We start from the raw sequence: 144,179 nt of genomic DNA, 5'->3' as shown, positions 1-144,179 counted from the left end.
AACAGGTAGCGTAAATAGTGGTGCTGCTCTCAATATTTTTACTCTTGAGGTTCACTTCCAGTGTCTCATCTGCATTGTTCAGGAACATGAACACCTGTCTGCAGAAGGACAGGACATGTATTACTGCAGTGTTTTTCAGCCAAACGGAATCATTCTCTTTGCGCTGGCGAACTTCCTGAAGCAGGCCAGCTTTATTATAACCTCCTTTTTTATATGAATGGAGCCATATTTGATATGATGACTTGAGACACAGGGGCTTATAGAGGGGAAACTGGAACCATTACTCCTATCACCAATATTCCACTTTTGATTAGTGTAATGACAAGGTTTTTTTTGAAAAACACAATAACAGCTTTGTTCGTGTGGGAGGCGGAATAGTCGTTGTCACACCCGACTTGCTCTCCCACCACCAACAGCACATCCTCCACCTGTGCTCCACTCCTGACCCTGTGCCGGAGAAACGCGTCTCCCCAACTGCCTTAGACACCATCTCATCGCATTCACAATCACCTGCTTTCACCTGTTTAGAGCTAGTATAACTGCAATTTTACTGTTTAACAAAAAAAAGTAAGACAAAAATGAGAAATAAGAAGAATGTTAGGAAAGTTGGCAAAATGACAAAGAGTGCTCCAAGAGTTCCCTCTGTACTCGGCACATGTGCAGAGAGAGAGAGAGCAAGAGAGAGACAGATAGAGAGAAACAGAGACAGAGATAGACAGACAATAAGAAAGTCAGAGAGATAGACAGAACAAGAGAGACGGGCAAAAGACAGACAAACTGGGAGAGAAAAAGACAGAGAAAAAAGGAGATAGCGCAGACGAAGACAGAGAGAGAAAGATAGTCATAGAGAGAAAGACAGAGAAGAGAGACAGACTGAGAGAGATAAAGACACAGAGAGAGAGACAGAGAGAGACAGAGGGAAAGAGAGAGTTAGAGAGACACAGAGATGGAGACAAAGAGAAAGACACAGGGAGAGAGAAAGAGAGAGACAGAAGGATAGATACACAGAAAGACAGAGAGAGAGAGAGAGAGAGAGTCAGTATACACTGCTGTCACTTTATCACAGCTTGGTCTTTCTGACTCCAGCACATTTCTCTGCTGCTACAGAGACGACCACATCTTGTTCACCTTAGACCTGAACACCAAGCTAATAAAAGTTAAAGCTGAAAGCTCACTGTGAGGTTCTGTGATACTCCGCTATAATACTTCAACTTCAAAGTGGTTAACTTCATCCTGACAGCCTGTTAAACAAATCAAACCTCGTGTCTGTCTGCACCTTTGAACCGAGGCCTTACCTCACCAGAACAAATCTCTGTCTGACTGCCGGCATGCGTCAGATGAAATCACGTAGATTTGCTGTGCGTGTTTCGGGCAAAGAGCTGCTTTCATTCTTCATCTCTCGCCAAGTCGAGCTGCAGTTCACAACCATGGCAGTGTTGTCATAGCACAGGTGTGACTAACAGCTTTTCATACGATCTGAGAGTTTTCACAGAAACAGCTATCGTGCTGGCAATGCGAACTAACAGCTCTCTCATCTATTCCATATTGCCTTCATTTGGAGTAAAGGTGTTGTTCTGGGGAAAAAAAAAATTGACCACTTTTTTTTTACTGTGCTATGTGAATTACAACGAAGTAGAGATAACACTGATCCGATATTTAGGAGCTGTATTGGGCTGATAGCACCAGAAAAAGGTGAAATGGATTTTGTTGGATAAAAGAACTAAGTTATTCTGATCCTGTAACAAATAAAGCCTGAAATATCAGAGAACTGCTTATAGCACAACAACACAAAACCAGGTAAAGCATGTGACGTGATAACAATGGCCTTACATTATCCATGTGGCCTAATGTTAACAACTACAACCAGTGAGCTATTCAGCAAAGCAAATGTGTGTGAAATGCTGTCATGTAAGTATACGTCACACTGCAAATACTTCACACTAAAGGAACCTTTTTCTTTGGGAAAAGATTTTTTCTGGAACTGGAAATGTTTATATATAAATAGACCTGACTGTATATGTACACATTTCTAGGTCCAAAAATCTTATCCAAAAAAGTGTCCTTTAGTGTGAATTATTTCCAAAAAACAAAAAAAAATCTTGATTTTATTTTTTTGTTAGGATTAGTTTTATTATAATTACACTTTATCATATTTATATCTATTTAAAATAAGAGATTTTTGTGTGAACTGAATAAAAAAGCCATGTTTTGTGTCATTTTTTTAGATATGTTTTTTTTTTTACTTGTTGCACAGAGTGAGACAGACCAAGAGAGGCAGAGTGAGACAAACAGACAGACACACAGAGAGACATCAGAGAAAGAGATGGAAAATATTTAGAGAGAGAGAGAGAGGCAGAGAATGAGAGCCAGACCTATAGAAAGAGAGATGGAGGGAAAGACAGACACACAGACAGAGAGAGAAAGATATAGCGGAAGATATCTAAAGAGACAGAAAGACAGAAACAGACAAAGACAGAGAGAGTAAGACAGAGCAAGACATAGAAAGAGAGATAGAAAAGAGAAAGACAGAGAGAGAAAGACAGACAGACAGACAGAGGATGAAAGAAATCATGAAAAGATATTCAGAGACAGAGCCATACTAAGACAGAAAGACAGAAAAGAGGGAAAGACTAAGAGACCAATAGAAATAGAGAAACAGACAGAAAGTAAAAGACAGGGAGAGACAGAGGCAAAGAGAAGGACAGAGACACACAGAAAGATAGAGACGTAATTTTCCAGTAATTTTGTCATTTTTAAGTGCTTCAGGTTTTAAAAAGATATCTAACGCTTAGTAGTTTTTAGAGAAAAAATATTGTGTGAGTACTGATAGTATCAGTATCATATCAGAAAAGAAAAAGTGGTATCGTGCCATCTCTACAAACTCCAGAAAAGAAGCTCTGTGCACATGGAGCTTTAGTGAAGTGGATAGAGTGGCATCTGGGCTTGTGGAGTGTGTTAAGAATTTACTCCCCCAGCACTCCATCATTATCCCAATATCACATACAGACACATACACACACACCCTCGCTGGAGGATGATGAATTGAGTTCATCTCACTCTAGTGATTGCTGTGGAAGCCATGTGGTGCTCTTTGTCTCTGTACAATGTGATAGACACAGACGCGAACCCACACACAAACACACGAGGAAACGAAAGTTGATCTGAAAACTGAGCACCATTTTCAGGAAGTGCAACACGATAAAGCCATGATCTATGTGACAACCTCTTACAATTACACAGACACATCATGTTTTTTGTTTTAATCCAACCTAGGCCAATTCATTTTATCTTTAACAAATGTAAATTAACAAAGGACAATATGAATCAAGTTAATAATGCGTACAAGCGGAACATATGGTCCTTTTTATTAGCGTTCTCAGTCAATCCTCATTTCCAGCATGACATGTTTCTCAAAAACATCCATTTTTTTGTTGATGGGTTCAGAAAGTGTTGAGCAGAGCGAAACAGTTGGGTTCCTTTACAGTGGTTTGTTTGCAGATTTGTACGTATTTAACGTTTCGTTCACGCGTGCCTGGGAAAGTTCACAGCTCCATTTCACTGTCAAGCCGAAAGCAGACTGACAGGCAAATGATGTTTCTGACAGGAAAGAGAGAGACTTTTGGTTTCCCTTCACCGTGCCGGATCGGGCAAAAAAGAAACATCAGCGTGGCTCACTCAAAGAGACACGTCTTCTTCCAGTGTCAATCAAAATCTCATCGGACGCCAATCACACGCCGCTGGGTGCAGGAGCACATGGCGCACTCGCTGCTTATGAATGGAGGCTTCATTTTTCTGCCACAGTATGTGACTGTGTTATCTCAAAGAGTACACGCTTCTAGCAGATGGCATGCCTTTGGCTATAAGACAAATCTAAACATTTTATTTATCAAGTCCAAAAGTTTGCACTGCACATGTTTTTGTGCATGAGAGAAAAAAGAAAATCACTAGGAAGAAAATTTATCTGCAAAAAATGGATTCAAAATCTGGATGTATTGTCTAACAAAACCACAGTCCTTACCACGAGGCAAAGTCAACATTCATTGAGTCATCTTCAGTATCCACTTTATCCTGGTCGGGATCTTGATGGATCTGGAGTCTGTGCCAGGATGTGTACACCATGGATGGGATCCCAGTACATTGCAGGACATTCACACACTTATTCACAGCTAGGGGCAATTAGAGTAGCTAATCCAGCTACAGTTTTGGGAGTTGGGAGGAAACTAGAAAACCTGATGAAAAACCAACTCAGACACAAGAGAACATGCAAAAGTCCATACAGACAGTGAGCCAAGCTCGGGACCGAACCGGGCCCTGTGAGGAGGCAAGCCCACTATGCCACCACAAAAGCAATGGGAAAATATATTTTAGCGATATTTTAAGTTTTGCCATGTCATTTTAGGTTAGTAGAATATTTCTGAACGTTACTGACCATTTGCCAAGTGTATGCATATATAACATTTATAAATGTTCTGACAACACTGCTCCTACACTTTAGTTGTAGTAACATTAATACTAAACTTTCCATGATGTTTTGTCTAACTCTGTGATCTGTGATTTGTCAAGCAACAATCTACTAACATTATGACACAAACCATTATTTGAGAGGATGGTTTTCAGGACACTGCAGGCATGTTATTTTTCTGTTACACCACAACACTGTCAAATTCTCAAACCTGACACTAGTTCTGGCTGTAATGCACAGGTTCATGTTAACACTCTTGTTCTAATACATTAGTGTTTCTATAGCACAATCCAATTTACAGGAACTTGTATGGTGGACTCTCTACAAAACTGAAGACGAATAATAAACAGTTTAAAAATATGGTGTTATTTAACACATCTAATTGTTGATATGCTGAAGCTTTCTGTGGAATGTTTATTTAACATTTATGGAAGGAGTCTCCAGTGTGAGTAAGTCTTCAGGAAGAGCTTCAAGTCTTCAGGAGTTCACTCATTCCAGTTTCTCAGTAACATGACAAGTGTTCCACAATTGTACCACCTTAAATGTAACAATAAACGGATAAAAAGTATAACATATCCTTCTTTAACTAACTTTAAAAATTTCTGTTGTATAAGAAGGACACTTATTGGAAAATAATCAACTTCAGGGTGGTAATTCTTCGCCCCATTGTTGATTATTTTCCTATTTGCACACCCTGTCATGTTTTATTCCTCAAACATTACAGTCTCATCTTCTTAAAACTTTAAGAACATTGTGATAATATTCTGTGTTAGTTGTGTCAGTCTCTAATGTTGAAAAAAAAATAGTTGTAGAGTTATAACACATGTATCAAGATGAAAAATTGGCAATGTTGGTTTAAAGATATCAGTCTGCAGATAGATAGATAGATAGATAGATAGATAGATAGATAGAAACGTTATTGATCCTGAGGGAAATTGTAGATATCACAACTATAACTATAGATGATATATAAAATAAATATAAAAATATATCACATTTAGAAGAGTTGCAAACTATTAATCTATTGTAGTTGCTATAAATTCAATGTTTTTCTCATTTTGTCTTTAGGGTATACAATCTTTTGCACTTGACTTTAAACACAAGTATGCTGGAACGATATAAAATGCCTCAACCTGACCTGAAAGAAAAGTTAGAGAAGTAACTTTACACACAAAGCAGGCCAGACAGTGGTGAAAAGTGTCTCCATAGAGGATAATCCATAGCACCGTGCGTATGTGGGCTGGCTATATGATTACATTACTGTAAATAGTGGTTTGGGTCGGGAACCGCTGAAACCAGCGTCCCATTGTGGCCATGTAAACACAGCCCAGGGAGATGCTGTGAGGAAGAGACTTTCTCTCTCTCTCTCTCTCTCTCTCTCTCTCTCTTTCTCTCTGAATCGATTGAGGTCTGTGGTAGAGAAATACGAGGGTTAGGGAGTAGATCCTGCGATGTACGACCACCTGCCTACCCACACCTAAAGATATCACTTTCTACTGAGCTCAGGGCGCACTGAAGGAAAAAAAATCGGGAAATCTGATCTAAGACAAAAACAGAAAATAGCTGAGCACTTGCTTATAGGAGTGGGAATCTGAATTCGATTTGATCTCATTTCAGGATACCATGAGTCTTAATGCATCTTTTTTTTTTCTGTAGCCCAGCAGTTCTCAAACTGGAAGCCGCACAGGGGCCTTGGAAAAATCTCCGAATTCGTATCATTACTTAGTCATTTTTAATTTTGTCAAATTTTAAAATCTGCTTTGGCCCATTTTTTTTTATACCACAGAAATTTTTAACTTTTTTCAATTTATTAATAAAGGGCATATTAATGAAGTAATTTTTAACTATTTATAGTTGCATTTAGTGTTGTGGAATGTCCACAAAACAAGTTGTTATCACTTACATTACAGTAGTTATAACCTGTTATTCCCTCACGAGCCTCTTTTTTTTGTCATGTTACCAAGAAACCGACTTCTCTATACTGAGGATTATTTTGTAGTGGAAAATATGTTCACTGTTACAAAGCGCTGACACTGGAGACACCTTATATGTTAAATAAACCTTTCTGTACGGACAGCTTTACCATATCGTATTAAATTGGTTCTTTGTTAAATTACAAAACATTTTTTAATTCAATAATTATTAGGCTTAGGTTATTTGTCGCATCTGCCATATATTAACAAATCGTCCCCTTTTATGGAAAAACACACTTCATGTCGCTCATCTGGTCTTATCACAGAAGATAAGACATTGTTCAGATATAGCATTTTACATGTCCGAATGTGTGCCAGCATTTTTGAATATCCAGCTCTTATTTCAGTTCAGTCAATATGTCCAAGCCTTGCCACATGACTTTAGCTATTCTGTTTCTAGTTGGCATGTGAAATTTCTGCCGACTGTGTTGATAAGTGCAGAGTGATTGTTTACATCCCACTGGACATAAACACAGAATTCAAACGTTACCACATCACCACCCATTTCCAAAATGCCTCTCCTAACTGAGAATCCTAACTTTTTTTTTTCCCTCTACACGATACATATCCATAAATGTTTGTTCTTTGCCTTGCTTTGAAGTGCATGCCGCTTCTCTTTAACGATTTCTTTCCCCGTGATGCTGACGGAAACCATGCTGACACCTTCTTTTGCTTCATCAACTTTCCCAGCACAATTACATGAATTTACTTTCAATAAATTACCATCTTTGCATACATCAGTCAAATCACAGAGCTCGGGTGTTCATAAACAATATGCATTATTAATTTAATTGTCACAGTTCATTTAGTTAACTCATAACCCAGTTGGACAGGCATGCCTTGATAAAGCATTTAAAAGCATCAGTGTTGGCTTTGAAAGAGCAATCGCCAGATGACATGGTCTCGTCCTCCACTTCCTCCACTTAAAACAGCTAGCTGAACCACAATATGGACAAAAGCTCCTAAAGGTTTTATTTATGTCTTAATTAACCCCTTAATATCATATATATATATATATATATATATATATATATATATATATATATATATATATATATATATATATTGTATACCAGGTGCTCTGACAGTACTTCTGGCAAATCACAGGTTTATATTAATGGATTCATTTGAATACATTATGATTTCTATAGTATAAAATTACACAGGGACTTGTATGGTGGATGATCCACTAAAAAAAAAAACATGCAATTGTTGATATGTTGAAGTTTTCAATGAGAAAATTTAGCATTTTTGTAAGGAGTCTCCAGTGTCAGCGCTTTGTAACAGTCAGAGGTAAAGCTGTAACTTTTCCACCATGGGATTGCTTTCAGAATGGAGGACTTTCCCATTTCTCTGTAGCATAAGAAGCCAGACCCAAAAAAGGTTGTTTTTTTTTGTTTAGTTTTTTTGTTTTTCCTTAATATCTGTATAATCATAGTACAGTATAAATACACTATACCTAGAGTTTATTTTCATAAATAAGGTATAGCTATGAGAATGAGTAAACCAATTCACTGACACAGATTCACTATATGGACTCGTGACCATCACACCATGTGGTTCTTCCCCAGACTGTTGCCACACACAATTGTATAGGATTTCTTCGTATGCTGTAACATTAAGATTTCCTTTCACAGAAACTAAACGTCCCAAACCTGTTTCTTCATGACAGTGCCCCTGTGCACCAAGAGAGGTGCATAAAGATACGATTTGCCAAGTTTGCAGTCGAAGAACTTGAGGTTCCTGCACAGAGCCCTGACCCCAACCCCACTTAACACCTCCGGGATGAGCTGGAACGCCGACTACATGCCAGTCCTTTTCTCATGATCAGAGCCTGACCTCACTAATGCTCTTGTGGCTGAATGAGCACAAATCCCCACAGCCACGCTCCAAAATCTAGTGGAAAGCCTTCCGAGAAGAGTGGAGGTTACTATAACAGCAAATGCAGGACCAATTCCGTGTTAATGTGTGATGATGCTCAAAATGGAAAAAAATAGAGCTTATTTACTATGCTTATACTTAATTATGTTTATCTAGGCAATATCTCATGTCTTCAATAACACGAGAAAAGAAAATTCAGCTTGTCAAATCATTTTGGGTTTAATGCATCTGTTTAGCCAAATGACTAGAAAACCAAACTCAGCCAAAAAAAATAAAAAACTGGTGAAGCCACTTGTGCTGCCTTTTTATAAACATACACACACACACGTTTGTCTTACTATCCTTGTGAGGACCATCAAATGACATAATTTTTAATGCACCTAATTAATGCTAACCCTCCACCTAAATCTTACCATAACATTAACTTCAGTAAGCTAAAAGGAACCATTCTGGCTCTTTTAGTTTCTTAAATTATTTATTTAAAAAAGTACCAAAAATAAAACAGTTTTCCTCAGGGGACAAGACAAATGTCCCCACAAGGTCAAACATTTGGGCCCCACCAAGATATAAAAACGTGCCCCCACACACACACACACACACACACACACACTCAAACACACACACACACACAACAAACACTTGCATCAGTCACCTTCCATCACTAACACAGCAGAATGAGGTCATAAATATTCAGTGTGTCTTCAGCCTATCCTGTGCCAAGCCGACGAGCATGTAGCCTGTGAGTAAAGAAAGAAAGAAAGTGTGTTTGTGTGTATTTGTGTGTGTGAGAGAGAGACAGAGCTTGGCTGATGAACAGTGACACACTTGAACCATGAGCAATCCCGAGGCTTGAGGGGGACCCAAGGCACACAACACACACCCCTGTCTTCTTCTCTTTTCTCTGTCTATTTCACAGACACACACAAACACACACACACACACACACACACTTCCGCTCCTCTTCCGTCTTGTCGCTGAAAGAGCAGGCTTGCAAACATTTCTGTTAATTATGTATTACAGCTGTCCTTCATAAACTTAATTACCAGGCGCTGAAAGGCAACGGGCCTCCATTAGCATACACGCACGAAAGAGACATGGCATATGCAAAAATACGATTTTAATTAGCATCCTTTGATAGGGCCTCTCGCAAATCAAGCTGGCACGCGCTGAGGCTCGTGTGGCCGCGGCTGGATTCGCTGTGACGTGTGACGGCGAGGATGCCAACGCCTGACGGCAAGGCACCAAAGAGGCGGGGCTGTATCACAGCGGGCCAATCCCGCCTAGATCTTCCGTCGCCCCGGTGACTGGCGCAGAGCCGTCACAGCACTAGCCGCAGGGTTTAGCACAACATCATTTGCTTGAGGTTTTTAATGATTTCATCCAGATTATTGTTATAAATGAATATTATGGGATGCCACTCACTCTATCATTTTTTTGTAAAGAAAAAAAAAAACATAAATCTAGCTAATGTGACTCTCTGCCGGAGGGCTGTGTTCATAATCTCTTAGATTAAAAAGAATGGTGGCTATTAGCCTACGTGTTAGCCTACTGCTTTTAACTAATGATCTGCTGCTCCTTGTTATCTTTGAGAACGCAGATGGTCCCGGCGTTAGTATATGCCACTATTTTTTATGATTTTGGCAGTACTTTTAATAAAACACAATAAAGACCAGAATTGTTGCCATTCAATTTTCTGAACTCGCTGAAAGTGAGTTTTCATTACAGTGTCAGTTCTAATGTAGGCCTGCTGAAGACAGGCATCAAGCTTATAATGTCAACACAAGCCAGTTTAAAAAGAAACGTGGTTTAATCAAAAGCAGTAAACAACACCAAGGCGATGAACATAGCCTGAGAGAAGAGGATTTATATTTGTCTTGTATTAGTGAACACACTGCAGAACTAGTAAATGATTGAAACAGCTGTGTATTATTGATGTGTTTATATGTCTGAACTCAAATCACCTTGTCAGTGATGATCAATCATTATCATCATTGGTTTTTATCTCCCAGGCCTGGTCTGTATGTTTTCCACCCCAATTTAAAATAGAACACGTATTGGAGCGGTAGGTGTGGTAAGGTTGAAAAATTTCCATTAGCAATATCACACAATCAGATTTTGACCAAAATCTTTTTTTTTCTGCCTATAGCATATATTGACACCTCTACTTCAAGAAACTATAAATATATAATTTTTTTTTACCAAAACGTCATGGAAATGTTTTTATTAACTTTTTAATCTTCCCTAGGCTAACTTCCTATGAAGATCATGTCAGGTAAGGAGCCATTTTAGCAAACATAGGTGTAAAGTTAGTCTGCTTAAAGATGTCTAACAGCTTGCTAGTTACACAGTGAATCAGATCCTGCTTTGATCACACTGTTCCATAGCCAAATGGACGCAACCCCAAACAATTTCATTTATACTCAGATACCGGCTGTCAGAATGTCTGTGATGCTCCTGTGCTGCAGTCAGAATGAAATCTTTAATTTCTCCTTTTCACTTTCCTTTCCACTTTTGGGCTAGGATTTTACTTTTGGTTGATCTATATGTTGTTGTTGTTGTTCTTCTTCTTTCTCTGCTCCCGTTAGGGGTCGTCACAGAGGATCATTGATCCACATATTAGATTTGGCAAAGTTTTTACCTCGAATGCCCTTACTGATGCAACCTTCTCCAATTTTATCTGGGCTTGGGATTGGCACTGGGAGTGCACTGTCTTGTGCGACCCCAATGGCTGGGGTCAGTTCCCTGGCTGGGAATCGAACCCGGGCCGCGGTGGTGAAGTTTTCAGATCTGTATAGTATAGTGAAAAAAAGTCAAAATTTCATACTGTGAAGGGCTTTCACAGGCTACATTCCTGTTATCATCCACTACATCAAACTCCTTTTGTGTGACAAAATCAGCAGAATCAGTCAATCACAGAAAGATACACAATGGAGTTATTGCTTGTACAAGGAGTGCTGACAATGAGTGTGTTTATGTACTTCTCATAATCTGATCTGATGGAAAATTTTCAGATCTACAGAAAAAAAGATCAGACTCCATCCATAATCCTATTTATTTATTTATTTATTTTAGCATATTACCAGTATTTTGTAGTAACTACATTCACTAGTATCAAGTATGACACTTTTCATATTATGTAGCTGAAAGTAGTTAAACTATTTTATACTATAGCACTGTTGAATTCTTGAAATCTGATTTGGCAGAAGCTGTTGAATAATTTTCTATAGCAGTTTGTATGGCATAACATTCTCTGTGTTGAAAAGGAGTCTCCAGTGTCAGCACCTTGTAACATTCAGTGGTATACTGGCTATAAATTCAAGTATTCCGACATGCATGAGCTTTGCAGTTTCTCAATAATAACTAATAACTTCAAGAGAAAGAAGAAAAGAAAGTAAGGGAACGTCTGTTTATAGCTGTTATAATGTAATAATGTGATAACAGAAACGAACTTGTTTCATGGACGTTCCACAACATTACACATAACTCTAAAGAATAAAAAGTACAGAAGCACAACAAATTATAATCACTGGCAAACTGTTGTGGTAGAAGAAGAAGAAAACAGGATGGGGCATGCTGTTATAGGAAAATTATCAACAATGTTGGTATGTTGCAGCACAACATGAAGCAGAAGTATTTATTTATTTAATCATAATGTCGTCCTTCTTGTCATTGTTTGATTCAAAGATAGAGACAAGTCTTGTTTTTACTCTTTATGGTTATTTGCGCATGTGCAAGTGTGTTTGCGTGGGATAGACAAGCACAATGATGTACTTTGACAGTTTGTCTCTCAAATAAACCACATCCTTACTTCACAGTAACAGCAAGTGACTTAAGTCCAGCATCAGTCAACAACCCTTTTTAGCGATACACTAGTGAAAGCACAATATTATTATGTAGACTTAGATATGGTGAAATTAAAAGATTATAAAGATTTAGATCACATTTAGATCACCATTTTCTCTAAAATGTTTCATCTTTCTATCATCCTCTAAATAAGATACCATGTTTTTAAAATCTTTTAGGATATTTCAAGAACTTTACTGTATAAATCTCTATATCAATAGAGCCTATGATTAAAAACATTTCCTTGTCACAGTATACACAATAAAATCAGCATTTTTTTACTTAATACAGACATTAAAAATCTTTATCTGAACAAGTGTCTATCCTGAATATATTAGACATTTTCCAAACATGTTAGACAAACAAACCAAGAGCAATATGACACTTTGAGAGCCCTAAATTACATTCTAGCCAAGCGTAAACATAAATTCCTATCTGGAAGACCTGAAGAGAGTCAGCTCTAATATACAGACCCACCATTGGGATGTAAAGCGGCCCAGAGGAGGATGAGGAGCCTCGTGAGCCTGGTGAGACTTGGCTGCTCAGCCCTTCCCCATGAGCGTCCCCACGGCGGCCATTTTGTATGCTAGACTGGGCAGCAGATCGAGCTGGGCCAAGCAAGGCCCGCCGTGAAGAGGCCCTCGCCTCATCTGCCAGCTCTAATGATGGCATCCACCTGCTGTTTTACTGCCCCAGCTGGAAGAAAAAGACCATCCCTCAGCTCTATCAGCCCATCCTCTCTATCTCACACACCCATATACATACTCTCACACCCTGCTTCATTGCTTTGATGAACTTTTCATGGCCAGCAACTGCGAAGACCTCATCAGGGACCTGGAGGGTAGACGTAGAGGGTTGAAGAACACCCCTGAGGTTTTGGAGACAAATGAAGAAAATTGAGCAACAGAGTAATATATCACCTGGTGGTATGAGAAGGAAAAGTGAATCTGCAGAGCAGTCATCTCATTGGAGGGGAAATTTGGGTGATTTCTCTTTTAATATCACAATGTCAACCCAGTGAACTAGATAAAGTCCAGAGATTTCCTATCACAGAATTATTGCAGTGATTCATTAATAGTAATGAGACCATTGTAGATACAGTAGAAAAGCAGGTGACCATAATGAGAGAAGAGGAGAAACCTCATGCCGATTAGATTTTGGCCAGAGGGATTCTTTTCTTTTCAGACATGTAGAAAAGATGATATTGTAGTCATATCAGCTGTTAAACTTTTAACGCAGACGTACGTTTAGGGTCCAAAAGTAGGAGGACCAGGACCAGCCACAAAAGAGATAATGTCTTTTTATGGACCAGTTCTTTTGGGGTTTTTAGAGGCAATTTAAAGGAGCCATCCATCTACTGGCATATTTTAAGGGAGGTGGGCTCAAACTGGGGACTCTGGAGGTCTGAGGCACCACTGCTACCTGCAATGCCACTGCTTTGCCACTGAGTCAGGGTTGCTTTAAGTCTTTTTTGAGCTACTACACATCATTTTAAACCATTTCTGCAATGCTATATAAATCATATTACATTACTGGCAGTGATACATTTTGACCTTTTGGAATTAGTGTAACTCTTCACTTGTATCCTATGAGGAGCTTTCCAGAGATAGAAAAATGATATCAATAGTAATATTAGGTTTAAAATATGGGACTTATATTAAATGATTCATCCTGACTGGTCCAAGTCTGGTTAGTGTTGTTAGACCTTCAGTGGGAGCAGGTTTGTTCAGCAGGTAGCAGTGCCGCCTCATATCTCCAGGGTTCCTGGATTGATTCTGAGCTCAGGTTACTCTCTGTATGGCGTTTCTCCATATGTCCACATGGGCTTCCTCTGTGTTCTCTGGTTTCCTCCCACCTCCCAAAAGTTTGCTGAATTGGCTATTTCTATTTGGCCCTAGGTGTGCAAGTGTATGTGTACATGCGCATGGTCCCCTGCTATGGACTGGTGACCCTAAAGATGTTACTGAAGATGAAAAAAATTAATTTAAATTAAAAAATTTAATGTTTTGTCTTTCAAACTATTTGCTTATATTGTTTGTTTTTCTTCAGCTTCGAGTATAGGAGATGCCATATGAAATTGCACAAATATTGAGTGGAAGGATCAATAGCACTTTATTTGGATATTCTGGTTTAGACACTCTACAAATCACCTGTAGATTGTCATCAAAAACAGTAAATGTATAAATAGAAACTGTGATAAGACTAGGAATGAGATATAGTCACAAGTGATAAACTGGACTATTCAAATAAAGGGAAATCAAAGGCAGAAGTTGGTAATATGTGGAGCATGTATAGATCTACTATGTGCCAACAACTGTATATTGTTGACATATTGTTGATTGGTTGATGACAGTCATCTGACAGGTTGTTGACTGTCTATAGATGGTTTGTCAACAGCTGCCAGAATTCAAGCCATCATTGTAAAATGATGTGATAAAGATGGGCTTTTCAGAGAAGAACACACTTGGCCATGTTTAGATGTGGTGCCAATATTTCACTGGCCCTTCCTGCCCAACCATGACTGGAAAAATTGAGAGTTTATTTCCACTAGGAATCATTCATCAAGATCACTTAGCTTCTGGAGCTGATTCCCATAGGAGCTCCTGAGCAGGTGTTCATGGAGAACTTTAAATTTGATGAGTATGAATTAAAAAAGAGGGAGAAGAGGAAGAACATCTAAAAATAGAGATGAAGCATCAGTCCAGGAGACAGGCTGAAATTACTGTGTGATGAGAATGACGGCAACTTTCCTGCCTTTGCTGGAGTCTGTCAGAGCCTGGGAGGTCTTAAGGGAGAGAGGCAAGCTTGACAACATGTCAATATCACTTTAGGAGTGTCTGTTTGGGAAGCTCTCAGGGATGTATCACATGATTCCCGCACCTTGCACCGAAAAAACAGCCGACAGATTTGATAGCCTTGGAAAAGCAGGCACTTGATCTGCGAGACCACCGAAAGACGATTAGAAAAAAGAGAAAGTAACAATCCTTTGTTTATCACTGTCAACACGCTTACCAAACCAGACACTCTGTCTAACTTCTTGTCCATGTCGAAGGCTGCAGCGGGATGTGTGAGAGGAAAAAGGAGGGAGGGGGAAATCTTTTGTTTCCCCTATTGTGAAGTTATACTGAGACAAAGAGGGTTTACTGCTGTTACACCTTCGTCTTAAATCTGTCACTCACTGTCTCCTCTGGACATGTCAGTATGATTGAATACAAAGTCTTATTTATACTGACAACTTCAGCTGCTGTTCAGCCAAGCAGAACAAACGGCACTATGAAACCAGCAGTCAGGGCTACAAACAGACCTCACTAAGTAGAAAGAAAGTTGAGCGCTATGTGAAGTACTGAAGGTAAGGCAGCCACACATGGCAGCATCAGTGCTACAGGTTCACCTTTAAACCAGAATGAAGGCACTTGTGGGCTTTAACAGCAGTGTGCTGGCATTTTGCAGGGCTGATTACACTAGTCTGTCTATTAGTCTCATGACAGTACAGAGATGATACTTTACTGGTAGTGTGACAACTGAAATTGGGTTGCAAGAATAATTAGATGGAAACATTGTGTTGAAGAATTGTAATAAGAATCAATAAAGAGTTGCCTTTTATGAATCACGATCTTGTCATGGTGAAGGGGCTTGTGTACTTTGGTGAACTTTACCAGGAGTTTAATGTTCCCAGTAGGGACACCCTCCCTGTTCATACAATGAACAGATCTGACGGGAGAGGTCAGCTAAAGAGCGATCTTAAAGACCCAATGTACCTTGCCCAGATTAGGGTTATCCAGACCCACTCTTGGAGTCTGACCTAGGGATGGTGTCTCCAGCGAGTACCTGGTGACAAGGCCACCCACATAACAGAGTCATTGGAAACTAGAGAAATGTGTGAAAAAAATGGCAACATGGAGTCATCTTGTGGGCTCACCATGTGCAAAATCAAGGATGGGTGTCAGGTACAATTCCAGTTTGTCACTAGGCTTGCAGTGAACAGTCTTATGAACTGGACGTCTGACCATTACGCCCATATGTGGTTCTTCCTCAAACTGTTGCCACAAGTTAAAAGCACACCACTGTCTAGAATGTCTTTGTATGCTGTAGCTTTAATATTTCCCTTCAGTGGTTAAAGACATGGGTTGACAAGGTTAATTTGGAGGAACTCAAGTGTCCTGCACAGACCCCTGTCCCCAACCCTACTGATCACCTTGGGGATAAATTGGAATGCCGACTGTGCACCAGGCCTTCACACCTGACATCAGTGCCCAACCTCACTAATGCTCTTGTGGCTGAATGGGCAGATATTCCCACAGCTATGTTCCAAAATCTTACTCTCATATACTTTTGCCCATGTAGTAGGTAGCGTTACTGCCTCACAGCTCCAGTGTCCCCAGTTCGCTCCTGACCTGGGGTTACTGTCAGTGTGGTGTTTCATACACTATGTTTCTTCCCATGTTTGAGGGGGTTTCCTCTGTGTTCTGCAGTTTCCTACTGCCTCCCAAAATATGCCTGTAGGTGGACTGGGGACTCTAAATTGCCGCAAGTGTGAATGTGTGTGCATGATGCCTGGATCCACTGCCACCCTGACCAAGATAAATTGGTTGCTGAAGATGAATGAATGAATGCATGAATGAATGAATGTTCTTAACTCCCAACTGACTTACAGTGCCTTTTTCAAATCAGAACATGGCAAAATATTTTCGGCCTTATATTTTGGATGATTGTCTTGTTGCAGTATGCATCCACATTTCATTTTTCCACACATAATTTAGATCAATTTGCAGAATGAGGTACCGTTCCCTATTTTTCATCATACAAAAACATTAAACTGTATTCTATTGTAAAGCAGGACATTGTGAACAGATCTCTTAAAAAGACAAGAAACTGGGTATTTGGTAAACTAGTGAGCAAATTAGGCAAAGCTTTTGCTGTGTCTGGATCCCTAAAAAGCCCCTAAGAGAAGATTTCAATCTTTATCTCTATACCTTCAAGAAAAGCCCCATATCCAACATTCAATATTGAACTTAATATCCTAATTTGTCAATACTTTGTGTAAGTCAGCTCTTTTAACTTCCTTTAGTGATGTAATGTCTGAAGAAAAGGTAAGGGTGCATTTTAAATCAGGAATACAAGTACATCATGCTTCTTCACTTTGTTGGAAAAAAAAATATTTCTGTCAGACCTATATGGTTGACCAGTAACAACAAGAGAGATGTTAATACTTCTCATCTACAAATAAATTAAAAAAACTTACAAAAATGTAATAGTAATAAGTCTAAACACAATGGCTCCCCAGTCTAGTCATAATGAAGAAAGGGAAGTCACATGTTTTTTCTTTATTCTTTCCCTCAGCCTATGCTGCTCACTAAATCATTAAACAGTGTGAGTCTCATTATCCTGCTTAGCAAAACTTTCCCTGAAATCAAATAAATAATAAAAAAAAACTACCACTAGTTTCAGTGGTGATAAATTACTGCCCTGAGCTTTGAAACACAGGAGAATTTGAACAGGCTTGGAGTACAATACCAATTCTCTGGCCCCATCTTTAACTCAGGCATATTTCCTTTTTCCATCATTAAAGCTGTGTACTTATGTTTTTCTTTATCTGCAAGCAAGTATGTGTCATCATCAGAGTAAAGTAAATAAATACTGCCGTGTAAAGCAGAGCCATGTTTCAACCCTTGGATATGTAACACTAATAGAATGAAAATGATAGAAATTGTGTAATATTGCAACAATTACTCATTTTAAAAAAAAAAAAAAAAGACAACAACATATTGGATAATGTACGTACAGGGAGCCTGAAGCATATAATATGCATGCAGTTCCTCTACAGCCTCATTAAATTTTCTTAGTTCAAAAGACATAATGAGAAGTTAGAAGAAGTAACAGCGAGGTGTAATTGTTTGAATATGTAATGAGAAAATCATAAAGAAATTTACTGTAATACAGATTTTTCCTTATTCTCACATGCAGGGTGGACTTTGTTTAAACACTGGTACTCAGGAGACAGCACTCAACATATTTTTAATTTAATTGCTGACTGTATTTAAGTCTAAAAGAAGATCTTCTAACAGTATACATATATATATATATATATATATATATATATATATATATATATATATATATATATATATATATGTACGTATGTATACTGTTAGAAGTTCTTACTGTACATACGAGCGGTCTAAGGTGCCAGACTCAAAGTGTGTGTGTGTGTCACACACACACACATATACATACACACACACACACATATATATATATATATATATATATATATATATATATATATATATATATATATATATATATATATGTATATATACATATTTACATATTTGTTATAATAATTTGAAAATGCATTGCACTTTATAGAACAAATATCTCTTATGTATTATGAATTCTTAACATAATACATTACTATAAGTAGTTCATAACACATATAACACCAGTATATTAACCCCTACCCCTAACCGATAGTACCACATATATCAGAAAATCATCCAAAAATAAATAAATGTAATTATTTTATTAAACTTTGTTTTACTATTTAAAATGTCTTACTGTACCTGTAGCTCACAAATGCAAAATATAATGTATTATATTTGTGTTATAATATTACATGTTGTTCAATAATCTAAATTCATATATTAAATGTATATATACATTCAGCTACTTAAAAATCAGAGCAGGTCTCAGTGGGACAGTTGAGTTTCTTTGGTATAGGCAATATAACGTTACAAACACTAGGCCTACTACAATTCATAATGCATTATAAGCATTGCTATAAAGTGTCAAGCCTTTTTACAGGTACTCATAACAATGTGCCTTATAAATGCATCATTCCATATTATGAATGGACTCAAGAATCTAGATCAATCAATTCTGATGAAAATTGAAGTTAGCTGTAACGAACCTTAATCTCAAACAAATACAGCAGCTGTTTTTAGTGCTCTCAAATCTACACCCCCCAAAACACATGCACTGCATTTGTTTTCTCTCCTGTTCACAGATCCTAGGGCAACACAGATACTGGAGTTTCTCTTCCGAGCAGATATTTTATTAACAGCTGCTGGAGTGTAAAGACAACTCCACAAAATTTTACAAAAAGTGGTCTGATTTTAAAAAAAAAAGAAACACTGTTTTAATCTATAAATGTATCTATTGGGCATTGTGTTTAGTATAGTTAGAAAATTAACATGTCGTTCATTTGAATGTTATGCAAAATGTCTGTCATTTACAAGTCTTGGAATCATGTACTGTGATCATATTGGTGACAAATCAAACTTTAATAAGGCACAGATTGATGACTCATCCATCATTCATATCAAATAACAACACTATATTTTATGATGGAAAGATTAATGAGTTTTTTGTTACTTTTATTTGACATGCTTAAATCAAAGATTGCATTTATTTTAAAATGCAATCAAAGTGAAGCCACGCTAGGGCTCTAGGTTTGCACTTTCATGTTTTTACAGACGTGTTGTCTACAGCATGTGTACTGTGACTCATTTGGGAGAGGAGAGCGGTCAGATCCACTGAGTGGCATGGACTGCACATTAAACATCCACTCAAACCCAGTGTTCTGGTTCCCTTTCAACACACAGTCCTCGGAGGGCTGCTGAGCCGCAGCACCCCAGTGGAGCTGTCTATCCATTCAAAAACAAGCTGGAGAGGGGGGACATGATTTATTTACAGTGTTTACTGCTTACTATCTGTACTACGCCTTAGAGAGTGAATTAATTTTTTACAAATTTCCCCCCACATATAAAAGAGCGGACAAACTCCTGGGCATTTGGCTTCCAAAACAATCAAGTGAAAGAGTGTATGTGACTCCTATCACCTTTATCAATGACAGGCCCGATTTCTTCCCTTATTTCCCATTATGAATATTTCACAGTGAAGCCTTGGTCTATCAGTCACATAGTGGCAAAAATAAGTAAATAGTAAAGTCAGTCAATTCTTTGCCTTTCTTTCTTTTGCTTTTCCTCCTTCTGTAACAGGTATACTTTAAAGCATTCAAAGGTACTGATGTTTTAAATGCAAAATGCAATAAAAGAGATCTAGTTTAATAAATAGATCTAAAATAGATTTAGGGAAAATGCAAAAATAGATGTCGTTTATTTCACTTGGTGTAACCGTATAGACATGTCCTTCCTGTATCCTGCTTAAACTGCACAATCAATACACATCATCATCTGACACTTTTTGAAATATACTGTAGGTTGACATTATAGTCACCAGTATCATTATCTAGTTTGGAAACAATCTCATAAATAACTCAAATAATTCATTACTTTCGAACATAATCTATAAATGTACAGCAGAGGAAGAGATGGAAGACAAGCTTGTTCTGACTTCAGAGGATAAGGACCAAGGTAAGACAAAGACAATCAATATACTGTGAACTGGTGGAAGTGATTAGAAAAATCAGGTAAGATAAGTCAAAGAAGAGGAAAGAACAAAACAAATCAACATCTAAATCAGTATTGTGCAATGATTCAACCAAAAGAAATAAAAATTGAGACTATTCTATGCTGGCCTACGCACTAAGTGTGTATATATTCCTAGCTGTTCTTTTTCATACATGTTTTATGAATGCAAATTGTATAGGAAGGTAATGAGACAGAAACATGAAAGCAGATACAAATGACCAACATTAGTTATGTCTGAAGAATGAATGAATGAATGAATGAATCAATGAATGAATGAATCCCCCTCGAATGGCTGGAAAGTAGGCTTCTTAATGCTTAATAAAGCACTAAGCCAGAGTGAGCAAACATATGTTTGTGACAAATGTTACAATATATGTAAGTATATATTATGCACAAACAGTAGATGAACGTTATTCATGCAAAACAGAATCTGCTGCAAAGTTTTCCAAATCTCATTTAAGGCTTTAAGATAGAAGTTAGTGAGAGATCATTTCATGCACTGTTTGATTTAGTTGGTTTGTTCTGAGTGTACAAGTACAAATCCTTAACCCTATCAAAAGCAGTTTAACATTCAGGAGTATACATAAATGCTATACGTGGCAGGCAAGGGGTGGACCAACAGCACCAAAAAAAAAAGTTCATAATAATATCCAACCTTTTGTGTAGCACAGTGTGCCTGTCGTGCCAGGTCAAATTTATCAGGAGAGCTTTTTGTAAACCAAGAATTTTCTCATTTTTGGCAAGTCTCACCTCACATAATCAAGTCAAGTAGCCTTGGCCTAACACACGTAGTCTAGTGCCATATGCATTCTATTCTACTCTACTTATCTTTACAGTACAATACAGTACAGTACAACTAGCCACAACCTCCAACACTATATTAATTAACCTGGGAAAAGTAGGTGTGTGCTTTAGGCCAAATGGCATCAGAGTATACTGTAAAAAAATTTATTATGGCTGACAAAAGTAGAAATTCCTGAGGCATGAGAAATAGGTGGGTCTTTCCAATAAGCTTTAAGACAAGCTAGAAATATGATGAACACAACTAACCTTGTAGTATGCACCTATAATCCAAAACAAAATGAAAAATATGGAATGTAGGTATGTGCTTGTTCTAAACTGTTTCTTCTCTTTTTTTACATTGTAGTAATATATGGTAAATAGATATGAGGAACAAGAGATTAGTCCAAAATAATCTTTTTAAATTTAATACTCTAATAAAAACAGCAATACACACTACACAGAGAAGAAGCTATCAAGGCCAAATGAAGGGCCATAAACCAACAAACTTGCTGGCTCCTGAAGTCAATATCCCGCCTAGACAGCAGCAGCCCTGGGTCCTGATTGGCTGGAAGCAATTAGACATCATAATGAAGACCAAAAGGTCCTCCATGACTCAGTTGCCACCTGCAACTGGAGGGAAAGAGCAAGCATAAGAACAGAAATAAATGAAACCATACACAGGACTCTCTGAATGGCCAACTTTGAATAAGATGTTGCGCCATTGGACTAAACTCGTCCATGTTAGGATGTAAAAAGCTTAGCCTAAGACAATATAGAAAACATGGTCATTATATTTACTACAACCTACATTTTTATAGGTGTGGTGTGGTATCCTTGTTCTGTCTTCCATTTTTTACAGAACCAACCCAATGGGGTGGTTAATTGTTGCTGTTTAATTCAAGTCTAATGCATTGGAGTGAAATAGATTGTGTAATTGTGCCCCTTATTGTGTTTTGAGGCTCAGGGCTTGGTGTGTGTTTAAAAAAAAAAAAGACAGTGAGAGCATAGACATATTCTGAGTTCTTCAATGACAAGCTGACTGTTCCACCATAAAGCACCGCCAATTTAAATTGCAAAGCGGGTTGCCAACTCTCCTCAGAGGCAATAACTGTAAGTATTTTGTGAGAGCACAAAATAAATAAATAAAGGTGCAGTATGCAAATAAGGTTGACGGAAGAGTACTTTGAGGCGAGTAGGTAATGTAGGAGCTATTCATCACGCAGAGGGAGAAAGTAGCACTGGTCGTCCTTAGCATATTCTAATGAAGGCCATCATGGAAATGAGCATGACCTTTTCTTTTTTCTCCTCTCTAGTTCATATTCAATAGAGAAATGTGGTACATATAGTGGGTGCGGTACATATGGACATACATATACATACCGGGTGATTTTATGGCATAACAAATATTCTCCCGCTTAAACAGACCACAGAAAGACCACTGCAGAAGCTAATTAAATGTATCAGTGCTAAAACAAACAGTGTAAGCTAAATCCTGGCTACAGGAAGATTGCTATGAGGAATGAATAGAGTGAAAGAAGGTTCTTCTCACCTTCTATGTATTAGGATTCTGAAGCCAAACAGGAAAAGAAACAGTGTTTGTACATTAAATATTATAGGTTAGAGACGTCTGCCATTCACCTGTCTCTACCTCTGCGTCTCCACACACACGTCAGAGAGAAATAAATAACTAAACCAACAAAAACAACTGACAGTGCCAGTAATTGACAGTGAGGAAAGTAGACAAGTTACATACCCTTACGATAACTTTGAACTTTTCCACTTGTAAAGATTAAGCATAAATATTGAAATATTGAAATGAAAGATGTGCTGTCGGCAGATTTGGGGCAAGGTGGATGTCGTGGAGGGGGGGTTGGATTTTCAGGTGAGGGCGGGAGCATAGAGGGGGTAGTATTGCTTGTGCATCAGTAAACAGCTCTGGCCTCCTCCCAGAACCGACAGTTATGGATAGGAAGCATTACCAGCCATGGTAATTAAAGGCAAAACTAATACAGGCTGGAGAAAGAGGGGGGTCTCATCCTCAATCTCCATTCATCATAGATTGGCTGCATCACAGAGCACATGAATTAGCCTGCACTGCTTTTTTCTGCTTCTAGCTGCTTGTGTTTGTCTACATTCAAAGCTGGCCTGAATTTCTTTTTAAAACTAAAACTCAGTGCTTTGGAACTGGAGGTAAGAAGATGCCATCACCTTGTCACACAAGTTAGGCTGATGTAAAAAAAAAAAAAAAAGTAAATTGTCTGTTGTCATGGGAACAATGTAAGTACTTCTGAGATGGGGTAGGATTTCAGAACATGTGTCTCTTAAGCAATGCTGCTGGACAACGCCTGTAACGATTGTCTGATTCACATGGGATAAGCGATCTCCATATAAATTACAGAGATGGAAGTGTCTGCATGATGTATGTTTCCACTGCTCACACAATATTAAGTGCTTGTTGCAGAGTGTGTCAGCTCAAGTTGAGCTTGATCAGTAGTAAGCTACATGGGCATAACATGTATTTATGCTATATCTATGCTAGGATAACAATCTAAAGTATGAAGTACTTTATACAACCAGAAGTATGGCTGCTTTGAAAAGTCCATTCAAACGTTTTCTATATTTTGTTGTTTGGCATTTGATTCTGGTTTTGGTTTGGTTTTGGCAGAGAACAACAGAAAAGACTACTTCCTGGAGTGTCTGCATACTTAAGAAAAAGTGTGAAAAACACTTGTTCCCCAGGATATAACAGAATCCTTACCAACATGACAATTTGGATGGGAAATACATTACCTGGGTTTATTTCTAATGGTCATTTTATAGAAGGGAAAATACAGTGTAATCTTTCCAGAAGTGTGGATGAGCAATCCGTAAAAAAAAAATTACTGACATGATTCAGATTCAGATGGCGCTAAAATCCCAGAGATACTCTGGTAATAATGCTTCGACATGGTTTCACTAGAGGGATAACTGAACAATCCTACTGATCGTAAATGAAACTTTGTACAAAATGCTAAATATATAGTCATCTCCACAACTATTAACTAAAAAAAATCAATTGACCACAATGTTTCAAGGACTGAATATCTTTTCAAAAAGAAAAATTTTGGTTTGACTTCTGAAAAAGATTTTATGTTCATCCTTTTTAAAATCAATGGTTCTATCTTAAGCTGTCTCATTAGTAGTAGTACGAAAAGTGTGCAGCAGTAAACACTCCAGCTGCAGAGTGGCAGCATATAGATTTTCTATCAGTGCTCAGCACCATACAGTTTTTCTGTTCCCAGATCCAAATAAAGCTGAATCCAGTCTGCTAGTATTTCTCTGAAAGTCCTTCCTTTGGTGGCCCCATGGGAAAATGCTTGGAAATTTGAGAATATTAATGAAAGTATTTCTCATTTTACATTCCGAGATGTCTGCCTAAACATACAACATATGCTGAAACAGCATGTCTATAAATCATCTATTTTGGGCACACAATGGTCTTTTAAGCATAATGAACTGAATATTTGAAATGTATGCAGAAGCTAATCTAATTTGCCTGGAAACCTAGTCCATCTACTACTGACTATTGTCATGAGAAGCAAATAGTGCAGTCATTATCATCAGGGCTCAAATCGCTCATACATCTGCCAGTGACACAATCAGTGTCTCAGAGAAATAGCACCTGCGAAAGTACTACAAGACAAATGCACAACTCTCGATGCAGAATGCTGTCTGCCCCAGTACTGATAGTAGCTTAGTTTGTGCCCCTTGTCTACAGCTATGAGAACAAGGAGATGTGTCCGTGTCTGTGGATGACAGTAAAAAAGCCAACTGAAGATTGTAATGTTGCCAATGAGCTGGGTGAGAGAGAAAGAGAGAGAGTGTGTGTGTGTGTGTGTGTGTGTGTGTGTATGTATGCGTGTGACCTGAGACAAAATGCCATTCTGGCATATTCTACATCATGTGGAATGACATACCTATTCTGCCAGGACCAGTCACCTCCGGCATCATGACACACACACACTTTTACATCTCTCAGCGCCACGTCAATACTGCCACTGTAACTGGCACAGCAGGAACCCAGCATGTCACATTAGTAAAACATGGAGACTGGCAAAAAAAAACAAAAAAACACATGACAACATTTCAATATTAAGAATTAATCTTAGTTATCAGGTTTGTCATGGACAGGACACTTTTACAAAGCCTATTTGATTTTTCTATCTTCATAAAGAAGTAAATGTGCAAATAATAATAATAATAATAATAATAATAATAATAATAATAATAATAATAATCCATCTTCAGTAACCATTTTATCCTGGTCAGGATTAGAAGCCTGGGCACAAGGAGGGATGCCAATCCATCGCAGACACACGCACACACACACACATTCAGACATTTGTTCAAATCTAGGGGCAATTTATCATAGCCATTATAGCTACCAGCATGTTTTTTATGGGGTGGGAGAAAACTGGAAAACCCAGAGGAAACCCACAAGAAGAACATGCAAAACTCCTGACCCAAGCTCAGGATCAAATCCTAGAACTATAAGCCTGGGTTCTAATAATAATAATAATAATAATAATAATAATAATAATAATACCTATCTGAAACATTTATCATGTACCTCAGGGTTTTTTTTAGGCTTTATTCTCTTCAAATTCAACCCTTACACAATATCATCCAGACATATTGAGAAACGGTTCATGTTTACGCCAGTTACACATAGATATTAATTTCTGCATTAATGCTTTCGGTTATTAAAGAAGGTTCTTGCACTCTGCTCTAAGCTACCTGCAATAGTATGATATATAATAATGTATGTTGTAGAAATCTGGGTGCTGCTACTGATTTAGATTTTTATGCCTTATGTTTTTCAAAAGGTTAAAACAGAAATCTCACATCATATGTGAAAATACTTAAAACACTGCCATCATCCAGGGCAGATAGGCTTAAATTTTTAATAAAGGCCAGAGTGTATACTGCAAGAGCTATACATCATGTCCTGTTCATTAGTTTTAATACTGATTTGTGGGTTATTTTCTTGGTTTATTATGGACTTTGAATCGTATTTTCATTCGAGATGCACAGCATAAACAATTAAGAAGCTAGTGCACAAGACCATCTGTGATTTGTTTACCCAGAATGACTAATATTCAGCTAGTAGTTGAACTACATGCAGAAACTGTCTCTAAAAATCAGAAAATGATGTAAAACGTGAGATCTTGATTAAAACAACACGGGCATCTTTTTGATATTGTGAGTCTGTGGGATGAAAGACAAATGAAAGACAGCTGTTCAGAAATAAGGGGGAGAGACAGTAAAATGAAAATGTTGCACAGATGACTTGAAAGCACATTTCTATCCATATGCCTGATTGAATATAAACACACACTGATACACACACACACACACACACACGCTGTATTACAAGTGAGAGGGCTAACCGAGGGTGCCAGAAGCAGGCGATAAGGGGAGCTTCAGAGCGAGACAGGAGGAAGTGAAGACGATGGAGAAACTGATATGCGCTGATCTTCATGATAAGCGCACCCGACAACTTGTGACCAGCATGCTGTTAGGACACTAATTGCCCATGAAAGGTGACCTGGGGCAAGGCAAAGCAGCTCAGCTCCGCTAGCCCAACATGATCCCTCTCGACAGCATACATCCTCACATCAAACCCCAACACTCTCACCCTGACACCCACAACTGCGCACTGATACTCCCCTGGCATACACGCAAGAAGGCTGGGAGGGAGGGAGGGAGGGAGGCCGACAAGAAAGGATACAGAGACATGAGATGAATCGCCCTGACAAGTACCTACTGGTGGTTGAGATGATGTTGAATCTGTCTGGAATAGAGAAGGAGAGAGAGGCAGCTATCTGGGAAAGACGATGACAAACAGGGAAGGATTGCTCAAACTGTGCAGCTGATCTGAAAGGACCATTCAGTCTTGTAAAATAGTGTGAACATTTCGTATTTGTTGCTACATGGCCTTTAGAGAAATGATGTGCAGCTGCATACAGTTTGTACACACGAGAGGTGTAACACTGACACAATCTGTATCTGCATTCTGATTTAAGCCTGAACTGGGAGTGGCCTAAATCAGAAGGTGTTTTTTTTAAACTATTAAATATGAAACACTTGAAAACACTGGGTAAAAAAGGAATAGAAATGCCTGTACTGTCAGCACAGTGTGTGAATTCTGCCTCTGACAGTTCCTCAACCTCAACTACATCTCACACGTTCGAGTTCATAATTGGTCTCAATTAGAGATGTGCAAAGAACTATTTTTTTTAATCCTGCTTGCAAGTTTATTATGTTTGTTTGTACTGGCCTGTGATATATTTCCTCACAAATTTAGTTGGGTCTATTTCTCATAACAAACATGAAGCCTAGTTTAAACCACCGTGACCCTGACCAGGCAATTATCTATCATGTCTCACAAGCTTCCTATCTAACCGATTTAAATTAAAATCTTTATGCAGGTTCACCCAGAGATATTGAAAAGTGATTCATATATTCACCAGTGACACTTAGACATACATTTTTCCATTTCCTGATGCAAGTAATCATGCTGAACCATTGATACTTTGCGAATAGCCTTATGTATAACTCTAACAAATATATTTGAAGAGAGAATCAGTGTGTAGGTGCATATGTATACATATGACCCAACATGTCAAAGAAAAAAATATATATGCACAAGAAAAAATTGATTTTAATGAAATGAAGCACAGTAGAGTATTGTAATTCCCAGATATTGTTCAAATGTACTGTATGTTGGATAAATAGGGGAGCTGATGTTTAAGAGGTGAATTTGGCCTTGCTTATCCGCCCCTCTGGACTCATGAAGCAGCTATTTTATGGTAGTTCCCTGAGCTGTCCGTGTGTGTGTGTGTGTGTGTGAGAGAGAGAGAGAGAGAGCGAGAGAGAGAGAGTGAGAGATATTCCTGGCACCAATATATCACTAGCTCAGATACCTTAAGGACAATTAAAGAGCAGTTTATAGCTCAGTGGAAAAATTAGTGAAGTGCAAAGGCTCAGGAAAAGATTTCTAATAGTTGAATAGTTTGTCACAACTCCAGAAGAGAGGCAGCTGTTAGTCGAAGGATGAAGGTGGCCAGTGACTACAATCAGACACCAAGACACCAAAAACAAACAACAATAGTTGCCATGGGTAATGGGGAATCAAGTCATGGAAGAAAGTATAGTGAGCAGCTTGTATGGCGCTCTTTTTGTGTCAAAAGCATATTATAAGATCTGTAAACAAAGCACTAAGCAAAAAGATGGCAGTCCTTTCACAATGCCTTCTCTCCCTCTTTCCCACTCTCTCTTTTTTGCCAACATGTTTTTGAGTTTTGACAGTTTTTTCACAGTTCTTTAGAAGAAAGCATACAACTGAACTGTCTAATGGTAAACTGGAATTTGAAGCAACAAACCACAGACCCATAGCTGTGAGAAAAAAAGCTTGATAAATATAATGTTATAAATAGTATAAATATTAATAACGTACATTAATAAGTTAGATGTGATTTGCCACATTTATTTTTAAATGTTGCCACATCTATTTTTAATATTTTGTTTGCTGATCTTGTAATTCTTTTTAAACCTTGCCTCATGCCCACCATGACCTTGACAACGATGAAGCAATTACTGAAGATGAATGAATGACAGGCACATAATTAACTCCAACTCCTGTTGTACTTCTAACTAGAAAAGCTGTCAGTGATGTTGAAACATAATGTGTAAAAGAGAGTCAAAACTCAAAAGAAAAGGAATTTCAGAAGCAAAATGACAAACATTAAAATCAACTAAGAAAATCATAGAAATGTAAAAGGCATGTATGTATATATATATATATATATATATATATATATATATATATATATATATATATATATATAGTTTGGTGTTTTTTAAATTCTCATTAATTGTATTTGCCATACAATCAATAAAGAATACTAAATGACCGAGTCCTCTAAAAATCAGGATGAAGTTGAAGTGACACATAGAATCCTACAGGAGTATGTCTCACTCTCTCCTCCTCCTCTCCTTTCCTATCCTTTGCACTTTCTGTCCACTCTGTACAGTGTGTCTCACCACCCAAGTGTCAGAGAAGCCAAGTTGGTCCATCCATCTCCGTGCAATCCCCCTGACACAAGAGAGACATGGAAACTTCCAGAAATATGTCTCCCTGTCTCTGTATTGATCCGGCTGCTCTCTGAAGAGAGTGGATCTCTTTACAGTGTGGAGCCAGACTGCTGGAGCCACAGGCCTGCGTGTCTGCTTGCTCTGGCCTTGATGGTTAAACTGGAAGGATTCTGTCCATACATCCCCATCATTAATAAAAAAAAAAAAAAAAAAAAACTGGACTTGACACATAAGGCAGTGCTGTTTCTGGATATCTTTGTTCACAGTTCTTGAAATGAGTAAAGCCCAGATGGCAGATGATCCGACGTTAACACTCGGGAGATTTTGACGGCAATGCCTGCTCGCTCGCTACACCTCCTCATCGCCTCACTTTGTTTTACATTAACAGGTTCTGGAAAATTCTTTTTTTTGCAAAGAGAGTACAAAAGACACTTGAATAAATAAACAAACAAAAGCGGCGAAAAAAACACAGCTTGTGTTAAAATCTCCGCAGAGCTGTAAATGTGACTCATTTCTCTGTTTTTTTTTTTTCTTCTCATGTCCTCATTTTTTTCTCCTCTGAAAAGTGCTATTCGTCAGGAAATTAAGAACTAGTTGAAAAGTGTCAAGTGTCACGGTAATTAAAAAGACAACTCTGGCCCTCTCCTCGGGTGAGCATCACTGAAGACATTAAGTTAACAAAGTACGGAGCGAGTAACAGCTGGGGGAAAAGTGACAGTTATCTGCTAAATTCATAAATGTGCCTTTTTGTATAACAGTAATCATCATACTTCATGCTGTCATTTTCCATTTTAATTGCTCGCCCCGGTGCCTCGGCTCAGGGAAACCGTTGGAACCCCCACTGAGCCCAGTGCGGAGAGAGAGAGACAGAGAGAGAAAAAGGATGAGAGAAAAATAATAAAAGGTATAAACAGAGACAAGAGAAAATGAGACAAAGGTGGAAAAAAAAGAAAGGGAGAGTGAGTGAGCAAAAGAGGAGGGAGAAGGAAACAAACCGAGCCGATTTGACGCTCCATTTTAGGTCACTGGCATGTGAGCTCTTGACAAGTTAATTTTTTGCAATTAGACTATTCTGAGAACAATCGGAAACAGGGAGGTCTTCAGCGACACTGCTTCCCTGTGTGCCGCCGAAAGGAACGTTAAATTACACTAAAGATAAATACACAGAACGTGAGCTATGGAGTTTGTTCAACAACTCCCAAGCAGTGTTGAAGTTGCAGGTACAGACTTCAACCATTATAAGAGTTTTAGAGGTGTATTAGTTACCAGAAGTTATGTGGACACACAAATGGAAAAGTGTGGAATCATATAGCGTCCATCCAAAGTCAGAAACTTCTTAGCGTGGAAATATTGTAGCAAAATAGAAACAGATTCTTGTCATGCCCTCCTCTGGGAAGACCTATTCATGATAAGCTTCCTCTGCCTTCTGATTACTGGCTAGGGTTGTTAATGATTAATCAAAGGTCGATTAACTGTCATTAAGAATTTAGTCGACTACATTATAAAATGTAACATGACAAGCTGCATATTTCTTCTTAGTAACTTCAAGAGAGAGAGAAAAGAGAGAAGCTGGTGAAGTAATAGCTGTTTATAGCTGCTAAAATGGATAAAAAAGTATGATGTCACATTCTTTAATAAATAAAAAATGTTAGCATTGGCAAATTGCTATGGTATAAGAGCAATATAACATGTCATGCTGTTTTAGAATGGTAACAGAAACTCCATGTTGCTTAACATCAGTGTGAATGACTAAAGCCCCGCCCTTAGCTGTTTCCTATTGGCTGGATCATAGCCACATCATGTTCCACCAAAAGTTAAACTTTTTCTTTTCTTTTTTTTTTTTTATTTTATGATTCATTGTGCAGTTGCATGTTGTTCATTAAGATATTGCTCTGGCAAGAAGTGTGTTTTTGATTCCAAAAGTCTTGAGGATACAGCCATTTTGTTGTGCAGAGGTTTTCAACTCCACTTGTGGAAATCCACTGTAATATTTCCCAGCTACTGATCCAACTCACAGAGCATGAGAATTATCCGAGCTGAATGAGGCATGTTGCGAAGTGGGTCCTCAGCATTTGCACTGAAAACTATTGCTCTTGTGGAATGTATTTTGAATTAATTTGTTTTCTTAATATGATATTTTCAGCCCTACCTATCTTACTAACATTGAACTTGGATTTGCACTGCACCACTTTTTTTTTTTTTTTTAATAAATTCACTCTGCAGTTGCAGCCTGCAGTTGAGTCTCCTTGTTACAACTCCTTTGGATTTTGTTCTAATCTTGTGCTGTGATCTCTATCCACATTGTTGGGAATGGACTCATATTTCTTCTGCACTATCTTGTTATTTCTATAACTTCATTGCTAGCCATGATGGATTCCTCTGAGCAAAACATTACAGTGAGGATTCTGGAATGATCCAAGCTTTTGTCCCAAGAACATTAGATGATATTCGGCAACTGAAATTGGTGCATTTCTGCTTTCCTGGGGTGTGGTGCACTAAAAGTACAAACTTGGCTTTAGGGTTCTGTCTACCTTTATCTTCCTCTATCTAACAGTAGAAGAACATCATAAGGTACATAATTGAACATAAAGAATAGGTTTTGTACCCTGGAGAGTCCATTTGCATTCTTTGTAGGTTGGGAAGAAAAATGTTTAGTAGCTTTTTCTTCTTATAGACTAATGACAAGCTATTTATAAAAACTGTTCAACACTCCAAAAAAAAAAGCTCATCTTTGTTTATTGTGGTCCCAGATTTGCATATTTTTAACAATTTTTACAACAATTCGTATGAAACGTTACAAAGGTTTAACGTGAGTCTAAGGGGTGAGGTTAGCATATTTTGTTCTCTTATCACTTATATGAAATTGAATCAAATCCTCCTTCATTCAACTGAATTCATTCAACTTTCACCTAAGATCAGTTTGGTATTTTCCGTCCATTTAGAAAAAACTAGGATGTATTAAAATGTAGGGCTCACATGAGAACAAGATCTTATCCACTATTCACTGAGTGCTGCTCTGTTCATTTTTTCAGCTTAGAAAATCCTTTTTTTCTTTGTTACTGTCCATTTCTCTCTCTGCGTCTGAATGTGTTTTCAGTGGCGAGTCTCTTTTAAATGGTGCTGACAGGCCGAGCTTCCTTCTCTGTTTAATTAAGGAGAGAGAGGGCCATGGCTGGATTGGGCTGGCTGCAGTTGGTCCAGTATAATGGAGATAATTAACTTACCCTCATCACTTAACTTCAAAGGTCCATGAGACTCTGAGGGAAAAAAAAATGGGAATCAGAGACATCGAGTAGATTGGGGAGGGAGAAGGAGGCAGTAAACATGAAAAGGATAGCCCATGTGAGAGAGATAATTGTCTCGTTATTTACCTGGACTGAGATTTCCATAAGTGGGTAGTGCATCCTAAGGTCATCAGAAAATCGGAGTGTGGGAAACAGAAAATACAACTCTTTTATAGTACGGCCGTAAATCTAAAGTATACATCCACATTCACACGAACACACACTCATACATACAAACACCCTCCCCCTCTTTCCGTCTTATGCAGCAGGTAATTACTGCTGTTAACACCGTCTCAGCTTTCCCTGAGACTGAATTTCTTCAAATGATCTCAGATGGAGTGATATATATATATATATGACCACACAGACTATACAGTCTCTCTCTCTCTCTCTCTCTCTCTCTCTCTGTCTCTCTGTTTCTCTCAATTACATGGGTCAAGATACCCTTTAGATCCCAAATCCTAAAAGATGAAATACAGTTAAGAAATGATGCCTTGCTCAACCAAGGCATCAAAGAATGCTTCGAATCATGTTGATCTGCTCTGGTTGGACCAATCAGAGTCATCAGCTGAGTAAGAAAACAAGTCCCCATTGTATCAGAGTAAACCTCAGGCAAATACATCAACCACTCGTAACCCATAAAACTAACCATTTTTGGGGGGTGTAAGTTTTAAATTCAGATGATTTAGTAAAGCTGTAGGGCTGCAGCTAAGGAAATGGAGATGCCCTGAGCATGACTAGCCCACACACTTCAGCGAGCTTAACCAGTGTAAGGTTAGAAGCCCAATTTTCAAAGACAGAAAAATAGAATGAGAAAACGAACTCTCCTCCAGTCTGAACTGAAAATCAAAAGGGGCACAAGACAGAGACATGGCCCCTCTGAAGGCCATAATTGCCTGAGGAATAACACTGGCTGAAATGTTGTTACAAGCTCGGCTGTTGATTTAAGACCCCAGCCATTATGGGCCAGTCTGTGTGGAAGGCTGAGTGGCTGACCCCCCTGTTGCTTTGATATAATACCCAGTCACCAGGCATTTAGACCAACCTTGCCCCCTCCTTACTTCCCAGCCCTAAATGAGACAGGACCGTCAATTTGCTACCCCTGTCAAAGGGACCAGCCAGCCCCTTCCACCATCACCGTGCCAACTGCCACTCGCTGTGACATCATGTTGAGGATAATGCCATTGCTGGAATGCAAAGGCACATGTTCTTTATGGATGTTACCAAATAGAAATAGATTACATTATTTGGAACAGATAATGTGTTCTAAATGGATACAAATACAGATACGTATAAGAGGCGCACTATTTGTTTTGTTTTTTATTTTCTTTTGTGTTTTTGCCAGAAAGGTTCACAGGGCATCTGGTTAAGAATGAGCAAGAGACTAGGGATGCAACAAGAATGTTACGCAGATAGGTGAGTGCACATATAAAGCATGTACATGAGCAAGTGGTCAGATACAAAGCTTGTGTGTGTTATGAGCAGTGAGATATGAAGCTTGCAGGACAAAGAAAGACCACATTCATTAACATGAACGTGTGGTGCTGCGGGATGCATTTACACGGTTCATTCATTCATCCTTAGTAACTGCCTGGTCAGGGTCCTGGTGGTTTAAATTAGGTTGCTGGTTTGTTTATATTTTGATAAATAAAAGCAACTAAATAAAAAAATATATATTGTGGGCAGGTACAACCAACAAGAATAATTGCATGAGAGGGACTAAAGAAAATAGTTATGCACACATCTCTAGTTTAGACTAATAATGAACCTTCCAGTATTTCTGGGGCAGGGTGGTAGGGTTCATATTAAAATTAAAAAAAAAAAAAAAACCTTCCACACTTCTGAGTTTAAGTATAATACAGGTATGAATATTTGAAGGACTAAACAGACACAGATAGTGTCACTGTGTTACACCCCTCTTCTGCATGTTAGAGAGCTGTTTATGATGTGTTTCAAGTAGCAGCTGTGTGCTTGTTCCTTTTCGTCAAATGAAAAGCATCAAATTCTCATGTATGATATGGAAAACACTGTCTCAGCAAAAGAAGGTGGAATAAGAGAATTAGAGAGAGAAGAGAAGTTACGGGAAAAGCAGCAAGGAGGTGAGGAACAGAGGATTTGAGGGATTGGAAGGACAGATGTGTAGGAAGGAGAGGTGTAGCGGTTCACAGTGGATATGTGTGTGTGTGTGTGTGTGTGTGTGTGTGTGCATTTATGTGGTGACACTTAGTAAATCGTGTTGGACAGGAGCGGGCCAGGCTGAGCTGCAGCGGCGTGACGTGGGCTGATGCACCATGCCGGCCTGCATTACTCTCGCCACCACGGCTGCATCTGCGCGCTCTTTACTTTGATGCAGCCAACAGCCAATCACTTCTTCCACTCTAATTAACAGGCATGTAAATCCATGACTAACCCAAAAACACAAAATGGCACACACAAGCGGGATAGAGAAAGGGTCAAAGGGTGGGGGTCAGGGTGGTGTCCAGAAAGAACACCATGCAGGTTTGAACCTGTCGTCTTATTAGGGCAAGACCCTTGCTCTTAGCCCTGATCGCTCTCCACCCTCCTCCGTTACCAGCTCCAGCCTTCACCTTCCATAATGCTCGCTGCTCAGGAGAAGGTCAGCAGGGTGGCATGTGATTGGCTGAGGCTCCAAGATGCGGCAAGCGCGACACAGCTGAAGTGACAGGCGGCATCCTTTCAGCCACAACTGGGTAGTAAGCAATAAACAGATGAATAAATAAAAGGAGAGGTGAGCAGAACACACCCATCAAGCCGATTCACTGCCGGGCTGACACACACAGCTGGCCCAGTCACGGTAAGTTGAAGAAATGTTGTCCTAATGTATCTCCCCACACCTTCGCTCCACACGCAGAACTTATGTGGCACATGTCAACTCTCTAGAGGCTTAAAATCTGTGTGTGAATACACCAAGGGCGGCGCACTGAGAAAAGACGGTCAGATCTGAACAGATGTTTCATCTAACCAAACCTGTCTAATCATATATAAAACTAATAAATATCACAGATAAAAAGAGCCATAAGTATTCTTTTGCCTTAACCTTTTTTATCACACGGCAAAATATATATATATATATATATATATATATATATATATATATATATATATATATATATATATATATATATAATGGTTAATATAATATAGTAATAAAATCTAAGAAAATACAGACTGTTTTTTCATGTTTTCATTCATTTCAAGCTTTAAATATTCTATATTCTTGCTTCTTTCTAGAAATAAATGCTTAAAATAAAAAAACATATATTTCTTCCAATAAAACAAGACTTGCAAGCTTGACAGGAGGAAAAATGTCTAGAAATAGGTTTAATAATCATATATTTGGTTTACTGTAATCTCATAATAAGAAATACTGGATAAATTTGACTATGTTCTAGATATTTTCACTTTTCTGCAGTGCATTCCTCTTTGATACAATCGACACTGAAAATACATGGTAATAATTTTAAACAGATGAAAACTATGACTCACAGAAGTTCATGGAAAACTGTTCAACATGTACTCTCTATTAATACATGAGTTCATCTAGCTCGCTGACATGCGGTCCCATGATAACTGATAGGAAATTTTTTATTATTCTTATTATTACAATTGCAGTGAGAAGAAACAGAGCAGGTCATAATATTATTCCCTGTGGTACCTCTAATTATCCAATCCATATTTTTTCTGTCATCCATCCTCATAAATGGAAAAAAGTTGTACACATCATACATTTAGCAAATTGTTTACAGCATAATAATATTGATTATTAGTAAGTGCTTTATCCTGGTAAGGCTCACTGTGTTTCTTGAGCTTAAAGTGGGAATACTGGGTGTAAGGGGGGAATACGAATACTGGATAGGATGCAGGTTCTCACCTAGGGTCAATTTAAAGTCGCTAGTTAACCTACTGTCAAGTTTTTGGGATGTAAGAGGAAACCAGAGACCCTGGATGAAACCCCAGTGGACATAGAGAGAACATATGAAACTCCACACAGACAGCTTAAGCTCAGGATCAAACCGGAGACCCTGAAGCTTGGAGGCTGCCCGATAATAGTATTATTTACTTGACATTGCTTAGCTCACAGCTTACAGTATTTGTGCTGTGAAATCTATTCCCTACTAAATTTAATCTGTCCAGGCATTCCAAAAACACCTCATTTTCTCTTCAAGGCCAGTGCTGTGAATGTGACACTGATACACATGTTAATAATACCTAAACCACTGCTGCATGGCATCAGCGCCGTGGGAGCATGTTGAGAGAGCACAGACAGTTAACACTCTATGATTTTACTCCCCTAAAGATCAGGTTAGTTCAGAGCAAAGCTGCTGTTTTAAAAGGTTCCCACATTCTGGGTCAGTCTCTGAAGAGCAAGTTAAACCAAGGATCAGGATTTTCAGTCTGAGCATGAAATCAGGACCTGATCCATCATTGCTAGCCAGATAGCAGAGAGACAGCACCAGCTAGCCCCCTGCTACAGCAGCGCAGCCACCAGCAGCATGATGTAGCCAGACAGGCAGGAGAAGAACCACCCGCGGCACACTGTCACATTTACCACATCTCATCTTGCTGTGGCTTCATAGCTCTCTGTTTAGCTCCTCTGGCATTCTTAAGGACATACAGTGTGCTCAGTACTGTTTGCATGTGTCGATTTCATGGCGATATTCTGGTGGAATAATGAAAAAACAGACGAAGGTTTCAGTCCAGGCCTTGAAACACAATGAATTTTCGATGTTGTTGGTTCAGTATAACACGACAGTATGTAAAATGAGTTAAACTTCTTTCTTCTTTGGCAGTGGCCCAATGCAAAAGAGAGTCGGTTATCTCCTCAAAGTCAATTATTTTCCTATAATAACATCACAAAATGTTTATTTCCTCTTTATTTATAGTTAGTTTTAATGTTGAACATCCATGAAACAAGTTAGTTCCTGTTATCACTTACATTATGGCAGCTGTAAACAGTCATTCCCTCACCAGCCTCTATTTTTTTTTTCTCTTTCTCGAGAAAATAATACAACAAAAAATCCAGCTTGTCATGTTACCCAGAAACCACAAAGCACTCTATTCTGAAGACCTTCCTGTCAGAAAACTTAAAGGAACAGCTTTACTTATGATTTTTACAAAGCATTAATACTTAAGACTCTTTCCCTAAATGTTAAACAAACATCTCCTCATAGAAAAGTTCACCATCTCAGTGATTTTTTTAATCTGTTTATATGCACCAGTCATCCTTCAAGTCTCTGTGTAATTTATCACTATAGAAATGTTACCATATTAGAATGAATATAAACCTAACAGAGGTGCTGTTATAGAAAACTAATCAACACCTTCTGACCAGAATCAGAATCTGGCATTCATCAGCTCTGTGATATATTTACCTGCAGTGGTTTTTACGAAAACTGTCCTAAAAGTAGCCTGGAAGTCTAAATTAGCTTGCTTTGTTCATCTAATACAGTCAAATACAAAATGCTGTCAGTCACAGGTATTGAAAAAAAATCCATAAATTCTGTGCATACTGCCTCAGATGAACTTCAAAACTGTATATCAGATGTCTAGTTGAATCAGAAGTTTTGATATTAAAGCAGTCATACCTTATAAAATCAGAGGAAATAAAACAAATATATTAGATTCACTGTTGATATCTAGACAATAAAAATAATAATAATAAAAAGTCCCATACTGGAATATAGCCCAAGTAAAGAAAGTACATTGCAGTATTTAGTTATAACATTATTTTTGTTGAGTGAAAATCTAAAATGTTTCAAGCCACCATTAGTTATAAGTGATGTCAGTAAACACATTACTGCCCTGAGAAAGTTTACAATAAAAGACAGAGGGAAAAAAAAAGTGGTAGCAATGTTGGACAAATTAGTTGCTTGGATCAAAATTTGTGAGTAGCGAGACCAGTCAAAATAAAGTTCTGGCTATTTCATGTCAGAATCCTTTACTTTTTCATCTGGAGATGTTACAGGACTGCTCAAAAAGAGAAAGCAACAGAACTTTAAGAAGAAACAGTACAGCATATAATCATGGTGTGCTAGCTCCACAATATCAAAGCAAAGAGAGTGAAAAAACCTGTCATATGTCGAGCGTAATTTATTTCAGAATGAACACAAAATTGTTCTCTCTTTTCCAAAGTATGTTACCAAATGAACTTCTAAAACAAGGGGGAAAAAATCAGAGGAGGGGAAAAAATATCTGAAGCTCAATTATGAATAATTACAGCTTTTCATTTTCAACACGATGAAATAATTTGATTGGTTTTCAGACAGGTCTGGCTTAGCTCAAAAGAGACAGACCCCGTCTGTAGGCAGTTAGCTAGCACAGCACGGGACAACATGGTGGATCTCTCTCAGTGGGGAAGGGACCCGTCAGCTATAAATCACGTTACAGTTGCACCGGGAAGAAGTGGTGAGGCAGCGAGGCAAATGGCGGTTCAGTGTGACCCACATTAGGGAGATAAAGTAAATAAAGCAGCGGAGAACACAAGGAGGAGAGGCACATGAGCAGAACATGGATCGACAGCTGCAGTGTTTAAATCTCAGCATGTAACAGGAAAAAAAAGGGAGCGTGTTTTCCACAAAACGCCGTTTGTGTCCACGTAGGCTTGGAGTGTGTCACTCTCAGAGGAATCAGTTACAGTCCAAAGTCAACTGAAGTGTAAAGATCCCTTGAAGTGGAAAAATCAAATAGAGAATTATATACTTAAGAGCACTGGCCATTGACCAATAAAAAAAGACCTACTAATGAGCTGTTCAGGATGACACAGGAAGCTTCTACTGCCTGAACAACTGAGCGTGGGATTGTGGGTCTCTGTTTAATATCACTTTCACATCCAAACTAGAGCAATGTCAGGTCAGTTTTACAGATGTAAGGGAGAAGCAGTGAGCTGGGCTGCAGTTTTGTAGTATTAAACATGGACAAAATGGGTAGAACATTACTGCTCTGTGGTTTTTATGAAGATACAGTCAAATAGATAGCCTTAGAACAAATGTAAAAGACAGACTAATTTAATTTACCTCAACAAGGCATTAAGTGTATTAGATGACACAAATTTTCATACACTATCATAATAATGTATAATAGTAAATAGTTAAATATACAGTAAATTTGAGACTGAATTCTGCAAAACAACCAAAAATGACCAAAACTTTTCTGCCATTAATATACTTTACATCTCTACTTTATATATTTTTACCAAAATGTTTTTATTTAGGCTGCCTTCTAACTTCGCCTTGAAAAAAATCATGTTCTATGAGGAGCCAGTTTAACAAACACCTTGGTAAAAAGAGTCAGTCTGTCTAAAACCTTGCTGGATAAGTGTGATTTCCTCACACAGTGAAGGTCATGATTTGTTCAGGTTGCTGGATAGATACATAGCATAGCGAAATAAGCCTAATCAATTCAGTTTGGGATCAGATACCCACTCTCAAAATGTCCATAATGCTCCTGCACCATCACATCATCAACAAAACAGAGAAGATACACTCTTCACACACTCTGTACAGACGACAGTGAGCAACGTTTTCAAAAGATACATGTATAATGACCTAATAAAAGACATTAAGAACAAAAATTTAGCTAAGAGAACAGAGGTGAGTGAATTATTCAGTGATTATTTCCTCACCAGTGTTAGAATGAACAGTGAACAGCTGAACACACAAAAATGCCGAGACTTGAGTTTAAATGGAATGAGTGATTTTTTTCCTCCAATGATGAGACAGAGACTGAAAAGGATGATTTATAAAGTCAGTAAGGTTGTTCCTCGATAAGTAGATTAGGTTAAAATGTAGGGGTAGGTGAGGCGTCTTTCTGTAGAATTGGAATGAAATCTTTACATGTCGTTTTCTCCTTTTCACTTTTTAAAGGAATTAAAGCTAGAACTTTTCTTGTGGCTGAGAAACATGGAAAAGAGGAACATATTCCAGTCCGGGAAAATCTGTAGTGTTCAGAACTAGTAGTACATGTCAAAATTTGATGAAGTACAGGAACAACAAACATACTGTATTTATCAGTTTAAAAGTTTGAATCTCCCTCAGTGTGATATGCTGTAAATATTCTCAACTTGGACTTGTATGCCCACTCTTTGCCTTTATAACTGCCTCCAACTGCTTTTGTATCCTCTGAAAGATTTTAGAAACTTCTCTCTCTCTCTCTCTTTGCCTATTTTCTTGACATATCTGTTGTCTTATCGCAGGATACACCTACATTATTCGTTTTAACATTCAGAAATCTTGTAAATTTGGATTTTTTTGTAAATTAATTATAAAATAGAGCTGCATTTCCTCTTTCCTACTAAAAAAACTGAGGGACTCTCTCCTAAGATCTTAGGAGACCTGCAAGGATGGTGGTGTGCAAATGAAACAGCTGATCAGGTTTTGTCCGTTCAAGAAATCTGAATATGAGGGCAGTTGACATCTTTGAGCAAGAACAACATCAGGAACATCTCAGAGTATGTAAATGTGACATAACACTTAGTGGAGTTAACTCCAACAGCTTTCTGTTTCTATTTAAAACTGCAGAATAATAAGAGTGTGACAGAGGTGAAGCCAAGATATAAGCTTTCAAGCTGCTCTCTTCACCTACATGCTTTTAGACTTAGGACCATTAATCAAAGCATTACAGTCTTTTCCCTACACTTTATTTGCTCTTAAAACATACAGTATACATCCACCCAATGGAAAGCAATGTGATGGCTAGTGCATTTGCTGCACAATCATTTACTGTCGCGCCATGGGACAAAACCAGCGCTACACAACAGGGAGAAATTAAAGGGCAGAAACCCCTCTCACACTGGCAGTCATAACAAAAGGCCCTGCACGGCATCGCAAGCCCGGCAGCCTGAGCATCTGTCTGTCTCCCGGCTGGCAAATGTAGACGTTACAACTAAACTACAGTTCCAATTCACCTGCCTGTTTGATGCCCTGCTCTCACACATGACAACACATTGATTTTACTTCTGCCGCCGAGCCGACGTGCGCGTGAAGAAATCCATTAGGCCGACACTTCTTGTTTCCATTGACTGACAGGGTGACAGGCCGGTGCTTTCCACCCTCGTACATTTGACAGACAGCTTGGCACTTAAACAAGCCAGCAAGTTGCTATAATAGTTTAAAACACTTTCAATTACCCGAGTCAAACAAATTCAGCTGGCCTGGCGCTTAGGTGCATCTCTGCTGGCTCGTGGCCGCTTAGAGTCGGCCTATGCTGGGAAGAAAAAGCCCTTCCTGTTACGTACCTATACTCCTTCAGAGAATACAGAGATAGGCTGCAAGTGCATACATAAAATATTCAGGTTTAATTATGCATAATAAATCTCTTTCTTTAAGTACATTTACATAACATTTATGCCACTGTTTCAGTTCTATAACTCAGTATGTCCTATCCAAGTCTTTTCAATTCAGCTTTATTTGTAGACTGCACTAGCTTTAAGGAAAACCAGGGTCAAGATCTACATCCCTAATCAATTCACTTCAATTTTTTTTATTATTATTTGTTTAGTGCTTTTAAGAACAAACATTGTCAGAAAGCAGCTTTGCAGAAATCAGGATGTAGATTTTGATCCACAATGAGCAAGCCAGAGTTGACAGCGGCAAGGAAAAACTCCCTGAGATGACATGTGGAAGAAACCTTGAGAGGAACCAGACTCAAAGGGGAACCCATTCTCTGTGTGACTCCGGATAATGAGATTAAAAATCATTACAGAATGCAGGTGTAGGAGAGTAAAGACAAACAGTAGTAAGTGTATTTACAGGATGTTCAGTATGAGCAGAGTCCTGGGATGAGCACAGGACAGTCTTTATGATTACAGCAGCAGTTCTTATGTACAGTATCCAGGTGATATTATCCACTGAAACAAGTTCAAGATTTGGGTATAAACCTGCTGTTACAGTGACAAAAAGAGAAACGCATCCTCTTCTAAGCAACAATAGATATTTCAGATGGTGTTTTATTATTCATTTTGTCTGTAAACTGTCTCAACTGACCCTTTAAACTGGAACAGTTAGTTACATTAGTTACTACTGACATCACCATTCAAATTGCTTCATTCTTTTAAACATTTAGCCTAAAAGCAGAGCCCATAAGCAGAGGATGCTTGTGTGTTTGTGTGTACATCTATGTCTTCGGATGATCTAACATGCTTTTAAGAACAAACACTGAACAAAAAATTGAGGTCAGAGCCGTAAACAACTCATAACTGTAAATCATCCACACTATGACCATGACACGTGGTACATTTTATAAATAAATAATCCCATTAACAAGACCTTTTTTTCTGATTTCTGCCATTTCATAACTAAACAAAATTGTTGAGTGTCCTTAATGGCCAAGGTCATTTCCCTGTAGAAATCACGTGGCATGTTTTAAGCATGGTTGCTGGGCTTTTCTGTGTATTTTTATCACATGGGATTTTGGCGAAAAACCTCATCCTTGTCATTATCATTTAGCCAACAGCTAGCATACTAATAAAACCCCAGGAAGGAATAAATTAAAATAAGTACTTGATTAAGAGTGTGCCTGCATCTGATGGTTTTATATTTGGAAATGAGAAAAATCATTTCATTAACAGTTTCATTAACTTTTTTTTTTTTTTTTTGCTTTTTTTTTCACTCCTTTCACAAAAAGGCTAACACTTTTCATAAAAATTATCATCGTTATAATACAGCATTTCAAATACCAGGATGTTATCAAAATTTAACAAGAAAAATACAATGATTATTATTTGATTATACAACAAAAAGTACTTTTTATGCCATTCAATTTTTTTTTTCAACTTTATACAAACACTTAAAAGTGGCCATGAAATATTCAGCACACGGCTGAAGCACTAAAACTCGAGTCAAACTAAAAACGTTCACAGAGTGACTTGCAAAATCTCTTGGCATCTCAATTCCTTCAGTTAAAAAAAAAAAAGATAGAGAGCGAGGGGGAAAAAAGAATGAGTGATGGCCCAGAGGAAATGGTGCGAGGAATATCATAGTGTGGTATGGGCCCTGATGGCCTCTGTAAATGATATGGGCTGCTCAGCGGTGGATGCTCTCTTCTCTCTTCTGCCATCCCTGATGTAATGACCCGTCCATGCTAATGCCTCCTCAGGGCACTCGAATCCACTCCACCCCCACCTGCCCCACCGCTGCCACCACCTCCGGAAACCGCTGTATACACTCCATTACCTTAAACAGGTAGAATACACAGTCTGCACCCGATACTCCTATACAACCGCGTCTGCATGTCTGGGTTATACAACATTTACCTCGATACATTAAACCAATATTAGTGGACAAACATTTACTGATGGGTAATTTTGTTGAGTTTTCCAAGTTTTCCAAGAATGTAACAATATATTTATATATATAAATTTAATTCCCTTTTTATTCCTTCATAATTTTCCAAAATAATTTCTTCCTTTTTCATTCTGTGGAACTGATTTAGGTTTACATACTTTCTAATACATTCATTCTTTTGGTGTTTTTATTGCTTTTTTGTTTGCTTGTTTGTTTTGACTGTTTTTGGCTGTTTTTGGTTATGTTTTGTTTGTTCTGTTGTTTGATTGATTTGACTTTTAATGACCAGTGCTAAATAATTAGTGCAAAATATTCAGCTTTTTGCTAGAAAGTGTTTGTTTTTGTTTGCATGCTTGTTTTTTGACAAGTCTTCTGTTTGTTTTGCTTTGCTTTGCTTTGCTTTGCTTTGCTTTGCTTTGCTTTTGGTTTGGTTTTGGACAACCTGACCCTTAATGCAAAATAATGCAAAATATTCAGCTTTGTGCTACAAAGTTAAGTCAAAGTCACATTGTACACAATGACATAAGTGCCATTTAAATATAAATAATATGTGTGTGAAAATGTTAGATAAACAAATTCATCCCAAAACTTTTAATCCTGTTCCACCCACTGTGTCTCAAAGAGCTGCTACTTATCGCATGTGTGGGTGGGTGAGTTTCTGCATGTGCATTTTTTTTGTTGTTGTTATTGCTGTTTGCATGCCATTATATCAGGTCTCACCATGAGCACCGAGGGCCTTCATCAATAATAATCAGCTCCTTTCCCCAGGAACATTAGACACCAATTATCAAAACTGTGAAGTCACACACTCCTTCGTCCTTGATGTTTCATGAGCAAGAAGAGCGATGAATAAATGTTGGGTGGGGAGAACGAGGAAGAGGACCACAGGTCATGAAAAAAAATCAGAGCAGGAATATCTTCCAGAGTCTCTTTTTTTCACACAGCCGGCCCCGGCGCTGCTTCCACGGAGAAACATGGCATAACACTACACAGACGTCTAATCATCCAATTATATTATTGTTAACTCCCTTTGAATTTTTTGAGCAGGAAGTGTAGTGACATTTAATAATGGAGAAACTGAACAGATACTGGCACACACACACACACACACACAGGGAATGGAGTGGTGTGAAACACTATTTAAGAAAAAGTCTCTTCTGAAATATATGTTAAAAATAATGGTTAATAATAATGGTTAATAATAATTGTTAATAATAATAATAATAATAATAATAATAAATGAACAAAGCTTAAAATAGAAGAAATTAAGTCTATGTAGGTTAACACTCTAAGGAGTAACAGATTATCAACACACCATCCCTGATTTAGATTACTAGAATGATTTCTCTCCAAAACAATTATTTTCTCAGTATAAAGATGCTGAAAATAGAAGGAAAGAAAAACAGACAGTTCCTAATGAGAACTGGCCGCTGCATTGATAATCAGTGCAGCTCGGCTGATGGTAACACGGTCCTCCTGCACAAGGTTACACCATTAATACGTGTGTGTTAAAGCGAGCGTCCTGGACGAGTGCAGTGACAGACAGTGTCTCTCATTCCCTGTGCGCTCAATAGCCACAGGCGCCACGCAGTGTAAAGTGACTCTCTTGCTACGAGGCCCCGTGCGTCCCATTCTGCAAGGCCATTGATTTTCCTGATGAGGATCTGCTTTGCGTTTAACCCGACCATGTCACCTTGGTTTAGAGCATGGCCCCGCGCCACTCGGCCCATCGATTCCTCTTTTCTGAGAGTCTGAGACGCTACTTTCGCTAACTGGCATTTTGTTCGCTTGGGCTGCTGGCTGGAACGAGGTGTGACTCTGGGATGTAGCTGGAATTTGATAGTTGATGCACTTAAGTGCAAAAGTTTGCACACCCATGGTTTATCTATGAGCAAAAATAATTCCAAGATAATTCTAGGTTTATCCTGCATTCCAGAGCATCCATATTCAAGAGAACCAAATGAAAGAATATTAATAACTGAAGCTGCACAGAAGATATGAAAAGACGTTGGAGCTGTTTATAAAGGCAAAGGGTTAACATCCAAAAGTGCAAAATTTTGCTGGTGTGTGAAATTTATTTCTAGTTGCAAATCTACTTAAATTTATTCAAATTTGTTTCTGCGTTTTTGACTTCAGCTGAGTGAGATACATTAACAAACCAAAATCTGATTAACCAGTTTGGCATTTAACATTGAATCATCAGGCTTACAGTATTACAGGATCAAGAGTCAGGATTAGTAAAGGAAATTAAATATATTTCATCCACTAGAGTGGGATTTTTTTTAAATATATTATTTATTCAGTGAGTAAACTGCAGTTCTCTGAGATGAGTTGTCTTCCTGACATTTCATCTAGTCCAGAGTCAGAGATAAAGCCACTTATTTTTGAGCGGAATTTGAAAAACTGCCCCCTCTGCTGTATGCTGTATGTAAAACAGGCATTAATAAAGCATTAAAAGCACAGGTTCCTTTGAATTCACACTATAAAACATACATGTTTCAAAACCAACCACTTCGAAACCAATACTCTAATTTGGGAGTTGGTTTATGGAGAATAATTACAGCAAGGTCAGCCATTTTACTCAATGTCACTTTATCATTTATTTCTTTGACAAGTCAAGAGAGTAAATTATAAATTCCTTCTCCCAGATCTACCCTTCTTTTTAGCTTAAGATGGACAAGAAAGGATAATTACACCTTAATTATTCGTATTACTCGGAGGTAGATTTTCTAGGTCGATATGTGAACAAACTTGGTTCTATCTAGATGAGGCGCTCAGACTTAATAATTAATTTTTTAAAAAATTATGTTAGTAAATTTGAGATAAGATTGCATCAGGAAGCTGACAAATAAAAAAAATGGATTGGTTAATTCCACACCATCTCTCACTCTACCTCTGCCATTCTTTACAACCCCAGCCATACCGCTTAAATACTACCATATGCAAATTGTGTGCATGTAATTTGCATATTTAAGTATTTAACTCTGCATATTTATTGAATTTAGAAGCCTGGCTGATCATTGATTTATCCGCCCCTGGCAATCATATTTCCATATTTGTACGATTTTAATGACGGTGATAATTCAAGGATACGCTGCGTGTAGTTTTTGAACGATATGTTTAATTATGTCCTCAAAGCATCATGACTGTGCTATGGTGATGGATCATGGAGGAGAAAAGACGTCCAATCTGAGTGTGTACAGAGCACAAAAAGTCAACAGACCACACAAAGGCAAATAAAATATATAACCAGAGCGGCAAAATGATAGCACACAGAGAACCGAGAGAGAAAGGATGAGAAAGAGAATGAAAGAGAGAGAGAGAGAAAGCTAGCAAGGCCGGTAACCTTTGCACGTAAATATGTGATTAAATCTGACACTCCTTCACGACAAATTCAATCACAGTTTGAGAGGGATGCTGCTCAAGATGCAGAACCTGGCTCTCTCTGCTCTAACAGGCAAACTTTCGCTGCCACATTGCTTTATCCGGGGTGTCACTATTCATGGGTTCCCCGACGGGAGGAGAGGTTAAAATACACACACACACACACACACACAGAGGAATCAGAATTGTGCAGGTAACAAATACAGAAATGTATGAAGCTTTAATCATTTATAGCCAGTTCACACAATCACTCACACACTCCTGATGAGTTTTATTTTTAATCACGCTTAAATAATGCTGAGAACCTTTAACTAATAGTTAAGACCTGCAAGTCAAAATCGAAATAACATACTACATGGCATACACTCTATTATTAAAAATCAAAGAATATTCAGGATTTTCTTTTTTTTTTTTTTTTCACGTTGATGCATACCAAATATTTGGCAGCTGACAGCCGCTGATAGACTGCGTAATAAAAATGCAATTAAATGCATGCAAATCTGTTGAAACATATGCATTATTCATACCGTCTACACAAAATGTCATCTTATTGGTTCTCATTAGGTTGATTAATTTTAATAAACCACTACAGAGGGTGGGACACAATTCAGGCATCATATTTAACAGGTTGAAAAAGGTAGACTTTATTTATTTATTTATTTATTTATTTATTTGATGTTATAGTATGGTGTCATGTAGTATAGATAAGATAGCTTGAACCCTAGTAGAACACTGATTGTAAATTATTATTAAGGTGTTAAGAAATGGAAGACATTTGATAACATCTATATAAGTGAGAAATCAATTTACACATATATGTAGATACACTATGTAATGTAAGAAATTTCTGTAATAGTAGAACTATTTTGACTGATAGATTTATTTTATAATGATAAAAAAATCTTGAATTTTTTTGTCAGCTCTGTAGAGGAACAGTGTTTCCACGCCTCCTGCATCAGTCAGGTTATCAGTGCTAACATTTACTTGCTCCTATTCATCCCCAATACACCCTGATTTGAATAGGCCCTTGTGTGCCTCTTATCAGATCTGGCTAGAGAGAGAGAGAGAGAGAGAGAAAGAGAGAAAGAGAGAGAGAGAGAGTGTGTGTGTGTGTGTGTGTGTGTGTCCACGCAACTACCTTCGTGCTTACTCATGCTAAAAAGTGAAGTGCTCAAAAAATAAAGATTTGTTTTTCTATAACACAGTGCATATTTATTAGAATTTACTAGAGCTATCAAACACTTCTAACCTTTTTTGTAAAAAAAAAAAAAAAAATGCAGTCATATAAAAAAAAAGCTGTTTCTCATTATACTAATTATTTCATTTTGTAGCAAAGTATGAATGTGAAGTAAATTAACTGTGGGTTAAATTGTACATATTTATGATTAGAATCAATCAATTTAATAATTTTAATAATGTAATAATATGATTATTTGTTTTTAAATGATTAGCCATATAATAAATCAAATAATAGCCTAATCATAAATAAATGAGTTAAATGTTTGTACATATTGAAAAAAAAAAGCTCAGAAATATAAAGATAAGGATTTAATACTCACCGTTACACTTCCTCAAAATCTCTTAATGCTCATTCTGTATACAGAATCCAGCAAAAATACACACACACACACATCATATCATATATATATATATATGAGATATATGAGATTAAAAACGGGAAGAGGAAAAGCTGTAATGAAGCACACATTATAGAAATCTGAGGCGTGTGTTGTAGGAAGAAGGTGAGGTGGGGTGGCATTAGCATGAAGCAGGAGGCTCTAACAAAGAATTACAGCTTTCTGCATGAATGTTCATTATAGTATTAGAATATTACACACTTCTCTTCTCCACATTACTTAATGCCTGCTGCAGCAAGGTTTCTGACCAGGCTTCACACATCAATTCTCGCGTGACCTCTTTAGTTCAAATCAGTGATGCAGAATTTCAAGTACTACATCCATGGATTTATACCTAATCAAATTAATAAATGAATACAGACTCACCATTCAGGAAAGAGAGAAACAAAGACAGAGAGAGAGAGAGAGAGAGAGAGGGAGAGAGAGAGAGAGAGAGAGAGAGACCGCACCTACTCCCTCATTATTATCAGTGCTTGTTAATTTCAGAAGTCTTGCTCTCTAAGTGCAGGTCCTCTCTTCATTAAGAAGAAGCTGTAGGATAGTTCACACTACACGGGCTTTCGTCCTTGCAGTAATTGCCCTCTCGGCACTCTCTCTTTCTCTTTCTCTCTCTCTCTCTCTCTTTCTATCTTTCCATCGTTCTCTCTCTCTCGCTCTTTCTCTCTTATTCTCTCTCATTCTCTCTACCAAGGAAATCACTAGAGAGCTGGTCACTGGTCCACTGGGCCTTTACCATAGCCTCTCCTAACCCAGGTGGATCAACAGCGTGCAACACTTAAATACTGAAATAATCACTTATTCTCTGCAGTGACCTTTATACAGTTAGCCAAAACTGACTAGTTGATACAGTGGAAGTTAATTACAAGCTTTTTTTTTATCAGGCGGACTCACCTTTGTAAATCCTACATTTAAGATTCTTGCACTTACACAGACTGAAAGAAAATGTTCCACAATTCAAAACATCTTCTGAATCCACAGAGAACATCAAAAAGCAAGCTGACGCCATCTACTGACCGAGAGCCACCACACACATCCTCCTCCTGTTCAACTCAACCCCCCAACATCTCTAAGGGAAGGTTGCCTTAATTGGGAAATAATTGCATTTTTTTTTAAAAGAAGGACATTTTCATCTCATTGCCTTATCGTTTATTTCAGCTTCCCTTTCCGGCATGACACAAAGAGAGTCGAGGGGGTGAAGGACTTCAATTAGCCGATATTCTTGAAAGATGTTCTTCGTCTTCGTGGTTTGTGCAAAGAACTTAAATTCATGTAAATAACGAATCTCAATTAGGAACCCAAAAAAAAGCAGGAGAGACAGGCCTTAGCCAATTATCTCAGGCTGCTGAGTCTCTTGGGTTGCTGTGGCGGTGAGCTGAAGGCTGGTTCCTCGCCTTTTGAACGCACAATAAGCAGAAAGCCCTCAAGTCATTACCAGGATGCTCTCCGTTTTCCTCCCGAGCCGTCCACGCAAAACCGCGCTAAACGTGCAGGCTAGCGTTAGGAAATGGCTGCTCTGGGAAACGCCCCAATTAAAACTGCATGGGCTTCTCACAGCTCTCAATATTGTGGTTTGTGATTGTGTAATCCGATCAGTCAAATAATTAAGCATTAAATCTATGGTAAAGAATTTTTGTATTATATGATAAGCATTCAAACTAGGGGTGGGTGATATAACAAAAATATCACATCACAATATTTGAAGACATTTCTGCAATACATCATATCTATCATGAGATATAAATTTGCAAACAAACTGCCAGCAAAACAAATAAAGCTTTTTTTTTAAAAAAAATGTGACACTTATTTTATGCCTACTAAAATAAATTAGCACTGAAAAGAAGAAAAAATAAATCTTTAACAGCAGAATACTTTAACATCAAATCAGCTGTTTCCACAAATTGTAGTCGTTATTTAACAAACAAACAGATAGATAGATAGATAGATAGATAGATAATGTGATACATGTGATATCTCCAAAAAGTGATATATTATATTACCATATTGCCCAGCTCTTTTCCAAACTAGTCTTACACTCTCAGAAATAAAATTACAGAACTGTACTGTTCCTTGTTGCTGGAGTGGTACCATTAAGCGTACATATTGTCTACCTTTTCTTGAGTAGGTGTATGTAGTGTACTTTATTAGCTTTTAGAGTAATGCTTTAAAGGCATCAGTGGTCCCTTAGGTCTAATTATGTACCTTAAATAATTTTTAAAGGTACACTATATTTATGTTTTCAGGTAAAAAAAATAAAGACAGTAAAGGTGTTCCAGTGTGAGGAACAAGGAAAAGTACAGTTAGGTACCTTTATTTCTGAGAGTGTACTTCTAATTCTGAAGATCATCACAAAATTTATTTACAAAATGAATGCTTTAGATTGGTGTATGCATTAACCTTCTTCTTCTGCACAGCGTCGGAGAATGTGGAAGTGTGGAAGGCATGTATGTGTGAGATTGCAGTCCACAGACATCGTGTCTACCTGACCCAGTGGGTGTTACAGGGTAGAGGAGGACATCAATAAGCAGCTATTAGAGTGAGCAATCACACGGGATTGTGATCTTCTCCAGACTTCTCAGCCTTTGTGCGTGCATTTTCCTAGTTTCAATTATCTACAAAAGAAAAAACTCTAGGAAAAGCAACCTATCTGATGTGTATTCCTATCTATCTGTATTTTCACAGCACACAAAGCGGAGTGACACTTTCTTTGTTACTGCCACTTTTACAGGAAAGAGTTCCAGCTGTGAGGATTCGTACCTGTAACATTTCAGCTGCTTTTCACTCTTGAACAAGAGATAGCACAATCGGTAGGGAAAAAAATTCAGGTAGGAACACTTTTTTTGTTCTGATTTTCATCTTTTTTTTGTGTATCTGGTAAGTCATCCTCTAAGAAATACTTTACTATCACATTATATACTGTATTTCTGAAATCCTGTGTTGCATTATATCAAAATATATTGCTATATAAATTAAAAATGATCGTTGTCTTTCTATTTTCCAAATCAAAGAGTGCAACAAAACTTTCCCAGCGTCCCACATTACTAGAATTTGCCTTACACTTATAATAACTCAGACATTATTGATTGCCATTAACACAGAATGTAGACCTCAGCAGGCACCGTGCGCTGTGAGCCCACGCCTGCGATTCATCTCTGCACGCTGCTCAATGAGAACATCCCGGTGTGGTCAGTGCACTCTACGGAAATCGCCAGCGCTTTGTTTCAGTGTTTATTTGCTCAGGAGCGCATCTTCAAGCCAGCGGGACTCGAGTTTATGGCAGCAGGTGTGCTCCTAATTGTGGCCTTTTGTGATTAGATAACTGCAGAGAATAAAATGGTGAGAAGAATTAATAAACACTTAGTCACACACCCCACTTGCAAGCTGATACTACTCAAAACAGTACACCTTACCCAAGAAGACTAAGCTCTCCATTTGACGGGTGTTCAGAGAGCTAGTTTACACGTACACACCATGAACACAGTAAATAACCTACGATTAAAAAACTGTCACAGACTCTGAACAGTAGAAGAGAATTTTTAAAGAATTTTGGTATGTATCCAGTATTAACAATGCATTATAAACACAATTATAATGCCTTATGTAGCATACATAATACCTTATAACACTTCTATAAGTCTATAAATGCTCATTACAGCACAACACTTTATACAGCATTAGTATATGACTTTAGATGTTATATTACACTTTAACACAGATTCATCTGTGAATCTCAAGTCAGATGTGATTTTCTCACTTTATTAATCCCTTATAGAGTGCTCAGAATGCTTCATAAGATGTTATGTACTGAAATGAAATTTTATTCCCAGTAAAAAAAAAAAAACTCCTGACATAAGACTGTATTATGTAGCATATTTTTTGTTGTCAGTGTAGCTGAGTATAAGTTGCATGATGTAATGCTTTATAACTTGCGTTTCTATGTTATACCTGTGTTATAGCACAAGTCTACAGCGTTTTCATGAGCAGAGATTAATAATGCATTATGTCACCTGATCTTATGAAGTCATATACACATGCTTTATATGCTTTAAGGATATTTAACACTTTCTGTGAAGGTCAATGCATTCATAACATATTATAAAATGTTCATAATGAATTTTCCACACTGTGAAAATGCATTTCACTTTACAGTGGTTATAATGCATTATGACTTGTTAACAGTGTTCGTAACACATTATACCAAAGAAACAGACACACTAAGACCTGCCTTGGTTTTTCAACAAGTAACTGAATGTATGTATTTTTCATATATGAAGGTAGATTATTGACAGACATAACATATTATAACCTAATTGTAATACATTGTAAGTTGTATATATGAGCTGCAGGTAAAGTGAGACATTTTAAACAACAAAAAAAGTTTGTTTAGCATCATTTAGTGTGTTGCAACCACTGCTTATAATGCAATATATTATGAATTCATATTGCCTAATATAAATGTATTGTATTTTTGTAAGTAATAATAACAATGTGTATAATGCATTATGGCTGTATTCATAATTCAGTATAGATATGGGCTTCACAGAATAAAATGTGAAGAATGTAACTATTAGTCTTACTACCTACAAGTGTTTATACAGGCTTATGTCAGGCATTATAAACATGTTATGTATATATAGGCCAACATAGTTAGAAATGCATTTATAGTGCTGAAATTTACTGAAATATGTTCTAAAATTATACTTTTTTTTTTTTAACTTGGTGATGTAATGTTGATATGTTAACACATTATGCTGAGATGCAATATATTGTGTATGGAGAATTCGAGTCACATGGGACACACTTCCTTGTTTAAAAATATTATTTCTATATGACCTGAGTGGAAATTTAATTATGTGCAAAATAATGTGCACCCACTATATAGTGATAGCATATCAGCATCCGCATGCACTAAACTCACTCTGAGACAGATATATATAGTAGAAAAGTGTAATAATATTAACTTTTATTAGTATAGCACTTTTCCTACTCCCAAGGACACTTTGCAAAGAAAGAAAACACAGTGACATCAGCGAGTACAACTCCAATCCAAACCGAGTGGAGTGATCATTAAAGCTGAACCCGCTTCTCAGATTAATCTTATTGCTAAATGAGGATGTATCTCCATCTCTGGCTAAGCAGGATTTTCTCGCAAGCTTTATATAGCCCTTCATCTACCTTCCCTTTGCTCTCTCTCCAACTCTCTCATACTGTCATAAACACTCTTTCCTCTTTCACCTCGCTTAATCCCCATTTCCTGTCCATTTTTCAGTTTCTCTCTCTTCCATTTGCCATTTTTCTCCTGGTTTATCCTCTCTCTCTCTCTCTCTCTCTCTCTTTCTATCTTTCCATCTTTCTCTCACTCTCTTTCCCCTCAGCAGCCCTTGAATTGAATGCACAAATTACATCCCTCCACCTTTCACTCCCACTAAATCTTTCCTTTTTTCCACTTTGCTGAGCCTGAATATTTTATTCCTCCCATCAAATATGCATCCCATTAATTAAGTTAAATTACTCTTGACTGCCAAATATCCTCTGCCGATGACTGTCAACACAAAATGCATGGCTTTGAACTTCTAATGACATGGCCTCACTCGCAGCTGAGTTACAGCCTTCAGAAAAGCGTCCACGGGCAAACGATCAACCCCCTTACTCTCTGCCAAGCTGCAAATTAAGTGCCGGTTTCTTTTTCCTCTGGCTTTTTTAACAAGCTCACAATGGATGACATGCATGCTCTTGACAAGCAAGAACTTCCATTTTAATTATATACCTTTTCCTCATCTTTTAATTGCTGTTGTTAATCAGTCATTAACTTCTGCCGCCCCCCTCCCGAGCACCAATCCTAAATCAACCCGCAGCACATCTCAGCTCCATAAATTCCATCGCTCCACTGCTTGTGTGCGCTCTAACGTGTAATTTCATTTATTTTTAAAACTGTCATTTTTCCAAACAGAGGTATTTGTTATTTGTTCTAAGGGGGGTTGACAGTAAGGGGATTTTAATCATAACTTGCATTAAATTATCCGTCTCCGGATCTGTCAGGGGGATAAATTCAAGACGACACTAAGACGCTGCTATTGAGTAATTGTGTTCTGCGCAACACTAATATTACCGCTGACTGATTCCAAACAATGGTGATTGAGCTATAGGGCTATTTGCTTTTCACCCTCCCTGGATAATTCCAACCTGTCCTAGAAGCCAAAGGATCTCCATACAAGTACAGATACAGCGCTGACAATGGGCCTATTTGTCTCTCCTCCTCCCGAAAGGAAACAGATGTTCTGGAGAAGCTGACTAGGAGCAACATGAGCCAAAGCACTGCTTTGAACAAGCCCATGGCTTAGTGGGAGGGCTGCACTGATATGATATGACAGACAGGGATGGGGCCCGTTGACAACAAAAAGAAAAGGTCTCAGCCCGCACTGTCTCCATGATGGTTCTTTTTACAGACTCAGAATAACCTAATACTCCACCCATGCACCACAAAAAGAATGAGTCAAAAGAGAAATCTTCAATTTCGCCCACATTATGGGTTAAATCAGGATAAATATGTACCAAAGGCCACAAATATTTATAACGGTTCCTAAATTCCAAAACAAAAGCACCACAATTGAGCATCACTAGTTAACTAGTTGAGCAATTCCACGACTGAGGTGCCGTTTGTGTCCTACTGATATTACATTTATAAATACGTATGTAAAGATGTTAAATAGACATTTTAAACACAGGTAAAGTGTCCTTTACAACAACCTATGTGTGTGTTTCAGATAAATATCTTTTATTAAAATATTAATAAAACCTAACTACAGCACATAGCATTTTTGCACAACTACACTTTTTGTTGAAATATACTCATTAAAATACAAAAAAATCTATCATTTTTTGCATTAATATATGAACCCATTTAACAACTCACGTTTGAAACATGCTTTACCATGAGTCCATTACTGGTTATGAAAAATGTCACATATTCAACAGGAACTTTCATCATCCAAATGCTGTGAAGATCATTGGAAGAAGAAAAGTACATAGTCTCATTCTTTTTTTGTTATTTTCATTGATATTGTGATACTGAGTCATGAGGTCACATATGTCCTTGTTAATCAGATGATATACCGAATTATTATATAAAAAATAATTTTATGTATGTCTGTATCCATGAACATGGATTCTAGTTAAGCACATTTTGCGCATTTGCTAATTCTATGCTAAAAAAAAACCATCAACCTGGTTATTCATTTAAGAGCAACACAGCCGTTGTTAGCAATGAAACACATTCTTGAATGTATGTTAAATGTTTTCATAAATTGAATGTTGAAAAGCATATTTTAAGGAAGAAGTTACAGTTTGCAGCACTCAGGTGTTTTAAAAGTTTCCACAGCAAAGTAATGTAATAAGTATTGCACTATCAAGCAGTTCACTGGTGTTAAATAAGAACAATATTATTTATATTGATATTATATTACAATATTAGGGTGGAAACATTGAGTAAAACTTCATTAAACTATTTCACCAAAGCTAGAAAAATCACACTGACCCATAATTCATTTTGGATCCATGAACATCAGTGCCATCTAACTGAAAAACCTGCACATAGAGACACATCCAGCTGAAGCTACATAATTCTCACACAATCACAAAGCTCCACTGTACATATTACAACATGAATTAATTGCAGTATATTTCTTCAACACAACCTATACTCTTGACATACTGTGTAACTGTGTTAATTTTCCACGTTACTATACGGAAGTGAAGCAGTTGCACAGTTTTTCCAGGCAGCCTATAGCACGATATTTTTCTAACACTCTTCAAACATGTAATTATAATCAGCCAGTTTGCTGACTTGCTGTGACAACAGTACTTTAGTCATGCTGATATGAAAGCGCTGTGTCGCCTAACTAAATACACACACCCTGTGACATTGTGGTGTGTTTGTGCATGTGTGTGTGTGTGTGTGTGTCTGTGTATGTAATGTGTTATGTTGCACAACATGGACCTCTCATCTCAGAATTACATATACACAGTTGGCTCACCTAAGATCACAGTAATGAAGATTCCAGAAATACTCTTTTAAAGTATGAATGAATGAATGAATGAATGAATAGAATAGAATAGAATAGAATAGAATATTCAATACCATTATATTTGAGTCACTAAGATGACAGTAATTAGGATTACTAAATTGTTCATATATATAGACAGACAGAGAGACAGACAGATAGATAGATAGATAGATAGATAGATAGATAGATAGATAGATGACATAAGTCCCAATGCATAAGTACACACTTGACTTACTAAGATGACTAATGAAGATTCCTAACAGGCTCTTTAGTACACAAAAAAAAACAGACAGACAGACAGACAGACAGACAGATAGATAGATAGATAGATAGAATTGGTGCACGCGTTTATAGTATACAACACTCAACATTACCTTAAAATGCATGTATAATGCCTAATGAAAGGTTTGCCCTGCAGCTAATTTAGCATTAGTAACAGTAGTGAACACTTTCCGTGTGCTGGTCTCTGACTACATGCACTTTTACATGACATAATGTGGAAGCAGTGTTTGGTACAGTGTTGTACCTCTGCTAGCCAACTCTTTCTCTTTCACTCCAGTCTTCCGTAAATAACCTGAAATCTACCTTCCAAACCTTTAAGTGCGTACATCTACGACTTGTTCTGACAAAATAAAAAAACTGTACTGTTACTTGTATGAGATTTTAACAGCATTTTTTAACAGATAAACGCACTGAAAATGCAAGCGAGTGTGAGTAGTGTTGTGAAACAGAAGTGTGTTGTCTAGACAAAATATAACCTCATCTATTTTGTTAAATGAATTATGCAAAGTGGGATCCCAGCTTCTCGTTGGTTAAAAGTAAATATTTAATATTCATCCTTGCACTCTGAAATTATAGAACACTTGTCTGTGAAAATTGCCCATTTTGGCCAATTTGGTTTGTGCCCCTGAAGACTTTGATTTGGATGTATTGAGCTTTTAAGTCCACGGCGCTTTGTAAGACTCTACTTGTTGTACTCTAACCACAAATAAATGGCTTTCACAATTAGAGGTTTAAATAATGTAGTGGCTCATGCTCGGTCTTATGCAGGATTCGAAAGAGCTTTCTAATGCACATAATGATTAAGTGTAATTCAAATACCAACTGTGTTGTTCAAAATCTGACAGGCAATAATTTGCTCTATTATATTGTGCCATTTAATTGCCCACTACCGACATCCTTTGACATGTCATGAGGCAATGATTTACAATTACTCTAGCACTGAAGCTCGGCAAATGACAATATAATCATCTACATATCCCCTCTCATCTGCTGCAGCTAGTAAGGCAAGTAAAAATAGTTAGCGTCGTAGTTTTAACGGGTTTCTATTTGAGGATTATAAAAAATTACAGCAGAGGATGATGTTTAACAATAGAGTCGAGTTAAGAGGGCTGCTGTGGGATGAGGAGGGAGTCACAATGATTTTGACTCGCTGTCAGGAAAAAAGCGTCACACATACACACACTCACACACTCACACACACACACACACACACACACACACACTAGCTGATGGCGAAGTATTACTGATGTCAGACTTTAATCTTAATGGGAAAAAGCAAAGTGAATAATCTAAAACCAGCCTCGAGTCATGCATCCTTGGACATTAAAAGCATGCACTTTTTCAAACTTGATCTAACTTTATCGCATCGACGTGAAACAAGCACAATAGCTGAACTCAAAACGCCCAGCAGATCCATGCAGTATTTATCGTCTGCATGCAAGTCAGAAAAAAATGACCGATAAAAAAGAAAGCCATCAACAACATCCAGCAGAGGCGAAGGAGGGAGAAAAAAACACTGAATAAAGTTAAAGTATCCTGCCCTAATTTGAGCTGGGAAAGCTAGAAAACAAGTTTGTTCCATATTAAACCAATGTTTCACAGCGTTTAAGGAGCTCATGCATAATTTAGTGGGTACAAAAACGAGCACAACATGGTGGGGGGGTTGGCGGGGGTCCTTAGAGGGAAGCCGAGGCTGCTGAGTGCACTGCCTGCTTTAAAATGATGGAGGAGAAGAGGGGATTCTCATTAAGTGGCTTCACTCCACCCCGAGCAGCAGACACCAGAGAGAAAGCGCCCACAAAATCACCGCCTCATGTTTCCCCATTAAATATGAAGAATTGCGCAATATGTGCAGAGAGGCAGTTTGCCGGGGTCAGCCGTCACACCGTTTCTGCTGTATCTGCAGGTCATGTTATGATGACCGACTTTACCCGTGTTCAATCAAGGGCCCTCTGTTTTAGGAGACAGAGCGGGGAAATTATAACAACACAAGGCAGGGGGACTTTTAATGAGGAAAAATTAGGTTTAGGGAGGCAGCATAGCGCTCAAGGAAGCCAAGCGGCTTCGTTTGCACGGAGGGTGAAGTTGTCAAATATGGCAGCAACGCGAAGTCTTGACGGCTAGTTCACCTCATGACAGTTGGGCTGGAGTCACAGATCAGCGCCTAGCAACAGTCAAATTGAAAACCCTCCTAAGGGATAAAAAGCAACAGGGCATGCTGTTATAGGAAAATAATCAAGGACGTTATGCACCCAAACAAAAAGCAGAGTTAGGGAAGTTGATTATAAGTTTATAAACCACAGCAATTTGTAAATGATTACGTTTCATTAATTGAAGAACATATCATACTTTTAATCCATTTATAGTTACATTTAATGTCATAGAATGACAATTCCTTTATTACTTTTGTTATAGCGGCTATATACAGCCTTTCCTTTTTCTGTCTTGAAGTTGATAAAACAAAAGAAAATCGAGATTGTCATGCTACAGAGGAAGCACAAAAAAAGCGCAAAGATCTGAAAACTTTCCCATGGTGGAAAATAGTTATAGCTTTACCTCTAACTGTTACAAATTGCTGACACTGGAGACTCCTTCCAAAAATTATAAATTATAATCCATAAATTTCTCCTCGTAGAAAACGTCTCATATCGATGCTTACACATGTTCATGTGGAGTGTCTGCAAATGTAAGTCCCTGTGTATTAGTTTTTACTATATTACAGATAGCGTAAGTGTATTAATATAAACCTTGCAGCCAGATCTACTATCCAAGCCACTGTTATAGAAAATTAATCAACACCTTCTGAACAATCAGAATCAAGAATTCAACCTCACTGTGATATAAAAGAGTATAACAAGCTAATACTGACACTACACTAATGTTCAGATCCATAAACCCATCACCAGCACTCAACATGGCTTTCCTTTGATCTCGCCTGTCTCCAAATTCACTGCCTCCTGTCTGACCCCGGTAAAAACGCTGACCTTCACCCCCGTCCTCCATTACGTGAAGGCCTTCTGGGTGTAGGCTTTCAAACAGCAGGAGTTAGCCTGGTCATTAAGGAGATGTAGATGGGTGTCAGTGTCCATGCTGCATTCCCTGTCTACGAGCAATGGAGGAAATATAGTCAGTCTAACTGGTTCCTGACTGTCATTTGCATTTAATAATCAAATGTCACAGAGTCAAATGGTCTCAGGAAGTGGATGTGCTTCTGCAGACAAAGTTTCACTACAATTCCTTGTTCATTTTGAGCTAGACCTATTCAAATGTGCAACGTCTAGAGTTTTGTGAAGGTTAGACACTTATTAATAGCATCAGTGAAAAAGCAGAGTTAAAATCCCACATGTAAATCATGTTTTTTTTTTGGCAAAAGATCAGCCTCAATTTGCAAAAACTATTCAACCTACAGCATTAACACACTACTAAACCGCACAAATACTGAAAACTGGTGCCTCTCACACTTTATTTCAGTCATCGACTAATTGTAAGTGGACATCACAGACAGTCACCCTCACTCTCTCTCCTTCCCCAGACAGTGAGAGTAGTGCGGCTCTAAAAGGTCAAAATGGCCGACATTAATCAGATCGCCAGATCCACGGCCCTCCCCTCCATCATTAGTGCACTAATCATGGAGGGTTTGGTCGTGAAGAGGTTTATTCCTAATTATTGTCATTAATAAATCAGACGAGTCAGGCCTGTCGGGATGAAAGAGAGGGCGTCCCTGCCCGCCATCCATCAGAGTGCCCGAAAGCGGCGACTTCAGCCATTAGCAGGCCTCAGAGACACACCCAGCCAAGGCCTTGACAGCTCCCACACACATACACATACACACACATACACACATGCTGTGACTTTATCAACAAGGAGAAGACATCAGAGAGAGAAGGGAAAGCATGAAAATGAGAGGAAAGTGAAGGTGGTTGGTTGATTGGTGATTTGACAGTCATACATTGTGTGTGTGTGTGTGTGTGTGTGTGTGTGTGTTCGGAGGAGATTTTTCTTCCAAAACATCCCATTTTTCAACCATATATAGGTCAAAGAGAAAATTTTTGCAGAAATTCATTAATATGTACAGACATTACATTAGATATAATTTCACATTTTCTCCACTTGTCTTATTAAGGTGTCTACAGGATAAACATTACAATTTAAACAAAACATAATGTTTAAAAAATATTATCAACTTCAACATCTTCAGGATCAGGCTTGTGGTGGATCCAGAGGGTATCCAAGGTACATTGGGTTCGTGGCAGAAATACGGGATACTTTAGATGCGGATGGGTCACCAGTGCATTCCAGGTACCACACACACACAATACATACATAGGGACAATTTAGAGTGGTGAATCCACCTACTACCATGTTTTTGGGAGAGGGGAGGAAACCAAAGAACCCAGCTGGTTTGTGCCTCTGGGGATATCTTAAAGGCTCTACGGAGAACCCTATAACAGAGGCTTTCCCGTTTAGAAATAGTTCCAAGTAGAACCATAGCAACCCAGTAGAACCCGTTTAGAAATCCGTTTAGATGCTTGAGGAATGCCTCTTATATATATATATATATATATATATATATATATATATACACTGTTCCCTCTAAGCTGCTCATGTGCAAGGTCACACACCTCTGATGATGCTCCCATGCAGAAAAAAAAATCTGCGCAGTACGCAGACACAAAAATGTTAGACAGCTACAGATGATTGTAGTGTAGTTTGGAACCAGCCACAGGTACAGAGGTAGAGAAGCCACAATCTGTGAGGTTCATGGGGTATTTCTACTCAAATGACAGAACCGTTTGCCCAGTAGAAGCAGGTATTGCTCAGCAAAAAGAAATATAAGAGGGAAAATTGTACATGGGATTTCGATAGTGGAACGGACCAAATTTAAGAACTGTACATAAATATATACAAGATAATGTACATAAATATATACCTAGAATCTAGAACCCTTAATGTTTTTTGGTCTGTCTCCTTAAAAGTGTTTAATGTTTCGAAATTCAAGAACCCTTGAATATTTAAGGAACCCCTTGACAGTGTGTTAATAAGGCCATCACAAGTCTGCAGAAAAGCTTCAGTGCACCTTGCACCTATTGCACCAACAAGTCTCTGGAGCTATACTGGAGTGACGAACACCATTCTTCCAAAAGATATTCGCTTAGTTAGTGTTTTGATGGTGAAGGAGATCTCTGAAATCATCCATAGGTGCACAGTTAGGTTGAGATCTGGTGTCTCTGAAGGCCGTAGCATAAGATTTTTTATCTTCATCAAACCATTCAGTGAGGCCTTGTGGATGTGGGTAGAGTCATCCTGGAAGAGACCACACCCATCAGGAAAAAGTGATCAGTCAGAAGAATATGCATATACTGTATTTATATTTAGAGTATTTTAGAGCGAATGCAAGCGTGTGTGGTTCATTCACTGTCAGAAAGGAAACACATCAAATCCTAATGTACTAATGAGTGCTGAGACGTGGAGTCGGTTCCCTTAAAAGGCCAAACACACACACACACACTCACACAGCTCAGTCAGCATTCCAAGTCTGAGGCTGGCGAGCGTCTGTGCATGTGTTTCTCTTGCCACAGGGAGTGAGAGATGGAGAGAGATGTGACATCTCACTGCTATCACATCTCATCAAATTAAGGGAGTCCATTCCACTTAAATGAGTTCTGTGAATCTGAAATTGACCATTAATGCAGTGTCATGTTAAATTAATACTGTCATCCAAATTGCTGGTATGAATCTTTCACATTTGAAACGAGAGCGAGAATGACTTATTCATTCCCTACTCTCTCCTCTGATGTCATCCCCATTAAACATAACCAAGTGAGCTGTCTCCATCTAATTGTATTAGAGCATTAAAGAGGAACTCCACTCCAAAAAAAAAAAAAATCACCATTCAGTTTGCTGATCCATCCACCAACTCCTTAACGCTGCAAGTCGCCCCACATGATCATGTGAGATTTGGACAGAGATCAATGAGAAGTCAAGAGGTTTAGTGAAAATCAGGACTTCATCATGTTATAGTATGATGTGTGGAGGAGAATCACAGCCACTGTTTAAAGCATGAAGCTTGAAGCATGAAGGATCGCTAATCAAAAAAAAAAAAAAACAGAGACAGGCATTTCAGTAAAAGTATTGCCTTCTTCATAGAGAATTGATACAGCAGTGACAAATTTGAAGTTATTTCCAGTTACAACTCCTTTTTTTTTTAGAAGAAAAGCTGATCAATTACTCTCAGAAGCACTTTATCCTTGATTAATCTGTGAGTGTGTGATGCTAATTAAACTAATCTGGATGAAAGCCAGTCCCAGTAAAATCCACTAGAGGTCAGCTGCCTTCCTGCAGGTGAGTCTTAGAGTTTAAACTTGTTTGTTTGTTTGTTTGTTTCTTCATTTGTTGTTTTGAGTTATTGATTTGAATATGAGTTATTGATAGAAAACTATCAGCACCATAAAATTAGCTATGATTTAGAATCAAATAAGGGTGTTACTGCGCAGGCTTTTAGGCTGAAATATGATCTGATGTAATTTTGTGACAAGGGTTTGTTACAACAAGGGGTGAAATGTTGAGATCCTTTGTGCAAGCAGGATGAAATACAGGTGAGTATGTTTTTTCTAGTACATTTACTAAAAAAATCTTGTTTACCTGTAATATTCTGAGCTTGTAGAGATGTGTGTGTGTGTGTGAGAGACATGCCATCACAGTGAAGTAAGGATTCAATACAGTGCTTCTAGTGTTTATTGCATGCAGAGCATGAAACATAGAAACTGACAAGAACAAGGTCACATCCCTTCTACCTCCTCTGTTCTGAGTCAAAGAAAAAACATATAAAAAAAAAGAAAAAAAAGAAAAAGAAGGGGTGAAAGCCCAGAATTATAAGGCAATATGTAATAGGACAATTTATGATCATCTTTATAAGATTTACTTCCATTTTACATCCAGTATCCAATAATCCATTAGTTAGATATGGGAATTTAAAAAAGTCTTACAGCAGGTAATGTATATTATGTGATTTTTCTGTAGTTTTTCTTAACATGGTATGAACATGGTTTTGAACCTAGAACAGAAGAGTCGTGTTTTGTAAATCTTTGTAAAACAGTAACACATGCCTTATTCTCTGGCTGCAGCATTCTTTATATTGCCCTCTGCATATTGCAATAATTGAAAGAAAAGCTGTGGCTACAATGAGCAAGTATTTGTCTCCATCTATTGGCCAAAGTCATAGTGGCCCAAAACTTCACTATGAGCCTGTTCAATGGTGTTTTGGTGTTAAATTAAAGCTACTCTCAAGCATATGTGGCAATCTGTCTGTTACAAATGTGTATTCATCTTTAGGATATGAAAAGAAATGAAAGCTTCCTAACTGAATAATTATTCAAACTCATAAAAACTATTATGTTGCAAACCTTGACCTTCTTGCCATGTGAAATCCAGCACAAAAGATCCAAAAGAACACCCACTGATGGCAACTATTGAATGGCAAAAATGTTATAATTTCGAGATATCTTACTTTCCACAAGGAGTTAAAATATAATAAAAATAGGAATAATTAAAGGGAAAGAACAGCTTTCATTCATCAAGGCATATGAATAGCATATAAGCAGCCTTAAGGGAAAATCACACACATTTCACATTTCATGTGATTATGTGAGTAATAAGGGAAGGTGCATTTCAACATGTTATGCCTTAAAATTGCACATGTGAATTTAAGTAAACACATGACATTGTGAAAAAAGATTTATACATGTGCAAAAATCACATGTGAAAATAAAAATGTGTGAGCAATCACGTGTGAAAAATGAACATTTCTACATAAAAAGGCTGTGAAAAATAAAACATCCTTACACGTCCCAAATAAATAAATAAATAAATAAATTTTGTGGGGGGAAAACATATATATGAAAATTAAACCACACCCCCCTACATTTGAGAAATGAACATGTGGGAATAATTGTGTGAGCAATCACATCTGAAAAATAAAACCACATGCCCTAGATGTAGAAAACATTAACATGTGAAAGTAAATGAAATGTGAACATGTGAAAAAAGTCCTACATGTGAAAAATTTACATTTTAAACTAAATTTACTGTGTGAGAAATTACATGTGAAACATAAACCACATGCCCTACATCGGAAAAAATTTACATTTGAAAATGAAGTAACTGTGTAAGAAACCACATGCGCTACATGAGAAAAATTAATACACGTGGGAAAATCAGCTGTGAAAAAATAAATACACATGCACTACATATGAGAAATTAACACCTGAAATAAATGATTTGTGAGAATATCACATGCGAAAAGTCCACTACATGTGAAAAATATGTTAAGCATAACATGCAAAGTGTGTAAAAAGTCACAAGTGTGCATTCGTGTGATTTGTCTATATGGGCTACTCTATAAAATTCACCTCCTGGCCTGTGTTTAGCCTAGAAAACAAGAGAAACCCAGCAGAGGCTATGAGTTTTTCCGTCTCTTTCACCAGTCGAATCTAATCTGGCTTAAAGCTCAAAGCAACACGTGGTAAACACAGGCCCACTTTCAGGCCCTCCACCGCCACAGGCCATGATGTCTCACAAAACCCATGTGCACTTCATCATGCTAAATTTATGAAGAGAAAGGAGGAGAAAAAAAAAACCTTTACTGTTCTAGAGAGACGTAACAAATCTTAAGGGCAGAGACAGGCTGTCTGCTCTTATTTACACGGCGGCCGTCACTGAAAGTTAGCGCCACCAGACAAGTTTGTCCGTTCTGATCCGTCCAGCTAGCCAGGCCATGCTCAAGCTCTTCCCCAGGCTATGAGAAAGGGATTGTGGGATAGATGTGACCTCCTGCATGGAGAGGACAGGCCCACCGGTGAGCTGTCAGTCCACCTGTAGGCACCGTGCAGATCACCAGCACACACTGATTTACCAAGGCAGGAAATGATTTCATTTCTTTTATTATTAATTTATTTTTTATGACACAGCCCTTACAGAATGTCACATGAACTTACAGGTGAATTTTACACAAGTGGTTTTTAGACACTTTCACTTGTAGGACTTCTCACATGTAGCGCATGCGTTTGTATTTCTTCACTTGTGATTTTCTCACATAATTAATGTTTACGTGTTAATTTTTCACATCTAGTGCATGTTCTATTTTTCCACTTTTGATTATTTCACGATTCATGTAGTTTCATGTGAGAATTTTTGACATGGAGGTCAATTTATTTTTCAACATCTGATTTTCTCACATAATCAGTTTATGTTCATGTGTTTAATTTTCACATGTGCATGGATACTTATTTTTTCACATATGATTTTCTAACATGATTCATTTATTTTCGTGTTCATTTTTGACATATAGTGCATTTTGTTTTTCCACGTGATTATTCTACGATTCATGTCTTTTCAGATGTTAATTTGACATACACCGCACGTTTTTGTTTTCCCATATAATTAATTTTACGTGTTCTTATTTTTCCACACGATTTTCTCATATTATGTTCACGTTAATTGTTCACATCTAGTGCCTTTTTTTTTTATTTCTTCACATATGATTTTCTCTTGATTCATTTATTTTCATGTTTAATTTTGACATGCACACATTTTAATTTTCCACATCTGATTTTCTCATATAATTCATTTATGTTCATGTGTTAATTTTTGACTTGTAGTGCATGCACATGTATTTCTTTTTCCGCAATTTTCTCTTAGAGATCAATAATTTTTCATATGTAGTGCATGTGTTTTTATTTTGTATTTTCCATGTCTGATTTGAATCATTTAATTATTTTCAAGTGTTAATTTTTCATATGTAGGACATTTCATATGTTTTATTTCTTCCAGCTGTGACAAATTATTTGACAAATCATTTATTTTCCCATGGTCATTTTTCACATGTAGGGTATATTGTTTTAATTTTCATGTCGTGTGTTTAATTGAATTCATTTGCAATTTCATGGCCATAACATGGTGAAATGTATCGTTACATATTTTCCATGTTACTCACATAATCAAGTTTGAAAAACATGATCACAGACAAGGGAAAAGTACAAAGTGCATTGAATGAAAAGCTCTTGTTTCTTTTCTTCAGCTACAATAGCAAACACATGTGAAACATTTTTATTATCCAGTGTGAGTTAGGCAATGTAAGTGTAATGTCGTGTGGAATTAGACATCACAGTGATTTTAAATATTGCAGTGTAGCCTAAAGCTAATCTCAAGCTACTCCCGGCCTTTCATGCTATGTTGTATTGTTTTGAGTCTAAGCAGTCTAATCCAAGGCCATGTGTCTCAGAGCTGAAACTGAAGTAAGTTATTTGATCTAAATCTCATCTCTGATATATGAACAATGAGTATATCCTGCTCAAACAACAAATTTCAACAAATTAATTATAGCAAATGTAGCAAACACAAAAATCTGGAAACAATAATGAACTTACCAAATGTCATTGCAGATGCAATCAAACTGAATACTACAAAAAGATTCTTTATGAATTAGAATAAATATACAATTAATAAGTTATAAAAAAAAAAAACATAACATCATGTGTTGTTATAGGAAAATATAATAACAGTGTGGTGTAATACATCCCAATGCAAACCACAGTTACTGTTACAGGGTTGCTGCAGCGTTTTTAAAATGAAAATCAATGCTTTTTAAATCCTTTTTAAGACCAAGACAAATGAAAATTAATATGAATCGACATAAGAACAGAACCAATAAATTCAAATATGTGAGCAGGCCTGCAAATATCCCTATGTTCTACACCATATAGCTCTGAAATTGTTCTATCGTTTTCAAGTTCAAAGTTAAAAAGGAAAAATGGCAAAAAAAAAGGATACGTGACCCAGTGGCCAAATTTCTAAATCTGCCTAAGTTCAGAATTTAATACCTAATAGTTAAAATTTAAACATATTTAAGGCATTTTAAGACCTTAAATATCTTTTTTCAGTTTCAAGTATTTATTTTAAGATGTTTTAATACTTTAAGGTTCCATGTTTTACCACCCTGAAGTTGATTATTTTCCAATAACAGCACATCCTAAAGTGTTTTATTCCTCTTCTTCCTCACAGCAACAATAAAATTTTTATTAATGAAAGAAACTCCAACTTTTATCCATTTGTAGTTACACTTAATGTTGTGGAATGTCCAAAAAGACCAATTAATTCCTATTATCACTTTCATTTTAGCAGCTATAAAGAGTTGTTCTGTGTAATTCTGTGTATGCGTGCATATCATACAAACAATACTGTAGTAGAACAATCGTATTAATATAAACCTGTGCTTGCAGCTGGCACTACTGTACTTGTGAGCTGCTGTTTAGAAATTGAATTTGAATCAACACCTCTGACGACTGAGAATTCAACAGCACTGTGGTATTAAAATATATATATACATATATATATATATATATATATATATATATAAATAATAATAATATATATATATATATATATATATATATATATATATATAAAAACACACACACTCACACACACACACACACTGATCAGCCATAACATTATGACCACTGACAGGTGAAGTGAATAATATTGATTATCTCGTTACAATAGCACCTGTCAAGGGTTGCGATATATTAGGCAGCAAGTGACCAGTCGGTTCTCAAAGTTGTGTTGGAAACAGGAAAAATGGGCAAGTGTAAGGATTAGAGAGACATTGACAATGGCCAAATTGTGATGGCTAGATGACTGGGTCAGAGCATCCTTAAAACGGCGGGCCTTGTGGGATGTTCCCGGTATGCAGTGGTTAGTACCTACCAAAAGTGGTCCAAGGAAGGACAACCGGTGAACTAGCAACAGGGTCATGGCCGACCAAGGCTCACTGATGCGCGTGGGGAGTGAAGGCTAGTCCGTCTGGTCTGATCCCACAGAAGAGCTATTGTAGCACAAATTGCTGAAAAGTTAAAGCAAGCTATGACAGAAAGGTGTCAGAACACACAGTGCATCGCAGCTTGCTGCGTACGGGGCTGTGTAGCCACAGACCTGTCAGAGTGCCCATGCTGACCTCTGTCCACTGCCAATGGACAGCTGAGCATCAGAACTGGACCATGGAGCAATGGAAGAAGGTGGCCTGGTCCGAAAAATCACATTTTCTTTTACATCATGTGGAAGGCCGGGTGCGTGTGCATCGTTTACCTGGGGAAGAGATGGCACCAGCATGCATTATGGGAAGAACGCAAGCTGGGGGAGGCAGTGTGATGCTCTGGGCAATGTTCTGCTGGGAAACTTTGGGTACTGGCATTCACGTGGATGCTATTTTGACACATACCACCTACCTAAACATTGTCGCAGACCAGGTACACCTCTTCATGGCAACGGTATTCCCTAATGGAAGTGACCTCTTTCGGCAGGATAATGCTCCCTGCCACACTGTAAAAATTGTTCAGGAATGGTTCGAGGAACATGACAAAGAGTTCAAGGTGTTGGCTTGGCCTCCAAATTCCCCAGATCTCAATCCACTCGAACATCTGTGGGGTGTGCTGGCCATCAAGTCCGATCCATGGAGGTCCCACCTCGCAACTTACAGGACTTAAAGGATCTGCTGTTAACGTCTTTGCGCCAGATACCACAGCACACCTTCGGGGATCTAGTGGAGTCCATGCCTCGACGGGTCAGGGCTGTTTCGGCAGCAAAAGGGGGACCAACACAATATTAGGCAGGTGGTCATAATGTTATGGCTGATCAGTGTATATATTACATATATATATATACATATATATATATATATGTATATATATATATGTAATATATACACTTATATATATTTATATATATATATATATATATATATATATATATATATATATATATATATATATATATATATATATATATATAAATACTACTGTTAGAACAGAGGGGAAGAGGTTAAAACTATACTGTAAAGAGTGAAACAGAGTCATTGTTCTTTGATACTGAGCAATTACAGCCAGACTTTAAATAAGTGATGCAGACTGATGAATAACCATCTTTTATTGTTGATGCCTTTTTGTATGTGACATTTTACAATCCAACAATTAAAAAGATTAAAGGAAAAATGCCCTAACAGTCATACTTCCTGTTATTGATCAAAGAGCATGCTCATAAGACCGTTTGCCAGAACCAACCATTTTTACACCTCCAGAGCAGCACTTTGATTTGGTTTACCGATTATTTTGAACAATGCTGGATTAAACTCAAGAAGCATCTTTATTTGCTACATATGAGCCCATATCTAATGTCAGGTGGTGTTTTACTGTAGCTCCAGCTTGATCCGTCATTAGATCATATGACACGACCCAAACCACTGACTCCTACAGTCACCACTGTTTCTGATACACTTCCTGGGTACTGGGTACTTACAGGCATGTTGGTATTAAATATTATATCTAATTACAAAATAGCTTAATTTAATAAGAAGGACAATTTTTATTCCCTTATCAAGCCAACTTGGTTATACTAATCCACACGAATCCTGTTAACTGAGCTGAGATACTTCATGGAAGTAAGCGCCCAACATTTTAGTTCCCTGGATGTAGTTGGACCTGTAAAAAGAAAAATAGAAATAAAAATATGTTTCTAGATACTGACACTAGAAAAATCCACTGTGCAGTTTTGCCGAACATGCAGGACTGGTCGAGCACTGACTGAATGCAAGACAAAAATACCTGTTGAGTTTCTCGTTTTGGGAGTGAGCTCCATCGTCCGATGAGCCAACAGGAAGCAGCATGACGTTGCGTCCTGTAGCCTCCTGGAAGGTCAGGGTCACGGGGATACTTCCTCCCTCCCGGGTCAGATCAGGCTCAACGCCAAAAACTACAGAAAAACAGGGGCAGAGATTAAACACCTCCTGGATGAGTCAAAAAACTTAAACACATTTATGCGATATGACAAAAATAATCATATTAAAATAATTTGTTCTTTTTAAATATTTCTAATACTAACAAGAACCTTGGACAGATGCACACATGGATGGACAGACAGCAAGATAGGCCATTTAAGGCTATTTAAGAAAAACTATTTCTGACATTTGACCTTGCTGTGACCTTGACCCTGTTTGGATCAATTCCAAAATCCAGTCAGTTCATCTGCTGGTTACAATGATAGTTCCATAAAAACTTACAAACATTCAATGACCTATTCTTAAGACATCATATTAAGGAAAATCTTGCACAGATGCACAGAAAGACAGAAGGACGTCTGGACAGACGCACAACCCGAAAACATAATGCCTCCACCACCTACTGTCTGAGCTGCTGTGAACATCTTCTGACCAATCAGAATCAAGAGTTAAACAGCACTAAATTATAAACAGATTTAACAGTGAATCAGCTGCTTTGTGTGGATTCCTTCAATGTTATAAAAATATAAACGATACTTGTGATGCTCTCAAAAAAAAGCATACACCAACAATTTGTGATATTGATATATCAGATATCTTATATCACACAGCCTTGCTTCTAGATCCTCCGCCCTCTGGTAGACAGGGCACTAGATCACTACAACTGAAGTATCTATAAAAATGACTAGTGCTGAGACTTTCATTATCTTAATCCAGTTGTCAGATAGTCTGCATTTTTTCTTGACCGCAGCTCCCATTTCAGGCAATCAGTATTCAACATTCTTGATCTGTCCTATGATCCGTATTCTGTCCATATCCTAGTGTTTTCATGGCCTTTTCTTCTGCTGCTACCTAGCTAGATTAGTAGATTATTACTATTAAAAGTTGTAGGAGTTTTAAGTGAACAGGCAGCAAGAAAGCCGTAAAAAACCATGTGCCCCACTCACAGACATTATGGAGCCAAGTTAACTACAGCTTGCTTACTGATAGCTGGATTTCAACCGTTCTGTGAACAATTGGCAAGTGATAAGACATCCCTGCCCAGAGGATGAACACTCCAAGCCAAGAGGAACCTCTGTCAAACTCATTGATTTAGGCCGTTGGCCAAGACCAGATAGTTCACCCAACAGGATGGTAAAGCTGATAACTTCAGGAAAAGGCGGGGTGACTTATCCAATGACCTTCATGGAATGAGACCTTTGTTCTCCCCAGGAACACAAAGTTCACCACCGTTCACAGATTCCACAGAACCCAGCTTTAACAGAATGCAAAAGGCTACTTTACATCTCCTGTAAGGATAATGACTTTTCAGATCATGCACCATAGTTTGAAAACTTGTTGCCTTTTAATGTCATTCCTTATATGTATCATGCCTATAGCCACCAGGTCATTATGATGCTTTTGATCATTTAACAGGTATCATACTGTTAATAAGCGTATCAATAACAGCAGGTATGTCGTGTTTGGTATGTGTGTGATCGCTATTGAATTTCCTAAGGGTTGGTATAACGTGAATTTGAGTACTATGTATTACATGCATATTACCAAACTCCTGACCAAAGTTCTAACTTAACCTTGTGGAAAGTTAGAAAAGGCACATTACTCAGAGCGCTGTATGCTATTTAGTGTCAGAGGAGAATGCAGTTTACACACTTCCCCAAGATCCTGCTGATTCCAGCAAACACTTTGGGGTCAGCCCAACTGGAAAGGGTTAAAATCCCCTGACACAAAAGAAACTCTGAGTCTCATCTACCAAAATCTCAGCGAGAGGTCTCTTAACATCTTCAAAGAGTCTCATCCATCCACACTGTGAGAGGTCTCTTAACATCTTCAGAGTTCACGTCACAAAACCACTCCAGGAGAGTTCTCTTCAACAAACTGCTCAAGAGAGTCTCCATCCACATCTGAAGGAAGTCTCATCAACCAAGAGCTTTAGTACTTCTCACTCCTCGACATCACGAACAGATCTCGGCATCGAGACTGGTTCCTGCAAGGCCTCAAACTCCTACCTTTCGTTCAGGTCATGGACTGAGAAACTGCTAGAAACTTGAGATTTCATTCATTCTCTGTTCAAAGCCATATTCACCCCTGTTTACGTGTGTGTGTGTGTGTGTGTTAGATTAGTTTCTGTGTCTTAGAATAGTAATAAAGTCTTGTCTGATTTTAAATGCAAGTGTCTTGTGTCTCTGTGCTTATAATTTAATAATTTAAACTGCTGATCTTGTTATTGTGCTCTTAATACAGTGTTTCACTATATTTAGGATATCATTGCTGGTGGCCACAGAGGTAAATATCCCATTTATTAATCACAATTAATAAATACACTAAGTCCAATTATCGCTGGACGAATAGTAATTCAGCTATTAAAATATTAAGTTATAAAATCTCCCCTTCTGAGCTGATCTCCAACATATTTTGGTGGAGAATGCATCAACTTAACCTAAACAGCTAATTTCCTACATAGTCTATATTATATATTCCATCTGTGTAAAATACAGAGCATCACCACTGACAGGAAGTCATGGTTTCTTACCCGTCTTCATGGCATTTCTACCCGCCATGTAGTGAGGATGGTTAAAATCAGACACCCAGGCCTTGGCTCCATGGCCCATGTACACCTTTATGTTGTTGGGGCTCTCCAGCTCGGCAAACTTCTTATTGATGTGGGAGACGACCTAAGAATCAAACACATCATGTACTTCCAGTAAGATCTCTTGAAAATAATCAGTGTACAAAACAGAAGAAGGGTCTTTCTTCTTCTCAGTCTGGAGGTGGAACTTCCATGATGAATGTCATGTTTTGACTCTATTGTTTTGTCTAGATAAGCAACTGAGTCTCTATTCATCAGAAACTGAGTCAGTGCCCTTATTGTGATGTAAAAAAAACAGATTTTTGCAAGGAATTTACATAGACTTGCATAATGTGGTCCAAGACAAACAAGTAGCTGCTTTTCTGTCAAATATTAATTTGCTTTCTTTTACTCTGGGGAGAAGATGTTGGCTTGTTACTATTACACAGGTTTAGCATTAAGTTAATTTTACTTTTAATATTTACACTCTCCACTGTCTAGTTATTTTTGAGAGCATGCATAGATATAGAAAATGCCTTCTATGAATACCCTGATGTGTCTTTATTGGATTACCCAATAGCAAGGAATAATACACTTTGAGACATGCTGTCATAGGAAATCAATCACCGACGATTTTGTGTGATGTGGTCCGACACAAAGCATAGCTTCTGTTACCACCCTCCCTAAAGTTGATTATTTTCCAATAACAGAATGTCCTGAAGTGTTTTATTTCTCTTATATAACAGCAATTTGTCAATAATCACAATCTTTCTACTTATTAATGAATGACACATCATACTTTTTAATACGTTTATCGTTACATGTAATGTAGAACATGTGTGAAACAACTTAGTACCACTTGCCCTCAGACTTTAATCATGATTGTGTTATTTGTGTTCGTGTGATTACATTCAGTGACGCAGGGTTTTTTTTTTAAAGCAGCTGCAGGACTGTGTGCTCTAAATACATGGAATTGCTGTGATACCAATCAACCATTTTTCAATCTTCAGGCGTGGACCGGGTGAGAATTCATCCAGAGTGGTGCGGTAGCATGTGCTAGCCTCTTACAAAGGGATAGATCTTGGTGGAGCTAGTAAGCATGAGTATTCACCTGATTTAACCATAACAACAGGTGCATGTGTCATACAAATTCCTGTATTTCTAGCTGCCAAACTTATAAATTCATCCTTGCTCTTAAACAGTCAGCTGAGCTTCCCATAGTATCTCTGTTCTGTCTGCAAAGGCCTTTAGATAACTTATAAGATACTTATAACTTATCTGTATTTCACTCTTCACAATTTTTGTATCGATTGTCCTTTATATCATTATTTTCTGAACTGTATTTATTGTTTATGAACTTATTGTTTTGCATTTTTTTGGTTACTGACTAGACTGCTAAAGCACTTCTTCAAACCAGTGTTAGTCTCTAGTTATTCATGTTTTGACACCTTAAAGAGAGTTTGTACCATTGCACCTTTGTTTGAACATATATATGCAAATGTACAGTCAGGTCTATAAGTATTTGGACAGTGACACAATTTTTGAACAAAAAGCTTCCACACCTGTTCCTCCACCACTTTGGGGTCCATGTCAGGCACCAGGCGGATAGAGAACTTGCCGATGACTTTGCGTGGGATGACCGTCTTTGCTCCGCTGGCAGAGAAAGCACCCTCAATGCCATGCAGTGAAAGAGACGGGTACCTCCAGCGGTGCATCAACACTTGCTCCTACACAAGAAAGATAAACTGTAATATTAAACTGAAATTAAATAAACAGACGTACCAATCGACATAAATAACTAGCGGTTTGCAAATAATGAAAAATAAAAAAATAAGCACAAAATAGTGACACAGTCCAATACTAAACTCAGAATATTAAGATTTTATAAAATGTCCAATTTCATGGCTGTCATTGCCAAATGTATTATAATATTTACAAAGTAGCAGACAATACATTTTTAAAAGCCGTACAAAATATCATATGATATTTGATCATATGATAAAGAATGGCTATTAAAATACAGACAGACACACACACACTCTCTCTGACGTACTCAGGTTATGATTAAGTTGAATTTATAAGTATGTAAGCATAGTAAGATATCATAACAGGAAAATACATATGAAGCACAAACAATAGGTTACCTTTAGTGTGCGAATGTATGTTGTGTGTTGGTGTATTGATCAAATTATTTTAAAATACTAATATAGTTGACTTTTTTTCACCTTGTGTCACTCAAACTGCTCACTGGGAAAACATCCTATCTTTAGTTTACTGCTAGTTGCCATGATTTCATTAGTAGTTCCAGGCTAGCACAAGCTACCTATAGAATGTCTATGAAACCAACAATCTGATCACAAATTGGACGTTTTTCCACTAACAATAAAATTGTGGTGGGAAGTGCTTGTGTATAGAATACAATTGTGCAGTGCATCACTGTCTGGTGTCAGAATGATTCTAAAAATTCTAAAAATATTTCTTTTCACAATTTCTGCCTACAATTTTACAAGAATGAAGTAGGGAAATAGAACAGCTCCCAGCAGTTCAAGCTCATAGGTTCAAGCTCATATCACTGACGGTTTCAGGAGCTGTGAGTCAGAATGAATACGTGGAACCAAAAACAATGTGTTACTACATATGGATAGGTGGTGTCACAATTGTGCAGGAAAACAGTAGACCTGCAAACACTGTAGGTTGGTCACAACACATAGGGCAGCGACCGAAAACTGTACCTTAGTGCTGTGCAGCAGACGTTTGGTTCCCACGTCTTTGCTGTACTCTTCCAGGTCAAACTCGATCTTCTCATAAAGCTTTTTCTCCTCATCAGTGAGCTGAGCAACACTGTCATACATCCCCGGCACCAGGATCTTTCCCTTCTTATCCACCAACGAGCCTGAAACCCGAACAAAGCCACACAAAACGTCTTACAAACTATACACCAGTTATGAAGGCTGTGCTGAATCCAAAGACTATACCAGTGTAACACAAAGTACTGAAATTCAAAACGGTTGATGTTCAAGCCTCATATTACATTTCATGGATGGGGCGTGATTTTTTTTCTTTTTTTTTTCTGATGTAGCAGTAAAATATTTGTAGCATTTTCACAATTTAATGACACAGATTAAGTTTGGCTTGTTAAGATTAATGATGATGTGATGTCTGTGCGATTTAATAAAAACTAGAGCAGAGGTTCCCAAACTTTTTGGACAAACGACTCCAAATGGACATTATAAATTTTACCACCAAGCCTTTACCACCTTCCATTTTCTTTTTTTTTTTTTTTTTTTTTTTATGGATTTGAATATTTTATTATGCCAGTAACATACTTGTTAAGTCACTTGTGTAACACAAGTGACTTCCTATGCTAGTGCAGCATGTCAAGAAATAGACTAAAATAACATGTACACTATTAATTTAATAGTTACAAAACACAGTATATCTGAATGTGACTCCAAGTACCATTTCAAAATATTAGCACATAAGTTTCAAGTTTCTTGTGTGTTTACAAGGTTACAAATCCCTTATTTGTCATTTAAATTGGTTATATTTTTTGTAACAGGGAATAATCTTTAGATATCCCTAGAGTAACAAGATGATTAATATTAAGTTGTGACTCACAGTTTTGTTTTACACAATATTACTGGAAAAAAAATGCTTTTTTGTTATAGCTGTTTTCATTTATAAGCCACATTTAAGCGATTATTTGTTGATTAATTCACATAAATTAAAATTTGGGTTTTTTTGTAGCTCTAGTTACTGTTATTTAATCATTATAGTTGAACTTTATAGCATGGTTTCATTATGGCCATAAAACTACTATGCATACACACAGGAACACACACTTATTGAAAGACATGAAATCTAGGTTGATGTGACCGTCACTGATGTACTGCATGTCTCTACAGTCTGGGCTAGAAAGAAATCAGCTCCTGCTTTCTATTCTGTGAATTTTTCCTTATGACCATTGTCCGTTGAGGTTGCTTTTGGTTACACAAAAGTTTTAAAAAATTAACCACTTTAAGCCATTTACTAACAGCAAATAAGACGATGCGGATGTCAAGTGTTTTTATGTTTTTTTCTTTGTTTAGGCTTCAGTTCTGATCATGAAACCAATACAAAATAACATAATCCAGACTGTATTTGTTTTAAATGGTGTGACAAATGTGGGGTGTTTTGTGTGTGTGTGTGTGTGTGTGTGTGTGTGTTTTGGCATCAGGCATTGTGATACCATAAATATGATGATATGAAAACATTCTGTACTCTTCTGACATTCACCCTCAGGTTGGGATTTTCAGTTTTGCAACCGTTCTTACATATCATAGCTGCAGTAACTCACCCATGAGAGTAATCAGATCAGTCATGGCTTCATGCACGGAGCCTCCGAATACTCCAGAATGCAGATCCTTATCACAGCATTCCACCTGTTTAACAAATGCACTGCAATGAGGAACAAATCTCTGAAGTAACTTTCATATAGGCGAAGTGAAACCTTTCTTACAGTACTCATGTGGCAGTCTGAATAAAAAGCACTGACTCATCAAATAAACCACATAAAGCACACTGAAAGAAGGGATCTCTTCCTAACCTCTACAAAGAAGTAGCAGATTCCTCTCAGGCCGTAGGTAATGCAGGGCTTGGTCTTGCCCAGCCAGTAGTTGTCTGAGATGCAAACGTAGTCCACGTCCTTAAAGAATGTGTCCTTGCGTGAGAACACCAAATCATCCAAACCCTCAGAGCCAGACTCTTCCATCCCCTCGAAACAGAACTTAATGTTGATAGGCAGCTCCTGCAGCAAAAGAAAACAGTAACTAGTGTTTAATATTTGTCTTACTTTTACTGGTGCATTATTCTAACATTACTTTTAAATTGTTTTAATGATTGTAATTTTATTCTATTTTTATTACACATTTGACTTGACTTGATATCCTGTATTTTTTAATCTGTCACTGATATTATTTATTTCATTATTATTACTATTTGCCTGTTTTTCACATTAATTTTGTATTACTTTACTTTTACTTCTTATTACTTTTATATTATTTTAATTCTTGCAATTTTATTTTATTATAATACACACTATTATATATTTTTTATTATAGATTGTTATATTTAAGTTGTTTCTAGTGAAGAGCTTACAGGTAAGTATGCAAAGCCAGTACTTCTTTTACTCTAAAGCCAACTACTTTGAACAAAGTTCACACTACAAACTTTGGAGTCAGTTAAATTAGTGCTCTTTATCATTTGAACTGAATACCCAGTGATACAGCGAACCTCAGTCAAGGGTAACTGATTTATTATAGGTTAGATGATTTTGAAAGACTTGTTTATTATCTTTGGTATCTAATAAAGTGCTAAAGAGATAAAGGCTTTCAAATAAAATTCAGTGCCAACAAGCGGCAACATAAATGAACGTGGTTTACTTTTACTAATAAGGAAAACCAGTCTGCTGATATTTAATGCAATTATTTAATCTAGAAAAAAAGAGGTTTTTAATCTAGAAAAAGAATCTAAATCATATAATAAAGGTGGTGATAAATGTGTGTACCTGTCCTATCTTTTGAAAAGCCTCAATCACATTAAACCAGGCGAGCACAGGGCCTTTGTCATCTGTAGATCCACGCCCATAAAGTTTTCCTGCAAGACAGCAAATATTTAATATCACAGCATACAAAGTAATGAAAAAATATAAAACTACTAGCAAGTGCAAATGTAAATATCTGGTGCATGTATTGTTTAATGCCTTGCCCAATCAAAGACCTTTTCACTAATAAAAAAAAAAAAAAAAAAAAACACATACAAAACTTTATACCACAGTACTGTTGAAGTCTTGATTCTGATTGGTCAGAAGGTGTTCATTAATTTTCTATAAAAGTAGCTATGACAATAGCTCTGGCTTCAAGACATCACAGGTTTATATTATTTATATTAATGAACTCATACATTATTTATTCTTAATTGATAATTATTATTAATACATTACTGTTTCTATAGTAACAATTAATTCACGAGGTGTTGTATGGCAGATGCTCTTCATATACAGATTTTTTTTTTTTTTAAGGCATTTGTAATTGTTGATATGATGAAGCTTTTTGTAAAAAGACACAGAAAAGTCTTCAGGTCATTCCACAATAATAGATGTAACAATAAATGGTTAAAATGTACGGTGTGGTCAATCCTTACTGAATAAATAATGTAATTGTTGACAAATCGCTGTGGTATAAGAGGAATAAAAACTTTGGGCTGTACTGTAATATGAAAACATTCAACTTCATTGTAGTAGGAGTAACTTCGTATTTTCCAGTAACAGCAGATGTAATTATGGTTTCTTCCTTACGTTAAACAAATAGCAAATCTAACTGGAAAATCCTCTCCTACAGAGCATATGCCTATTGTGCAATTTTACAGCCATCACTGTCACGAGATACAGCAGAAGTCAGCAGAAGACAGACCTGTCACAAGACTACTGACTTTCTCATTAGGAGGAAAAAAAAAAAAACGTCTAGTCAGGGTCACTTGTTGGATTTTGGATCAGCTTTATATTAGATCATCAGCAGAAATTTCTAGCTCCACATCCACTTATTACTGTTAATGCAAAATCCTGACCTAACATTCTGATGACCTTAAAATATCTCTAAAAAGTTTGCTCAGATTTCCCCTTTTTCCAAGCTTTAAAACCCTGGATGCTTTCAAATAACTAGGTAAGAGGTTCACAGTGCAAGTCAAATCAATTCACTTTTACTTGTATAGCACTTTTAGCAATAGATATTGTCACAAATATTGAGCTTTCTGGATCTTGATGTAGATCCCTAATGAGAAAACAGTGGCAACAGTGACAAGGAAAATCTCCCATATAAACATTAAATGTTTTAAATGTTTTCAGTAGTTTTAAAAATCAGTTGAATTGGTAGTGCTTTACATCCAGGTTCCCTTAACTAAAATTATTTACTGGATTAGTTAACATTACCAAACCATAAACTTCAGCGTTAAAAACCATAAGTAATGTTAACACATGTATTAATTGACATTTGTTTAAATGTTAAAGAAATAGACCTGCATTTACTAATGTATTCAATCTATGACTAAAAATATAATAAATTAGCAAAAAATGAATCACAGCATGCTCCTAAATGATGATATCTTTCTGAGCTCTGGTCTCCAGGTGTAAATTTAAAGCATGTTAACTAATTTTTTAAAACGGTCAGTTAAGAGAACTTTAATGTAAAGCTTTACACCACACTTCTCGCTAAATGTTAATGAATTTTTTACCTTGAATTTTTATGAACACTTTAAAACATCTAGCCTTGACTGAAAATTCAGATCTGCATACCGTCTCTCTCCACCAGAGTGAAGGGCTCTGAGTCCCAACCATCCTCAAGATGCGCAGGCTGGACATCCAGGTGTCCATAGATGCACACTGTCTTCTTGCCCGGGTCTGAGCCTAGCCTGCCCAGGATTATAGGAGGAAGAGGAATCTCTTCACCGCCTGGCAGCTAAGACAAACAAACAGAGGACCATGAGTGTGTCAAAACCCAACAGAAACTAGTCACTTTAAAGATATACTTAACTTAAATGTGTTTTTATTTAAGCAAGACTGGTACTGTTTTCAGGAACCCTATCACGACACAACCACAAATGTATTCAAAAAAAAAAAAAAAAAAAGAAACACAGAAAAACTTATTCAAAACAAACCAAAAAAATCTATTTTGTTCACAGATAACAAAAGAAGTGAGTCATTGATTCATGGTTGTTTTTGTGACTCGAACGGAAACCCTACTTTCTGTTTTCCGATGTCCACCAACTCCACCGTGCCTCCCAGCCTCTCTATGTCTTTGGCTGCCATCTCCATCATTTTCTTGATCTCTCCACGTTTCTCAGGCCAGGCTGAGACACTCTGCACGGCCACCCAATCAGCCAGGCGCTGTGTTACACAAAACCATGGAAAATGGAAACAAATTACATTTGCTTTAAAATTGCTCTCAGCCTTCAGGAACTCTATTGTTGCCTTTGATCATTTTCCATTTCCCTTGCATATAAATATGAGACTGCACACATGTTAAATCTCTGCACAGTATTTATTGTATGATGCAATATTGTTAATGTCCAAGTGATGTACACTATAGGGTAGAAAATACCCATAATACACATTCGTAGGTAATTCGTAGGAAAAGGGCACTGTTTCAGATACTGAGTTTATCCTTCATCAAAGAAGTGTGTACATTCAGAAGTCGACTGCATTAAAATGAAACGGGAAGTGAACAGGAGCATGAAACGGGAAGTGAACAGGAGCATTTGGTACAAAATATATTCATTGTACATCCAATCATTGTTATAAATGTCACTGACTAGATTTACATGCACATCAAATTCCGTTTAAGGTCCATATTCGGGTTGCAGCCATATTCCGAATATGATGTTTATATGCGTACAGGCATCAGAATATTCCTGTATACATGGATTTTTGTAGGTTTGCCTGAGTTGCCATTCCTAAATACCTAGCCTACAGCTAAGCATCTGTTAGCACCCACAATTCCTTGCAGACTGAGCATGCACATGTATCTCCTTTTCTGAATAAGGTGTTTATATGCAACAAATTTCCAATTAAAACAGGCATATTCCAGGGGTGGGAATCAGAATTTGGGGAATCAGAATATTGACTTAATCTGAATCGGGCAATTGGATTGCGGCGTTTACATGACTCAATACTAATTAGAATATTGCCAAATCCTGATTAATATTGAAATATTAATGTAAACACGTAGCCATTGTTATAAAAGTACTGATGCTACTTGCAATATATCTTGGTTTAAAATGTTATATTGTAATGTTACTTATCCCTATGAAATGGATACGAGTACTATAAAAGGGACTAAAATGAAAATTCAAATAAAAAGATACAAGAAATACAAGAAATCTGATTAAAATGCACAATTAAACAAACATGGAACAATGAGTCCATGCAGCTGTATCTAAAGTTAAAACTAGACTAAAAGGATGATTTTTAACTTAGGTTTAAACATCGTTATATATCTGAATTTCAGCATGTCTCCTGATTTTGGCTTTGCTTAGCTTCTGCTGTCAATATTTTACCTCTAACTACAGATCTTCATGTTCTGACCTTAATAACGAGAATTAAAGAAGGGTACTAAAGAAGGGTTTCATTCCCTCAACCATGCTGCTTTGATGCACATTTTAATCTCCATGCATCACTTATATTCAGTAATCAGCAGATTTTGTGGGAGGTTTTGGAGAGAGAATAAACTGTAATATCTACCTGAATGTATTCATCCTGGTGTTCATCCACATATTTGAAGAGGGCTGGAAGGTAAGACATGGTGCTGTAATGCTGCAGTCCTGAAGCCTGAGACTGAAGTGTCAAGTCTTTCTCCTATAAAAGCACAAAGACTTTGTATTACAGAGCCGGACTTTATAACTGCTGACAACTCCACTTCATTATCAAAGCTGCTGGGTTAAAAGATAACTGCACAAAATCTGAGATCATAGATCAATCATCAGTCAGCCAAAAGAGCTGATCTAATTATCATTAACACCAGAAACACAACCCAGCAATCAGAACTTGACAAGAGTAACCCACAGTATATTATTATACAGAATTAATGCTATAAAAATGTTTATCCATACAGAAAATGAACATATAGCTAACAATAATTTCACAGATAAATTATAAATCAATTACAGTCAATTAGACTAAATGACTGAGTGTAGAAATATATGTATTACCCGAATAATCCACTCCTTCAGCACACTCTCACTCTAAAGAAATGAGTGTGCTATTTTTTTCCGCCTTTGCATTTCCGCTTTGTCCGCTCTCCAAAGACAGCCAATCAAATCTCGCCATTCGTGTTTCGGTTGAAATTGACACTTTCGCGGACCTATTAGATTTCGTCTAGACACCAGAAGCGTCACGCCGGCCACTGGATATATCACATGAGCGAAACCACTAGAGCTTAAATCAGCAACAGTTGCGGGAAAGTCATAAGGCAGTGTTGTGGAGGACATCATCAAAGATGTCATTCATTTTTTTTTATCAAATTGATTATAAATTATAGTCATAAAAGATCACATGCTATAGAAGGCTACGGGAGGAGCATCAAGGTGCATAAAACACGTGTAATATGTATCACAATTCTGTAATATAATGATAGGAAATTGAAGATTAGTGATTTATGATGTATTGTTAGAAAAGAAATATACGGAGGTTATAAGAACTCTAGCGATGTGATTCGTTTTGGTGATTCGAATCAGTTGGTTCGGTACAATAAAATGATTCGAATCTTTTACTTGCTGATTTGATACAATTGCAGGTGACTGTATTGTAGCTTTTATTTCCCCTGTTTTTTTTTTGTTGTTGTTGTTGTTTGTTTTTTTTTAATAAAACTATACACACACACACACACACACACAGTCAGGTCCATAAGTATTTTGACAACGGCACAGTTTTTGTAATTTTTGCCTCTGTACACCACCACAATGGATTTGAAATGAAGCAATCAAGATGTGATTGAAGTGTAGACTTTCAGCTTTAATTCAAGGGGTTTAACAACAATATTGCATAAACCGTTTAGGAATTACAGCCATTTTCCTCCATTTTCACAGGCTCAAAAGTAATTGGACAATTGAGTGATAAGCAAAAGCATAAGCAGTTTCGTGGCCTGGTGTGGCCTGTTTCCTCATTATCTCATGACAAATTAAGGAGATAAAAGGTCTGGAGTTGATTCCAAGTGTCAAATTTGCATTTGGTGGCTGTTCATGGGAACTCTCAATATGCGGTCCAAAGAGGTGTCGATGCAAGTGAAGGAGGCCATCATTAGGCTGAAGAAATAAAACAGACCTATCAGAGAGATAGCAGAAACTTTAGGAGTGACCAAATCAACAATTTGGTACATTCTTAAAAGAGAAGGAATGCACTGGCGAGATCAGCAACACCAAAAGGCCTGGAAGGCCACAGAAGACAACTAAAGTGGATGATTACAGAATTCTGTCCTTGTTGAAGAAAATCCCCTTCACAACATTTAGCCAAGTCAAGAACACTCTGGAGGAGGCAGGCCTATCATTGTCAAAGTCTACAATCAAGGGACACCTTCATGAATGTAAACACAGACGGATTACCTCAAGATGCCCACTTTTTGGCACACTTTGGGCCCATTGTGTAACAAAGTAATGTCCGCCTATTGCTCACTTTACTGTTACTTTGCACGCTGCACTTTTGCATTATAAAGACTCGTTTCCTGATCTTTTGTACATTCACCATCTGCTATTTTCCTCAGAGCATTTAAAGTGAAGTGTTTTGTTTTTTTTGTTTTGTTTTTCAAAACACCTTTGTAACACAGTGATGTCAGACAGAAACTGAAAGGTCTAGCCATATGCCATCACATGACAGAACAAGAGAATTCCCCGGGATTCAAGCCAGATAGGGATATATTAAAAACAATCTGAAAACTTTGCTGAGAGCAGAGGACTTTTAACACTTTTTCACACAAAGTGGATTTCACAGAAAGGTCATCCTGCCATGGTCACCCACATTCTTTTCTTTGAGTCTAATATCAGAACTGTTATAGCAGTATTATTTCACATAAAACAACAGTCTTCAGTCTTATCTGCAAAGGGCTGGTGTGGCTGCAGGTTTTCATTCCAGGAAGAAACCATAACCTATTTACTTAAAGAGCAACTCCAACAACCTTTTCTTCTGTTAGCTCATCATGAAACAAAAGTAATGTTTCTTTACTAGCATATTTTACATCCTTTATTTGATCATAAACAGTGGTAACACATGTTTATTACTAATCTGACCATCCAATACAGACAATTTGCATCATCTATTTACTTACACACAGTAAGAAAGCATCTAAATGAAGCTGCGGGTTCCAGTGAATGAATGAGGTCCCAGCCAATGCGAAATAAATGAACGACTCTCTAGCAGTGTTAAATGAAAAATTTAACCTGAAAAAATACTTCATTTTTTATTTTGGCACTGAGCGTCTAATGATGTTAAATGTGTTTCAGGGAGTTTTAGACACTCGATGCTGAAGAATACCACTTCCAGGTTCTACATGTCACATTCAATAAAACACAGTAAATCTATTGAAGACCATAAAAACAAACAATTAAAATAATTAAAAACACCCTTGAGGAGTTCAGTACCTGCAGTTGTTTCTCTTCTTTAGTCTACTGTTAAACCTCCCACCACTAGCTGGTTTACTATAGCTACATGTTATGAGACCTGATTGTCAGTGATCTCTGGCTACTGTTGTTCGTGTCTCATAGTGTTGGACTGAAATAAGTACTGCTTCCTGGATGCACTGATGTCACAGTCCCAAACTGTTTTGTTAATTAAAAAAAAAAAAAAACTTCTAACTTATCATAATAAGAACTAATACAGCTCAAGATCATGTCATATTACATTTCATCACTCACGCCCTGAGGCTTTACATTACTTTTAGATGTTGGTTCCTGTTTTGACTGGAACTGACATTCAGTTGTGGTTTGTCATCCATATAGAAACATGCTGATTAAGTGCTATAAAGCTTTGTATGACATGCAATACTTGGAAGGTCATGAATGAAAATCATTCAAATCAAATCAAATCAGCCAAATCTAAACTCTAAAACATATTTCTGATAAAGTACTGTAATATATTTACAGTGAATTACTCTATTTTTTACAGTATCTATGTTTTTCAGTAATATACTGCAAATTTAAAATAAAATACAATCCACTGCATTCGCCTGATACAACTGAGTAGTTGCAAACCTTGGCACACCATGTCTTTATGGAGCTCGATTTGTGCACAGTGGCATGCTGGTACAGGGTTGGGCTGGGAAATTTTAAAGTTACAGCATACGAAGACATTTTGAACAACTGTGTGCTTTCAACTTTGTGGCAACAGTTTGGGGAAGGCTGACATACGGCTGTGATGGTCAGGTGTCCACAAACGTTTGGCCATATAATGTATGTTGTAAAGGTAGTGCATAATAGGTGCTCGTCAGGGTATCTCTGAACAACAAAATTAGAAACCACCCCATAGTAATGAGTCAGGACATATTGCTGATATTGCTATTATTAATGAGATATCTTTAAATTGTGTGTAGGAGATCATTTCCATGTCAAAGTGCCACCAACCAGGACATTTATTTTGAAAGAAACTGATTTGAAATTGTAGCTGCTGAGGGGAAAAAAATAGACCAGCATTCACTATGCTTATCATGCTGGAAACCTATTATGTTTGGGTTTTTTTTTCTGTTCTTTCTTTCTTATTGTTTTGTTTTCTAGCTGGGCACAGCAATTGTTATTAGCACCGACCGATTTAGTCAAAGACAGAAATTAAAATAATCCACAACTGAAGAAACTGAAAGCACATTAGATTAGATTTGCTGAGATTTACAATTAATTCCATGGAAAGTCAATAATATCACAAAATAATTTATTTATTTAGAATTTATGATAGTTAATTAGAATGTATTATTATTTATTTATAGGCCCGACTCTATAGTTCTCATCTATTTTTAAACAAAACATTGTTTAATTTGTTTTAGTACCCAGTGAACAATTAAAATGTCCTTGACACTAATAACGAATGCAGTAACTTATGAATATGCATGAATATGCAAATTGATGTCCCTCTGCTATCCCAGCTCCGCCCCTTCTCCCGTCTACGGTTAAACTGTGATGTTACCCATGGCTGTTCAAAATGAATAAATAGCTTAATGGTTGATTTATAAGCACTTGCTTGTGTAATGTTTCTGTAAACGTGCTTTAATAGTGCTCTGAATATATAGATTTGTAGATTTCACTACCTAGTTATATCCCCTCATTAGCCTACAGCTAGCAAATGAGGCACACTTTCTGTAGCCAAAGCGAACAAAATGGCGTATTGTGGGAAACCCTTGGGCTGAAAAGACAACAGGCAACATGAGAAATGTAGTTATAAGACTATTGGAAGCCCAAAAAAGAGACATGTGTCCCTCAGAATTAGTGAAAAAATGCATGTTTAATTTATTTAGCCGGTTCCATCACACAGACTGATAAATTAGTGTACTAAAGTCTGATGAATCGTTTGTTGACAACTACAAGCTAACAGGAATAAAAACATACAAAAGTACAGCAGCTCAACGCTCCACTCAGGCTGCATGCCAAATGAACACTTACAGTGCACTATGTAGGCCAGAGAGATCCACACTTTTCCCCATGAGGCCCACTTCCCAGTTTTTATAGAAATCACTGTCCAGTTATAATTACCATCATTACCATTATTTCTGAAGTATTAGATTTGACACTTCGTTCTACGCATATATAATGATTTTTATTTCCTACTCAAAAATCTCAGCCTTTTTTTTTCTCTTTGGGAAGAAACCCGAAAGTGCCGTTTTTGACTATTTATGGCCGAAATATTCCGGTGGTATCCGTAATAAATATAGTTAACTGATATTATATACTTACTTAATGATAGTTAAGTCGGACACACATTGCTAGATTTTGTTTCACATTCATAATGAACACACAAAAAAAAATAATAAAAAAATCTCCATTTGCCATAACAGAAAGAGAGAGCGCTATATTAGTGTCTTTAAAGGGGAGGGTCAGAACACCTGCACAGCTGTCAATCATTCTGTATTCACATGTCGATTGGCTCCTCTGCTGTTTTTTTGGGGGGGGGCTGCTGTTTTGGCGTAATTTTGTGTTAGAATGTGAAACTCCTACGCAAAATGTTGCTCATTTATATGCTTTTATTTAATTTTTTTCCCCATCAAAACACCACCCCAACCCCCCGCCCCCCGAGCCCCGCCCCCTCCCCCCTGCCCCCTCCCTCTCCACCTGAAATTCCTTGGCATTAGGAGCGCGCGCCCCACAGTTTGAATGATGTAGGGTGCAGAAGCCACTGCTCAATACTGTACACTTTGCGCTTTTATACTGACTCCGCCTACAGGAAAGCTCCTCCTACTGCCAGAAGAGGCGGCGTATCACACATATAACGGCACCTGAGGCTAGAAATGAAGACTGAGAAACCAACAACACCTGGGGGAAGTTTTTTTCAGACTCCCTGCACAAGAAATTATTCTTTTTTTGTTACTGTACTGCTGAAATGACAGAAATCTGTGGTTCTGTGGGAGCGAGGCGGACACAGCTGCTGCAGCTCGCGGGCAGAGGAGAATGGACAGCACTGGAGCAAATACTAAATGCTTTAGAAAAGGCAGAACCTGATCTCTCCCAGGTGGATGAGGTGAGTGTGTTACTGGGTTGTTTGTGCACTGCAAAACGCATTTACAGCTCTTTAAACTCTGCTCAGGGCAAATATAATATTCTAAAACTAAAAATGGAAGCGTGTTAAATTGATTTTTAACTTGAAAATTTATTTTAGAACATTGTGTTTGTGTTAATTTTGTGATAAAACATTTTTTTGTTAATTATTTTATTGTTCATTATTAATTATTAATAATATTTATTGATTATTATTCATTATTTTATTGTTTGCTCATAAGATCAAATGGGATTTGTGTTGCACTATTATGCATATCATTTCACACCTAAAAGTGCAAAAACAGTATTTTGTAAGAGGTTGAGAAAAAAGTAAGAAAGAAAGAAAGAAAGAAGGAAAGGCCACCCACCAATCCCATGTCTGAACACACATGTTAGACTGAAGGAAGATCACCAAGCATGTGTCTATTTATAATATATTGGACATTTTAGAACAAAATTCTGCAGTTTCATTATTATCAGTTCAAAAAAGTTGGTGATCAATGGGACTTGCATTGTATTTAATATGTTAAAAACCTGAAATGCAAGAAGAAATGAATAAAAAGGGTTTATTTGGGATAAATAAGCCATTTTTATTCATTTCTTCTTGCATTTCAAGTGCAAGTCATATCAATTCACCTTCAATCTGTCATTTCAGCAGTCCACAACAACAAAAAATAACAATTTCTTCAGCAGGGAATCTGAAAAAACGTCCCCTAGTTGTTGTTGGTGTGAATAAGTACAAAATTATGTCAAATTGGTGAAATACTGGCATTGTCATGGATGAGAATTTTGTCTTTCTTTATTGCTTGAAGGACTCAGGCCTGAGCCTTTTGATGATTGCTGTACAAGAGAACCGTCTTCCTGTCGTAGAGAGATTGCTGGAGCTGGAAGTGAGTCCTGAAGAAAAGACTAAGGTAAGACCACTGAGCCTCTGTTTCTGCAAATACTCAGACACTCATGAGGAAAATGTTGCATCCTATAACACATTTGCAGTTATATAGTAAATAATGAAGGCATTTAATGGAAATGGACAAATAGGGAGTTTTTATCCCCATACCTATGTAAAAACATCGACACCTATTTATACCTTGGTAGTTAATGTTCATGGCCGTATTTTGCAGAATCTCTCAGTATTTGTCACTTAAAAGGGCACAAAATCAATTTTTGCCCACCCCTAAACTGACCGTTGAATACGTTGATATGCACGCATGGGCAAAAAAATCATAATATTAATCAATAATGTCATGTCATGTCCCATGTCCCCCTCTTCATACCCTCAGCTATAATCAAGCAAAAATAATGAGCCTACATTCTGATTTCTCTGATTCGGCAGATGTCCTTATTCAACACAGTAAACCCGGATAAGTTCTACTAACTCACTCGTTGTGAGGCAACTGATTGCCTCTTCTTTTTTTAAGTCTAAAAAATTAAAAGTCTTAAGTATTCATAACTTGTTTTTCTTATGAACTATGAATTAAATGAAATAATTTTTCAATTTAAAACATGTATTTACTAATTTGAATATTTTATTGAACCACAACTAAAAGTTTAAAGTGCTATAAACTAAGTTAATATATTTATAAACTTGAAAAATGTGTTTTCTAAATCATGCGTAAGCTTTATGTTAACTTTTTTTTTTTTTTTTAAGTTGTATTACCTTTCTTAAGAATTGAAATATATATATTTTATGTGACTTAAAAGTGGGTAGTAATGTTACTTAAAAACATTTGGCAACTGATTGCTTTGTTTTTTAAGCTTTCTTAACTTATCTTACAACTTAAATGACAGTTTTACAACAAATATAATTAAGAACCAAACTACATGCAGTAACAAAGTCTATTTAATATAAAGAGATAAAATGAGATACACTACTAAACAGGTGAGGCACAAAAAGAATCAAGACTTTTGATGTCATATGAAGATCTGGGCAGATAAGAGACAATTCTTAAAGCAAAAAACTCAGCAGCAGAAATGCTACCAATGGTAAACTCTCTACTACTGCACTATGTTGCACGTCCTTCACTTTCAAAACCTTGTCTCAAAACACCTGTCTTAAAGCTATACCATGTCTGAACATGACTTCACCCTTTGAAACTATTGCAGTCTCTAATGTAACATTTTAAAATAAAGGTCCTTCATTTAACTCATAACAGCAACAGCTAAAAAGGAAACTCAGAAATGACTGTTTCACGTTTAGTCTTTGCGTGCTTTCAAAGAGTTCTCTCTAGCTGGATAATACAGACAATGTGTTTGCATTGTTTATACCCTGAAGAAGGCAGTTTTGCCAGTATGCCTGGATTTGCAATCCACATTGTCTTTTTTTATGGATGTCAGTTTTTAAAATTGTCTCTATTGTGAAATAGCCGACATAATGAAAGCAGTTTTAATCAACCACTGACGAGTGCTTTGGGGCCTATTTCTGAACTATATCCCTTCAATTTTCAAAATTAAAAGACTTAGCATTGTATGGAATAAGTAATTTTCGCTGCATGTTTTGAAAAATCCTGAGGTATCTTCTCTCAGCAATACAGGAAGTGCACAGTGGTTCGTCTTGTATGGACATCATGTTGATCCTATAAGTACTTGTTCAATCTAGTGTTAAATATTGAACATCTTGAAAATGTTATCTAGCCCGAAAATTATGAATTATCTGAATTCAGACAGTTTATACTCAAATTCATAGTTTTTGTAACCTTCATGATGGTCTGAAAATAGGAGTGCTTGTTTATAACAATATACAGTAGCATGCTACTCTTTGGTGTCACCATGTTCATTAATGCTAAGGCGTGGTGTGTCGCCTCAGGCTTGCTCACTAGGGATAATTTTGTCTAACATTTAGGACTGTTTGCATGTTTTTGTTTCTGTTTGCATGCTTTTTGTTTCTTATGTTCTGTAAAGCTGCTTTGAGACAATGTTCATTGTTAAAAGACTTTTGACTTTTGATGTCATATTTATTTCAATTTTTATTTTTTTATACAAAAAAATAAAAATTGAAATAAATTGAATTGAATTTAATAAGAATTGAAATGAAACTTAAAATTAAATTGAAATTAAAGAACACAAAAAGATTTAATGCAGGAATCTTAAAACAACACTGGAAAAGCTGGAAAAGATACTCATTTTATTTCTAAAATGAGACATCAAACTGTGATCACAAGCCAATCAGAATGGAAAATGGTTCAATTATTCTGTATAAAGTCAAGCCATATTCTGTTAAACCACAGAAAAGCACTGAACAACCAAGACCAAAATACCCTTATGTCATGAATCCAGAGAATCTCAGCAAGTGCATGAGAGGATTTTCCTGTACATTTAGATTTATGGCATTTGGCAGACACCCTTATCCAGAGCGACTTACATTTATCTAATTTTTCATACAACTGAGCAGTTGAGGGTTAAGAGCTTTGCTCAAGGGCCCAGCAGTGGCAGCTTGGTGGTGCTGGGGATTGAACTCATGACCTTCCGATCAATAGTCCAACGTCTTAACCACTGAGCTACCACTGCCTGTCTTTTTTTTTGATGCCTTCTGATGATATAAAGTCATCAAGCGAAGACTGTGGCGGTCAAGTTCTGCGTAGAAGGTGTTTGGTAGGTTCTCGTTTGTAATGCGTTGAAATTCAACATACACCTGCAACAGAGACTAAAACATTTATATTCACAATGGATTGAAAAGACAAAATTCAGAATTTAAAGACTACAGTTTTATACACATATTAAAATATACCTGTGATTCCAAATGAAGAGCTGTCCAACACTCAAGGTTCTCTTTCACGGGTGCTGCAGTGGTATTGATCTCTTGCCTCTGTAAAGCAAATACCATTTGCATCTTGTCAACAAGTGGTAGATTTTATTCTGTCTTCTGTACCTCTTCAATGATTTCAAGCCTCTGCTGTTCAAAGATTTGCTGCATCATGTCCTTGGGAAAAATCTGGTAAAAAGTTTACCTTGGCACGTCTTTTTATGTTTAAGTGTGATAGCACTTTTTCAGGATTGTTTTCACTTTGTTTTCCGCATTGATAGCAAGTTCCTTACAACCTCCCCTCCTCAATTTGTTTCGGTAGTTTCCCATTTTAATGTTTTCCAACATTCCATCTATTGTCTGAGCCAAGCTCTCTCAGACGTAGGTGACCAGAGCTTCTGCTGCTTTTGACAGCTCTTTATCACTTAGGTAGGCTTTGAAATTGCAAATCGCAGCCGCATGTTTTTCAAGAATGTCGTGTTTCTGATTTCTGGTTAGCTGCAGCACGTTCCCGCTTTTCTCAAAGGCAGAATTTCCTTCTCTAAGCTTATGCTGTACCTCATAGGCAAACAACCTTGAAAGGTGTTGACGTGAGGAAATGTCTGATAATAACTCTGTCTGTAGTTGAAGTTGAACTTGTTCCTCCCTCAAAAAAAAAAGTCGTGGATTCAGAACGAGTGGCGATTGTGACCTTCCATGTAGTTCTGGCATGAACAGATATGACACGAAGGATAATCACTGTTCAGGAAGAGGCTGCCATGTTTCTCTGAAATGAAACAGTGCTAACAAATACTGAAGCTTAGTTATAGTGTACTGCACATACATTTTTTTTTTTTTAATCAATATTCCACTGAAGTACTCGCGTTCAGAAAACTCAGCAGTAATTAATCAATGAGGCCATCAGCGAGAGAACCAACAAACGTGATGGTGTCATTCAAAGTCTCCTGATGTTGGTGAAAGTTCATAAGAACGTGGTGTCATTCAAAGTCTCCTGATGTTGGTGAAAGTTCATAAGAACGTAGATGTTCAACATACCATGATTCAAACGAATTACAGAGCAATGAAACAATGTTATTCACAAGATAGATCTGTGCAATCCTCTAGAACTGAGGCAACCCATCACATGCTCCTGCAGACACGAACATTCCAAAGTAGATAGTACCATCTACAGTGACTCTAGATGTAGTACAGATTGTGCTACTGGTTGTCTGTCTTTGAATGAATGCTTTCGCACTATCCGGAAGCATTGAGACTAACACTGATGTCACACTTGATGCTTGAGTGTGTGGAATTAAATATGACGGTGCACTGAGATGATACACCATCATGTGTTGGTGTCTATTTGCAAGTGTCAGTGATATGTTCTTGAAGTTCTGGGTTTCATTTATTACTCTTTTGAAGAATCTATGTTTACCCTCAAACCACATTGTCCAGAGATGCACTAATGGCACAAACCACCTTATAAGCTTGGGTAGTGCTCAACATTGAGATGTTTAGGCCGGAAATGCAATTCAGGAAAAACCTCAGATAAAACCTGTCTGTGGTCACCAGTCTTACACTGCAAATACTGTATTGTTTCATCTGTAAATGCAGGGGATAGTGACAACCCAACCATTTCTTTTAAATCCATTAAGACAGCCCATGTCTTATCTCACTCTGGAACTTTTTTGCCCACCATCAAAGGAAGCAGTCTAAGCAAAGTAGCATTTTCATGCCCATTTCTTCCAACAGTTCCTTTTGTGGCAAAAGTTTTGGGAATGGGGTGTGGTTTGTCAGTTTTGTCTTTGTGTTAGAAAATGATTCAATCTTGCTGTTTAAGGACTTTAAAGGGAAATACTTCTGACAAACCAGCTCCCGAAGACAAATGCACAACTCAACTCGTACAATGCCTTCCAAAAGGTCATGGAGGATAACTGGAGGGAAGCCCGTGATGGGGTGGATATTTTGCAGTTTTTCACACAGAACACTGTCGCCTTTTACACCAAACTCACTTCTCGTTGAACTCTAAAACATCATGCACATGAATGTCATGACTGTCCTTTGTTCTCGTGGAAAGATCCTCCTCCATTACACTTTTAATCTGCATCTCATTTCTCGTGGCTAAACAGAACCTTCAAACATACTCAGCTCTGAAAGACTCTGTGAATCCTCCTAAACCATGTGCTGCAAGAATGTCAGCAGACACAAAAAACAGTGCCTAAATTCTCTCCTAATGATTCAGTGAAAACACCATCTTCCTCAAGAATGCGTATGACTTTTAACAGTGGTGAAAAGAGTGTGAAAAGACAGTGGTCTTTGCACAACAGGGCTAACTGAATTGTGTGCAAGGTTGAGCTATACTTACTGGGAAGGTTGGCAAGGACCCAGTACACTGCGCAAAGTTTGTGAATTTTTATTTTTTTTTTTGGATGTTCCAAGTGTGTTTGCTTTTTCTAGATCATCAATGTATAGTTGGATTGGCAATCTGAGCTCTCCAGATGAAAGCAATGTGTTTGTTTGAAAATATGAACCATCAGTGCAGGAGCTGTAATGAGCAGACAAACTAACAGACCCCTGTATTCATTTTAAGAACAGGCACATACACCGTTGTTTTTCCTGAGAGTCCCAAGTCATACTGAACAGGCATTACCAAAGGGTAATTTTTCTCAACGAAGGTCTTTTTGTGCTTTGCAGTGGACAAATCAGAGCCTGCAGTTGTCATTAACTAGAATATTGCAGTCCATAACAGCCTCAGCTAGTTCATCAAGATCAGAACTAGAAACATCCAAGTCATGTTTCTGAAGAGTATCTTGTAGTGCCTCTTGTACTTTGATAAAGAAAATATCTGAATCATTTATTCAATGATTTCCCGTGAAGCTGAGTCTGAGACATGAAGGATGCGTTGCATCTTCAAAAATAAAGAGGACAAATTTTAATTCACTTCTCAAATGGTCAACATCTCACTAGGACTCTCGAACTTCAGGGCTGTCATTACACAGACTAGACTCCTCTTCAGCAGTGTCAGAACCTACAGCTAAGCATTGTTGTCGTAAATCTGATTCTTTACATACTAGACCATCTTTATAATCTGAGCAAGTGTAAAATTTGTGGGTCTTACACTTATGGGCATTGAATGAGGAATACACATTTGTGCTAAAAAGACAATTCTTGAAAGGACATTCAACCACCTCCTGGGTTTTTGAATGTCCCCTCAGGTGACTGAAGAGGGCAGTGTCTGAGAATGGCTGCTTCAAAGAACAAATGGGACAGGTGAAAACTTTATGCCTCTGAGCCTGAACCTGGTGTGTAGAAATACTAGTGCCTCCTGTATGGTATCGAGACAAATGGGTTTTCAGGCCATTAAATGAATGAAATGAACACACAGTCTTTGTATAAACATGGCAACAGACTAACTTTTGTATAATGACTATGTTGCAAATGACAGTGTGTTAGTGACAGTGTTCTAGATGGAAATGAAGCTGAACACAGTTTACAGTCCCAAGCCGTCTCTCCAAATGATCAAACTTGTCATGCAGTTTGACGACAGTTTAAATATAGTTACCTTGCACTTTTTGATATCACTTCAACTTGCTCGGCAGTCAGACAACATTGAAGTCCTAAAAACAGAGAATCAAAACCAATTAATCTAATGCTGACCATATTTTGAACATGTATACAATAAATTGCTATCTTACATTAAAATTAACGTTACATTTATAATTGTTTCTTACCTCGGTAACTGTGCAAACAACAAACGACAGCCACCTCGTTCAAATCTGAGCAGGAAATAAGTCCAGACAAGACCTATAAGCATTCAATGCACTTAGGAAAAAAAAAATAGCATAAATTCAGCAGCTCAATAACACAAGTGCTTACAAATTATTTCATCTAAAGACTCACATGCTTACCACACTAAAAAAAAAACAGTAATGATAAACTGCTTGTGAAATGTAGAAATTGTACCTCATAACTGTCAATCCACCAATGACCTGCTTAATTAAGCCTACGCTGTGTCATTTGAAATATCCTGAAGAGACACAAAAATGCTCTTAAGATAATTTTTGCTATACATTTGGTTCTATAAATATGATAATATTATCTTTAAATGCAAGTTAACAATAAATACAAAGATTATTTCGATAACCTAAACCAGCCATGTGTCTAGACTTCAAGCAACATGAAGTACTTATATATAATATAGGGTTATACATGTGGCATTAACAGTAATATATATATATATATATATAATATGGATAATTTAAAATTTTTATAGTGGAAGTTCTGATAGAATTTTAAATGACTTACATTTTAATCCAGTCTGTCTGAAGTGAGGCGGCCATCTTAATAAGAGGGAAAGTTCAGGCTCTCAGCATGTTTGGTGATGACGTCACTAATTGGTGAAAACCATTTGTTCAAATTGAAAAATGTGATTATAACTTAAAGCTGTGTTAGATGCTGAAGAGACTCAAAAAAAATTAGTGTAACTATTTAACACATTTTGAGGAAAATGTACTTTTTAATAAATAAATGGCACTGTTGGGGATTACAGTGCAGAGCGAGTTCAAGAAGTGCTTTGAAGTCTCTATCAATAAATGCATCCTGATACTGGTTCACTAGGTCATGGATTAAGAATACCATCAGTCAAAGAACTCTGCTGGGAGGTAATATAGTAAGAAAAGCACACAGACAACACTTTTTTTAAATTAAAGTGCTGATTTAAGTACTTCCGGAAGAGGTAGGTCTTTAGATGTCATTTGAAACTGCCAGTGACTCAGCTGTTCGGGAATCTAGGGAACGTTCATTCCACCACCTAGGTGTCAGAACAGAGAACAGTCCTGACAAATGAATTCCTCGTGCCCTGAGAGATGGTGGGAACAGTGCTAGAGGATCGGAGGGTGCATGGTGCCCTTGCAGGGTGTGATAAGTGCTTTGAGGTAAGTGGGTGCTAGTCCATTTTTGGCTTCGTAGGCAAGCATCACTGTTTTAAATCTGATGCGGGCAGCTACAGGAAGCCAGTGGAAGGAGCGTAACAATGGCATGGTGTGGAAGAACTTAGGAAGTTTGAAAACAAGTTGTGCAGCTGCATTCTGGATCAGTTGCAGAGGTCGAATGGCGCTCAGAGGCAGACCTGCCAAGAGCGTGTTGCAGCAGTCCAGTCTTGAAAAGATAAGGGACCTGAGTGGCCAGTGTGGATAGAAATGGACGGATCCTTCTGATGTTGTAAAGGAGAGATCTAAGCTGAAATATGAGTGTCTGAGGGAGAGAAGAAGATAGCAGTGGTATGAAAACCCATGTGAGGATATGGCCCCACCAAGAGCTATAGAGGGAGAACAGAAGAGGACCAAGTACTGAGCCTTGTGGGACACCAGTGGAGAGTCTGCATGGAGTAGATATGGATCCCCTCCACGTCACCTGATATGACCAACCTTCCAGGTAGGAAGCAAACCATTACCATGCTGTGCCATGAATTCCAAGACTCATGAGGAGAGACAAGTGAGTCTTGTGGTTGACTGTGTCAAACAATGTTTACCCATGAGATGCATGCTAGGATACATGGCATTGTGGACTCCATGAAGTCCCAAGAGATTTTAAAAGAAAATCTGGTTGCCTCTGCCATGAAGTCACAACTGAGTTGTGCTTGGATCTTCCAGCAGGACAAGAATTAAAATATATATTTAAAAAACAACACAAAAATGGCCCAGTGACATCAGATTCAAACTTTTGTGTTTCAAACTTTGTGTATTCTCAAATTTTCTCCAGCTTAATAATTCTGGCTTTGACTCTAAATTTAATTGAATAGATAACAACATTTATTCCAAAATATTGCTTAGAATATGAAAAAAATGTACAAATTATATCTGCTTTGATCTTATTAAAGAAAAACCTAATGGTGTTCATCATAAAGCTGTTGGACATATTTTCATTGTTTAGGGTTTGTTATATTATTAACGAATGTTATTTATGGCATTTATTACTAATGTAATATTTTTAAAGAAATTAACATTGGAGGGTTTTAAAGTTTGGTATTAAAATTTGATGTTCATGGCAGTTTTGATGCATTCCAAAATCAATATTTATTATTTCCTATGAAGAAAAGCCATATGGAGACTATTATATGCCAGTGAACGTGTTCTCCACTCAGCCAGTGAAAAAAGAGTTTTATAGGCATATGCCAATGTGTTTGAGTTTATAAAACTTATAAAACTGATTAGGAAAAGTACAGAGGTTATCTGGATGTCTGTGGTTTTTTTTTTTTTTTTTTAACAGGTTTTTTTTGGATGGATTGAGTCTGTTTTACTTTATGTAAGAAAGGAAGTTAAGGAAGTTTAAGGAAGGCTAGCAGAGTGCTTTTAATAGCTGGATAAAAACAAATGTATATTTAACATCCCATCAGATTGACTGAAAAACAATATTATTCACAGATGTGAACTATGATTTAGAAACCACACTGGTAAATGGTGATCACTAATGGTTTATGATTACAAAATTTAATGTAAGAAGATTTGATATGAGTGGTATGACTGAGAGAAATCTGATTCTTGTTACACAGTTCAGTCAGCTGTGCTTCAGTAAGTCTTTTAATAACTAACTGACACCCTGCAATGGTCATAGCGAAGGATTCAGTGGGATTTTACAACTGGGAAAGTGGGAATTATGAGACATTAGGATTCCAGAGGCATCTAACTGAAGCAACATAGTTCTAATAGGCACAGGATCTGGTTTTATATCTTATATTTCCCCTTAATATTGTGCTTATGGCTCTTTTACTATTTCTGTTGAAACACAGAACCAACAGTAAGTGTGAATTTAGAGATTTATTTATTTATAAGATTAGGCTTGGCTAAAACCAAAGAGGTTTGGAAGTTACCTCATGGCCAGTATTTATCTGTGATAAACTGCTGCGTCAGGATTTTATTAATGTGGATCAAACATATGAGGCCTTAAGACTCTGATGGTTGGACACACTGGAATTGTGATTAACAAAACCATGCTTACAGTGAAGAGATACAATATATTACATTAGGTAAGGAATAAAACATGACTGTTTGTGATGTTATAGGAAAATGGTCAGAGATGTTGTGGTGTGACACAGAAAATCAACATTCTTTTCTTTTTTGGTATTTGGCAGACACCCTTATCCAGAGTGACTTACAGAAGTGTTCTAAAGTCTCTATCAATAAATACATTCTCATACTGGTTCACTAGGTCAGTCGAGCAGTGCTAGAAGATCAGAGGGAATGTGGTGCCGAGTAGGGTATGATAAGTGCTTTAAGGTAGATAGGTGCTGATCCATTTTTGGCTTTGTAGGCAAGCATCAGTGTTTTAAATCTGAGCAAGCATCTGACCATTTGAGAATAGGTTTGAGAATTCAACAGCACTGTAACATGAAATAAAGTCAACAGACTTTCTTCATTTACTTTCTTGCAACATATTTCCATTTGTATAAAATGTACTACCAGTTAGTTAGAGCAAAGTCCAACTGGCCACTTTGAGTGGGGCCCAGCTGCAGCCCTGCAGATTGCTGCTGCTGGGCAAAGCCTCTGATTACGCAGAAGCCACTGAATGGACAAAATCGTGAGTGAATGCAGAAGAAAAATGAACATAGAACAGGGACTGTATGAAGAGTAGAGAGTAGAGCCATAACTCCTTTTTTTCAAAGAGAGAGTTTTTCAGTTATTTTAGGTCATTATTGACATGTGGCATAAATCAGGTTTGGGTTTGACTCCCAGCTCCGAGTATTTTTACTGGAGCCTCAATCTAGCTAACTGCTGGATCCAGTCTCAACCTCTGCCAGGGGATTTTAAAGATCCCTTGATGGCTAAAATAACCCTGTGGGAACTTGGATGTAATTTACACCCTTTTCTGGTGTTGGGACGAAATGTAGTGCCCATGCCCTGTCTGGGACACAATGAAGCAGACAGACATGTCATCTACGGGACTAAGAAAGATTAGAATTTCAAACTAATAGGAATCAGGTGCCATGTGTGGCCATTGCCAGCAAGTTCTGTGGCTATCCTGGCATGCCAAAGCCCATGAGATGAGAAAAGCAGAGTGGATTCTTTCACTGTTAAAGCATAAACAGAGTACCTTTTCATTTGGCATTATTCTTTAAAATTGCAGTCTTTTGAGAGAAAATTCATTTATTTCTGTGTCCTGCTTGGTGACAATCAAATTGAGACAGGGAATGTATGGTAGGGATGTATGGTGCATCAGTTTTTTAACACAGGATTTATGGTGCACTTTGAGTAATAATAAAGTAAACTATGTCCAATAGAAATTTGGACAACACTACAAAATGGCTGACATCCATGTGTACTGTATGGTATGTAGGAACATTTTCAGACAAGAATAGGCAGAGGTCTGAGGATGCTGCTTTTATTCTTTGCTTTTTTCCTCATTCTTTTGGCAATTTAAGTCCAGCCAAGCTTTTCCTACTACTGAGATGTGGGTTCAAGGACTAACAAGATTGTCATATTGTTATTACCCTTAGAGTAAACTATTGGCTTGGCATGCCAAATCAGGAAGCGCTGCTCAATTGAATGTTTGTATGGGAAAGTTGGGTGGACTGACTAAATTGAAAAATTAAAGGAAATACCATAGGCTGCAACTTCAGAGATTCTGTCACTTTTGCCAATGCCACAACCACAGCTGAACTACTGTATTAGTGATTTTTCATCCAACAATTTTTTTGTAATGGCATGTAAAAAGCTTAACAGAAAAGCTTAAAAAAATCTGCAGATTAACAACTAAAGATGATGAATCATTTCTATCCTGTTGAAGTGGTCTCTTCTTTGATGACTCCACCCCTTTTATTCTCTGCTTTCTTCCTCATTCATATGGTACACAAGTTTAGTCCAGCCAAGATTTTTCCTACTGTTAAGATCCTGGTTCAAGAACTACCTAAGATTGTCAGGTATGTTGATGAAACCATTTCCCTGATTTTCCCTGATTTCCCTGATTTTATATTGGGTTGCAAACATGCCAGAACACAGCATACTACACTGCAACATCATAAGCAATCTAGAGGTCTCTCTTTGCCTGATCTCAATTTATATTACATATCTTTTCAGTTGTGACTGTTTGGATGAGCACCTGTTCTAGAGTTTCTTGGCATTCAGTTGAGGATGCTGTTGTGAAACCCCACAGACTCCAGGATTTACCCTATACTGGTCTTAACCAAAAAAATCTTTCGCTTCGATGTGGTCCCAAATAATGGGCCTAATACTGTAAATACCATTCAACCACACCATTATGGAATAACCACATAATGGACAACCATTTATGTATCCTGTGTGGAGAGATAAAGGCATGTTTACTTGAATCATTTGTTCAATGACTTGGGTCTGTGTAACTTCTTGGACTTAAAAAGCCAATTTAGTCTTACATGTTACATCAATCTTTATATATCTCAGACTGAGATCAGCTGTGAAAACCTATGGGGTCCCCTGGGACAACCCAGTTAGTTCACATTGCGTGACTAAATGGTTTATGTCCCGTTCCTCCAAAGAGGGCATAGTTTCATGCATTTACAGTATTTTGGTGGATGAAACTTGCACTGCATTAAGTTCTATATGGGAAAGAGAATTAAATTGGCTTGGATTTCATCCTAACTGGAATGCTGTTTGGTCTAACTTAAGCCCAACCTCGGAAAGTTTAGCTTATCAAATAATGCAGTTTAAATGCCTACATGGGGCATATTCTACACCATAACTCCAAAACAAAATTGTAAAAAAAAGGGTTACAATTCCTTATTGTACCATATGTTTTGGGATTGCAGAAAAATCAACCAATTTTGGGAAAGTGTATTGTCGGTATTATCAGATGTGTTAAGAATGCTAAGAATGTTATGTTTACTATGTGATGATAGCTCTTAAACTTTACAAAGACTCAAAGTGGATAGTTTACTGCTGCAAAAAAGACTATTTTAAACAAATGGTATAATTCAGGTATAAATATGCTTTGGCAATGGCTTTTATTTTATTATGACATAGTTTCATTAGAACAAACCACTGCTGTGATTATTAAGGCCAATCCAGCTACAGTAAGGACATGGACAAGGACTGCATTGATAACATGAATGACATGATGACAGAATGACAGAATGTCTATTGTGTGTGAAAGTTGAAGCTCCAGCCGAGATCTACTATTAAGATCTGGGTACAAAACCTTCCAAGATTGTCAGGTTTATTTTCATTGTCCCTTGATGAAAACAAACCTGACAATCTTGGCAGTTCTGCTTCCTATTTCAGAGGAATCTATTAGTCTTGGCAGTCCAGATCTAAATCCAGATCTAAAATATAAGGAAACGTTGATATGTTAGAATGTCTATTGTGTGTGAAAGTGGAATTTCCAGCAGGGATTTTCCTACTATTATGATCTGGGTTCAAGAATTACCGAGATTTTCAGGTTTGTTTTCATTGTCCCTTGATGAAAACAAACCTGACAATCTTGGCAGTTCTGCTTCCTATTTCAGAGGAACCTATTAGGCTTGGCAAATCATATCTAAAAATAAGGAAGTACTGATATGATAGAATGTCCACATATTGTGTCTGAAAGCGGAATTTCCGGCAGGGATTTTCCTACTATTATGATCTGGGTTCAAGAATTACTAAGATTTTCAGGTTTGCTTTCATGTCCTTGATGAAAACAAACCCAACAATCTTGGTGGTTCTGCTTCCTATTTCAGAGGAACCTATTAGGCTTGGCGAATCATATCTAAAAATAAGGAAGTACTGATATGTTAGAATGTCTACATATCGTGTGTGAAAATAGAATTTCCTACTATTATGATCTGGGTTCAAGAATGACCAAAACAGGTTTGTTAAAAAAAAAAAAATAAAACCTAAAAATTCATCAACTAAAGAAGAATTTATATCCTGTTGGGTATGGTCACTTCCAGGATGACTCCACCCCATTCACAGGGCACAGGGGCTCAAGGAATGATTTGATAAGAATGAAAATGATTTAATCATATGCTATGGCCTTCATACTCACCAGATCTCAAACCATTTAAACATCTATGGGACATTTTGGAGCAAAATGTCCCAATTATCAAAGCACGAATTGAAGGAATACTGAAAGAAAATTGAAAGAACAGTGCTCATCTCTCCAGTGCAGTTCCTGAAATTTGTAGAATCTGTGACAAGGCACACTGAAGCCATTACACTTTTGTATGTTTGGCTCGTATGTATATACTCTGGGGTCCAAAAGTCTGAGACCACACTTAAAATCTGGGAATTTTGTATTTGTTTGTTTGTTTCAATTAAAATAAATGGAATGTTTTAGAATTTTGAAATATTTAAAATATAAGAAAGTAACATTTCAATATCTTGAATATTTAATATTCATGATTCTGCACTATTTCTAGGTCCCTATTTAAATGTAAGCAATTTTGTGATACTGACCATGTTAACTGCTTTGTACAAAAGGTCACATTTTTCCTCATGCCTAATCTCTTGTATTGAAGCATCCGTTCAGACGAAGCTCTGATGGATTTGATGTAAAATGGATCATAAGATTTTGTAGAAACATGTGGAGTCCATGCCAGCTCGAGTGCACACTGTCATTAAATCAAAAAGGGCAAATACCAAATGCTCTAAAGCTCTACTCTAGAAAAAGAGTCTACTCTTCTACTTTTCACTAAAGTTGATGTCAATAATATAATTTGTAATGAAAATTGTTGTATTAAATTATAAAAGAATGCAAAATAGAAGCTAATGCTCTCCGAATTTGGACCCCGCTGTATGTATCAATAACAGCCATGAAGTTTGGCTATTGTAGTCTTTCTTGCTGTAATTGCTCATATTGTCATTTTAAGGCTTTTCATTTAAGAGTAGCTGGTGGAAACCCAGATCCATTTCCATTTTCTTTTGTTGGCTTTTATATTTTGCTTAAAATTTGTGATACATTTGAAAGGAAATGCTCAGGGTGTTCACTGTTGGCTGTGTGTTTGTGTTGTACAGGATGGCCGAACTGCACTGCACATCGCTGCTGCCCACTCCACAAACGACATTGTGAAGATCCTGGCAAGAAAAGCAGATCCAAATACTCCAGGAGGGGTAAGATCAGACCATCCTTTATTTCTTTGAACACACTATTAGATACTCCTTTTTCTCTGTTATCTCTGTCTCCTTATCTGTCTCTCTCCTGGTGTCTATTTATTTACTTGAGTAGGCATTTCCTTTGTGTACACGTTTCTGTGCCAGCACCGTCTCCTCCGTGGCTTTGGGTATTTCTTTACAATAAGAGTCACAATATAATGTAGCCTATTATTAGATAAATACAGTGCATTTTGTCAGACTATGCATAGAGTGAGAGTTTGATTGACAGAAACTAACAATGAAAAAATGAAAAGCCATTTTCGTTTTGTATAGATGCACTGTACACAGGCTATCATTATCATCATTCCTAGTATCTATGTCTACTGACCATTTTGAATAACAGTGACCATGTTTGAGTAATTTTTAAAGAGTTATAACAAAGAGAGGCAGAGTGTAGGAAGGGAAGGGAGTTTCTTAAAAATGCACAGTGCTCTTAATATCCTCATGGTCTTTATGTAAAACAGCACACATGCAAAACAACCAAATCGCCACCACAGCAGAGTTTGCACACACACCTAATCTGGGCTACTACAGGGAGTAAGCAATGGCTTCACATGTCTCTCATCCAGATTATTTAAATGTCACAAGTCATTTCAACTATATACAAGTACATAGTGAAACGAAACAACGTTTCTCCTGGACCAAGGTGCTACATAAGACAAACACAGAACAACACAGAACTACAAGGGACTACATAAATTATACATAAAGTGCACAAGTACAAACATGTGCAGACAGCACAAGACAGTACAATGACTACTGGGACAGACAATGGGCATAGCGAGTCCCAGTGCAGCGCCGACCAGTACACAGTTTCTGTTAAAAGTGAACCTAGTGACAATAGTGCAAAGAGTACAAGAGTACAATACAAGTAGCTGAAATAGTGTAAACATAAGAGTAGCAGCCTATGTACGGTATAATAAGTATTGTAGCAGCATAAACATGTGCAAAAACTTGCAAAAAAATTGCAAAGAGGATGGAGGATGCTCAGTTGTGTGTGTATATATGTATGTGTGTGTGCTCAGTCCAGTTTCTGAGTATTGAGGAGTCTGATGGCATGGGGGAAGAAACTATTGCACAGTCTGGTCGTGAGGACCCGAATGCTTCGGTACCGTTCACCAGAGGGCAGAAGGGTAAAGAGTGTGTGAGAGGGGTGTGTGGGGTCATCCACAATGCTGATGATCTTCTCAGCTGTCCTCACTATCCGCTGAAGGGTCTTGCAATCCGAGACGGTGCAATTCCCAAACCAGGCAGTGTTGCAGCTGCACAGGATGCTCTCGATAGTTCCTCTGTAGAACATGGTGAGGATAGGGGGTGGGAGATGTGCTTTCCTCAGTCTTCTCAGAAAGTACAGGCGCTGCACATGCTAAATACATGGTCAGTCAAAATAAAGTTTTTTCATTTATCTTCAGTAACTGCTTTATCAGAATCAGAATCACTTTATTCGCCAAATGTACAAGTACACAGGAATTTAACTTGGCACATCAGCACAAAAACATCAACAAGTGTGTATACATACAAACATATAGACAAAAACAAAAGTGCATACACAAATACTGTACAATAAACAATAAAAATGAAATAAAATCCACAATAACACAATAAATACAATACAGAAATCACAATTTCACAATCACAATGTCGAGTGGTTCTGTTTACCTGAAGGGAGTTTCTGAAACAGATAGTTCCCCAGGAGAGTTTAGTCCACAAAGTCTTTCTCAGCTCACTTCTTGGCCCTGATGTCATGCAGCTCCTGAACTGACAGCTCCTTTCTGTGGTGTGCACAATTTTCTGCAGTCTGGCCTTTAAACAGGAATATTCTGAGCTGAACCACACAGTTACTGATGATAAAATACTCTCCGTAGTGAATCTGTAGAACTGAGATAGAGCTGGTAGAGATTCTGCTGAGGTTCCATGCCTTCCGTGGAAAAAACTGGCGCTGATGAGCTTTCCTAATTACGATTGTTGTGTACGTTGAGTAGAGTGGAAGATGACTGAGTACTCTGACCTTCCAAGTGAGTGTAAAAGTCGTTATGTTGGTTAGCCAGCTTGGGGGATGTTGTGACTTTTTCTTTTAGCCAGTGATGGTTTTAAGTGTTTTTCAAAAGCTTGATCAGGTTTGTCCATATACTTGTGTTTTGCTGACCTGATTACTTTATTGAAGTTTTTTTTTAAGCAATCCAGTACTGCAGTCTGTTCCCTTCTCTGTCAGCCTGCTCTCTGATCTTCCTCAGCTGCCCAAGCTCGTTTGTGAACCATGGCTTGTTCTTGTTTAATTTAACCACAGTTTTGGTAGGAAGGCATATTTGCCCACAGAATGAGATGTAGGAGTAGAATGTCAGTATATGAGTCTATAGAGCGACAGGATGCTTGTAAGGATTCCTAGTCCATGCTGCTGATACAGTCCTGGAGCATTTCCACTGCTTCAGAAGACCACCTTAAGACTGTAGTTTTGCTTGGTTTGGTTTGCTTTAGCTATTGTTTGTATGCAGGTACCATCTGGATAATTCATTGCATGATCTGAGTTGCTGAGGGGAGCACAAGAGGCCGATCGATAGGCCCCTTTTATAGTAGATTAAAAGTGGTCTAACATTTTGTTGGGCAGTTTGAGTTAAAATCGCCCAAATCAGAAGCGCAGAGTTTGGGTGTTTGTTTTCGATGCCCAATATCTGTTCAGCAAGCAAGTTCAGCGCATCATGTGTGTTAACTTCGGGTGGAATATAAACACCAGAGAAAATTAGGGATGAAAATTCTCAAGGAGACTTGCAAGCTGTAAAAAAGTGCCTCCAGGATAGTTGAATAGATATGCTATAGTGTTTTAACATTGTTACATTAGTTGATATTTATATAAAAACAAAAACCTTGTCCTTTGGTTTTACTGCTTAGTTCAGTGTTACAGTCAGCTCTAATCAGTTGATAGCCCTGTAGCTCCACTGTTGTGTCCAGGATGTCCAGGGAGAGCCAGGCCTCAACAAAAAAGAGAGAAGCTGTCCGGCTGAAGTCAGCTGCTTAGTTTAATTTGTCCAATTTGTTCAAGAAAGCGCACATTGGGTATGTACAGTACAGGTGACACAGCGCTGTGGCCTCCCTTTCTCCAGCAGTGCAAGGTTCCTGCTCTCTTTCCTCTATTCCTCTGCTTCAGGTCGATGCCTGTGGCATGACGCTGCTTTCCACTGGTCGCTTGATTAGATCAAAATGTTGGCTTGAGTTCTAAGGAATTTGGATGTCATGCTAGCAGTTATGGTCACCCTAATACACATAAGCACTTCTTGAGTGTAAACAATGCATTTTGACTGAAAAATGTCAAACAACAAAAACAGAGAGTGCTGAACTACAACGGCAGCGAGGTACTCGTATCAAAATATCCTGGTCAGGGTGGCATTGCTCTCCTGGAACACTGGGAGTGTGGCTGGAATACACCCTGGATAGGATGACAGTCCATTGTAGGTATAATGTATACGCACATTATTATGTATATATTCACTAACTGAAATTAATATGAAAGGTGTGTCTTTATGAAAGTGAGGAATGTATATCTGAAGGTTTAAAGCGTTAGATTGGTCATGTTCACCTGTTTATTTTCCTTGGCTCTAGCCCAAGGCTCAGCTGCCACTTCATTACGCTGCCGCTCGACCTAATGGTTCCCTCGACGTGGCGCAGACTCTGCTCAAAGTCTCCAACAAAGATGCACGTCTTACACCAGACGAGGTAAATTATTTATTATAATACAGTAAAACTGTCTATACAGCTCCCTTCCTTTGCCTGGTTCTAAATAGAATTACAAAAATTGTCTTACTACTATTAATTATTTAATTTGAAAACTGTCAACTTTTTCTGGTTTCATTTGAATTTGTATAATTTTAAGCTTTAGTTCTAAAGCTAAAAATGTGGCTGCTTAAACACGGTTGTACTCAGAGGTTCAACTGTAGAATGGATATCTTCAGTTCAAATGACAGATGAATTGGTGGAGTATTTTAAATGTATATTTTTGGCTTAGCTAGCAAGGTTTTTCCAAAATGTCATCAAATTGATCCTGAAAACCAATTTCACTAGTAGAAGAAAAGGTAAAATTACCTTAATATTAGTTAGCTAGCCTACTAATTTAACATTAATATTCTAAATACTATCGCATACTGTAGTTAAATTCAATGGTATTACTTGTTTAAATATTATACACTGGTTGCCATGCCTGTTTTCCTTAAATTGCTTCTAAATAGCTCTGTAACTGTCTTAAGCTTTCTTCACTAGGGGAAAAAAAACCCTAAAATTATTCATACCCTGGAATAAACAAAAGCACAAACCACCTTTTCCTTGCATCCCCTCCTCTCCCCTGCCCTAAAACTGACCCTTGTTTATACTGAATTAAGTGCCATTTCTCTATAGGAGTAAATAGACCTGGTAAAGGCCTAATATATCCAGACAGAATTAAGGCTCTAGTGTTATGGGGACTGAGAGGTGTATTCTTTGCTCTAATTTAACAAGACAAACCTAGTTAAAAAATGAATGAGGCATGTCTTGTGTGGTAGAAGTTCTTCAATATACAACACCCATTACCTGTTCACAGTTAATGTCATTTTAGCTATATTCATTACAATATTGTTAAGTGTTTAGTAAGTAGGTGATGTTGTGGGTCTTATGCAGTGCCCTTCTTTTCCTGTATTTTTTCTTTTAGCTTTGGAATACCTTCGTTCTTTGCCTTGAATCAAATGACAGTGTGGCATTGGTTTGTGCTTTTCTCTTTTCTCTCTTTTTTTCTGCAACCAGGATGGCTACATTCCACTGTTGCTGGCCATCAAAGCTGGGAATGTTGGAATTGTTAAAGAGCTCCTCTCAGACCTTTCGGAGTCACAGCTGCAAGCCCAGACCACAGTAAGAGCAGCCGGGCTGTCGCACACTCGGTGCCGTTTAGGTCTAAGTCTTCAGTACTTATAATGAAGGTTACATAAAACACAATGGAAAATTCAACAGATTAAACAGATTTGTTTAGACATGATGTATTACAGAGCCCTAATGATATCGACCACAATATTGGCTTTCAGTAACTACACACAAATAACTAACAACTTTCAATAACTGGCCACTAACAAAAACAGTTCAACATGACTATTAGTCAGGCAGTGTAATTACATCACACAGCCTAACACATGGCTAATTCGATATCTCGATAAGTCGGTGAAAGCCAAATACTTTTGGCTACATAGTAGATGAAACTTCAAAGAAAACTATGACATGTAGGAATGTATAAAAGCAATGTAACTCATTGTTCACCAACACAGCCATCGGTCTATTCTGACTAGGGACATATTAGTAAATCCTGAGCCCCTGGGCGGGAACCTAAGCAGGGCCCCCTCTCCACCCTGCTATACATGAGCCAATGCATTGAGCCCTGACCACCTTACAACCCCACACATGCAAAATAATCTATTCAACTTTATGCATCTATTATGAGTGTTTGAGTAGTCTCAGTGATACAGAGTAGGTAGTCTTACCTTAAGCAACTGGTTTCTTTCTTGCTTTTCACCTTACAAAGTCAACCACCAAATCATCCACCAAGTGCAGCTCTTATCAAGCTCTGGCCAGCAGTGATAGCATGTTGAGTCTTCTTTGGCCCATTTTAGTTGGATTTTTTTTTATGTGACCCAATTGGCAAAATGAACACTCTCTGGCTTTTGTTTCCGTTTTAAATTTTATTTTCATGGACATACTTGTGTGAGTTTACAGTTATCCATAATATTTCTCTTTCCTCTTATCTAGCTCCATTTAAAAACAGTTAGCTCCTAACTGACTAGTCAATGGTTGCAAATTCAGATCCAGACACCAATATCTTTCACCTAAAATTTCTATTTTAAAATTTCTCTGAGAATTCTTAGGCAAGCAGAGAAGGATTTGCTGGTCCTGTGAGGTTTGCTAACCCAAAAACACAAATATTTGTCTGAAATGAATATAGTAGCATGGCTCATTATTTAGTAGGTATGAAGTTGTTTTCTGAAATAGATTTTTCACACTTATTTTTATTCCAGATTGGCAGATCAGTCTGAACAGATGAAGTCTGAGTGCCAAAACTGTATAATAGCAGTATAAAATCTGATATTCTTTTCTGTTGAGGTGACACTGCTAAAGTAGTTATCAAGCAATTATGGTTTACCTCAGTACAATATGTTAATGCTTTCAGATTGAATGCTTTCCAGACCATGTTGTGGGATTACTGTGTGGTGTTATTGAGTTGCATCACTCTTGGCTTTTATTTTATAGCCTCATATTAGCTGAGTGCTGAAGTTACCACCCCTGTGTGGGAATTTAATACAAATAAAATCATTACATTTCTGTGGTTTTAGGTTTTGATATTATTTTACATATAGTTTTATAACAACTAAAGTATTTTGTGAATACACAAATGATGAATGCACTTCATTGTGTTAAGGTAATGTTTTAGTTTCTGTGTTTATATGGCAGATGGCATGGTGGTGCCCTGGGTAGCATTGCTGCCTCACAGCTCCAAGTTTGATCCTGAGCTTGGGTTACTGTCACTTGATCTCCCTGTGTCCACCTCCACATAGACATGGAGAGAATATACATAGAAACACCACACATAGAATAGCCCAACCTCAGGATCAAGCTGAAGACTTAAGTGTACATGACTCTTGTACTACATAAATGGTCATTACATAATTTGAATTACATTATGTTGCATAATATAACATTGCATGTAATTGTGAACTGGAAGAGGCTGACAGATCTGTTGGGGTTTAGCTGTATTCTACCCTCAGGGAAGTGGAGACATGGCTCTGCACATCTGCTGTCGACTGAAGGATGTTGAAATGGCCAAGGTGCTGGTGACATTCAATGCAGACCTTGATTCCCAAAATGTAAGGAGGCACTACTTACAGACAAAGAAATCATTACACAAATCATATATGCAAAGACACTTTTGAAATGCGAACAACCAAATTAAAATGATACTATATACAGTGGATATAAAAAGTCTACACACTGCTGTTAAAATGGCGGGTTTTTGCGATGTAAAAAAAAAAAAATGAAACCAAGATAAATCATGTCAGAATTTTTTCCACCCTCAAGTGAAATTACAATGTATAAAAATTAAGTGAAAAACAATCAGAAACCTTTTAGGGAAGAATAGGAAAAAAAAGTTACAATGACCTGGTTACAAAAGTATGCACACCCTTTAAGCACACCCATTAGATGTAACATGGAACACTGTGAAGGCCATCATCAACAAGTGACCACAGGTACCTCAGTGACATCGCAAAGAACAGGGCATCCCTCCAGAATTTACAAAAGGACAAGACAAAAACTTACTAGAGAGGCTGCCAAGAGACCTACAGCAACATTAAAGGAGCTGCAGGAATATCTGATAAGTACTGATTACTCTGTATGTGAGAACAATCTCTCATATTATTCACATGTCTGGGCTATGTGTTAGGGTGGCTAGGCAGAAGCCCTTTCCCACGAAATACCTCCAAGCCCAACTAAACACCCCAAACCATGTGGCAAAATGTGTTATGGCCTGATGAGACCAATTCCAAAAGGTATAATAATTTCATAATTCCAAATGATATGTTTGGTGCAAAAAAGAGCACATCACCAAAAGAACACAATACCCACGGTGAAGCATGGTGGTGGCAGCATCATGCTTTAGGGCTGCTTCTTCTGCCAGAACTGGGGCTTTTATCAAGGTGGAGGGAATCATGAATAGCTACAATTACTAGTCGATTGTAGTACAAACCATTCAGGCATCTGCTAGTAAGCTGAAGAGGAAAAGGAATTTCACCTTTCAGCACGACAATGACCCAAAGCATACATCCAAATCAACAAAGGAATAGCTTAACCAAAAGAATATCGATGTTTTTGAATGGCCTAGCCCGAGCCCAGACCTGAATCCAACTAAAAATCTGTGGGGTGACCTGAAGTGCCCAGGAGATACCCTCACAATTTGACAGCTCTAGAATGTTTTTGGAAGAAAATATTGTTAGGTCAAGATGTGCCATGCTGAGAGAGTCTTACTCAAAAAAGACTGAGTAGTGTAATAAAATCAAAGGTGCTTCTACAAATATTAAGTTAGGGGTGTGCACACTTAAGCAGCTAGGTTATTGTAAGTTTTTCTTTCTTTCTTTCTTTTCATAAAAAAGTTTCTGATTGTTTTTCACTTTATTTGTACACATTGCAATTTCACATTAAAAGTGGGAAAAGATCTGACGATTTATCTTAGTGTCATTCTCTTACTTCACAAAAACCTGCCATTTTAGCAGAGGTGTGTAGAGTTTCTATATCCAACCAATTAAAAAACACTTTGCCTTAACCTTATAGTACTTGTGGCTCTGCAAGTTGTACTTGATCATAGGTTATGCCCATAATATGTATGCTATACCTATGTGTTGCTTCTATGACACATCCTTTTGAACTTTGTCTATATTTTATTATTCTGCATTATCTGAACTTGGTTTTTGGTTTGGTTTTGGCAGAAGGAAATATGAAAGAGCGCTTCCTGGAGTTGTGCATACAGAAGAAAAAGCATAAAATCTCTTTTCCCACAAGACATAATAGGATTTTTACCAACATGTTAATTCATATGGGATATATACAGTATATTACCTTGGATTATTTCTACAGGTCTTTTCATAGTAGATAAAAGACAACAGAATATTTCCAGGTGCAGGACTGGTGCAGTCTGTAAAAATTATTGACATTAGGGTTTCGGACAGGACTAAAATTCCAGCGGTACACCGGGACTTTTCCCACCTATCCATATAAAGCTGGTAGTGCTTTAGGAATGAGTGAAAATGCTGTGGCTGTTGAGAAGTGCAGGAGAAGGTTGGACAGTTCATATGATTATTTGTTCCATGTTTTAATATTTGTATTTAATATTGTTCCAGAAGATTTTGTGTGCATTTACAAAAATCTCTGTGTGAAATCCTGCAAATTGTCAGACAGTGGCTGTGGACTTAATACAGTGGATTATTTCCTACCAGACTGCAAGAAAAAAGTACTTCTGAGGTTAAAATACTGACCCAGTTCTCACTATTTGTCTAATTCAGCTCAGAATATGGCCCAAACTGTATAAATTAGTAAAAAACGAACAAACTAATAAAGGTTCTTTTCAGGTACTCAGGTATATTTCCTTACACTTCATGTTATTTAGACCTGGAATGCCAATGGAGAATCTAATATAGAGGGATTTTAGGAGTATGCTTGGTATACATTGTAGTAGTACAATGCCAAATGGTTAAATGAGCAGCCTGGATTTGGTTTATTCATACAGGATGAAGGGCAGACTCCTCTTCACATAGCAGCCTGGGAAGGTGATGAGGCAATGCTGGAGTTTCTGTGCTATAGGAAAGCAAATCCCAACATCACAGACAGGGTGAGACCAAAAGAGCTATATTTGACATTCTCAGATACTATATAGTGCCTTCTGCATTGCCCTTGATAATATAGGGGCAAAGCGGATATGAATGTTGCCCTTCATGAACTTCAAAAAATGTCCTTAGAGAGATACAGTAGATTATAACTTTCTGGTTGTCTTTTACCATATGATATATTCCTTTCCCTATCAGCTGGACAGATCTCCTCTACACATCGCAGCTGAACGAGGCTACACCAACATGGTTGAAATCCTGTCTGAGAAATTCAGGTCCAACGTGTTGGAAAGAACCAAGGTAAATCAGCGCCTTACACACTCATCGAGACATTTTACTGATTTACTGTGCCCTGATTTACTATGATCCTTAACAAAAAGTATTAATTTGCTTGAAAACCTGAAATATTGAAATCTGATAAATTGCACATGCAGGTTTTAACAAAGGGCTTAAATTCAGATCCGTGTTCAGAAAGTTTAATGACAAAATCAGATTCAAGACAGTCCAGGTCAAAAATCCAAAAATGCACAATGCAAACAGTATCCAAAACGTGATCAAAAATGTAGTCAAAGGGCAGACCAGAGTGAAAATACCAGAATCAGAAAAATCACCAAAACACAAGGGGCAAGAAAGACCAGTTAAGAAAATTCACAGCACAAGGCTTACACAAATGGCTAGCAAACTGCAAGGCTTCAAATAGAGTATAAGAGTGAATTTGGTTTATATAGCATGCAAACAGGAAGTGAGTGGATAACCAAAGAAGTGTCCTAAAAGTAAGGTGAGGACGTCCTCTGGTGGTCTGGGGAGGAAAGTAGTGGATGTTTTGATTTACAAAGAATAATTTTGTAAGGGCTCCTTGTGGTGCAACATAACAGCGTTTGCCTTTTTTATTTTTTCACTTTAGTAATTCAGAGCTCTAGTATATTGATAATGATATTTTAGATAAAAATAGTGCTAATGAGCATACATACAGTGGTTTCTCATGGCTTTCAAATCCTTCATTGTAATTATGAATCTTACACTGATTAATGGTGCCACATTTGTTTTGGATTATCTTCCTGACTTCCTGATCACGGTGCAGGACGGGAGCACACTACTGCATATCGCTTCTGAGTGTGGCCACCCAGGGACAGCGCTGACATTCCTAAGGAAAGGAGTACCTTTACACATGCCAAACAAGGTATTACAACTTCATAGATTTGCAAACTTCTGGATTGCATCAGTACTGATGTGTTGTTGTTGTTGTTGTTATAATTGGCAGTCAGGTGCAGTGTGTCTGCATGTGGCCGCAAAGTGCGGTCACACATCCGTAGTGCAGGCTCTAATCCTGAAGGGGGCGCCTGTAGACATCGCCACTAAAGACGGCCTCACGGCACTTCACATCGCTGTGCAGAGCTGCAAGCCTCACGTGGTGCAAATGTTACTGGGCTTTGGTGCACAAGTGCAGCTCAGAGGAGGGAAGGTAATGGGGACTCTGTTACTAAAAAATTAAGCAATAAAGGCAGTCATTAATATTTGTCTTGTTTCTCAGTCTGTTACACATTTACCCTAATGAACCTTAATAAACCTGTGGTTTGTCCCTGCTAGATCATGTAAGCCTCCAGTAATTTCTTGGTTTAATTTACATAAAATGCTTTAATTTTTTGATTTTGTCTAGCATAAACCTGGGGTGGACAAATCAGTAGGCAAGCTTAAAAAATTTAGGGTTTTTAGGGGTCCAAGCATCAAAGGTGCTTGATCAGCAGGTAGTACTACGTCCCTCTACTCAGGCAAGTGATAGGCCCGATCGTCCTAATAGTGGCCCTATAGGGCAGGGTTTTATGTTTTGGTCCATCTCATGAACTGGGAGTCCTACAAAATTGTTTTTCTTCTGATTCCTTGGGTTCACCCAAACAAAAAGCCTCAAGAACCATTTAGCCCTGTCCAATTAAAACTAGTCCTAGTCGTAGACGTATCTTCACAACTGTGGTGTCAAACTACTCAGGAGAGTGTGATCTTCAATAATTATCAAAAACATGTTGACATTTGTAAAAAAATATGGCAGCCACATGCCAATCAATTCTAATGATAATAAGCCTTATTTACTCAAACAGCTGTAATTCATGATTGAAAATCCTACAAAAACAGCTGATCTTTATTTGGGGTTAATCAGAATCACTTCATTCATGGCAGGTGTATGATAATTATTTTTGAGCATGAGTTTAAATGTGATTGCTTAATTCTGAGCACATTATGGAAGGGTGTGCTACCAGGTTAATGTACGTTTTTCTTTCTTTCTTTCTTTCTTTCTTTCTTTCTTTCTGGCTATTTATTATTATGTTATGTTAGCTGCCACCTTTTAGACTACTCAGTTTGGTTTCAGAACAAACAAAACATGGTACTGGACAGCATATTGGACTTTTACTTGGGCTAGCTAATGAATTTATGATTTGTCCACCTCTGTTAATATGATAACGAGGGTCAAAATAGTGATTAAAATGTGTCATTATGGCATTAAAAGTTTTTTTTGTACCAAAAAATTTTTCTGATGTTTTCCAAATACATTTTAATGCGTAGGATTAACTTGATTACCTAATTCAGTTAACCTGAACTTTAAAAAAAGTACATTACAGTAATGGTGGTATTTGAGTTATGAACATTCATAAATAGTAGTCTGAGTATAAACTCATAATTAAGGTGTTTCTCTGCTGTCTGTGCAGGCCCTGGAGACACCTCTGCATATAGCAGCCAGGGTGAAGGAGGGTGAGAAGGTGGCAGAGATGCTGCTAAAGAGTGGAGCAGAGGTCAACACAGAGGACAAGGTCAGACAAGCACGACACATGATTTTTATTCTATGGTACTGTATAGTCCATTACAGACCACATTTCCTGTACAGCTCTTGACACACCAGAGACACTTCATCAGAATTCATTAAAAGGTGTGCTCTGAGCTGGATCTGAAAAATCATGTTGGTTGGCTTGGAGGTTTCTGAAGAATGGCTCTGTCACCTCTGGCCTTCTGTAAGCTGTGTATGTACTGTATCTGTCTTGTATGTCCACTATGTTTTTTTTTTTTTTTCTGGTTAGAATGGTGAGACCGCAATGCATGTTGCAGCACGTCATGGAAGTCTGCAGATTATGAAGGCTTTAGTAGAAGAGGGTGCTGATCTGACCTGGATATCCAAGGTATGCAACTATGCTGCACATTGTAAAGTTTAATATGTAATCACAGCAGCTACATGACCTTTAACAGTTTGTAGTTTATAGATTGAGAGGCCCTGAATGTTGATCATAAAATGCACTAGACAAAGTCTGCAGGCTCAGGCAAAAGTACAGAAACATAATTTAAAGATGAAGTACTTCTTAGTGGGGCTGTATCGTCTAAAAGAGAGGTGATATTCCCCTAGGATTGGTACTCGGACCTTTTCTGCTACAAAAATACACAGTACTGTGCAAAAGTCTTAGGCCCCCATTTTTAATGCAAACGTGAAAATTCGTCTTAGATGTATATTTGATGTCTTCTTCATTGTTGCATCAGTAAAAAGAGCAATTTTTTAGATATACAAAATGCATTTTTCCCCAAAAAAAAAAAAAAATTACAGACAAACATTTGTATATGAGTAAAGTAATAATCTAATATATTACTTCGAATTGTAAAATGAGATGTGGTCAAATATAATGTTTGGAGGGAAAATCCATGTTGATTAAAATGGGTGCAGTGCTCACATGGCACTGGACACTGTGGTTGAAATTACTTATTCCATTATATTTTGGAAAATGGAACCAAATTGGCAGGTACAGATAAAAGTAACTGGTTGGGATGAGATGGTAGGATTGGCCAAGAGTGTCTGCAGATGCAAGTGGGAGTGGGATTTATGTAAAAAAAAAAAAAAAAAATGTCTCCCACACCTCTAGCTCAGTATGTGTATGTCACCAGCAGAAGGCTTTTAGCATGTTCTGTATCTGTGTTTGCATATTTATTCAGACAAAAGAGACCCCGCTCCATGTGGCAGCACGTCACTGCCATGCTCACATGGTGGAGGCGATCTTAAACTATTTGACCAGTAAGAGGAGCCGAGAAGAGGCAAAGCTCTGTGTCCGTCAAGAGAACCAGGTCATAACCAGAATGTGAAAATGAGTATATGTGTCCCTCCTAAAGAATATTAACGGATTTATCCTGCAACAGCATTGCTGCATGTTACAGTTGCACATGTTGTATCCTTACAGAAAGGAGAGACCACCCTGCACCTGGCAGCTGAGATACAGAAGGACATTGTGCACAAAGATGATGAGGATGTCCTCATCATCAGGACTCTGATGGAGTATAATGCTGACATCACAGCAGCTACCAGACAGGTGAGTGACAAACGCCAGACTTTCACACACAATAGACCTGGTTATAGGCTGAATTGTAAATCATTTTTCATTATATTAAATGCCTAGTCAGCATTTGTCTTCATTGCTTTGTAAAAAGTCAATATGACTGTGTTCTTAGAGCTCTTACACATAAAAATACTACATAAATAACACTGGATTTTACACTAACTTGTTATAATTGGCAGATAATTCTGATCATTTCAAGCAACTATTTCTAGAAAGGAGAAAAAAATATTTGCCAACAGAATAAGATAATTACTAGAATTAGTAGAAATGTCCATAAATAGGCTTAATAATCTCAACTGTTTTATAATAATCTCATAATAAAAATATTAAATCTATTTGCATATATTTGGGAAATGTATAATTTTTTTAATAAATATAAACTATACATATAAAATTGTTGAAATGGTGTCCCACAAGGTTCTGTTTTTGGTCCCTATATAACCAGCCCCTTGGACATGTAATTCACAAAAATAATGTTGGCTTTCACTTGTAGGCTGATGATACACAATTATCCTTATCATTTTGTCCAGATGCAGCAACACAGCTTTGCAGAATTTTAGAAACTGGGGACTGTGTAAAAGACATAATAGCTTGGATGAGTAGAAATGTCCTTCTCCCAGATTCTGCTAAAACAAGAAATACTGTTGTTGGATACTAGGTCCAGCAATGAATAAAGTATATAAGGCAGTTAAGAAGTATAAGAATTTTCTCATTTGTCCACTTCAGAAGAAGGTTAACATAAAAAGACACACTTATTGAGTGACGTTCAAAAGTCGAATTTGGGGAAACTTGCTTAGATTCAATCCAGCAGGTTTTTCTGGTGAATTTTTTTGTTCAGTGTGTGTTGGGGTGTTTGTGCTCTCTTGTAGATGGGAGAAACTCCAATCCATTACTGTGCCAGAGTTGGCAATGTTGCAGTGCTGCAGGAGATGGTCAATAACGTGCCCAGCAACTGCTTACAGACAGCCATCAACAAGCAGGACAAGGTACTCACACTCCAGCAACACAGTCAGCTATCGGACCAACAGGAGCTAAGGTTTCTGGGTTATATGTAATTACGTGCTGTATTTTTGTAATGGACATGTGCTGGAGCCAATTCTTTGCCTTTTGTCATTGGGAGTAATACTCCTTTCTTCTATCCAACACTGTTTCTATCTCACCACTTCAAATGCCAAATGTCTGACTATCTTTTCCATGTCATGCTTGCGTGTTTGTGTGAATGACAGACTGGCAGGTCTCCGTTGATGTTGGCAGCTGAGCGAGGACACATGGCGGTAGTGAAGCTGCTGCTGCAGAGCAATGCCAGAGTGGACGTGTTTGATGAGGTGGGATGAATAAAGTGACTCCCAACTTTCTACCACCACCATGACTGTGGGTTTCTGTATAATTGCCAGTACTGAATATGTGTGGCAGCATGGGAAAATGTCACTTTGGCTGAATTCTGGCAAAGAGCCAGAAGGGTTTTTTTTTTTTTTTCTTTTTTTTTTTTGCAAAAACAGGGTTTTACTTCCTATAACCTACATACTTTGACACCAGCTGTTGAAATGTCTGCAATGCTCCTGCACTGCAGTGGAGACAGAATGGAACTATTTAATTCAATTTTCTCCATTTTCACTCTTGGGGACTAACCTAACTTTAAAATGCTAGATATTTACTTATGAGCCTGTAGTTTTTAGAACTACATATTGTAGAACATGTCAAAATTTCATCATGTGACGGGTTTTTCCAGGCTGCCGCACACGTTTGCCTACGTGATTTGACAGCTCACTCACAAAAAAGGGTTTCTCAGGGGTTCTTTGCCTGTTTGAGTTCTAGGTTGCTAAAGGCTTTCTTCTTGATTCTACATAAGACCAGGGTGTCAGATAAAACCTTTTTCATGGAATTAGATTTTTTTCAAAGAAATCTTTTTCAAGATCTTTTTTTACTATCAAGAAATTTGATATAGATTTTTCATACAGACACAAACATATTTTTGGAATTGGTGTTTTGCTAACGTTTTACCAACAAGGTGATTGGCTTTTTTACTGACCATTACACACTGCCCTATTCATCTTTCTGGCAGTGATCTGCTTTACTCACAATATCTCTCTCTGATTATGATCCTTTACTCATACTATCTCTGATTATGATCACAAAAGTAAGACCTATAGTCTGATTTCATTTCTGAGTTGATGTTACCAGTGACAGATTGTGTGATATGCCGCATACAGGAAGGAAAGTCCGCTCTCCACCTGGCTGCTGAGCAGGGCCGCGAGGACATTGCTGACATCCTTCTCTCCTATAAAGCCTTTGTGAATGCTAAAACCAAATTGGGCCTGACTCCACTGCACCTGAGTGCCCAGACTGGCTCATCTCATCTCGTTCAACTACTGATAAAGACTCACCAGGCCTGCACTGACGCCCTCTCTTTGGTCAGAGCTCACTTATTTGCTCAGCTCTACATGCTCCATCAATCCTGAGAGATGTAAATATGAAGGTGCCGTTGCACCTTCCAGAGGCTTGCAAAATTATTCTCCCACTTCATATTCGTACATGGCCAACCTGTTATTAATTTATTGCTTGCTCTTCAGATGTTTGGATGTTCGTACATTTGTTAGATTAAATGCTTATTTAATGATCCACTTGCTTTTCCAGAGCAGACAGACTCCTCTGCACTTGGCTGCCATCAGCGGCCAATTAGACGTCTGCAACAATTTGTTAAACCTTGGAGCCGACATCACTGCCACAGATATCGTTAGTATATACTCAGTATGATCTGTCTGTCAGTCTGATTCAGTCTACTGGAATATTTCAAAACAAGTATGTGGGTATATACAGTGAATTATTATTCTGAAATTTTTGTTCTTGTTATTTAATATACTTCCAGTGCATATAAATACTTAAGATTTACATATATAATGTCTTTTTTATTTGTAAATTATGAACAAAAAGGAATATATTCATAAGCATAAAAAAGATGTTTAAAAATTAAACTGATAGGAAAAAAGTAGTTCATACGCTATATTAAAAATATCTATGTAAAGATAAAAAATAATTCAAGTTCTAGCTATAAATGCTGCAAATGTTCTAGAATGTTCTTATGCAAATTTCACCTGGTGTCATTAAAAAAACATCGCCATTTGTTGGGAAGATTTCATGAACAAGTAGCAATCAGGGTAAAGGTTAAAGAGCTTTCTAAAGTTTTCAGGGACAGTATTATTAAACAACACTCAAATGGAGAACGCTACAGAGCCATAGCAATGTCAGCAGCACAGGAACGATTAGTTGTGGTTCCATGAACTTTCCACCTGCATATTATCAATTAACCAAATATCCCTGTCGGTACAACTGGTTAATTGATAATATGCAGGTGGAAAGTTCATGAAACCACAACTAATGATTTACGCGTAAATACGTTCATATCCAGCTTGATAACTGAGGTCCAGTGATAGGAATATGATTCTTGATGTTGTGGGGACAGTTTTGAGCATGTGGGGACATTTGAGTGGACAGCTTTTATTTAAAAAAACTTAAAAAAGCTGAGAAGTTTCCTTTCTGTTACTGAGGTTAGGGTTAGATTTAGGTTTAGCATGGAATTTATCAGCTGCAATAATAACTATTACTATAACTATAACTATAACTATTTCAGTGTAAGTTCCTCACAAGGATAGTGAGACAAATCTGTGTGTGTGTGTGTGTGTGTGTTCTCTCAGCATGGACAAACCCCTGTTCACCTGGCTGCAGAGAATGACCACTCTGATATAGTGAAGTTCTTTTTGAAGCACAGGGCTGAATTAGCCACACTGGCCAACATTGAGGGAGCCACTTGCATCAACATCGCCGCAGCTAAGGGCAGTGTGGCCGTCATCCGAGAACTGCTCAAGTTCAGCCGCGGAGGTCTCACCATACTGCACAACAAGGTCAATAGGCCAAGGGTCAATGGTTATTTTAACAAAAACAACAGGTATTCCAGATTTTGTGAAGATTGAACCACAGAGAGATTATATATTGATTATTATTTTTTTTTTTACGTCTTCTTATTCTATCCCAATTCACCCATACTCAGTGTAAACTTCTGTTGCACTTTCTCCTTTATCTCCTTTTCTCCTTATGGTCTTGATGTTAACTGTTCTGGTTTCTTCTGTTGTCATTCAGTTAATTACGCAGATCTGTCTCTTATTACTCCCTATTTTTCCAGTGGATTTGAACACCCTCAGTTTTCCTGTGTCTTGGCTGGACATATATACAGTATATACTAATCCATATATGTCCTATTTGTGTCATCCTTCTTCCCTAGGTTCTAGTGAAGGAGTTGTGAACTGGCAGACAGCGGATATAACTAAGCACTCAAAAATACTGTATCACAACCAATAAACTTATGAAAAAGCTGCCTGCATTTCATTGGTTCCAGTTTTTAATCACAAACCATCGCGGCTTCTGTAGCAGATCCTCTGTTGTGGCCTGTTGAGGCCAGTCACATGCATTTATGTAAATTACTTACGTGAAGATATTTATTTAGCATTTTTAGAAGGAGTTGTTAGTATCAGTTCTTTGTAACAGTCAGAAAGTCTTCAGGACAGAGGGCTTTATGGTTTCTCGGTAACTTGACAAGCTGCATTTTTGTCCTGTTAACTTCTAGAGATGCTGGTGAGGGACTGTTTATAGCTCCCATAACATAACGGCCATAAACCGCAATAAACAGATACAGAGTATGTGCTGGTTTTCAAAATTACATCACCCCACCCTGTAGTTGATTATATGCCAAAGTGTTTTATTCTTTATGAAATACATCTAACAACTAATTATTAGTTCCCTAAAGATCTATTAATATTCATATATTCATCTTAAAGTAACACAGTTAATTTTCTGCTTTGAAATTCACTAGAAAACGTGTGTAGTTACACGACTGAGGAATGTAATTTTTGGACCCATTCGTGGGTCCTGGAGCTTTTTTATTCTAAAACTAGGTGTGTGTCTCCACAGGCTAATGGCTCATGTCCTCTGCACTTGGCTGCTGCAGGGGGTCACACTGAGGTCGTTAAGGTTCTGTTGGATGCGGGGGCTTCAGCTATAGAAGAGGACTTAGTGAGACCACTAAATCTCAATACCTCAACACAATATATTAACACAATCCAGATGTCCAAACAGCACTTCAGCACAATGCAAACATGCACATAACACATCTAAATAAATGATACAGTGGCTTATACAGTGCCACGGCTCTTATAAACCCTCAATATATTGGTGTGTAACTGCAGGAGGGAATGACCGCTGTCCATCTGGCTGCCCGGAATGGACACATACACATCCTGGAGGTCTTGAATGCAAGTGTCTCTCTGGAGATCAGGAGCTCCAAGGTGCCTTCCAAAAAACTGAGTGTGTGTGTATGTGTGTGTGTCTGTGGAGAGGAGTGGACATGTTTATGGAGTAGAACTGCGGCTTCTGGAAAAGATGTTTCATTTTGATACATCAAACACCCATTGGAAACTGGAACTATAAACACAGTAGGTATCGAAGGGAGAGGAAAGTACATACTTTGTACTGTGTGTGTGTGTGTGTGTGTGTGTGTTTGCATGTGCATGCATGTGTGTAGACAGGACTAACAGCCCTACACGTGGCTGCCTGTTTTGGACAAGTGGAAGTTGTGAGGGAGATTCTGACCAAAGTGCCAGCCACAACCTGCAGTGAGCCACCCAGCAGAGACGCCACAAGGAAACACCAGTTGCTTGCTGAGGTGTCACCAGTCTGTACACACCCCACACCCCCCCCCACACACACACGGGCTTGTTTAAAAATTCTCCATAGCCACCAAGATCTGTTTTTAACACAAATAATCAGAACAAATTCGACACAGCTTCCACAAACAGGCTATGGCAAACAAAGGGAAAGTGTAAGTGCAAACTGTATCTATGATGTACAAGACCATTTCTGTTTTCTGATATATTGCAAAGATTGTGAGCAGGAAAAAGGGGATTAAGTAAATATCTAAAAGATATCACACAATCTATAATATCCTGTATTATCTATCAAACTTGGCTAGCTAGATAACAGCATGGGTATTATGGGTTTGTGGGTATGTAAAGCTCTCACCAACACCAAAAACAGAACAGCAGACTAACGTCTGTGTTACAGTAATCTTTTTAGAAACCACAGACACTAAATAATTGGTTGACTCTTGGTTTTAGTGCGTACTACCTGTGTCCTGCATACCTAGAGTTAGCGTTATATAGTTGCCTGTTGTTTATATTAAATCAGAATCAGGTTTTAATGGCCAAGTATGTTTACACATACAAGGAATTTCGGATTATGTATCAAAATACATTTTTATGCACAGTATTTTTTCCTGGGTAATAAATGGCTGTCAGTACATGGAAAGAAAAGTGTCCATATTCAGACTTGTTTTTTTCCTTTATGTATGTGTGTGTAGTCTGGGTACACACCTCTGCACTTTGCAGCACAGTCAGGACATGAGAATGTGGTGCGCTTGTTGCTGAACTCACCTGGAGTCCTAGCTGACGCTGAGACAAACCCAGAGGTAAAACTGTTTGCACACTGCCAGAGGGTTGTGGAGGAAGAGAGCAAAATATATATTAGAGGAGACCTTATATCCGACCTTATGTACATTTTTTTTTTTTTTTTAACGAGAATAAAAAGTGAACTGTAAATGAGTAAAAGATTTTTAAAAGCAGCAAAATAGGAAAAAGTGTTCTTAATATGATACAGAGCTTTATTTTCTTTTATTGTATTTTATTGTCCTTTTATTTTATTGTGGTTTTTATTATTGTTTATTTTATTTCTATATTAATATGTATTTATTTTTGCTGTGAACTGTTTGAAACAACAGAGAAGAAAGAGTGCAGGGATTTTAAATGATATTTATGCAAAATAATTACATAAAATAAAATGAAAAGCCTTAAGATGCCAAAATGGCACGTCTTTGAATCATTCATTGATACATTATTAATAAAAATAAAATCTAGAAAAATGTAGTAACACTTCAAGATAGCTTTCTTTAAATAATTATCTCAGGAATAATTGAAACAAAATCTAAAATAATTTATAAATGAAAAGTACATTAAAAACATAAAAATTATAACCATAGTTATTGAATTTCTGTGTAATTTGTGTTGCAGTCTACATGCGCATGATAATCATTAAATGGGAAAAAGCACCTGCTGATTAATTGCATGCAAATGACTTTTTGTATTTTTCATTTTATGTGAAATCATTAACAACCGCTATGAAGTCTACTTTATGAAAACTGACTGTTGTACCCCTATGTATGTGCGTGCCAGTGTTTTACCCCACTGCACCTGGCAGCTCAGAGTGGTCACACAGCTGTGGTCGGGCTGCTGCTCAGTAGATCCAGTTCTCTACTGCACCTGCAGGATCGGCGTGGCTGCACTTGCCTTCACCTGGCATCCGCCCAGGGGCACGTGGCAACAGTGAAGGTCCTGCTGTGCCATGGTGCCGACATTAACCACACAGACAAGGTGAAACAGTACCATATGTGAATATGAGCACATGAACCTCTTTATCACGCTGTTACACTCTTTTACTCTGTGTGAACTTTGTGTATATTTTTAATCTGCGTGTGCTGTTAATATCAAAATGATTCATGATGGTTAACGATTTTAAGAATTTTCGCGTAGACACATGAAGAGCAAGGGGTTAGTTTGGTGGTTTAGTTTGATGTTTGTGATTCATACTGTAAAGATCTGAAGAATAATCAAGAATTTTGATCTGTTATTACCATTGATGAAGTGTATGCACAGTAGGGAACAAAAGTCTAGGTTCATATTTTTTTATTTAATCAAAAACCTATGCGCATATTACCCTTTAAATTCTAATCTCACTAGCTGGTGTCACTGGTGTCAGATTTTGGGTGATTTCAAATGGTTTTGTAAACTAGATTTTTTTTTTTTGCCTCCAAACTATAGGAGTAAACTTTTGTAGCCTTTTTGATAGCTGATGAAATTAGTATTGGAGATCATGCAGTTAGGTTTGGTGACAAAACAGCGTGTATATCTCACCTGTTCCATTGTCCAGATGGGTTGGACTGCTCTGCATTATGCATCTAAAGCTGGTTGGCTGGAGATGGTGCATTTCCTGGTAGAGAGTGGTGCATTTGTGCAGGCTGAGTGTCACATCGGACACACGCCGCTGCAGTATGCCGCCGAGGAGACCCACCTGACCACTGTCAGCTTCCTGCTCCGGCGACCAGACAACAACACACTAAATCTGCTGGAGGACAGGAAGGTAGACCTTACTTTACACACTTTCTTTAGTCTCCATAGTCTTTATTTTGAGAGTATTCTGTGCCATTGACAATTCAATTACTGAGATTCCGTCTGAGCTTCAGAGGCTTAAAAGCAGACTTTTATGCAGACCTTAATTTCTTCCTTGCTTGTACTTGACTGTAATAGAGTATTTTTTCTCTGGAGACGCTGGAGGGCAGTATTTCACAGTACATAGCTTATACATACATTCAGCCAGGTATTAGTTTCTTCCCCTGTTAACATTACATAGAGCAGTATAACACAGTATACGCATGTTTAAATCTCTGAGTATTTAATATTTACTTAAAAGCAATTTGGCGTAGGTTATGGACAAATTCAGAACAGTATCATGTTATGTAATCTTCATATAGAATTAAATAGACATGCTCCTTCAAATTGTCAGAGGTTAAATTACCTTGATTTACTGTGTTTTACATTTTGCTACTGAATATCTGAATGTGGCCCAAAGAAGGCAGTCAATTAGTGATTAGTGTCAAATCTCACCTAGCATGAAGCGAAAATAACCACTGCCAGAAGCAAATGCTTCTTTCACATACCATGTCTTTTATGCACTGTAGGAAGGGGACAAAATTAGTAAATGCTATGGCTTTTACTAATACCATTTCATGTTGTATTGTGTCTACTACCTTGCAGTTTGTTTTTGATCTGATGGCATGCGGGAGACTAAATGCTAACATTGCCCTGGAAGAACTGGTGCTATATTCGGCAGCTCCTCTCCTCACAGCTGTGCGTCTGTCCCGGGCTTTAAGCTTGGCCTCTCTAAAGGAGAAGGTACGCTATGTTGACCTGAGGTCTGCTGCACACCACTGTGAGATCATGGCCTCCGACCTCTTAAATCTGGCCTCCACCGCTGAAGGTCTGGATGCTGGGGTGGTGCTCAGGGCAGTTGACCAACGGGGGGCCAGCATGCTGGACTGTCTGATAGAAGGGAGGCAGAAAAATGTGGTGTCGATTCCAGCAGTGCAGAAGTACCTGACAGATGTGTGGTTTGGCAATCTGCAGTGGGGCTCATGGAAGATCTTGCTGTTGTTCTTCTGTCTGCTGATCTGTCCTCCGCTGTGGCTGGCCCTCTCACTTCCAATCAAACACAGGTACTCCTGACTGGTTGTCCTAAACATATGAATATTTACTGGCAGCTGTAACTGACTCATTTTGAGTAAACTCCTAAGTATTTCCTGGTACCTTTGACAGAAGGCACAGCTACCTCTGTAAGAAAAGCCTTTACAATTAAATTCTAATTTTCTCTCAGATTCAACGCCATTCCTATTATGAAGTTGATGAGTCATCTGGTGTCCCACGTCTTTCTCCTGGCCCTCTTCATCCTCACCATTGTCTACCCACCTATGAGTCCACCCTCTGAGTGTCGGCTAATTCCAGGATGGTGTGAGTGGCTTTTGCTGACCTGGTTGTGTGGTATGCTGGTATCTGAGCTCAGCCGAACAGCTGAGCGTGCAGGTTTGGCCTGGATCAGGGTCCTCCTCTTGGTCTTCTCTGCACTCGCTGTCTTCTGCCACCTGTTGGCTGTTGTCCTCCAGTCGTCGCATGAAGCTATCTCACGCTGCCTGTTTGCCCGCAACTTTCTATTGGCGGTTGCAATGACACTGGGTTTTATTCAGTTCTTGGAGTTCCTAATGTTCCACCACCTGTTTGGGCCATGGGCCATCATTATCACCAAACTGATGAAGGACCTGTGCCGCTTTGCCACCATCCTGCTGCTTTTTCACACAGCTTTCTGTCTGAGCCTTACTGCTGTCTGCCATCCTCTAACTGGACCTCAGAGCAATTATTCAGTGAACAGCAGCAATAAAAATGTCAGTGATCCAAAGACGAACTCAGAGATGATCTCAAAGATCCCTGGTTTGCTGTTTTTTGCTCTCTTTGGCTTAACTGAGCTGGAAGAAATGAGCAAAATTAAATGTTCAGAGCACTCTCCTGATGTGATAAATGGCTTGATTCTCCTAGTCTTTGGAATCTATCTGGTGGTGACAGTGATCGTGCTGCTCAACCTGCTCATTGCCATGATGAGCAACACATACCAGCGCATCCAGGATCAGTCAGACACTGAATGGAAGTTTGGTCGTGCTATACTCATCAGGGACATGAGCTGCAAGTCTGAGACTCCCTCCCCAGTCAATCTGCTTACCCGCCTCTTCTCCTATGTCATGGCCCTCTGCAAACATAGAGGTAGGAGTCATCCTTGCATACACATAAGCTAATCTCATGATTGGACTGCCTTTTTTTTTAAAGTACTGCATCAAAGTTGATCTGTTTAGTTGGTGTAGCATTGGCCCTAGAAATTGCAAAGATGTTAAATAGGGTGCATGTATGTACTACTTTGGGAACTACACAGGGAAGCTGTGCTCAGGGAAGAGGCAGGATCTTATAAGCGAGGAGGAGGAAGCAGAAGGTTTGCCAGAGACCTACTCTCTGAGCACAATAGGTCACACCTCCATCCACCTGTTCAGAGGAAGCCAAAGAACACAGAACCTCCCTGCAGGTGAGTACTCACATTTATATGTTACATTTTCAGATTTAGTGTGCAGCAAATAATGCTGACATCTCAACTTCAAGGTTCACAGTTCATAATGAGCTTGGAGAATAATGATCTCCCTGTGTCCATGTGGGTTTCCTCCAGGTTGTCCAGTTTCTTCTCACCTCCCAAAAATATACCAGTAGGTGAATCGGCTATGCCAAATTGCCCCTAGTTGAGTGTATGATCGTGTGTGATGGACTGGCATCCTATCCAGGGTGTATTCCCACTTTGTGCCTAATGTTCCCACCTTAGCTTTGACCTCTTAACGAAGATGGGTGTTTCAAAAGAAACAGTATTTTCCATGCTACGTTTTTTTCATGAAGAGAGTTCATGAGCCACAATATACTCTTTTCATTGAGAAGACTATATTCTCTTAGTCTTACCAAATACCACAGTATGACACTCCACATCATCACCTGTCTTCACTACACAAATGTATTTGAAACAAAAAATAGGCGTTCTGTTTGGCATGGGGTGCTACTATAAATTAAGATATTTATTTACTGGTCTAACATTACCCTGTGGGTCTACCCCTGTGTAGGTAGCCCCACTGTGATGCCCCAACTGGGAGGACAGGTGCACATAGAGAATGTGACTGACTGGACAGTGGTTGTACAACGTTTTCTAGCCCTGCGTGGTGAAAAGGACAGAGCACGACCAGAGACAGACAGCCCCCTTTATCAGCAATAAACCCACCTTGCTCAGTGTAATCATGATTCATCTTTAACCATAACCACCTTTATTCCTGTTTACATTGAAGTCTTCACGTTTAGGTGTTTTCATTGAACGCAAACTACTGCTACTGCCACACATAGCACTGCTATTGATTCATTCAAATGTTTATAAAAGTATTATATATTATATATTATATATTTGTTTCTTTGTTCTTATCATGATTGTGTAGACACTGACATTTTATTACTGATGTGATTTTTTTTTTTTTTTTTTTTAACAAAAAAAGTTCATTTGCTTTGTTTATGTTATTAGGATTAAGTACACTGGATGAAAAAACTGAATGAAATATATCAACAAATAATATTTTACCAATTTTTGTTTCAATTTGCCTCAATCTATTCTTTGGGATCACTAAATCAAAAAATAAATAGCTTTCTTTGTTATCAGGCTCAAAGCAATTTCAGATTCTTATTCGCATTCTTGCAAATATAATATTTTTGTCTGAGAACTTGTCATATAATGCCTTTTCAAATGCCATTTCAATCTCTTTTGACAATAAACCATAGTATCTTAAAATATGTGTCACACTTTTAAAAAGCAGCCCTGGGGTGTCTGTAACTCTGTCTTCAAACTCTTCCTGTCCTGTTCCTCTGTCATGTCTTTTAACCCCGGTTATGTGAGGTGGAGTGAGACTAAACAGGTGTCTGCAAGTGTCCTAAATCCTGCCTTAAGGTATAAGATTTCCTGCAGTCTCATCCATGCTCTCAGGCCCCTCCACAGGACATGCTTTCTCATGAAGGCTGAATGAAAACACAATGTTCTCAGTTTCTTCAGTGATTAATGGCGCGAATGCTAAAACATTTCATAAGTTACGGGTTCAGGCACTCTGTGGAATATAACTTTGGACAGGGAGGTGAGCGTTGGTGTAAACACTGATTATAAGACTGCATTTTTCACTTTTATGAGAAATAGAGTTTTTTTTACCATAATTTTCTTTTTTAAATTGCAAAAGTAAATACAATATACTTAAGACCATTTTTTTCTTTTGTATATTAAATTATGCAGGTTTAAATGAAGTCATTGTTCTTCAATGTGTTCAGTTTGCATTTTTTATTTTACAACTGTGACTTCAGGCATTCATGTATTTGCTTCTGTTTAGAATATTTTTGACTCATATCATTACCAAAAACTCTCTCTGTCTCTCTCTCTCTCTCTCTGTAGTCAAACTTCCTTCTGCAAACACTCTTGACCAATCCTGCAGTTATTTTTGTTTGCACCCACCAGCAATTTCCCAACAAATTAGTAATTTAACCACCGTGAGACGAATTCTATCATTGCCTGTCTCAGTCTGCATGTAAACCTACAGTGTGTTCAGTCATTATGAGTACCTTGTCATGCCGTATGGTCTCACCAACACCCCGTCTGTGTTGTACTTCTTTGTCATGTCTTCACTGACATATTCAACTGGTTTGTTGCATGATGGCATTATTGACCAGATTCCTAGAACATTAATATCAAGTTAGTTAGTTTATCATTTATCTTATAGGTTACATCCTGACCCTGGCGGATGTACACAAGGAATATCCCACAAGCCAAGCAGTATTGGAATGGACATGCTTCAAGTCTGTCAAAGAGTTTCAGCATTTCCAGGAGTATGTCAGTGTTCACAAAAGACTTAAAAAGCTTGAGCACCATTGCTTGACCTTTTACTGCACTTCTCATGAGTGTCACACAGGTTAATTCTTCAGGTTAATGTAATATCAGTTTAATACAACAGGCAATTCTGATGAGGAGGTGGTCATTTACATTTGATTCACTACCATTCCCATACTGTAGTATTCATAATCATCTCTGCTATTTGACAAGTGGAAGGACAGGTGAAAATCAAGGATTTTACAGATTGCTCCAAGATTCATCTGCTTGCATATTTATATTAACATCAACATTTTTGGCATCTGTGGCACTTGTGGTCAAAGCCAGGAAGGCCCTGTTGTCTTCTTGTTTAAATTTTTCCTAGATGTCTTCTTGAATATCAGTGAGCCTAACCCCTCAGATCCATCACCTGAACTAATCCACTTACCTGCTTAATTTTCACTATCCTCTGGAATAGCAGCAGATAGAGCCAAGAATCTGCAGTTAGTAACCCATGTGACAGGCCTGCTTAGAAAGTCTAGATGAAGATTCTGAACCAGGTGTTCTGCCTTTACTTTCAGAGCTACTATGAAGAACAGCAGAGCAAATGCTGAAAGATTATTTCCTGAAAAGTGGGCTAAGTATGCCCAGAACTCATTCACATCCTTGTTCAGTTTGGAACCCTTCCAGAAGAACCCTTCATTCGTCTCCAGTTTTCACTCTTCTCATGAATCCCCAGCTGGATGTCCCTGCAGTTGACATTTACCAACTTCAGCTCCCACCACAATATTTTACTCACCATATTTCATATTTCCTATCACTGCAATATCCTAAATCACTGGTACCACCTCCTTCAACACTTACAGTTGATTGTCCAGCCTGAACAGTGAAGACTTTTCCTGATTTTTGTAAGAGAAGGAATATGTTGGAATGGGCGGTGTGTATGTGGTCCCTAGGCCAATCCCTGGCCTGTTAAGGTCATATTGGATCCTTGGTTAAAGGCAAGATGTAATTTCTAGCAGCCAGGACCCATGTGTATCCTAGACAGCTGAATCCTGGGATACGTTTTAATTAATTGACACATTCACATAACACTTTATTGTATAGGAATATACATAAAAGCACTTACAGAATCTTATAAGCAGTGTAATATGTAATGGATTACATATAAAATTGAACACTTCCAAGTATGCAAGTATGAACATGACCTCCTTACTACTCTGTAATTAAGACCATGGTGTTACCAATATCTTTATAGTGAAAAGTAGAGGTTTGTACTGAGTGTATCCTATCAGTGTATGTGCACCTGAAGTCCTTTGCTGTTAGCACAAATATGTGTGTGCAGGAAAGTGGATGTTATAAATAATAAAATTTTTTTATAGGGAGCTTAAAAGGCCAGAGCTGAAATATACTGGCCCTCTGGGCTCTATCACTATGACACATGTTTAGAACATGAGGGCCGAAAGGTCCAGTCCAACACGAGTCAACTTAACAGTCATAGCAACAACAGTGGAAGTGGTAGAATTACTGTGTGTTTGACAAATCCTGTCAGTTTTATACAAGGCATTTGTTTACTTTCAGTGGTGTGAACTGAGCCTACAGCACCCAACATATGGGGTGTTGTGGTAAAAAGACCTTAAAGTTTTCACAAGGATGAGCGAAGATGAAGACAAGCAGGATGGCAGACCACCCTGATCCTGTTTGGGCCAATCAGTCTCTTGCTCTCCAAGTTTTTTTGAGCCAGAGTGGTGAAACATGACCTTTCAAAACAACAGCCCAGGGCTTAAGCCCTGTAACGAAACACAGGGAAGAGAGAATTATGTTGGATAATGTCTCTACCTCGGTGTCCTCAACTCTGCATCTGTGAGGTTGAAAGCAGAGATTCATAGAAGCAGCAAGCGTACAATTAATAACACATTTTATGTTACTTTTGACTCTATATTTGCTATGGGTAATGTTGGTATGAATTAATCGTTCCTAATAGAGGTGTGAGAGAGGTCATTTGAGGATTAAGCAGTTAATGCTGTGAATCCTGAAGAGTAAACTCAGATTGGATGGCCTTTTTGAAGACCTCTCTGAAGAATACAAAATGTATATTTCATGCTGCAAGCCATAGCTACCATGGTCTGTTGTCTATACACTGAAACCTTGAATTACTTATTGTTCGAGATTAAATAATATTAAATGTTTAAGAGTGTAAAAACCCATACAAACTTAATAACATCCACAAAACTTGGAACACATGTCATTTATATGTCATTTACTTAGTTCTTGATATTCTGACGATGGTCCCCTGTAAATTAGAATGACCTCTTTACAGAAAGATCTGAGTCAGTACACTGGAAAACTGATATGTAGCAACTGAAAATATTTTGAATCCAGGCACATTTATCTAACATTTCTCACTGTGAGACTATCATAAAACAAATGTAAGATTAGACCAGTTTGAAAGTGTATTATTCTATTGATAGTTGCATTTTTCTGGAAATAAATGCATGAAATAAGCTATGCTATCTGCCAGTAGCATACATCTAAAACTATTTTTTGCAGTGTGTTTTACTTTGTAGTGTTACAGTATAAATTAAACATTTTGGAGGTCATTTTTAGAATATGATATCCTCTTCATCTGCCACATTTTTCAAACCAGTTGTACTGTTATCAACTCGTTTCTATTTACAGTCAAGATAAGATCAGTGTTTTCAGCCATTATCAACCATTATGTTATGGTCAGGTTCACTACACTGAGTATGTCAGTATATTATATACTTATGTAGGAGTGCTTCAAAAGTTTCAAATGTTCTTTAAGTGAAAATATGTGCTTTTGATATCAACAGCACTCATTTTATTTCTGTCTAACGATATGCATGGAATAAAGCATGATGGGGGTGCTGTTACAGGAAAATAATCAACGATGTGTTGGCCATTACTGCCCATTGCCACTCAGAAGTTGATTACCTTCCAATGACAACATGTCAGTTTGACAACAATTACCATTTTTTTTCAAGATAATAATGAACAACATGTGTAACTTTATATAGGTATAAAACTTTTATAGCTACAAACAAGTTCTCCTGTTATCACTTCTGTTATAAAGTCTTTCATCTTCTTACCAGCCTCTTGTTATAAGAGAAAATAAGAGAGGAAAAAAAATGCAGCTTGTCATGTTAATATGAAGCCAGAAAGCATAAAGTTCTCTGTCGTGACAACCCCCTGCAGCAGAAACTTACTGACTGTACCAAAGCTCGACTGGAGACCTCTTCCATATATGTTCAATAAACCTTTCCTAATAAAACATTTATTTATTATTAGGTTTAGATTATTTGTAGTGTCCACCATACAAGTCCCTGTGTAAGCTGTTGCTATAGAAACAATAACATATTACAGTGAATACATTAATATTACCTGTGATTTAAATTACAGTTGCCACTACTGTCAGAGCTGCTGTTACTGAACATTAATCCATAACTTCTGACAAATCAGAATCAAGCATTTGATGCTGAGCTGTACAGTAAGTTTGAGATATAGATATTATAAATATAACAAATGTTTAAATCCTGTGAAGCCACATATAATGTAGTTACATTTATATGTGACATTTTTTCTTCTTGCCTTTGTAACATATCTGCCAATGTTCAAGCTCATGTTCATTTTTGGTCCTGTTCCAGAGATTAAACTTGCACATCATTTATAATTTGGATTAAATGGACTTAGCACAAGGTTGAAAGTTGTCGTTTCTTCAACAGAGTTTGATCAATCTTGTTTATATAAAATTTCTGTGTTATACCCCTAAAAGGCATTATTATATGCTTTATTGTGCGAAGAAGTCTGATCCCCTGATAAACAGGCTGTGATGTCAGAGCAGGAGTAAATTTGGGAAACTTTCTTCACAGTCAGAGCTCAGGGGAAAGGAAGATTTAGAGAGAAAGAGAGAGTGGGAGGAAAGAAACAGAGAGAGCAAGACCCCAAACTCTGCACACATTCAGACCTGGTGAAAGACTCGACAAGTGCTTAGATTGTTGGATCAGACCAAAATCTTGTAGATGACCAGCACTGAAAGACCAACAATGAAAAAACTAGAGCCCTGATTTACGAATGACGTGGCTTAAATTGTTAAAAGAAGGTTTTTAAGAGAAAGTGGGAGGTTGTCAGTTCGGGACTGGTCTGGATTTTAACCGCATTAAATCCTGAACTCTTCTCCAGCACATGGTCTGTGTGCAAGGTGTTCAGTGAATACTGGATACAATGACTTTTAATAAGAAACCCTCAGTGACTGCCCAGCTTGGTTAAAAAAAAAGAAAGAAACCTCATCGGAGACGCACTGGACCAAGATCCAAAAGGTAAGACTGTTCAAGACAACTTCATCATTTCACATTTACTGCATGTACTGCATATCAACTTAATGTTCTTCTCTGAGGTCCATGTGAGAGAGAGAGCTATGGAAGAATATAGTAGAAAATATAAAGGAATGTTACAAAACTAAATAAATACACACTGTACAACCAAGGCTAATTTTAAACATGCTCTCTCCAAAGAACAATAAATTCAAGATGGATGAATTCTCTAATGTACTGTTTTAAGATTGACATTTCAGTCAGATGTGAATGCAACTAATTAAAGCATGAAGTCTCCAGCAAAAAAAAAGTAGAGTCAAAGCCCTTTTCATTTTCAATATGGTTGCAAACTTTAACTTAATTAAGCAAGTATGTTGATGTTTTAAAATCTTCTGGGTAAATTTCCAAATGTTTATTTAGTTTTTATTCATTCTTACCTGATCATCTATTTCTTACCAAACTCATTTTGCTGTTGATCTTTCCTCAAATGCATGGTTCTGCATAACACTGTGCTGTTTTATATGCCAGCATGTTTAATGTAGTAAATCTTCTTTTCATCCACAGAATCATAATGTAAGCTACTGTCAAGGAAACCAGGGCTAAGATAAAGACCCTTGTCAAGAATAAACATTCCCTAAGTACAGCTACAACTTTGTTTATTGCCTCAGAACCCTTATGATTGAGAGATTATGATTGAGAGTTTTAAAAATAACTTTAAAGGAAGAAAGTCATTTTTATCTAAAGCACAAAAATGGTGATACTATACTTCCCTGATGAAGGTGCCACAGTAACATCACACAGGACAAACTCAAAAACAAAGCAATCACACATTTTGTCTTCATATCTCATTTTTACAGTCATGGAGACCCTCCTCAGAGAGTTTTTCAACATCACTCCTGATCCTCCGGTCAACATCTCTCACCGCCACTGGGGGGTGCCTTACTTGAAGAGATTAGCGCATCTGGACGAGGCCCTCTACGAGGACTTCTATGGTCTATGGATCACCCTCATGGTGGTCAACAGCATCATGTTTTTGGTGGGGCTCGTGCTAAACAGCTTGGCTCTCTACGTTTTCTGTGTGGGAACAAGGTCTCGCACTGCACCTCTCATCTACACCATTAACTTAGCCGTAGCTGACCTCCTGGTGGCGCTGTCTCTCCCAGCGAGGATTGCTCTGTATTACAGTGGGGGAGGCTGTGTGGCCTGTTCATATGTGCATACCTTTAGCTATTTTGTTAACATGTACTGCAGCATCTTGTTCCTCACCAGCATCTGCGTAGACCGTTACATGGCAGTGGTTTGGGCTGCGGGCACAGCAGACCGCTGCAGAAGCCCTGGTGTGGCTAAAGGAGTTAGTGCAGGGGTGTGGCTCTTTGCTGTGGTGGTCACCTACTCATTCCAGACCACAGCTTTGGAATTTGCTGAATCGTCTTGCTGCCACCTGCCTGTGCTGTTCGCTGTTACTGTGCTGGAGTTTGTGATCCCCCTGCTGGTCATCGTGACTTTTACAGCACGAGTTGCCTGTGCTCTGGCCAACGACCGTCTCATGGCACAGAGCCGGGGTCGAAGGGCGAGAGCTGTGCGTCTGTTACTTGCTGTGCTTATTGTCTTCGTCGTCTGCTTCACGCCCTTCCATGTGCGTGAGGCCCTTGTGTACTTCCGCCTAGGAGGAGGCAGAGAACAGCATGTGGTTGCCTATCACACCACTGTGACCCTCAGTAGCCTAAACAGCTGCCTAGACCCTGTGGTCTACTGCTTTGTACCCGATAACTTCCGCTCCGCCCTGCGCCGCGCTTACAGGAGGAGAGAGCCTCAGCATTCCAGTGCAGCGGAGGTGACCGGCCCTCGCCAAAGCTCCAAAGGGTCCAGCACCGCCATGGCTGTTGTTTACAGCGTAGCCACTCTCACACTCAGTCCCTGTACCCTGCCTCCTACAGAGCTGCCTGCATGACAGAGAAAAAAGAAAAGAAGAGGAAGAGCAGGAGGAACAGGTCAAAAAATCTCTTGATATACACTAAAACTGTGTCAGAAGTCGAAACTTGGATTATTTCTTGCTCTTTACTGGACAGGAACTAAGGATCAAAACCCACTTTGCCTTTTCCTGCCCAAGCAGGAAAGATTTATCATTACACAGGACTGTAGCCCCCCACGGCTGTGTGTATAATTCAAGCCAAAGTAATGGTTGTACATACAGGCCAGTTCTTTGCTTAAAAAAAAAAAAAGTGTCCAATTCTGCTGGACGACAAGACCGTCAAAGAATACTTCATGTCCCTGATTGACTGAGTGACTTGTCCCTGATGTTGTGCGTACATCTGTCCAACATTGGTCCACCTCAACATGCAACTTGTTTGCAACATTAACACAGTGTCCTTTTTTTTACTCATTGTTAATGCATGTTCTTAAGATTTTGTGTCCTTCTTGCTTAGTCAAGTCAGAATATTTATTCACTTGTGTACTATCTGGCTAAACAATCCCTGGAAAACAGCGTGCTTTGCCCAATTTATTATGGGAGAAAGGACCTGAATGGTTACAGTATGGAAATAAAAATACATTGCCCAAAGATCACTACAAGGAGGTAGTATACAAAGGTGCTAACATCATGGTTTAGCTATAGCATTTCCGATTTTTGATATCTTTCTACACCGATTTGGGAGCCATTTCAGTGATGGGGAAAAGGATGCAGGCTGTGAAAGACACATTTACTTCTGGTACCTCAGTGAATATTAACCTGTGAATTTCTCAACTGTGGTCTCTAGTCAGTAAAAGTGCAGAGTAGGATGTGCTGTTTGTTATTTATCCTGTTAGTACAGAGCTATCTCGTCCACCAACATACGCTAGGGGTTTTGTGGTAAAATTCTGTTTTTTCTCTCTGCCTGCTAGGATTTTCTTGTTAGCAATATCTTATGTAGAGGAAACACCTGATCAAAAAATGATCACTAGTGCTATAAAGTGTTCACCCTACTGTAAGGATATCTTTGCAGTAGCCATCTGTGGCTGAGATAGCATAGTTAGCCCCGTTGTTTGGGTGGGAAGGATAGCTTTTCTCACCTGTTGATCAGAGCAAAGCTAGACATCTGTGGGCATCAGTAAACCCATGTATACAGTCAGTTGCCTTGTCACATTAAATCTAAAAGATGTGCTGAGTTCGTGTATCTTGAAGGAAATATAAAATATGTTAGCCTTCACTTTCCCCTACAATGCAAAATTAGCCTTTAGCAAGTGAAAAGATATTGAACTTAGGGAAGTGTATGTAATATTTCCTGTTATGAACTTATAGAACAAATTTTTGATTATTCCATATTTCTAGATATTTGTACTAATTTCAAGGATGAAATTATCTTATTGGCAGATAATTTTGCAAATTTAAAGGAATTATTTTAAGCAAACTGATCTGATCTACTTACTCAAGCCAACATTATTTGTTTTGAAGTAAACCCAAGCTTCAGTGTGCTCAGTCAAGATATTTTCTCTTGCTAAGATATCTTTTTTTTTTTTGCATGATACATTTGACCTTACAATAACCCTTAAGTGTCTAAACTCAGCTATATTTGTCCTGGAATAGTTTGCTGTTTGGATTTTTAAGTCAAATATGTTCAGCTAAACTCATCTTGTTTCTATTAGAAGATGTTCTTCACATCTCTTACTGAATGTTTAAGGCAAAGACACACTTAGACCTACTGTATACCTTACACGGAATTCATTTCCTAATCGCTTCTTTTCTGCGTCACTTGATTTAATGGACCAAGCAGTGTTTATGTCTGTAAGGAGTGAAGACGGAAAAATCAAACCTCTCAACATTCTCCATCAGGTGGCTTTTAGATGAAGCCATTTCCTGACCTAGCCTCTCACAGGCCTGGCAGTAAAACACTTAAATCCCCAATGTTATTTGTTTTAAATTATTGTCCCATTACAGCTAATAGAAAACAGCCTGCCACCCACAGAACTGTTTGGATTCTCTTTAGCTTATTCTGGAGATTCAATAGAAAAGCCATTAAACTTTGCTCTAACTTTAATGGAGTTCTTAGAGCATGAGAGTTTCAACCTCACACATTAGACCTCACAGCGATAATTCAATCAAATAATGCTGACTTTGACTTTCATTTTCTCTGTATTTGAGATTGCAGAATTTCTCAGTACTGAGATAATTTATCAAACATATAAACAAAACAATTTTCCATATGCAATAAGTATTTAGCTTTGCAGAACAGGGCACATTTGCTATCAATGAAATGTAATACTTGTTACAGCTTTGGCTTTTAATTCTTTCTCCACAAGAGGGCAGTGCAAGATAACCTCTGGGACAAACCAGCCCAGGACATTAAATGAGGACTTAAGGGACAAAACATAGTCAGTATTAAAAGTTGCATGGTCTATAATGCTGTAAAAAGATGCAGTATTTCCTGCCAGATTAAACAATACATTGGATACCACTTCCCAAACAAACAGATCAGTAAATACATATTATTTACTTGAAACGCATTGCATTTTGAAAAATTTGAACAAAATGTGATGACTGTTTTTAATGAATAAATGTTTTATGCTGATTTTTTTCATACTGATTCTTCAGTAACCAGACACACACGCACACACACACACACACACACATGCCCACAAGTCTGGATTAAGTCTGCGTCCCCTGGATGAAACCCATATGGACACATTAATACTACAACATATGAAACGCCGGATCTCCAAACTCCAGAACTCCAAATCCTGGAGCTGTAAAAATGCATTTTTGTTAACATATAAACAGTAATAAAAAAGGAAATTGTATGATTTAAACTTATAACGACTTTGAATACAAAATACTAAAACTACTGAATACTAAAACTACTCTTACAGACACGCACATATGAGTAACAAATTATATGAAAACAGGGTGGCTGTGTCATGCTGTGGGGGACATAACTTTTTGTTGGCATGGCTTTAGGTCCACTTGTCTTCTTAGAGTGAAGCATCAATGCAAATCAATACAAAGTTCTTCTGACTGATTACCGTTATCCTACAATGAAACACTTCTATCCTAATGGGAATGGTCTCTTCCAGAATGACTCTGCCCCCATCCACAGGACACAGGTCACTAAATGTTTTGATGAGGATGAAATTGATGTAAATCATATGCTATGGCCTTCGCAGTCAAGAGATCTCAACTCTGTTGAACACCTAAGGGAGATCTTGGACTGATGTGTTAGACGTTGCTCTTTACCACCATCATCAAAACACTAATCCTTTGGAAGAACAAAGCTCATCCTGTTCCATTACAACTCCAGAGACTTGTAGACTCAGTGTCAAGGTGCAGTGAAGCTTTTCTGGATGTTTGTGGTGGCCCAACACATTACTAATGCACTTTATGTTGTTTTTTTCCTGTAAAATGTTACCTGTCTCTATATACAGAAGGCTGTTTACTGAGACATGATGTCTCACTGCCCTGTAGTTGATTCTGGCATGTGTTGGTGTGGTTTAGTTAATCTGTGAGACATGCTGTTTCAGGAAGTGAAGGCTTGACTTGACTATTCTCTCACCTACTTCAGACACTGTTTGAGTTATGCAACAGTTTCCTCCTGTGATATGTAAGAGCCATGTGACTGAGAAGACTCTTCTCACACAATCTCATGATCTCAGCATCTGCCCACATCAGCCTGGACAACTGCTAAAATGTGGGAATTCCTGTACGTGCACAAACACACACACGCACACACACATTCACTTCTGCCCACAGTCTGATTGATACTCAATGAGAATCTATCTTCTTTTTCTTCTTCTTCTTCTTCTTCTTCTTATTATTATTATTATTATTATTATTATTATTTGTAGTAGTAGTCATATTGAGTGTACAATGTCTGCAGTACACCACTCAGAAACACAGCAGGCCTACATGTCAGCTTTTTATTTAAGCTCATAATCAAATAATCAGTTAATAATGTAAAGCTTTTCAACACAAATAGCTCAGTAGCTTATCAGCTCTTTTGTCATTTTCTGTTTCCTCTGCTACATATGCATACACTCAACTCACTGCTGAGAAAGAGAAAGAAAGAAAGAAAGAAACAGTGATGCACTTGTGACACACCGTCTGCTGCTGTGGATGGTCCCACATGGATACCCTGAAAACTTCCTCTTCCCAAAAATAGTTTATACTCAGATCTCACCCTTGCTTCACCTGGATACTGTAGATTTGAACTGCTGCTTTAATCCTAAAGACTGTCCTGTGCTCATCCCATTATTCACAATCTGCTCATATTGAACATCCTTTCAACACACATAGTACTGTTCGACTTTATGGAATACAACTGAAATGATTTATAATCACACTATCCAATGTCATCCAGAAGAGGATGGCTCCAATGTGAGTCTGGTTCCTCTCAAAGTTTCTTCCTCATGTCATGTTAGGGAGTTTTTTCTCACAACTGTCACCTCTGGCTTGCTAAATTCAGATCTAAATCTACATCCAGACTTTTGTAAAGCTGTTTCTGAAAATGTCTATTGTTAAATGTGCCATACAAATAACATTTAATAGAATTGAACATTAATATACAGGGAAAACAGGGCTCAGGTGGATCACATTTTTGCTAGAGAGGCTCATGATTGTTGAGAATGTCTTTGTATGCTGTAGCATTATGACTGAATGAACACCTTTGGGATGAGCTGGAACACCGACTGCACCCCAGACCTCCTCGTCAGACATCAGTGACCAACCTCACTAATGCTCTTGTGGCTCTTGTGGCCCAACTCTATATTAATGCCATGTCTTTGGAATAGGATATTCAACAAGCACATATGGGGAGTCATGGTCAGGCGTCCACATACCTTTGGCCATATACTGTGCCTATAGCTCACTCCCCCCCAACCACCACCCTCCCACTTAACCACTCCCCCACCCTACCACCTCTGCTGATTTTGGGCCTGAATAACCTTGTTGTTTCACAAATTAAAAATAAAACTACCATGGAAAAAGCTTCCTAACATCTAATAAAATTGCTATTGCTTTCTTGTGTTTTGGGATCACTGTTTTTTTTTTTTAATTAATTACTGCCGTGACACAACAGCTGATGAAAAATTCCAACCTTCTTTCTGTAGTACAGCTTTCTGGAATTTGAAGGCCAGACTCCACTCCACTCCAATACCATCAAGCTGTGATGGGAAATAACGCAAAAGGGAAAAAAACAGCAAAGAAAGAGGAAATAGAACAAAGTAGACCAGGCACTTGTTCTGCTGCAAACATGATATAAGACCAGCAACTGGAAGGAAGTTTCAAGCTGAATTATCAACAATGTAAAGACAATGCCCAGTCTGTGGGATTATTAGAGTTGGGTGCTTACCAGACCTCTGACCTGTGTGTATGTACTCTGGGAACAACGGGATTGGTGTAATATTTTGGTGGTCATAGGGAAACTAACACAAAATGAGTCAAAGGCGCCGGGTCCGCGTTTCCTGGTTTAATACACACGTAAGAATAACAAACAGTGGGAAATCTCACAGAAGGCTTCCTGCTGCAGAGTATCATGGTGCTAAATGGTATCACGCGATCTCTGGCTACGAGTATCTGTGTGTCAAGAAGACTGAGTGCACAATAAACTGCTGCATATGTAAATACAGTGTGTCATTCAATGGCAGCACCGATGACCCCATAGAGAGGTGGAGAGGCAAAGAGGTTTTAGTGATGTATTTAAGTGTGTAGTTCAGCTGTCTCAGTGTAAATGGTGGTCAAGGCTGCTCCAAAAATTGTTCATAGTGCAGATACAGTTGCCAATTTTAAGCCATACATCCTTAACACAGGCTTTTTATCAAAGTCATAATTCGCTATTTTATTTACAATAATGTAATGAAGTGTTAAGTCCTAAACTGAGCTTCCTAGAGGTGCAATAATATTGAAGAATAGGCATTTCATTCATATAATCAGGATATAAAGGCTCAAGGGAGAAATCATATGTCTATGAGTATTTCAGTGCTTAAAGAGTGATGGAGGGGCCAAAAGGAAGCTAGGCCATGGGAGGCCAGAGCCAAAACAAGACTGTGTAGAGTAGGGGTCACTGGGATCTTCCCCCAGCCGCGGCTTACAGAGAGGCCAGTCAGGA

General features: G+C 37.9%; 3 protein-coding genes across 3 annotated transcripts; 2 read left to right on the top strand and 1 right to left on the bottom strand.

The window, feature by feature from the left end:
- Nucleotides 1-70,417: 70,417 nt before the first annotated feature.
- On the bottom strand, nucleotides 70,418-83,698 carry cndp2 (carnosine dipeptidase 2). The gene is made up of 12 exons (XM_026930099.3): nucleotides 83,590-83,698; nucleotides 83,123-83,236; nucleotides 81,626-81,769; nucleotides 81,179-81,341; nucleotides 79,397-79,485; nucleotides 78,437-78,637; nucleotides 78,188-78,272; nucleotides 76,584-76,744; nucleotides 75,414-75,578; nucleotides 73,816-73,957; nucleotides 71,110-71,257; nucleotides 70,418-70,986 (listed from the first exon to the last, which is right to left on the bottom strand). Exons 2-12 carry the CDS (start codon nucleotides 83,180-83,182, stop codon nucleotides 70,920-70,922), a joined length of 1,425 nt encoding a protein of 474 aa, XP_026785900.2. The 5' UTR covers nucleotides 83,183-83,236; nucleotides 83,590-83,698; the 3' UTR covers nucleotides 70,418-70,919.
- A 5,065-nt stretch (nucleotides 83,699-88,763) lies between these two features.
- On the top strand, nucleotides 88,764-130,720 carry trpn1 (transient receptor potential cation channel, subfamily N, member 1). Its single transcript, XM_026930082.3, has 29 exons — nucleotides 88,764-89,086; nucleotides 89,916-90,017; nucleotides 104,785-104,880; nucleotides 108,517-108,630; nucleotides 109,687-109,791; nucleotides 111,690-111,788; nucleotides 114,200-114,301; nucleotides 114,495-114,596; nucleotides 115,378-115,476; nucleotides 115,558-115,758; nucleotides 116,996-117,097; nucleotides 117,362-117,460; nucleotides 118,260-118,388; nucleotides 118,502-118,630; nucleotides 119,527-119,643; nucleotides 119,884-119,982; nucleotides 120,868-121,068; nucleotides 121,292-121,390; nucleotides 122,350-122,556; nucleotides 123,620-123,721; nucleotides 123,895-123,993; nucleotides 124,230-124,370; nucleotides 125,064-125,171; nucleotides 125,932-126,129; nucleotides 126,686-126,895; nucleotides 127,570-128,027; nucleotides 128,186-129,120; nucleotides 129,287-129,433; nucleotides 130,011-130,720. The coding sequence occupies exons 1-29, from the start codon at nucleotides 88,949-88,951 to the stop codon at nucleotides 130,157-130,159; spliced, it is 4,887 nt and encodes a 1,628-aa protein (XP_026785883.3). The 5' UTR covers nucleotides 88,764-88,948; the 3' UTR covers nucleotides 130,160-130,720.
- A 4,479-nt stretch (nucleotides 130,721-135,199) lies between these two features.
- On the top strand, nucleotides 135,200-140,783 carry LOC113536251 (G-protein coupled receptor 20). The gene is made up of 2 exons (XM_026930089.3): nucleotides 135,200-136,113; nucleotides 136,965-140,783. Exon 2 carries the CDS (start codon nucleotides 136,967-136,969, stop codon nucleotides 138,056-138,058), a length of 1,092 nt encoding a protein of 363 aa, XP_026785890.1. The 5' UTR covers nucleotides 135,200-136,113; nucleotides 136,965-136,966; the 3' UTR covers nucleotides 138,059-140,783.
- Nucleotides 140,784-144,179: the final 3,396 nt, after the last annotated feature.

Source organism: Pangasianodon hypophthalmus, chromosome 23, assembly GCF_027358585.1.
Source record: "Pangasianodon hypophthalmus isolate fPanHyp1 chromosome 23, fPanHyp1.pri, whole genome shotgun sequence".
Classification (NCBI taxonomy): domain Eukaryota; kingdom Metazoa; phylum Chordata; class Actinopteri; order Siluriformes; family Pangasiidae; genus Pangasianodon; species Pangasianodon hypophthalmus.
This window is presented reverse-complemented; position numbering and strand designations above follow the sequence as displayed.

Coding starts and splice junctions, on each gene's coding strand:
- cndp2 (XM_026930099.3), bottom strand. CDS start 83,182: ATGTCTTACCTTCCAGCCCTCTTCAAATATGTGGATGAACACCAGGAT. Junction 78,273..78,436: donor TCTGCTACTTCTTTGTAGAG/GTTAGGAAGAGA, acceptor TTTGTTAAACAG/GTGGAATGCTGTGATAAGGA. Junction 76,745..78,187: donor TGATCTGATTACTCTCATGG/GTGAGTTACTGC, acceptor TTCGGGTTTCAG/GCTCGTTGGTGGATAAGAAG.
- trpn1 (XM_026930082.3), top strand. CDS start 88,949: ATGACAGAAATCTGTGGTTCTGTGGGAGCGAGGCGGACACAGCTGCTG. Junction 111,789..114,199: donor CAGACCTTGATTCCCAAAAT/GTAAGGAGGCAC, acceptor TTATTCATACAG/GATGAAGGGCAGACTCCTCT. Junction 129,121..129,286: donor GGCCCTCTGCAAACATAGAG/GTAGGAGTCATC, acceptor GGAACTACACAG/GGAAGCTGTGCTCAGGGAAG.
- LOC113536251 (XM_026930089.3), top strand. CDS start 136,967: ATGGAGACCCTCCTCAGAGAGTTTTTCAACATCACTCCTGATCCTCCG.